This window comes from Salmo trutta, chromosome 3 (assembly GCF_901001165.1).
Source record: "Salmo trutta chromosome 3, fSalTru1.1, whole genome shotgun sequence".
NCBI lineage: Eukaryota > Metazoa > Chordata > Actinopteri > Salmoniformes > Salmonidae > Salmo > Salmo trutta.
In genome coordinates, this window is record NC_042959.1 from 46,655,504 (window position 1) to 46,796,059 (window position 140,556).

General features: G+C 43.1%; 11 protein-coding genes across 25 annotated transcripts in view; 5 read left to right on the top strand and 6 right to left on the bottom strand.

Annotated features, from left to right (window-relative positions):
* Positions 1-25,983, bottom strand: part of LOC115176250 (zinc finger protein 407) — a 167,573-nt gene extending 141,590 nt beyond the window's left edge. Inside the window, exons 1-3 of one of the 2 annotated variants that reach the window (XM_029736131.1) lie at positions 25,426-25,983; positions 19,076-22,748; positions 14,038-14,152 (exon numbers count right to left, since the gene is read on the bottom strand). In XM_029736131.1, coding sequence (XP_029591991.1) covers positions 14,038-14,152; positions 19,076-22,667 — 3,707 coding nt within the window. In that variant the 5' untranslated portion in view covers positions 22,668-22,748; positions 25,426-25,983. Of the gene's footprint in view, positions 1-14,037; positions 14,153-19,075; positions 22,749-25,421 lie in introns of both variants that reach the window. The other variant, XM_029736120.1, reaches the window with a different exon arrangement.
* Positions 25,984-36,195: 10,212 nt separating this feature from the next.
* On the top strand, positions 36,196-38,166 carry LOC115176253 (nuclear receptor subfamily 0 group B member 2). Its single transcript, XM_029736147.1, has 2 exons — positions 36,196-37,058; positions 37,373-38,166. The coding sequence occupies exons 1-2, from the start codon at positions 36,527-36,529 to the stop codon at positions 37,612-37,614; spliced, it is 774 nt and encodes a 257-aa protein (XP_029592007.1). The 5' UTR covers positions 36,196-36,526; the 3' UTR covers positions 37,615-38,166.
* A 6,835-nt stretch (positions 38,167-45,001) lies between these two features.
* On the bottom strand, positions 45,002-51,070 carry LOC115176254 (keratinocyte differentiation factor 1). The gene is made up of 4 exons (XM_029736164.1): positions 50,764-51,070; positions 49,093-50,213; positions 48,676-48,753; positions 45,002-45,865 (listed from the first exon to the last, which is right to left on the bottom strand). Exons 2-4 carry the CDS (start codon positions 50,192-50,194, stop codon positions 45,774-45,776), a joined length of 1,272 nt encoding a protein of 423 aa, XP_029592024.1. The 5' UTR covers positions 50,195-50,213; positions 50,764-51,070; the 3' UTR covers positions 45,002-45,773.
* Positions 51,071-67,664: 16,594 nt separating this feature from the next.
* Positions 67,665-70,990, bottom strand: LOC115164886 (trophoblast glycoprotein-like). The gene is made up of 2 exons (XM_029717786.1): positions 70,507-70,990; positions 67,665-69,768 (listed from the first exon to the last, which is right to left on the bottom strand). The coding sequence occupies exons 1-2, from the start codon at positions 70,764-70,766 to the stop codon at positions 68,754-68,756; spliced, it is 1,275 nt and encodes a 424-aa protein (XP_029573646.1). The 5' UTR covers positions 70,767-70,990; the 3' UTR covers positions 67,665-68,753.
* Positions 70,991-71,170: 180 nt separating this feature from the next.
* Positions 71,171-75,353, bottom strand: LOC115176257 (transmembrane protein 222). Its single transcript, XM_029736178.1, has 6 exons — positions 75,193-75,353; positions 74,835-74,919; positions 74,683-74,714; positions 74,466-74,562; positions 74,018-74,148; positions 71,171-72,647 (listed from the first exon to the last, which is right to left on the bottom strand). Exons 1-6 carry the CDS (start codon positions 75,312-75,314, stop codon positions 72,560-72,562), a joined length of 555 nt encoding a protein of 184 aa, XP_029592038.1. The 5' UTR covers positions 75,315-75,353; the 3' UTR covers positions 71,171-72,559.
* Positions 75,354-78,094: 2,741 nt separating this feature from the next.
* On the bottom strand, positions 78,095-94,149 carry LOC115176288 (WD and tetratricopeptide repeats protein 1). Of its 3 annotated transcripts, none has more exons than XM_029736223.1 (16): positions 94,030-94,149; positions 89,988-90,125; positions 89,653-89,736; positions 89,387-89,433; positions 89,174-89,285; positions 88,890-89,077; positions 87,904-88,086; positions 87,473-87,567; positions 87,071-87,186; positions 86,786-86,858; positions 86,277-86,370; positions 85,936-86,106; positions 85,423-85,658; positions 84,973-85,141; positions 80,747-80,939; positions 78,095-80,268 (listed from the first exon to the last, which is right to left on the bottom strand). In XM_029736223.1, exons 2-16 carry the CDS (start codon positions 90,051-90,053, stop codon positions 80,065-80,067), a joined length of 2,031 nt encoding a protein of 676 aa, XP_029592083.1. In that variant the 5' UTR covers positions 90,054-90,125; positions 94,030-94,149; the 3' UTR covers positions 78,095-80,064. The 3 variants fall into 3 exon arrangements, with proteins under 3 accessions (XP_029592083.1, XP_029592100.1, XP_029592092.1); XM_029736240.1 differs by lacking the exon at positions 94,030-94,149 and adding an exon at positions 90,904-90,975; XM_029736232.1 differs by lacking the exon at positions 94,030-94,149 and adding an exon at positions 90,620-90,918.
* Positions 92,605-94,673, top strand: LOC115176360 (uncharacterized). 4 transcript variants are annotated; one of them, XM_029736338.1, is made up of 5 exons: positions 92,605-93,055; positions 93,317-93,438; positions 93,520-93,574; positions 93,774-93,876; positions 93,964-94,673. In XM_029736338.1, the coding sequence occupies exons 2-5, from the start codon at positions 93,329-93,331 to the stop codon at positions 94,317-94,319; spliced, it is 624 nt and encodes a 207-aa protein (XP_029592198.1). In that variant the 5' UTR covers positions 92,605-93,055; positions 93,317-93,328; the 3' UTR covers positions 94,320-94,673. The 4 variants fall into 4 exon arrangements, with proteins under 4 accessions (XP_029592198.1, XP_029592188.1, XP_029592177.1 ...); XM_029736328.1 differs by having other exon boundaries at positions 92,605-92,925; XM_029736317.1 differs by having other exon boundaries at positions 92,605-93,438.
* A 75-nt stretch (positions 94,674-94,748) lies between these two features.
* Positions 94,749-105,865, top strand: LOC115176265 (centrosomal protein of 85 kDa). Of its 4 annotated transcripts, none has more exons than XM_029736196.1 (14): positions 94,749-94,952; positions 96,032-96,089; positions 96,693-96,824; positions 99,761-100,557; positions 100,806-100,933; positions 101,359-101,461; positions 101,591-101,770; positions 101,976-102,128; positions 102,344-102,498; positions 102,647-102,764; positions 102,920-102,970; positions 103,093-103,200; positions 103,533-103,776; positions 104,298-105,865. In XM_029736196.1, exons 2-14 carry the CDS (start codon positions 96,050-96,052, stop codon positions 104,459-104,461), a joined length of 2,373 nt encoding a protein of 790 aa, XP_029592056.1. In that variant the 5' UTR covers positions 94,749-94,952; positions 96,032-96,049; the 3' UTR covers positions 104,462-105,865. The 4 variants fall into 4 exon arrangements, with proteins under 4 accessions (XP_029592056.1, XP_029592048.1, XP_029592072.1 ...); XM_029736188.1 differs by having other exon boundaries at positions 94,750-94,952; positions 96,036-96,089; XM_029736212.1 differs by lacking the exons at positions 94,749-94,952; positions 96,032-96,089; positions 96,693-96,824 and adding an exon at positions 97,471-97,738.
* On the bottom strand, positions 105,566-120,602 carry ubxn11 (UBX domain protein 11). 2 transcript variants are annotated; one of them, XM_029736258.1, is made up of 16 exons: positions 120,123-120,602; positions 119,493-119,644; positions 119,165-119,238; positions 119,019-119,053; positions 118,412-118,534; positions 117,954-118,054; positions 115,352-115,406; positions 113,783-113,862; positions 113,327-113,450; positions 112,749-112,969; positions 112,355-112,432; positions 112,082-112,229; positions 111,663-111,766; positions 111,494-111,567; positions 111,198-111,347; positions 105,566-106,502 (listed from the first exon to the last, which is right to left on the bottom strand). In XM_029736258.1, the coding sequence occupies exons 3-16, from the start codon at positions 119,233-119,235 to the stop codon at positions 106,358-106,360; spliced, it is 1,509 nt and encodes a 502-aa protein (XP_029592118.1). In that variant the 5' UTR covers positions 119,236-119,238; positions 119,493-119,644; positions 120,123-120,602; the 3' UTR covers positions 105,566-106,357. The 2 variants fall into 2 exon arrangements, with proteins under 2 accessions (XP_029592118.1, XP_029592112.1); XM_029736252.1 differs by lacking the exon at positions 120,123-120,602 and having other exon boundaries at positions 119,165-119,281; positions 119,493-119,877.
* Positions 120,603-123,987: 3,385 nt separating this feature from the next.
* On the top strand, positions 123,988-138,183 carry si:ch211-154o6.3 (F-box/WD repeat-containing protein 7). Of its 3 annotated transcripts, none has more exons than XM_029736273.1 (13): positions 123,988-124,185; positions 125,648-125,766; positions 126,359-126,591; positions 128,772-128,895; positions 129,207-129,328; positions 129,982-130,068; positions 131,819-131,908; positions 132,406-132,494; positions 135,132-135,351; positions 135,480-135,602; positions 135,883-136,048; positions 136,859-136,965; positions 137,842-138,183. In XM_029736273.1, the coding sequence occupies exons 2-13, from the start codon at positions 125,753-125,755 to the stop codon at positions 137,925-137,927; spliced, it is 1,461 nt and encodes a 486-aa protein (XP_029592133.1). In that variant the 5' UTR covers positions 123,988-124,185; positions 125,648-125,752; the 3' UTR covers positions 137,928-138,183. The 3 variants fall into 3 exon arrangements, with proteins under 3 accessions (XP_029592133.1, XP_029592129.1, XP_029592132.1); XM_029736269.1 differs by having other exon boundaries at positions 123,989-124,387; XM_029736272.1 differs by having other exon boundaries at positions 123,991-124,387; positions 136,859-136,947.
* A 104-nt stretch (positions 138,184-138,287) lies between these two features.
* Positions 138,288-140,556, top strand: part of LOC115176350 (PILR alpha-associated neural protein) — a 7,012-nt gene continuing 4,743 nt past the window's right edge. For 2 of the 3 annotated variants that reach the window (XM_029736301.1, XM_029736291.1), the window contains exons 1-3: positions 138,288-139,198; positions 139,439-139,854; positions 140,462-140,540. In XM_029736301.1, coding sequence (XP_029592161.1) covers positions 139,188-139,198; positions 139,439-139,854; positions 140,462-140,540 — 506 coding nt within the window. In that variant the 5' untranslated portion in view covers positions 138,288-139,187. The remainder of the gene's footprint in view (positions 139,199-139,438; positions 139,855-140,461; positions 140,541-140,556) is intronic. The other variant, XM_029736282.1, reaches the window with a different exon arrangement.

The following is a 140,556-nucleotide window of genomic DNA, read 5'->3' on the forward strand; positions in this document are numbered from 1 at the left end:
ACTGCTGAGCCTTGCACTGAGTGCACGCAACATATGTCTCAACCCCCTCTGCCCCTGAGAATGCTGGCCTACCACTCTCTCCCGCTCTCCATGCTCACACTTACCAATGTTTCCAAAAATCATGCGTAGTTTCATCACGGAAAAATTAAATAACAAAACTAAATGGCAAAACAATTACGGATAAAATACCCTAGCTACTGTATTAAGGTGTAATTTCAGTTGTGATACTGACGAAGGCCAACATGCATGCCCACACGCAAACGCTCACACACACACATACATATACACACACATGCATGCACACACACACACACACACACACACACTCTCTTTCGCTCGCTCTCTCGCTCTCTCTCTCTCTCTCTCTCTCTCGCACACACACACACACACACACACAAACAAACACACACAACAAGAGAGAAATGAGTGGTCAGCCAACCCTGGTTAACATGGATGGTAAGGAATAATCCATTTACAAAGCAAATACAAAAATCACCAGCATGTCTCAGACGGTGACGCCATACAGGAAAACAAACAATATCAACCATCTAAAACATGACATCACACCCGTGGTCAACGTGGGAATTCTCAGCAAATGTTTTCAAAAAAACATCTGAATCTGTTAAAACTGTTCATGTACTGCACAATGCATCCACTGTGAATCCCACTGAATCAGATTGTAAACTATTCTCCTCTCCCGGAAAGGTTATCGCATTGTATCTTATTGCCTTTACCTGGTCCTTCACTCTGAACATGCACTGATTTGAATAAGCACTGCACCAGCAGCTCGCTTATCTGATCACAGACGTGTGTGTGCAAACACAGCAGTATCAAGTGCATCTCTCTCTACTGCATCTGGGATCTGTTGCCCTGATAACGGACTCGGAACATAATCAGAAACAGGCTGGAAATGCAAAGTGACCAATAAATGGAGAAGAGGATGCAATGCCTCTCTCTGAAAATGATTCACTTCACTTTCTTCCACTGATTCGTTCACGGCATTCAAAAAAGTTTATTTTTTTCTGCAATATGCAATATGTTACATTTATAATTTAGATCAGAAACATGCAGACAGGACTTGTTAGATGTTAAGTGAGAGATCAATATAAAATCCTCGTTAATTAAATGTGTTCACACATAAAATGCATGTATTTTAAGGTGCAACAATGAGCCACATGTATTGGCATATGTAATCCATGTTATCTGTTTTTTTTTTATTTTTTATCTTTGATTGAGATTTTTTTCTGGCTACGGTCATGGTCAAATGAGTCCCTAACGATGAGCAGGTTTTGAGTTGGCTTCCCTGTAATGTTTGGCTTCCCTGTATTATAGGGCACAGATCAGGTTAAGGAAGCAACAGTCAGTGAGGTAGGCCTGAGTGGTAGCAACCATCCCCAGGATGGTTACACACACACACACACGCACACACACACACAATTGACCAATGCTCAATTCCCCAGTCCTTGTAGTTGGCTAACCTGCTCTCTACATTAGGGTGCCGCTGTGGGGACTTATCACTGTGTAGTCTTTGTCCTTGCTGTAATTGCCCTCTCGGTACGTCGCCTCCCACCACCATGCACCCCCACCACCCACCCAACGTCAGCCCCCTCGTGACAGCCCGGCGCGGTGCTCTAGTGGGGGGGCTCTCCTGAGACCTGCTGATCGGCCCCTGAGGTCCGCCAGCGTAGAGGAGCTTGTCCTAGTTAAAGCAGTACCAGGAGGGACACCCAGACTGAGACAGATACCACTGCCTGCATGTGCCCAGCCTCTCTCCCGCTCTCTCTACCTACACTCACTTCTGTATCAGAGGATTAGAAAAAGTCCAGAGATTGAGTCCCTGAAAAATGTACCATATTGAAAGTAGGCCCCTTGTTGAGTATTAATGCGTGTCTTTTTAATGCATTTCTTTATGTTTTTGCATTTCATTATCTTGGTTGATTATGTTTTTTTGCTGAATTCAATTGTGTACGAAAGCATACTGACATTTTCATGTGGGCGTGATATAAAATGGTATCATAATTATGGTGAAAATATATACAGAAATAAAATTGCACATAAACCATTCAACTGTACACTTATACTAATTATACTTCTATATTGCACAGCTATTTTACTTCACTTGAATGCAAAAACGGAACAAATATAGATATTTTAGTATTCATAAAATTAAGCAAAATCAAGCCGATATGCACAGGCTACTTCTTTAACTTTTAGAGGATACATTACATGTATCGCAGATTATGCATTTGGCACAACTCAGACATAACATTAGAGGCTCTCTTGACGTTCTAAAAAGTAAAATGGCGCCATCTACTGTCCATTACAGACTACATACAACTCATCTCCAGTTTCTCTCTCCTACTGACTCCCAAGAAAAGGATACTTGAGAACATAAAACTCTCAAAGATTTTTTTTTGTTGCATTTGTACACGCTGTCTTTTATCATCACTGAAAATAAATATTGGGGGCTGGTGAAATGAGGGAGTTTGGCCATGTGGAACTTGATTTGGAATGCAACTGTATGAGACAAATAATTATTAGTGCTTCACTGTAACACCGACCTCTGTTAGTTGACTGGATAAACTGAATGAATAAATAAAATGGTTTTTCACAGAGAGCGTGATCCCCCCCTCGTCGCCAACCCCGTGCTGCTGTGTTCCTGCTCTGGTAATCGATGTGTCAGCGTTTTCACGGACGGCTGCAGGGTTCAGCCCGCAGCCCGCTTGGTAAGGGTTAACGTGGCAGGGAAAGAGGAAGACATTATGGCAGACTCTCGCTGTGGCGGGAACTCTGGTAGAACGCGCCACCTCCCTCTGAACCGTGTCCGCCTCTCCCCTACGAGAAGCCAACCAGGTCCGACACTTGTGGATGTCCGAGGGGGAACGTGCGTCTCGGCCACTGTCGCTGACCAGCACCCTCACAGTCTTGACACTTCCCCATGTCCCAAATTTAGCCCTCTCGCCCCTTGTGAGGAGCCGAGGGGCAATCTGATGGCAGTTGTGATGATGGGGAGATTTTAGAGGGAGCCGTAGAAGGAGCCTGTTGTAACCTCTCAGTGACCAGGGTCCTCCAACCCGCTAAACTCCCACATCGGCCCTCAGGCTAGAGGGGATACAGCCGGACAACAGGCAGGCAAGTGCATGTAGAGTACTAGATTATGCCTTTACCACAAAACATACAAAAACACACACAGACACATAGGAAAACAATGTGTGTGTGAGATATTAGCGATGCGCATATGAGTGTGCACAAAGTACACACATCGCACACGCAGGCATACAAGCACAGACACATAGACTATACAAATACACCCACTCACACACACACACACACACACACGGTACAAAAACAGACATTGCGCTGCTGCAACCACATCTACAAGCCTTGGATGAGTTTTTCTGGGGGTATTTTAGGTCTCCTGAGGGACCTGGAGCGAGTGAGCTGTAGCTATAGCTGACAGAGGATCCCAGTCAAGGACACGAGCAACATCACTCACCCGCCATTATTTCCTCGTATTTAAAAGATGGAGGCTGTGGGGCTACCTGGGGGGGCCGTATATACCCGTCCAGGGAGCCGAGGCTGGCAGGGAGGCCCGGTGATTTCAGGGTCCGAGGGTGTGTTGAGAGAGCTAAAGGAGAGCTGGGCGGTGGGAGTGACGGAGGGCTTTATATGTTAGGCAGTGTTGCCAGGTTTTATGGCGGAATATTTTTGCTGTCAGAGATGGATAAGGAATCGCCATAAGGAGAGGGGCAGGGATACGAGCCTCGAGGGCCACGCTGTCTACAGATCGTGTTTACGGTTGACTTTCAATCATTTACTGTAGGTACAGTAGAAATACAATAAATCTACCATTTTAATGAATCAATTATGTGGGCAATGGAAAGCACTGGGCTAAGATGGTTGTGTAGTCTACCAGCTCTCACAGTCTCAGGTCAGAATTAGACGTTAATCCATTTCTCAAACGTCAAATTTCTAAGTTGTTCCAAACGTTGAATTTCAAAGTGTTTAAGTTTAGGCATTAACTCAGAATTTTTAAGGCTATGGTTACGTTTAGGCATTAACTCAGAATTTTTAAGGTTAGGGTTAAGTTCAGACATTAACTCCAAATTCTTAAGGTTAGGCATTAACTCTGAATGGTTAAGGTTTGGGTTAAGGTTTGGGATAGGCTTAAAACCAAAATATTTGTTAAAAAAACGTTCTATTACTGGATTTGAACTTGCAATCTTCGGAATCAGAGGCAGATGCTTATTCCCCATCCACAACCGAAACCTACTTGAAGGTAACAGCGCTCACTGTTGCCCCTAGTGGCAGGCTTCCATGTCATCTCCCGACATCCTCAGACTTTGATGGACGTCCAATCCTGACTTGTATCACGGCTGACCTGGCTAATTGGTTGTTTGAGCTGGCGTGTAATCTCATTTCTAATATTAATCCCATTAATCATTATTGAATATTAACACCTTTTTCAAAGAAAATGGTGGATATCGCCAAACAAAACTGAGGATCGGCGGGATTTCTTGAAGGTGAAATATGTCCTAAAGCACATGTGTCAAACTCATTCCACGGAGGGCCAAGTGTCTGCGGGTTTTCGCTCCTCCCTTGTACTTGACTGATGAATTACGGTCACTGATCAGTAAGGAACTCCCCTCGCACACTCACCTAAGCAATACCAGCCGAATCCTAACTTGAGAATAGCATGCATAACTCTGACTTTGAAGTGAAATTCATGCAAGGTCCTCAAGTTAGGACACGTAACCCACTGGGTAAAGATGTCAGTTCAACATCTAGTTTTGATTTATATTTGATGAAGTTGTCAATAACATGAATTCCAACGTGAAATCAACATAAATGTGAACCAAGTCATTGGATTTAGGTTAAAAAATAGTAATCTAAAATTCCTTTACGTTGATGACTTTTTGCCAATCCAGTCAGTTTTCCACGTCGATCCAACGTCATCACATTACATTTTTTTCGTTGAAATGACGTGAAAACAACGATTCAACAAGTTTGTACCCAGTGGGGAACTATTGGATGGTTAGTCAACAACGCACCAGACCGGCTTACGATAAACGACAGACTTCACCGAACGTCGGTCTCTCCTCACAGACAACAAACTGGCATTATGAGTCCTGACAAGACATTCCCCTTCCCCCAGTCAAATAAAAACACTGCAAGTGTACTTTCTGTGAGGGAGGATGTGAGTCGATTTAGTAAAATGGGAGGTCCGTTCCGAGTGTAACAGACGCGGGCCAGAGTGTGTGTGTGACAGAGTGAGAGGGGATCAGACTCTGTCCTGTCCTAACCTGGACTACTCGCACACGCACACGCACACGCGCACGCGCACGCACACGCACACGCACACGCACACGCACACGCACACACACACACACACACACACACACACACACACACACACACACGCGTCCCATCCACTCCTCTCTCCTGTCAGGGTAGAGCCACCACAGAGCAGGTATATCAGCTCAATTATGATGATGGCAATGAGTGATTGCATTTTGCCTCTCACCCATTTTAATAAGTCTGGCCCGTCACAGAGGGAGGGAGAGAGGGAGAAAAAAGGAGAGAGAATGATGAGGAGAGAGAGAGGGAGAGAGAAAGTGAGAGATAAAGACAGGGAGAAAGTGAGAAGGAGAGAGAGATAGGGAGGGGAGGAAGAGACAGGCGACGGATGGGTGGCTCGTCTCTAGCCAGCTAACAGCATCCCAGATGCCAGTCTCCCGGATGGTATCAAACATCTCCACAGTGAACTCACCATGAAATAATCTATACCTACAGGAAGTCAATTAAAAAGAGCCAGGGGAGATTAAGAGCAGCATGACAAGCTTTTCACTGGGCCACGGGTTCGCCTGGTGGCACCACGTTGTGTGTGTGTATACATGTGTGTGTGCGCATGGTGGGGGGACCAACCGCTCTCCAGCATCGCTGAACCCCCTTTTAAAAGCACCCTCATGCATATTTAAAAGGCCCTCAGCAGCCGGCAGCTCCGACACAAGTTTGCAAACCATGTGCCTGTTTGTACTGAGAAGGGGGGCTCACTCCGGATATCAATTAACTCAAACGCTGTCACTCTGATTGCCCTCTCAATGGAGGGACATCCCATTCCCCTCTACACTTCAACTCAGCTTTGTGTCAACCCACACACAGTGCCATCCATCTCTCACACTTCCGCTCATCCTCCCCTTCTCTCTCTCTCTCCTTCTGCCCTCCCTCCTACTGACTCTCACTCCCTCTATCTTTATCAACCCATATCCTTCTTGCCCTCTTTCCCCTCACGCCCACCGCCCTCTCTCTCTCTCTCTCTCTCTCTCTCTCACACACTCTCACTTTCACTCTCACTCCCCGTCTCTCCGTCTCTCAAGCAGCGGTAACTGAATGCACAAATGACTCTCCCCTCCACCTTTAACTCCCACTAAATCTTTCCCCTTTTCCACTTTGCTGAGCCGGGATATTTTATTCCTCCATCAAATATGCATCCCATTAATTAAGTGAAATTACTCCTGACTGCCAAATATCCCTGCCCCAATGGGTGTCAACACAGAAATGCATGAACGTGAACCTGCAATGACACGGCCGCACACTTAAACATGAGTTACAGCCTTCTTCGGCTTCCATCCGCGGGCACATTACCAGACACTTCAGGAGTTCTGGAATGAAGCACTGTTCTCTCCTTCCCCTCCCGGATTTTAATAAGTGCACAGTGGATGACACACGCACTTTTGACAAAGAGAGGGACGGATATTTTAATTATACACTTTTTTTTTTCTCTCTCCGTTCTCTACTCTCTCTCTCTCTCCCTCCTCTTCATCTTTTAATTGCTGTGGTTAATCACTCATTAACTTCTCTCCCCCCCCCGTCGGTGCGCAACTCCTAAATCTACCTATGACAGGATTAGCTCGATGGAATCAAATCGCTTGGATTTTATCTCTCGAACAAGGGATTTCTTCTTTTTAAACAAGGAGATTTGTTTCTGAGCCACAGCAGAGATCGTTGTTCTTCCTTTGCATTAACTGCATGTAAATCTTTGATAGAGTCGCAATTCAACACGGGTTTCCGTTCAACTTACAGACATCCCCATAATGCCTAAGGGCATGTGTTATTGTGTGCCGTTTGCTATCCCCTGATACCAACACACAAAGAGAGCAATGCACGGGTGATATCTACCGTATGTACTTTCTCTCCCTCTCCTCATCTTCCTCTCTCTCTCCATCTCTCTCGACCCTCTTCCTCTTCCTTCCTCTCGCTCTCTTCCCTCACCATTCTCACCCCAGACGTCCCCATAGGAGCTGTTTTGTTGTGTATAAAACTACCTCGAGACATAAGGTCCACTCGTTTCTTCTGGTGAGACGGAGGTCCCTGTGTGTCGTGATTGGGAGTGATGTGTGCCAGACAGGCACCAAGCGGAGGGGGGGGGGGGGGGGGGGGGGGGAACAAACATACCCACAAGGACATTGAGCCTTTGGGAACTAGCCAAGCTCTCCCTTTCACTCAGAGCGAAGGCCAGAAGAGAATGCCAATCGTGGATTGTCTGGATATTTAAAGGATCTCTTGAACTGACTTTTCCAAAATGTCTAAGCGAACCAATAAAGCATGTCATTTCAGGGGGGAGCATTTTGTGCTTAACCATACAACAAGGCTGCGATCAGACAACCCCTTTCCATAAATCTCTATCATAATCATAACCCATTACAGCTTTCGACGCAAGTTTCCGTTGTACAACAGGGTACGGTGTGGCAAGGCCAATTGACTCCAACAGGCCCATCCAAACTCAGCCAATGAGACAATGCAGCCTCTTTTGCTGATGTGATAACAAGCCAGCCCTCCAGAGTGTGTGCGCTGTGCTGAGTTAGCTGCTTTAGCTAAAGTACTGATCCTGCCGTTTATGGCGTCTGGCTTTGTTTGATTGTTTTTGTTTGATTAAAAGGGGAATGTTTTGATTATAAAGCCCCTCAGCCCCCATTTGGAGGCCACTAAAGAGCAAGCAGGACCTAGCCTGACCGTTAACTGTCTGAGGATCTTATTAAGAGGTAAGGCCTAAAAGGATGTAGGAGTTCAGAAAGAGAGAGTACGTATGCTAGATACAAAAGAGATGCTCAGTTGGGCCCATTCAGCCAATACAAAAAACATACTCACAAATATGAGACCGACACAACACTTTCGCCCTAAAGTTGTCACAAAGTGTAATGTGAAGCATAAATCTGGTTTTGGAAAAGAGGTTTGGGGTCACATTACTAAGAGTAACATTGCTTAGTTTTGATTAACAGGTCGAGGACGGTCCCAGCTCATGAAATTATTATGGCTCTGATTGAATATTTCCTCAATAACTGCATGCCTTATACCAGCATATAGGTCAGTGGAATGTACTGAAGAATCTAACGCAATCTGACTGTGGAATATGTGCAAACTGTGTTACATATTGTATACGACTGTTATAGATACTGTCCAGTCATGGCTTTTGTGTGTGTGTGTGTGTGTGTGTGTGTGTGTGTGTGTGTGTGTGTGTGTGTGTGTGTGTGTGTGTGTGTGTGTGTGTGTGTGCGTGTGTTCCTTCTGCCAAAACATTAATTTTACAAACATCAGCCCAAGGCTACTAAACACATCCAATCTATTATGGGGTGCTTTATCGTGTTATGGCGGGCTAACGGGCTGTAAACCTGTCCCGGTCATAAAGAGCGATCGCGGCGCACACAAGAAGTCAGAAACAGAACCCTGAGCTCTCCAAGCAGACGCACCCCTCCTCGTTATCATCCAAACAGCTCTATCACATACTTAACCTTTCCAGACCAGCCTTTCTGCATTCTTTCCCAAATGACCTTTCGCGTTACTTATTTCATTTCCGATAATGCCGCACTAAATAAAGTTAAGCGAATCAAAGCAAAATGTGTTTGTTTTGGTCGATAAGGATCGTGCACGCTAACTGACGTGATAGGGAAGATGGGTACCAAAACAGTAAACATTGATACTTCGTATAATGTGGATAAACGCTATGTGTGTTTCTGATGGGGGGGAATTAGTTGTTTTTCATATACACAGGACAACATGACCTAAAAAGCACACAAAAAATCCTGAGTTGAGTATAGGCGAGGAAAAATGTCTATTCAATCAAGATACAAGCTAATTTAGAACTTTTTGTAACGATTGCAAATGAATTATGCAAACATAACGTGGCTTGTGGTGTCTGGCTTGTTGGGAGTAAATATTCAATGTTTACATCTGTTGTGTGATAATGAATTCAGTATTTTTGCATACCATTTCGCTCCGCATGCACATGGATGGGTGATCCTTTTCGTTCACATGAACCTATATAACTTACTAAGGCAATGAGCTTTCAAATGTCGTCTCCTCGCATAAGAACAGAGCTATAGCCTGGGTGTTGTACTTTCAGACACAATCCAAAGCCTTAACAGTGAGAGAGAGAGCTTCACACCAGAGTGGAAATCCGATGAAGTCGCTAATGCACATGATGATTAAGTGTAACTCAAATACCGACTGTGTTGTTCACCGATCTGACAGGCCGTAATTTCCTGTATTATATTCGCCGGTTTTAATTGCACGCCACCAACACCCCTCTGACACGTTATGAAGCGATGATGTACAATTATTTCGGGGGCGGCGGAGAGATCGGGGGAGTGACGTTGTAATCACCCTCATAGGAATCCCTTTCTTCATCTGCGACGACCATTAACGTTAAAATGGAGGAGGGGGAAAAAAACACAGAAAAATAGTCAGAGTTAAAAACCAGATTCTGTTTGAGGATTAAAGAGTATCACGTCAGGGAGGAAGAGGGGTGGGAGTGGTGGTGGGGGGACACACAATGGAGGGGCTGAGTTAAGTGACGGCTTTCTCTGGATAAGCAGAGCACTAAGATGCACACACACACACACACACACGAGCATGCGCACACACACACACACACGCATGCAAACACGCTCACACACTGGTACAGGCCTGGGCATTAAGGCATACTACAGAGGATGAGCTGGGGGAAGGGAGGGGAGGGTGGAACTGAACTGATGGGGCTATTCTGGGACCAGCAAAGACACACTCACAGACGGGGAGACACAAAAGCCTGACGCGAGCCAACCCTATCCTGTTCCATTCGAATCACATGACACCAACATGAAATTATGACTAAATATACTCCGGACTCGGCTACTAAGTCAACGGAGGGAGGGGGGGGGGGGGGGGCTCTCAGATGCCGAAAAGACGGACAACTTTTCTGGGAGATGAAGAGAGAAAGCGTTAAAGTTTAAACTAGAGCTAGTAGACGGGTAGTTCCAACTATGGTGGCCGTCTGGCCGATATGATATCATAGAACCAGGTCCAATGGGAGGACCATCCAGGATGTTGTTAATACTTCCAACGCCTTGGCCCCCAGATATTAAACCAATGCTTCACAGCGTTTAGACTACTGATGCATAATTTAACACCTACAAACAGCACTGGCCGTCCACGGCATCTTTGGGGAGGGTGAGGCGAGAGCGGTGGGGCTATGGGGGGGAAGTGGTGAGGGTAAGGGATGCTGAAATGCTGAATCCAGGGCCTTTTGGGAGGAGAGAACATGATGGAGGAGAGGAAGGGAGTGCTCATTAAATGGCCTAGGCCCACTGTGGACCGACACACACCACACACAGAGAAAAGACAAGAAACAGCCTTGTGTGTAAAAGTATTTTTTTCCAATTAAATACAGTATGAGGAATCTTGCCGTACTGTATGTGCTAGGGGGGGCAATTTGTGTTTTTCTGCTGTTTTTGCAGGTTATGTTTTTATGGCCAGCTTAGGACTACATCAATCAGTTAGGAGATGTCATTGCTGCAAGATTCAGTATTTTAATTCTTAAAAGTCTAAGCCATCGGGGGGGGGGGGGGCTTGTTCTGAGCTGACATATGGAATTGTTTTAAGATGGATACCATGGATCATTTAGCTATTTGATTTTGTATTTTAGGGCCCCTTTGGGTATCAAAAAAATAGATGTCATTTGTTTGGTTGAAAATATTTTATTTGGTCTTTACTATTGAATAATGCATTCTTAAATGGCTAAAAAGACAGTTAAAAAATACATTAAGGGCCTCCCGAGTGGCGCAGGGTTCTAAGGCACTGTATCGGAGTGCTTGAGACGTCACTACAGACCCGGGTTCGATCCCGGCTGTGTTGCAGCCGGCCGTGACCGGGAGACCCATGAGTCGGTGCACAATTGGCCCAGCATCGTCCGCGTTAGGTTGAGAGTTTGGCCGGCCGGGATGTCCTTGTCCCATCGCGCTCTAGCGACTGCTTATGGTGGGCCGGGCGCATGCACGCTGACTTTGGTCGCCAGTTGTACGGTGTTTCCTCCGACACGTTGGTGCGGCTGGCTCTCGGGTTAAGCGAGCGCTGTGTCAAGAAGCAGTGTGGCTTGGCAGGTTCATGTTTCGGAGGACGCACGGCTCTCGACCTTCGCCTCTCCCGAGTCCGTACGGGAGTTGCAGAGATGGGACAAGACTAACTACCAATTGGATATGAAATTAGGGAGAAAAAGGGTAAAAAAATAAATACAATTAAGAAAAATATACCCCATAAAATGTACTTGCTGTAAAAAGCAGAGGATATCAGCTAAGAGACGTGTCACTCTGAAGGACAAGAAAGACACAACGAAAGAAAAAGGAACCAAAACAAAAAGGAAGTAACTATTAACTGAAAAAAGGGAGCAAGAGAGAGTGTAAAGGCATGGTGTACACACAACACAGCCTACCTATACTGAACAGCCTTCTCACGTTTGATTGGCAGCTGGGTCAGAGGTGCCTATCTGTCCTGGCCTTGATTTGCATTTGTTAATTAAATGCCACAACAATATGATCTTTAACTATCAACAACTTCCCAGAGTCCTCAGCGGAGACGAGCAGCCCTCCGAGGCTCACGGCTCAGCTAAAGTGAGGTGGACAGCAGAGGGGCACCGCATCCATTTGGGGGCGTCTCAATCGTTAGCGCACAGTGTCAAACGCGGGTAATATTCGCAGCCACAGAGTTCACCGGTGGGAGCGCCAATCGATGGCGCAGGGAGAAAGACCACACACGTGTTTAGATTGAGTTAAACAACGCTGCTGCTCCTCCTCAACATTCTAACGAGAGCAGGATGAGCTCACTCTGTGATAGTAATGGGAAATGAATGAACAGACTACTGGTTAACGTTACATTGGCTTGTCTCACAAAGCAGGGAAGTCATGTAGAACCATAGAAATAGAATTACTGATGAATGTTCCAGTCAAATTGCCATGGTCTGAGGGGCTTGGTACGTTCCAGTAATTGTATCTCTGTGTGTAAAACCACCACATTTTGCTAAACGTATGAATTTCAATTTTGTAGTTCCAGAAACTTCGGTCGGGTGAACTTAAATTAACGCTTCAGCTATTGTAATCAAGATGATAAATCGTAATAATGAGAAACGATTTCATTAGATAAAAAGGGTTTTGTTTCGCAAAATATCACCTCACCCAGTGTGTGCAACAGAATGCCTAATGGCCAGCCTACATTGTAATCTCACTTTCTAGGTCAGCCCAAACCCGAAAAAAGGGAAATTGCATTAACTGAGACATGAACAACCATTAGCAACAGCTCTGCATTCAGATTAGCCACATATATGTGGGCCTATATTATCTAATCTGGATACTTTGGGAAGAGAGAGTATGTCTACTTTGGCCTTAATGAGGGTGTTTCTGGTCTGTTCTTTGTTTGCTGCTCTTTAGTCAAGAGGAAAGTTGCCCCGGTGATCAGTCAGTAGTGAGCACGCACACACACACACACACACACACACACACACACACACACACACACACACACACACGCACACACGCACACACGCACACACGCACACACGCACACACGCACACAAGCACAGACGCACACAAGCACACAGGGCCGATTTGTCACCAGTGTCTGGCTCAGGCAGGAGATAGCTCCTCCATCCGCATGATTTGTGAAACCAGAAGCTGTATTTAGTAGACTCATTTAAAGGTAGTCAGGCACATTGGAGAACTGTGTTCTCTGTGTGTGTGTGTGTGTGTGTGTGTGTGTGTGTCACACACAGCTAAAGCCTTTTTCCCAAGTGCTATAAATGTGTTGGGGCTTTGACCAAGTGAATATGCGCGCGCGCGCACACACACACACACACACACACACACACACACACACACACACACACACACACACACCAGAGTGTGTGTGCATGTGCATATTCTCTTGGTCAAAGCCCTAACACATTTATAGCACTTGGGGAAAATGTTTTAGCTGGAGGGCTTGTGAAACATGAGTCTTTTTCCTCATTAGAGGTAGCTGTGCTTAACAAAATCTGTTTTCCCTTCTGTAAAACGTTTGTGAACGGAGGCGACAAATAAACACGTTCATTCCACTCAACTGTGGCAGAACGAAAACATAGCAACCGAACTAAACGGAACACGTTTAAACACAACAGTTTACACAGAAGCATTGAGGGAGACTAAATAACTACACGTCTTCATCTATGTACCACATAGGCGCAGAGAACGTGGTACAAGCTGAAGATCCTGCGATTTAGTACATTTCCAAATGACACAGAAACAGTCCTACATGTCCATGTGAACACAGTAAGATTGTAGGAAGATCAAGCACGGGAATGAAACGTAACTGAACTGAACTTGGCCTAAATGCAGTACGAAAGAGACGCAGAAGCATTTTACTTTGAGTTTATAGGCCGAGCCCTGCGCTGCTGCGCTTTTATGTTGACTATGATGAGATATGACAGATTGTATTGAAACATATCACAATCAGAGAGGAAATAATGGTTTTCAGAGCAAGGGGATCTTTATCTTGTGATCCAACCTAAATGGCAAAAACGGCTTAAAAACCCAATAAGACCGTAGCAACGTAAAAGGAAAACAAGCGTTTCGCCTTAAGTTCAGATAGTACCTTGCCGTTTCTGACCTTTTTTTCTGCCGCTTGGAACTTAATGAACACAACCCGGGGCGTCCCCAGTTAAAAAGGTAGTGACTAGTCTCTGACTGTGGTACTCACCCACAGATGTGGCACTTGTACTCTCTCATGCCCAGATGTCTCTTCACGTGGTTCCTGGCGTCACCCAGCTGGGCGGTGGCAAAGTTGCAGATTTTGCACTTGAATGGCTTCGATCCTGCAGAACAATAAGCGAAGTCAATGTATCCTACTTTATCTATTGGGGGAAGAAAATACACAAATGACTATAAAACAGTATAATAAAAAGAAAGGAGTGGTTATAGATGTAGGGGTGAAGGTAGAGTAGAGCTATAAGGCCGGGGGAGGTACAATGGAGGTACATTCTTTAATAGCATTCAAACGGAAAGATCTTTGCACAATTGCAGAGATGGTGACACCGAACGACGGCGTGGTGAATTCTTGTTGTTAGTCAGGTTGTTGAAATGTGGAATATTCTTAACTGCTACTGTGCTACTTTACTGCCCAAGATTGACTGTAAAACAACCAGACACCCTGAGTCCAGGACATACATCAAAACTATTAAATAAGCTGGTTGAGAGAACGCCAAGAGTGTGCAAAGTTGTCATGAAGGCAAAGGGTGGCTACTTTGAAGAGTCTAAAATCTAAAATATTTTTGGGTTACTACATGATTCCATTTGTGTTATTTCATAGTTTTGATGTCTTCACTTTTATTCTACAATGTAGAAAATAGTAAAAATAAAGAAAAACCCTTGAATGAGCAGGTGTGTCCAAACTTCTGACTGGTACTGTATAAAAAAACAAAACACAAGCTCCTACAGTGAGTACATGGCTTTTCTCTCCTTCAATCTACTCCTCTCTATCTTTCCCCGTCACTCTCTCCATCTCTCTCTTACCTACTCTCCCTTCTTTTGCTTCTGGATGCGTAAATTGGATACCAAAGGTCAGGCAGAACGCGTAAATCAATTTTGTGTGCACTCACTACCACGTTCCATCGTTAAAAGCGCTAATCACTCTGCCTGGCTTTGCAGGGAGGTATCCTTCTAATTATTCTCATTAATAAAATGGGGAGGGTGGGGTGGCAGTGGCATTTCAGAGAGTGGCACAGTCTCTGCCCGCCATTTGTCATTTAAGAGCAGCAGAGCGAGAGAGGGGGCTGCTATGGATCGTCAGCGCCCATGATGGCTAGACGGGACACCACCCCCTAGGCTAATAGAACACACTGACTGGGGAAGGCCTATTCAATCAAACAGGCGCTGCAGCATGCCGCAGAATAGTACTGTAGCATTGTAAATATGCCCCAAAATAATAGTCCAATGCTGTTTCAGTTAGCCTAGTTATAATATTTATGCATAAGTCAACTCATGATTGCAACAACAGTGCTATTTTCTCCTAAATGAATTGAACCCCAGCCGTTGTTATTTCTTTGTGTAGATAGAATATACACAAGATGTGTATGCAATTACAAGTAAGGGCCATTCTTGTGGATGGTGTCGCACAGACTAGGGCCAGGTCCCATGCAGACAGACTAGGGTCAGGTCCCATGCAGACAGACTAGGGTCAGGTCCCATGCAGACAGACTAGGGCCAGGTCCCATGCAGACAGACTAGGGCCAGGTCCCATGCAGACAGACTAAAGCAGCAGTTCTCCAGTACGACACACTAATCTGACTGGAAACCTCCTATAATATACTCGCTATGCAATCCGCTCTCCCAGTGAATATCCCAAGACTCATTGCAATATTTATTTCAGGGGCAGCCGCTGATTTGATTAAGCACTTTGTGTAGATTACTAATTTGTTCATACACGGTTCACTTGCCGCGAGCTGGAAGTACGACACGTTGAATTTTAAGCCGGTAACGAAGATTGAAAGGCAAGCGCGTGCTAACAAGGCCCGCAAACAGGCGAGGGAGGGGCGTTAACACATGAGCGCCGGTGAATCGGGCCTCTTCATTTAGCATCGATACACACCCCTATGATGTGCTCCCCAAAACAAACACACGCACACGCCCAAGCCGAGGTGAAGCGAGTGACAGGCGCAGAGGATCTGGCCAGATGGCTGTGTGAGTGAGTATGAGGCATGGCAGGAGGAGAGAGACGTAGCATCCCTCCCTTCTCACGTCTCATCATGTTAATACTCCACCACTCCACTTAAACAGCCTCCATGAAACTGAAATTGACTATTGAAATTGTTAAATTAATATTGCCAACCACACAGGGGCAATGTGGCTCCCTCACATTCGAGATGAGATGGGTAATGACCCGCAATGCGCTTGCTTGCTCTCTCTCTCTCTCTCTCTCTCCCTGAAGGGATACTTCAGGATTTGGCAATGCTAGCAGATACCCATAGACTATCAGTCATTGCGTTAACGCTAGTTAGCATTAGCTCTCAAAACTACCTCTAACTTCCTTCATACTGGACACAGAGGCATAAACACGGAGTAGATAAACCCCTTTTAAAACATATTTAAAAGGGACAGATTTTTTTTCTTCCCAGTGTTGAATTTTCAATCAAATGTTGTGGGAACATAATATCCTATCCATGTTTGTCTACCACCCCAGGATCAACTTTTTCATCAAGAGAGGCCCGATCAGACATCGTACAGCCAGACCAGCACATACAAATCAAGTTCCTGTAACTCGTTTTGTTGTACACCTTCAGAAACTCATTGTGTGTGTGTGTGTGTGTGTGTGTGTGTGTGTGTGTGTGTGTGTGTGTGTGTGTGTGTGTGTGTGTGTGTGTGTGTGTGTGTGTGCGTATGTGTGTGTGTCGTGTGTGTGTGTTTGTTTGTTTGTTAGAGAGAAAGAGTGTGTGTGGTGATTATATGTGTGTGGCCATTACTTCAACCCACCCCAGGCCTCAGAAGGTCAGACAGCTCTCTCAAATGAAAAAGTGACCAATTTAGCTCAAAATGCAAATCCAGTTGCATCCTCATTGGCAAAATGTAAGTCTTTTTTTTCCCCCCAGGGGACAAATTGACAAATATGCGTGCAGCCTCCCACCATCTCCTGATTTCACTGATTAATCAAGTAAATAAAAAATCTTGGTTTAATTAAAACGATCTGGACGTGCTCCCAGTCCAAACACTGGTGGACCCCACAGTCCTGTTCCACAGCACTGGAAGAAGTGTACACGATAAATGACCACATACAAAGAGAGAATAACTCAATGTAATGAGGGAACTTAGCAATAATAATAACTAGCATACGGTGTCAAAATGCTAAGAAATAGGTGCATTCTACAAATAGGCAAAGAAAATGAACAAACTCATAAATAAGGAGATAATTCAATCGAAAAAGCCACCTAAAAAATAACGACAATACTCAAATCGAGACCTCCAAATGTGCCCTTGACTTTGATAAACACATCTTCTTAAAGTGTCACTGTTTTCATTTGCTTAAGTAACACTTTTCCTCAGCTGGGACCAGAGTAATGGCGTTGTTTACATGGCAATATGAAATACTGTAGCAGGCTCATAACAGAATATTACAAATTCAACAAAATATCACACAAAGAATACATCAAAATGTTGATCATTTGGCCTCGTAATCTTTCTCTTATTGATGTTGTCTGTCCTTTCAGACTACTCGCCTGTACAACAAACAGAATTTCAATTCAGTCTTACTGTACAGTATGTGTGAGTCTCCCCATGCCACGTAACCACAAAGTGTGGTTTTGTTGAGCCACAGAGACATGAGGGGAATGCCAAAGTAAAGACCGTTAGCTGCTCTGCTTGTATGCTTTTATTTTTCTGAATTAATCAATCGTAAGACGTACCCCAGCAAAACAGACCATATGCCAGCCTGAACCAGTTTGCAATGGTGAGACGATGGTGACTCTTCACCCCATATTAGAAGTTGAGAGGTCATCCCAAACAGAAGTAGGCCTAATCATGTCGTCTCAGTGATGGGTAAGGGCGCACACTTAGAGAAAGCAGCAGCAGCCTGAGTATCTGAGCATTCTGAACCCACATGACTACCATAGTGCATCGTGGCAGTACCTCTCATTGACTCTGCTGCTGGCAACCTCTCCGTCAACTCTCCGAGACGGTCCACACACCTTAACCCTCCTCGGCCATTAGTCAGTCACTCCACGCACACAGAGAGAGAGAGACACAGACACACACACGCACAACCTCAGGCACACGCGCACACACAGAGAGACACCATAATACACCCAGAACGACCATAGAGCTCTGCCTGTACTCCAATTAAAGTACCATTAAAGTTTGGGCTGAAAGGGGGACGGACCGGAGGAAGCAGAGAAGGGCATTTATTGATGGCGCCCTCACTTCTCATTCCTACATTAAGCTGATTTTAAAAGCAATTAATACACATGGTCAAGGAAGAGTAATGGAGCGCCCTCTATTCTTAACCCGCCAGACATTCCCCAGTCATAGACCTGACCAGCCGAACCCTGATTTGCATTATAAATGACAAGATAAATCTTAATGGATTGAGGATAATCAGCTCACCGTGTAGGCTGACACATACACACACACACACACACACACACACACACACACACACACACACACACACACACACACACACACAAGGGAAATGAAGGGCTTTGAATACGCCTGCATTGATTATTTTAAATTATTAGCCCACCTCCCTTTTGGGTCTCCAATGCTTTTAGCCAAAGCTTTAACACATTTACAGAGACTTATTGACTATAATTACAACCGAGTCTTGGTAATGGACACATCAATTATGAGTCGCACATGTCTTTGACCAGGCGGTGCACAGGGAATCCCAATCCGTGGTCCATTAGCATCTCCTGCAGCTCAGTCTTTTACCGTCTCCATTCCTCCAATGCATGGCTTAAGCTCACACCACTACATGAACCATGCCTCTCCTCTGATACCTGGCCTGGCCCTGATACCGCTATATAGGCTAGACTACAGTATCTCAAAACCTGATGTTCAACACATGTAATGATTGACAATGCTGGTACATTCTAAGTGGTGTATACACTGTATAATAGCACCTATGAATATTAGTGATGCAGCTATCAATGACTTTAAAATAACTCATTTTTAAAAAACGAGGTATGTTATCATTAACAAAAACAATAGCAGTGAAGGTTTTCTAATAAATGTTTTGGGAGACAACGTACCTGTGTGTGTGCGGATGTGCGCCAGGAAGGCCATGGAGTTGCTGCTCTTGCACACCTTGCCGCAGTGCTTGCACACGCTGCCCTGGTTCTCCTCGCGCTCGCGGTTGATCTGCTCCGTGTCCTCCAGGACGTACTTGTTGACCTCGCGCAACAGCTCCTCGTGCTTCTCCTTGATGTGCACGAACAGCTCCTGCTCCGTCTCGAACGGGTCCGTGCACTTCACGCACTTGAAGGTGGCGCCGCCTTCCGGAAGCTCCTCGATGCTGGCCTGCTCGTTGCGCAGGTGGGCGGCGCTGGTCAGGTGCTGGTGCAGGTTGCTCTCCGTGTAGAAGGACTTGCCGCACAGCATGCAGTGGAAGTGCTTCTCCTTGGACGGGTGCTTCATGGAGATGTGCACATTGAGGCCGCTCATGCCGTCCGCCACGAAGCCGCAGTCCTCGCAGCGGATGCGGGGGTTGGGAGTTAACCCCTTGGACAGACCTGAAGCCCCTACAGGTTTGGTTCTTTTGATCTTCTGAAAACTGCTCGCCCCGGCCAGGCCAGAGTGGCCCTCAACAGAGTGAGCCATGCGTTCTTCATGCAAAGCCAGCTCGGCTTCAGTCAAGGACTTGAGAGGTATGATGCAAGCGTCGAACGGCAGCGCCCTGGTGAGCTGTTTCTCTGGGGAAGAGATGTCAGGTTTCTCATCAGCCATCTCAGCGTCGTCGTCTGAACAGAATAGCTCTGGTTCCGCCTCGGGCTCGGCCCCTTCCTTCTGGCCTTCCTCAGGCGGTGTTATGGTGATTTCGGCTGGTGCTTCCTGAGGCTCAATCGTACCTGGAGCTTCGTTGCTGGTTTGTTCCGAGCCGCCACTGGACGCCTCACCAGCCACCTGGATCTCTGTGTTTTCCTCAACAACAGTGCCACTAACTTCCACTATTGGGGCTGCGTGCTCGTTGCTCAAAACGTCAGAAGTCTGTGTGGGGTTAGTGGTAATATGCTCTGTGTCTGTGGGCTGGTCTGTAGCTGTGTCTGTGGGTTGCTCTGTATGGGTGATAGGGGGCTGGTCTGTGTCTGTGATGTTGGGCTGCTCTGTGTCAGTGGGTTGGTCTGTATCTGTGTCTGTGGGTTGTTCTGTGTCGATGATAGGGGGCTGGTCTGTGTCTGTGGGTTGGTCTGTATCTGTGGGTTGTTCTGTATCGATGATAGGGGGCTGGTCTGTGTCTGTGGGTTGGTCTGTATCTGTGGGTTGTTCTGTGTCGATGATAGGGGGCTGGTCTGTGTCTGTGTCGTTGGGCTGGTCTGTGTCTGTGGGTTGTTCTGTATCGATGATAGGGGGCTGGTCTGTGTCTGTGTCGTTGGGCTGCTCTGTCTCTGTGGGTTGATCTGTATCTGTGTCTGTGGGTTGGTCTGTGTCTATAATGTTAGGCTGATCTGTAGTTGTGCCTGTGGGCTGCTCTATGTCTGTGTCAGGGGGCACTGAGGGGGAGAGATCCTCAGTGTGAGCATTGTTGTCAGCATCAGGGTCAGCTCTGTTCCCCAGCTCCATGGCCTCCTCCTCCGGCTGTGCCAGGTCTTCCACCACAAAGCTCTCCAGGTTCTCTAGGTAGACCTCACTCTTCTGCTTATGCTTGTCCGTGGCGGCGTGGCGAGACATCTCTCGACGCGTGACCGCGTAGTAGCTGCACGCCAGGCACACAAACTCAAAGTCCCGGGTGTGTCTCCTCTTCACGTGGAGGTCGAGGGAGGGAATCGAATGAGCTACGAAGCTGCAATGGCTGCAGGAGTTGACCAAGTCGTACTTGCTCTTTTTCGGGCTGCTCCCTTGTGCTTTGACGTCGTCTTGTGACAGCTCCCCTGTTTTGTCCGTGGCCCCCTCCTCTCCTTTGGACCCTGCTCTGACTGGACTATTCGGATGTATAGCCTCACCCTCGCTGGCCTGAGAGCCTGACTCTTTACTCACGACCTGCACTGATGTATCCAGGTCCACTTGGCCATCGCTGCTAGCATCCTCCACGCGTTTAAGGTGCTTCTTTGTGACACAGTGTCGGTCCATGTCGCCTTTCGTCACACAGTTGTAAGAACAAAGCTTGCAGGTGTAGCTGTACTGCCGGCTGTGCTTACGACGAATATGCACATTTAGATTGGTACTATTGGAGGCGAGAAGGCCGCAGTATTCACATGTAGTTGCAGCAGGCCCCTTTGGCCTGCCTCTCCTCCTCTTGGGGGGGCTTTTCTCGTCCGTGTTCTCTTCCATGTTCTCCAACACGGCTTTCGCAGCCTCAACAGCTTCCTCGTTAACATCGGGTCGCAGCTCTCCATCATGTCCGATGACCCCTACCGCCACGTCATCTGTCAGCATGTCGTCCCCGACCAAATCTGTGCTCACCTTCTCAACGCACTCCTCAAAGGAGGACCCTGTGTTTTTCTCCTCAGCCACACGCTGGTGGCTCTCCGAGGACACATGTGTGTCCATCCACTCGGACGTAGCGGTGTAGTAGTGGCAGACGTTACAGAGGAAGCGATGCTCGCCATGGTGCTTTAGCCGGGCGTGGCTCTCCAGCAAAGCAGAGTTGCTGACCCTGAATTCGCAACTCCCGCACTGCAGCTGGAACCTGGCACCGAGCGCACGCTTGGACGCCCGGGTCTGAGTCGTCGTGGGGGCAAAGATTTGAGCCTGTTCGGCTGTCTTCTTGTCCATGGGTGACGAGAGGCCAGAGGATTCCCTGCTTTCCGCGACTCGTTTGTTGTGCTTGTTACTAAGACAGTGCTTTTCGTAGTCGCACTTTGCCACACAGGAGTACAAGCAGAATTCACAGAAGTAATTCATCTCTTTGGTGTGGCGTCTCTTGATGTGTGTATCTAGGCTTGGCTTGTCCCTAAACTCGTGACCACAGTAGCTGCAAGCATGTATAGTCTTGGGCTTGGGGCCCCGTTTACCTACTATCTTCTTACCGGGGGTCTTTTCTTGCTCCTCCTCTGCAATCTCCTCTGTAGCTATTGTAGTCACCTTCATATCAAAAGTATCTCTCCCTGTCCCTTGTTTCTCAGCAATTTCCTCTTTGGCTATTATTGAAGTCACCTCCCCCTCAGAACCCTCTGCCTCTGTGCCCTGGCTCTGACTCTCTGTGGCATCCTGCTGTCTCTCACTGCTGCTCCCTTTCTCCTCAGTGTCTCCACCTGTCTTGTAATTTGAACTCTGTGCTGTTGCTCCGGTTGTGGAGCCATCTATTTTAACAAGTACCTCAGCTGAGCTCACACCCCTGGTCTTTCCTCTACCGGTGTGCTTCCTCTTGGAGTGAATCTTCAAGGCAGTTGGAGTTTTGGCCACAAAGCCACAGATGGGACAGCCACGGCCGTAACCTGTCTCCGGGGTAACGTTCACCTCAGCCCGAGGGGGCTGGTCTGACTCCTTCCCATCAGCCACCTTACTGCCGGTGTCCTCCTCAATCTCTCCTGTGCTGTCAGCTGTGACATCATCAGGCCTGGGCCTCTTTGCTAGGGAAGGAATTCCTCCACTCTCCATTTCCTCTGTGCAGACATTTCCTGTGTCCCCATGATGAGGCACCTTGTCCTCATTAATCTCCTTCCCTGACCTTAATTCTCTGTCCATGTTAGACAACTCCTGATGCCTTTACATGAGAAGAGGAAATTGGACTCTGTTCCAGCAATCAATGAAGTTATGATCCGGTTCCTGTAAAGTAACATTTAAGATGGGCAATCCTCATATAATTGACTGTGAAATTAGCTGAACAAAATAAATACAACATAACAATACTGTGTTTCATATAACAAAACTGTTTTTCAAATTATATAGATGGAGTAGGCTACTCAGAGATCATTCCGCATGTTTAAAAACGAAGTTGGCCAAATGTAGGTATTGGTCGCCATCTAGTGATTTCAGAATGAAACTCTTCAATGATAAGGTGGTTGACGTTGCATGCATGTGATGTTGCATTTGATTAAAAAAAATATTTAAAAAAAACAGGGAAAGGCAGTGAGTGGTCAGTAGCATAAATTGAAGAAAATTACAATTAATTAGGCCTAGATTCTATTTACCTCTCCCCTTTAAATCTATTTAACTTCAAAGATACCTAATTTATAAACATTATACAATAGATTTAGTACAGCTGATGGTTGACACAGACGAGTCTCCTAAGAACTTAGCCGGCTTAGATATTTCACTCTCCCTTCTTGTGACCTATCTACTGTAGTCTACATTTAGGCACCATCTCTCTGGATGGGGATTTTGGTCAAAATCTCACTTGCTATGCAATATCTTTTTCAACCTGATGCCAAAAATATAATTCCCAAGTACGTGGGACTTCACCCCACCTTGACATTACATGAACTCATTTTTGTTCCCCATCAAATTTTATGACTACTCTCCTCAAACATTTAGATAATAGGTCAAATGAATTATATGCGTGGTCAAGTTTGCTTTAAAAGCAGGCAATGATTTATTTAAAAAAAAATCGAAATGAACTAAACCTGACCTGCTCCTGTTCCCACCTTTTCCAGTAGCCAGTCTAGCCACCCTCTCACATGCCTTGCCAGGACATGTCTTCAAAGTATTGATTTATCTCAAGATAGTGTTGAAATTGGTGAGAGATTACATGGTAAAAACAAAAATATAAACGCAACATGCAACAATTTCAAAGATTTTGCTGAGTTACAGTTCATATAAGGAAATAAGTCAATATAAATAAATTAGGCCCTAATCTATGGATTTCACATCACTGGGCAGGGGAGCAGCCATGGTTGGGCATAGGCCACCCACTTGGGAGCCAGGCCCAGCCAATCAGAATTCGTTTTTCCCCACAAAAGACCTATATTACAGTCATAAATACTCCTCTGCACCCGCCCCTCCCACGGGTGAAGAAAACGGATGTGGAGGTCCTGGGCTGGCGAGGTTACACGTGGTCTGCGGTTGTGAAGCCGGTTGGACATGCTACCAAATTCTCTAAAACTAAGTTGGACATGGCTTATGGTAGAGAGATTAACATGTTATTGTCTGGCAACAGCTATGGTGGACATTCCTGCAGTCAGCATGCCAATTGTGCACTCCCTTAAAACTTGAGACATCTGTGGCATTGTGTTGTGACAAAACTGCTCATTTTAGTGGCATTTTATTGTCCAGCACAAGGTGCACCTGTGTAATGATCATGCTGTTAAATCAGCTTGTGATATGCCACATCGGTCAGATGGATGGATTATCTTGACTAAGGATGAAATGCTTAAATGTAAACAAATGTGTGCACATTTTTGAGAAACAAGTTTGTGTATGGAACATTTCTGGGATATTTTATGTCAGCTCATGAAACCAGCACTTAACATGTTGCGTTTGTTTTTGTTCAGTGTAATTTAAAGACTTGAAGAAAGTCAGGTGGTTACTGGAGTGAGAAAATACACTATGTGACTAAAGTAAAATAATAAGAGCATGTTAGGGAGTACAATTATCTGACGAACTGTGCTAATCACGTGACAGCCAACCGGGTACATTTCGCATATAATTGCAGGAATTCAAACTTTATTTTCCTGCTGAAGACTCGTTTTTCAGTACGTCTCCACCTTGCCCTGGACAGAGTGGAGTGTTAAGCAGAGCTAGGCTCTTGCAACTGGGAGTCCGGCTTTCCTACCTAGTAACTCCTTAGCTAACTAGCTTAGCATTAGCTAGCGTTAGCCAGTTACAGCCACGAGGGTCTAACTAGCTAGCTAGCATGGGTGGTCCGGTGGTTATGCATGTACGATATAGTTAAGGTCGACGTTCTGCATATAAATTGGCAGCAAATTGACTAACGTCAGCTAATTTGAAGACATTGCTGGTCGGCTATCACACTGCCACTGGCTAGTTGCTACCAATGCCAGAGTGCTGCCAAAAGTAGCTAAAGTAAAACTTCTCAATATATGGGTAATCCTTCCAAACGTATTTCTTCTAATTTAAGAACAAGGGTATCAAGTAATATTCGACTTTTGGGAAATTAGCGTCAAGGTCGGTTTGGATGTAGCTATTTCATTCCGACTGGTTCATATTTGTGTCAACCATCATTCCGATACCAATATGTTCAAAATATTCATTAAAATACACAAGAACCAGAAATTTGAGTTACGTGAAGCCAGTCCTATCAGATAAGAGTATTTTCACTGTCGTCCAATGAGTGCGGCATAGAGGTGGGACTTGTTTGCTCTTATGCCCTAAAAACGACGGCAGCACAGAGGCCCAAAAAGGAAGCTAATGTCGACCTTTGAAATACATGTGTTTATAAGCTAAACAGTTGCTGTACATAAATTGTAAATATCCACAATGCTTTAGGTATTACAGACCCGTATTTAAGTAATCAATATGATGGTAGTTTTAACAGCTTACCTACAATTTCCCCAGTATTCTCAATGTCCGCGCTTTTCCCCCTTGGTCACAAGTGGCGTACCGTAGCACGTACCATACGTCACTCTAGCAAGCTGATGTGGTGTTCAGGACAACTCGGAAAGTTCCGATTTAGATGGTTGATGGACACTTCAATTTGAAATTTCATCCGTCGTTATATCTTCTCCCGTTTTGGTGGCTTCAATTTCATGTTACTTTGTAACAATAACATTTATAATTTTCCTATAAAAATTATCTGCTGTTCATAGACAGGAATTCTTAGCGTGGTCGTTAATATATAAACAATTTCCTCCCGCATAGGTATTTCATTTGGAACAATATGGATATTTTGTATAGAAACAAGTCTTTATTTTTTAAGAACTGGTTTACTAATCATATCCTGCTGGTGAGTCAACTTTGTAATGCAGAAGGATTGTTACTCAATTATGAGGATTTTTTTCTCATCACAATATCCCTGTTACACCTAGAGAGTTTGCCATAGTATTTGATGCTATTCTATCTGGAACTCTCATGTTGTTTATGGTGTAACCAGACCTCACCTTCTTGACATACCCTCGCTTAATCCAGTTGACTCTCCAATAGGAAAAATGCGTTTCTCCTTGCTCCATCAGAACAACAGATTTATACGGGCTTTATTTCAAAGGGATATTGTATGCATTCCTTATGTCACAACTTACTGGAATACATTTGTCAATAATATCTTTTGGAAAAAAGTATGGTTCTTACCAGACAAATACCTGCTTATTAACAAGGTCAAAGAGGTCTCTTTCAGAATGATCCATAAGTAGATACTCTCAAAGATTGGCTATGAAAAAGCCAACTGACACTTTTGTGTTACTGACTTGTAGCACCCTCGACAACTACTATGATTATTATTATTTGACCATGCTGGTCATTTATGAACATTTGAACATCTTGGCCATGCGCTGTTATAATCTCCACCTGGCACAGCCAGAAGAGGACTGGCCACACCTCATAGCCTGGTTCCTCTCTAGGTTTCTTCCTAGGTTTTGGCCTTTCTAGGGAGTTTTTCCTAGCCACCGTGCTTCTACACCTGCATTGCTTGCTGTTTGGGGTTTTAGGCTGTTTTTTTCTTTCTGTACAACACTTTGAGATATCAGCTGATGTAAGAAGGGCTATATAAATAAATTTGATTTGATAAGTATTACTCTGCAAATCATTACCTGAAGAAACTCAAAAAAGACATTAACATTAACTGTACTTTTTGTGTTGAGCATCCAGAAACAGTCTTACATTTATTTTGGCATTGTCTACATGTAAAGAAATTATGGCAAGATATTCATAGTTTTATAATTGTTAATATTCTTGATGACTTTAGTTTTTTATGGGATAATGTGCTGCTCGGTTTCCTTAACTATAATAAGGATAAAGAAAAACAATTTTACCTCATGAATCTAATTGTGCTAATGGGAAAACTTCAGATTCATAAATGTAAATTCACAACAACAACAAAAACACTCTTCCTTGTTTTCTATAAGGAATTCGAGCAGTATATTAAGACCATTCTATGTTCTTCTAATAAGAAAGCTGTTAAAACAATCAATACGTGTGTATATTTTAATCTTTGTATAATCTGTAATTTGTTGTACCCCCTAGCCTAGCATATGTTATCATTGTCTGTTTGTATACGTCTTGTATGTATACTGTTTTTTCTGCGATTAAAAAACGAAAAAAAGAAGGATGATGGATTTGGGTTTAATGCCGGGTTCATTGCTAGCCGGAACTAGGAAACTCAGAAATGTCCGACTTGCTGATTCGTTGAACGCAGCACGTGTATAACTACAACCAGTTAGCAAGTCGGACATTTCAGAGTTTCCTAGCACATGAACGCGCCATTATGGTGGGGACATCCGAAGTATCATAAACAGCACTGACCAAGATTCAAAACAATTGGGAACTATGGAGGTTGATTACCAGGCTTTCACTTGTATCAATAGAGATGGAAGAAATGAGATGGCAGAAAGGAAACTAGCCTACTTTTTAGACAATTGAGTTACTCAACAACAGGCATCAAATGGGCACACCTGTGAGCAGAGGCTCAGTTCCAGCAAGGCGAGGGAGGCAGAATCACAATCTAATAGTGTGTAGATTTGGGATGCAAGGTGATTTGTAGATCAGCGTTCTGCACAGTCTGACTGCAATGTAGTTGATCTCAAATGCACTACCTAGACTTTTTTTTTTGCAATGTCCCTGTATTCCACTGCTCTATTTCATTGGCAATTGTATACAGCCCACAAGTGGGAGCATCACTCCAGACAGACACACAATGTGTCAGTTAATTAATCAACGTAACCATGTCACATCCCTGTTCGTTGGTGAAGTTTGAAAATGGATTAATGCATGCGCCTTAGTTGATACGGTAGTCTATCAGGTCAGGAGATGATAAATGATACCCGTGCATTGGGTACACTGTTTACATTCCCAGTAATTTTGCTTAATTCATCACAGTCAAAATCATATGACATGGATGGTTAGAAACGCAGCCCCCATCTCCAATTTTTCATGAGGTTCATTAGTCATTTGTACCCAGCTGTCTCTGCTGAGAGAGGAAGGGTTGACTATGTTGGACACTGACTGAAACTCTGCCCGTCTTCCTTGCAGGATGCCTCGTCATCGTCAATAAATAGATTTACGCAACAAACCAACATTTGCTCTTTGGTCCTTTGATTAGTTATCTCAAAGAAGCATGATATAATTGCAAATGGTAAGAATGCAAATGGTTATTGATTTTTAACTACGACGGCTTGATATACATTTTGATGTAACCCCATTGTAAGTTATTTTAAAAAAACACTGCATGAAAGGCTGACTATGCTTCTCCTTGAAGAACACTAGAGGGTGCTAAAATGTTGTTCCCATAGTTAGTAATACATGTAATAACACATTACATTTACATTTTACATTTACGTCATTTAGCAGACATAACCCATAATACCTGCATTTACAGTGCCTTGCAAAAGTATTCATCCCCCATGGCATTTTTCCTATTTTGTTGTATTACAACCTGCAATTTAAATTGATTTTTATTTGGATTTCATGTAATGGACATACACAAAATAGTCCAAATTGGTGAAGTGAAATTAAAAAAAGAACTTGTTTAAAAAAAAACATTTTTTTTTTTAAAATGGAAAAGTGGTGTGTGCATATGTATTCACCCTCTTTGCTATGAAGCCCCTAAATAAGATCTGGTGCAACCAATTACCTTCAGAAGTTAAATAAAGTCCACCTGTGTGCAATCTAAGTGTCACATGATCTGTCGCATGATCTCAGTATATATACACCTGTTCCGAAAGGCCCCAGAGTCTGCAACACCACTAAGCAAGCGGCACCACCAAGCAACCGGCAACATGAAGACCAAGGAGCTCTCCAAACAGGTCAGGGACAAAGTTGTGGAGAAGTACAGATCAGGGTTGGGTTATAAAAATATATCAAAAGCTTTGAACATCCCACAGAGCACCATTAAATCCATAATTAAAAAATGAAATGAAAATGGCACCACAACAAACCTGCCAAGAGAGGGCCACCCACCAAAACTCACGGACCAGGCAAGGAGGAGATTAATCAGAGAGGCAACAAAGAGACCAAAGATAACCCTGAAGGTGCTGCAAAGCTCCTCAGTGGAGATTGGAGTATCTGTCCATAGGACCACTTTAAGCTGTGCACTCCACAGAGCTTGGCTTTACGGAAGAGTGGATAGAAAAAAGCCATTGCTTAAACACGTTTGCTGTTCGCCAAAAGGCATGTGGGAGACTCCCCGAACATATGGAAGAATGTACTCTGGTCAGATGAGACTAAAATTGAGCTTTTTGGCCATCAAGGACATTGCTATGTCTGGCGCAAACCCAACACCTCCCCACAGTGAGGCATGGTGGTGGCAGTGTCATGCTGTGGGAATGTTTTTCATCGGCAGGGACTGGGAAACTGGTCAGAATTGAAGGAATGATGGACGACGCTAAATACAGGGAAATTCCTGAGGGAAACCTGTTTCAGTCTTCCAGAGATTTGAGACTGGGACGGAGGTTCACCTTCCAGCAGGACAATGACCCAAAGCATACTGCTAAAGCAACACTCGAGTGGTTTAAGGGGAAACATTTCAATGTCTTGGAATGGCCTAGTCAAAGCCCAGACATCGATCCAATTGAGAATCTGTGGTATGACTTAAAGATTGCTGTACACCAGCGGAACCCATCCAACTTGAAGGAGCTGGAGCAGTTTTGCCTTGAAGAATGGGCAAAAATCCCAGTGGCTAGATTTGCCAAGCTTATAGCGACATACCCCAGAGACTTGCAGCTGTAATTGCTGCCAAAGGTGGCTCTACAAAGTATTGACTTTGGGGGAGGTGAATAGTTATGCATGCTCAATTTTTCTGTTTTTTTTGTCTTATTTCTTGTTTGTTTCACAATAAAAAAATATTTTGCATCTTCAAAGTGGTAGGCATGTTGTGTAAATCAAATGTGTAACGAGGGTCGTATAAAGGGGACCAAGGCGCGGCGTGTAGAGTGCTCATATTTACTTCAATGATAACGCTTAAACAAAAACAACAAAAGGACAGCCAACAGTTCCGTCAGGTGATACTCACAAAACAGAAAACAACTACCCACCAAAACCCCATAGACAAACCCCAACTTAAATATGATCTTCAATTAGAGACAACACGAACCAGCTGCCTCTAATTGGAGATCATCCAAAACTCAACCTAGAAATAGAAAAACAAGAACAAAACATAGAAACAAAAAACATAGACTGCCCACCCATATCACACCCTGACCTAACTAACCATAGAAAAACAGCTCTTATAGGTCAGAGCGTGACAAAATGATACAAACCCCTCCAAGAATCCATTTTAATTCCAGGTTGTAATGCAACAACATAGGAAAAATGCCAAGGGGGGTGAATACTTTCGCAAGCCACTGTAGGTATTTGCCTGGATTAGATCCAGTATGGATGGTGTGCAGTACTGCTACCAGGGTTGTGTCGTCTCGTCATTTCTCATTCCTTTGTACTGAGGGGGCCACCAGCTGATTTGCGCTCAACTGTCTAGGTGTTTTAGATCAGTGCAGAAATTGAGATGAGAAGAGTACCCCATTTAGGCTTTTAGGCTGCACCCTAATCCCTACCCAGAATCCTGAGCAATCTTGAATGAGATGGTCATATTTTACAGGATTTGTCCCTCCAACGTAGACTTTGAAATAATAGGTTGCTTACTGTATAATAAAACAACTATTACAAATTAGCATATTTCAAATAATCCATAAGGTTATTTGAATCAATGAATTATAACCTTATTTTCCATAAGGACGCTCTGTAAAAAACATAACAACATATGTCACGCAATGCCATGAAAATCCATTTTAATTGTGACTAAGTCATAAACTATCAAATGCTTTCTGAGTTCCTTGTTACTACTGTCTTGCCCTAGACACAACTATTGTAGAATACCTGTAGGTTATCACAGTTCAGCAACCTAGAGACAACAAAGAGGAAGGCCTCTCCTTGGCCTTGAACTCTGCTTTTATGGCAGTATTTTTGAATTGGAGGCAATAAAACGAGAAATATAGGTGGCTTCTGGGTGCTGACACCAAGTGACACAAATCCACTTCAGTCTGAAAAGTATAGATAATTGGGCTGATGAAATGTGTTTTTCACAAGGGTCACTCAACTTTGAATTCAACTTCAGAAAGAGTTAGAATACAGATCAAATTCAAATTGAGTTGGAGTATATAAGATGGTGGCAACATATGTCTCCAAAACTGCAGCAAACTTGTGAGGAATTGAAACAAACGTGTATTTTCCCATAAAACTGAATTTATAGGGAAAATAAGAAAAAGCAAAAAAGAGTAGTCATCCAATCAGTAAAGCAATGAAAATCATATCCTTTAGGCAAGTGTCATGATATACGAATAGATATACTGACATTTTTTTTTTTTTACTTTAGTTTATTTAGTACATATTTTCTTAACTATATTTTCTTAAAACTGTATTGTTGGTTAAGGGCTTGTAGTAAGTAAGCATTTCACAGTAAGGTCTACACCTGTTGTATTTGGCCCAAATTAGAAATAAAATGTGATTTGATTTGATATTGGCCTACTGTAAGTGATACTGTACACGTTTGAGGGAGCTCCAAGTCCATGGACAAGATCCTTCAGATAATTAGAGAGCGTGCCGTTTTGGGAGTTCGACATGCTGTCACGAGGCGGCGATGTCACCGACCGGCTCTGGTGCCCATATGAACGTTGACTTATGTGAACCTTTGTGACATGCACAGTAGATCAAGGCCAATAAGAGTTGTGCCGGTCACACACAGAGTCAGAGAGGATGGTAATATCCCACTCTAGAGTTCAATGACCCTGGTAGCAGAGAGGAGAGATGCTGCGGGTTACGATCAATCCTTGTGCTTAATAAGTGATATTGTTCAGGGGAAATTGAATATGACAAAGAAATATACCACGATAATTACAGTTGTATGTGTTCATGACAATGATTTGATTCTTGTTTGAACTGTGCAATTAACATCCTCACTAGAAAATGTTCCAGTAAGGATTGCTGTTACTATCAACTGTTTCTGTTTTTCCAACACAGTATAAACAGTGTAACAAGCTGAAAGTAGAGGCATTAAACATTGGCTGGGGTGTATTAAAAGCAGTGTGAAAGCAATAAAGCATGTCAACAACTTGTTGCAAGGACATTCCTCAGGTGACAGCAATGGCCACTGCGTCACACGTCTCAGAGCAAATGTACCACTTTCGGGGTCTTGTTTTCCAAAGACCGAAGAACGCAGCCCTTACGACATTCTTCCAGAATGAAGGACAGTGTTTGATTTTTACTATCTCTGGGGTGATAAGTGTCCGTCCTCCGTGTCAGTCTCAGACTGCTCCTCACCTCAATAAAAAACAAGCCTTATCAAAGGCATTTACAACTGCCAGCATGCCTCAGGAGTTACAATGCCTGGATGCTTGTCCTGGAAAGTGGACACCTGCATGTCTGACTATTTCCCTGTAGAGAATGTATCTGGCAAAATATCCCCATGTTTTCGTTAAACTAGCTAGTTAGGCCCGTGAGCATACATTACAAAAGCCCTAGAAGACGCCACAATACAGATTTACATTAGACATTTTAGTCATTTAGCAGATGCTCTTATCCAGAGCGACTTACAGTAGTGAATGCATACATTTCATACATTTTTCCCCCGTACTGGTCCCCCGTGGGAATCTAACCCACAACCCTGGCGTTGCAAACACCATGCTCTACCAACTGAGCCACACGGGACCTCATACCTCCCTGTGCAGACTGTAACAGGTTATTGCCAGAGAAATGTTGTCTATCTTAAATTCAGTTTCCTTTTTAGCCAATTTGTCTCATCGTCCTTACTCAATAAGGACTATATCTAAAATTATGGATTTCAAGTCAGATGCACACCAATTATACACACCACTCCACCAATGTATTTTGGCAACCACATCTTGCATCAACAACATCTTGGGTGAGGGCTGGCCTCCGGCGAGCTACTCAATTTGTTATGGTGGAGAGGTTGAGGTGTTTGGCCTAGTGCGAGTGGTGGAATCAGGGTGGATCCTCTTTGGTAGGGTGAATCCTCTTTCCACACCCTCCTCTAAAATCCTCCCAGCCAAGTCCATGGGCCAAATCCCCTTCCCTTCTGAAATTCAGGTCTAGGTGTACCCCGACAAAATCGTAATTCGTCCAAATAATCATTGATGCAAAAACCAGCACACCGGTAGAAGAGTTCTTCATAACCCTCATACCCCACAAACGTAACATGTTGATGTTTTTTCGTCTGTTTGGATAGACTCCTCAAAATACACCAATGGGCACCGTCTCATGTCAGAATTATGTGACTAAAAGTGGAAGTCATGCAAGCATTCAGGTGACTGGCGATACCATTGGCGGCCTGCACCTGCAATCTCTTTATTGCAGTTGTTCAGCTCATGACCTTGACCTTGACTACTTTCAGCAGGAAATCTCTGATTTAGACATTTTGATAGCTACGAAACAGTATTTGAAAGTTGAAACAGTGTATCAGAGACTCTAGCTTGATAAAATATTATAAAAAGTATAAAAGATATTGAAGCAATAGTGTTGTGTTAACCAGGGTTCCCCTACTACGCCTCCTTACCCAAAACACATGCAGTGCCTTCGGAAAGTATTCAGACCCCTTGATTTTTTTTTACATTACAGCCTTATTCTAAAATGGATTAAATTGTTTACCTACACACAATACCCCGTAATGACAAAGCGAAAACAGGTTTTTAGAAATGTTTGCTTATTTATTCAAAATAAAAAACAAAAATACCTTATTTACATACGTATTCAGACCCTTTGTTATGAGACTCGAAATTGAGCTCAACTGCATCTTGTTTTTTTTTATCATACTTGAGATGTTTCTACAACTTGATTGGAGTCTACCTGTGGTAAATTCAATTGATTGGACATGATTTGGAAAGTCACACACCTGTCTATATAAGGTCCCACGGTTGACAGTGCATGTCTGAGCAAAAGCCAAGCCATGAGGTCGAAGGAATTTTCCGTAGAGCTCCGAGACTGGATTGTGTCAAGGCACAGATCTGGGGAAAGGTACCAAAAATGGCTGCAGCATTGAAGGTCCACAAGAACACAACGTCCTCCATCATTCTTAAATGGAAGAAGTTTGGAACCACCAAGACTCTTCCTAGAGCTGGCCGCCTAGCAAAACTGAGCAATCGGGGGAGAAGGGCCTTGGTCAGGTAGGTGACCAAGAACCCAGCCGTCTAAGGCGGTCTAAAGCAATGCATCATGTCGGGAGGAAACCTGGCACCATCCTTACGGTGAATCATGGTGGTGGCAGCATCATGCTGTGGGGATGTTTTTCAGCGGCAGGGACTGGGAGACTAGTCAGGATCGAGGGAAAGATGAACGGAGCAAAGTACAGAGAGATCCTTTATGAAAACCTGCTCCAAAGCGCTCAAGACCTGAGACTGGGGCGAAGGTTCACCTTCCAACAGGACAACAACCCTAAGCACACAGCCAAGACAACGCAGGAGTGGCTTCGGGACAAGTCTCTGAATGTCATTGAGTGGCCCAGCCAGTACGCGGACTTGAACCCAATCGAACATCTCTGGAGAGACCTGAAAATAGCTGTGCAGCGACGCTCTCCATCCAACCTGACAGAGCTTGAGAGGATCTGCAGAGAAGAATGGGAAAAACTCCCCAAATAGACATTGGCTGGCTTGTAGCGTCATACCCAAGACTCGATGCTGTAATCACTGCCAAAGATGCTTCAACAAAGTACTGAGTAAAGGGTCTGAATACTTATGTAAATGTGATATTTCAGTTTAACTTTTTTAGTACATGTGCAAACATTTCAAAAAATATGTTTTTGCTTTGTCATTATGGGGTATTGGGTGTAGATTGAGGAGGAAAAAACAATTTAATCACTTTTAGAATGAAGCTGTAACGTAACAAAATGTAGAAAAATTCAAGGGGTCTGAATACTTTCCAAGTATTCAATACTTTCCAAGTATTCAATACTTTCCACACATGCTCACATCCTGTTAATTTATCAGACTAATAAAGTACTCAGCTTATCTGGTTCAAACCTCTGTGCTAGGCACTGCAAAGATAACAAACCATATCCACCAATTTTTCACTATCTAATCAATGGCATGGGGTTGTTCAATGACAGACATGTTTAAAATCTATCAATTGATTGTTTAAGTTCAGAGAGACAAATAATCATGTTTTTTTGGCAAAACGCTTAAAATATATTTACATACTTTAAATGGTTGAGTTGGTTGAAACCAGAGATAGAATCTTGATCTTGTGGTTTTGGTCTTGAGATCACACAATGCCACATACGGTAAATGTGGTCTTGGTATTGGTCACTGGGTCTGGGTCCCAGCATCAATGTTCAGGTCTAGGTTGGATCTCAGATTCATGGTCCCAGACCATAGTTAGTCTCTCAACTCGTGTGGTCAAGATATCTCTTGTCAGAGTTATGTGACTAAAAGTAGTGACACAACACAAAAGTGTCAGGGCACCTTGCTTTTTGTGGAAACCGGATGGGACGCCTTCAGATTGGCCTTGCTCTGTGTCTCGTTCTGGATCTTGTTCTTTCCACATTTTAACTGGTCTTGGGCTTGTCAGGCTCTCGATACACTTGGTCTGGATTTCAGTCTCAAGAGTTTGGTTCTTGGTGTGGGTCTCAAAAGGTTGCGTATTGGTTTAGTCGGGGTCTGGTATTAGTTTGGGTATCGAGAAGTCTGCTGGACAGATTTGCCCAGAAAACACATTATTGGTGAGACAGGCTTCTGAGTCAGTGTGGAAAATTCGGTGGGGACACGTGACTGGGATCAGAGTTTAGGGCAGAAGGGCTGTAGCTTCCAAATCCACACTGAATTCCACCAAGTTTCACTATTATTCCGTCTGTCATTCCTGGCATTATATACAACGAATCTGTAAGCTTTTGTTCAATGTAAGATGTAATGTAACGTCATTTTTATCCAATAAATCCATTCGGGTATGCAGGCCTACTGTTTTTGGTATATTTAGCCCTTTGGAAGCCTGAACTAAACTAAAGGTTGGGTACATCTCTCAAGGACTTAGCTGACAGGTCAGTGCTCCCTTACCTGTTTACATTGGCCCGTGTCCAGCTTAGGTGTGAGCTGGCAATGAGCGGAGCTATATACAGTGTGCTTGAGTACTCCCACAGTCCTTGGTAGCTTGGTACAGCCTGGGGTAATGACAGAGTCACACAGATTAGGCTTACCCCGCCCGATATGGATATGCTCTATCCATTGGTTTTCAATAAGAATACCTTATCTGCTCTTTAGGGGACGCCGTCAGTCGAGTTGTCTGCTCTTTAGGGGATCTTTGTTTTTCGCCGAGGACGTATTGACAGGTCAAGGTGCACGAGTTTAGCTCAGTGGGTTGGCCTTATAAATAGAAGCACGGTGTAAGGCATCCGCACAACCACACGCCACCTCAACAAGAGCCTGTCTTGGTAGGACAAGAACATTTGAATGTATTTCAGCTTTTGATTTTGTTTTTGAGAGTTTGTTCTGTATCTCATCAAAATGGATAACGCATGTCAATGTACAGATTACAATGACAGGCAGTCAAATGCTATCCTTTACAACATCCTCAATCAAGAAAATTCCAAGTCAAGCCACAACAACCTGAACTACAACTTGATACCTCCTAGATGCAACTGCGAGATGCGAAGGACAGTGTGCTTGAAAAGTCCAGCAGACATTTGCCAAGAGGCATCGGGAGTGCTGGTGAAAACAATTCACTTTATGAAGAACGTACCTGCTTTCAACCAACTCCCAAAGAACGATCAACTATCGCTCCTCCAAAGTTGCTGGGTGCCACTCTTTATTTTGGGTCTGGCCCAGGAAGGCATGAACTTTGACGTCATCGACACCCCTGCCAATAGCATGCTGAAAAGAATCCTCTTGAATTCTCAAGATAGCTCAGAGACGGAAAGAGAGCAGCCCACATTGGCTGGTGTGAACAAACTCAAGTCATGCCTCAAAAAGTTCTGGAGTCTGGATTTAAGTCCAAAGGAGTACGCATACCTCAAGGGCACCATGATATTTAACCCAGGTGAGGTTTGCCTTAAAGCTTCAATATTTACACCAGCCAATGGAAGTGTCTGTTCGGTAGGGATTTTACGTCCTCACAGTTGCTTGATGATCTAATAAACCTCCCTACATACAGAATTCAAACATTAAATAAGACTTGTTAAGGGCTTGTCCACACACGCAATAAAACATAAAATACTTTCAGTGAATCCAGCTGACCAGTAGGTTTACAAAAATCAATTGCAATATCATATATAACTGAACAGTACTGTACTGTACCACTGTGTATAAAATGTAGCTTGTCCACTCATGATACATTTCTGTCCTCCTCAACAGATGTGAAAGACCTAAAGGCAGCTCTATTCGTGGAGGGCTTACAGCAGGAGGCTCAGCATGCTCTGAGGGAGGTGGTCCAACCACTCCACCCTGGGGACCGAAGCCGCTTTGCTCATATCCTGCTCGCGGCGTCCATGCTCAAGACCATCACACCCAACCTCATCACCGAGCTCTTCTTCCGTCATGTCATTGGCCAAGCAGATCTACTGGACTTCCTGGTCGATATGCTCTTCAGCAGGTAGCTACTGCAAGGCTGATATACAGAGACCTGATATAATTTCCCACTGGGACAATAAAGTTGAAACTTGAACTTGAGGGGTTTGGGCTCCCACTGTGAGGGATATTGAGTCCCCGGGACTGAGTTGGGGTGTCTGGTCATGTGGTGAAGAGATTGACAAATAAGAGCTCGTTATAAGGGGAAACAAAATAAATGTGTATTCTTTATTCCCAGTAATAAATGTCTGACCAAATAGGAAAATATTTTTTTTCTCTGGAAAATATGAGAACAGTTTGCTATTGTTTACATCCAACTATGAATTAGCAACATTTACTGTATATTAGCAACATTTTTGGTAGAAAATTGAGGTCACAATGGCTGGTAGTTATAACAGACATTTTACTGGTTATATCAGACAGGCTACACTACGGTCTACAATACACATTCCTTAAAATCATGTATATTTTGCAGAATACCGTTTAGATACATTGTTTGTCTTCTGTATGTTTGCATGAAAAATGTAAATCATTTCTGGAACTGCCTCCAGAATATTTTCTATAAATATATTTTGATACAATTATTGGGTTATGTCTTTACAATTTGGAATATGGTTTGCGAGACAAGAATACAAACAGCGTTAGCCAAGCCACAGTAGATTAAACGTCTCCTGTTCAAGAGGTCTATATTGCAGCTGGCATTGCCATTCAAGGAGCTCTTCAAGCTCAAGTTAAACATCTCTCTTCTAGTAGTAACTACTAATAAGCAGCGCACTGGAATAATATGGGCAGAATTCGAAGCCCACATCCTCCCCCCTAATCATTGGGTTAGAGTGTATCTGTGTTGGGAGTTGGGAGTGAGTGGAGTGGAGCATCAGTGATGTTTTCATACATAGACAAGGCATACATAGTACTCCTCAAGTTTACAACTTCCTGCTCCAGTTCCTGCTGATTCATATTGTGTTTGAACCCAAGTTACAGCAAGCTTTATCTGTATTACCTCACTGGTACAGAGGGCACTTTGGAAGGTGGTTTACCAGCTGGGTGCCCTGTACCGTCATCTTGCTGCCTCTCTCCTCTCACGAGTGGCTCAACGCAGCAACGAGAGACAGCCTCAACGGAACTGCATAGTGACCGTCTCAACAGCCAATAACAGTCACTAAGCTCTCCTTATCATACCAATAAGATATGAGGAGGAATAATATTTTCAGTCTAATGAAGCCAAGGTCGGGCTTGAACAAAAAATGTCAGTGTTCTATATATCTAAATAAAGAAAACAATCTCAACATATGTAGAGTGTCACACCGTCTAACATTAGGTTGTAATTTAGTTTCCCTAGACTGGACATTTGAACAACCAAAAAATATAGGTGAAAATATTACAAGTACAGTGTTACTGAAAAATAAGTCTCTTACTGCTCTTTGAATACACAGTACAGAGTGTTTATTTATGCTGCAATAAAGACAGATCTATCAGATCTCAAAGATATATTATACATTATTTTATTTCTTTGTATTCACAAATGAGTATGGACATTTTTACAGAGCAATTCACAAAAGCAAAACCCTATATCGAAACCAAGAAAAAGGCTTTGGAGCCTAGGAATATGTCTCCGGAAAACATTAAAATATATATATAATAAATGCATGTTCAAATCTTCCAAACATCATTTAATGTAGCTAACATTAAAAGTAATAAAATCAGTAAAGGACTTACACAATCAATACATTGACAGTAGAGAACATGGCATCTTTAAGAGAGAACTGAGAGTGAGGAGGAGCAGGACTTCAGCCCAAGACTTGGTGCTCTGTCGCCTCCATGCCTGAAAAAAAACGCAGCTTTTTGGAGGTCCCTCATTTTGGTGTAAACACCAACTATGACAACCATTAAGGGCAGTGCCACACAGAGCCCTATGCAACTGATTGACATCACAGAGAGAGGACTTTGGTCTGAGAATGTTGGGGTGAAGAAAAGGAAGGTCGGGAGAGGCTTTAGATCTGCGCTGGTGTCGATGAAGAGATCAAAAGGACAGAGAGATAAACCGGACCATCCCCATATTTTGGGCCATATTCCGTAGCATAACGTTGACCGGTGTAGCATCCAGCATCCTCAGCTTTGATATTATGAACAACCAGAGCACAGCCAGGCCCCACTCTCAGTCTCTCTACTCTTCCTGTATTTTCAACACTGATCTTCCAGTATGATCCACTTCAATAACGCTCTGAGAACCAGCTCTGTGGAACAGCCACTTAGTTGAAGAACAGTCACCTTCAGGATGCAAAGTGGCACATTGCAGGCTGACCTTACCTCCCACACTGGAGAGGAAGGGAGTGATATTGGGTGTTCCACTAGATCCAAAGCCCCTCAGTAGCTCCTTCAGAAGTACAGTACGTGAAGTTTATCTCCAGCCATGATCTTTCTGTGCTCTTTGAGTGTAGTTGTACCACAAGTCTCTCTCTACAGCCCCCTGACGTCTCCTAATTAAAAGGTTGGCACGTTAACTTACTCTTTTGCTTTGACCAATGTGAACTAAACTGACTAAACAAAAACCAGATAAATGCATTGTGCTCTATGGACTTATCACAGCTGTAATTTCAACAGCTCTTGGCTGGGGGGCAGTGACATATTTCAAACCTTACTTATTTGAGTCTGATGTTCATGCCATCCATTGTGTGGATCATGCTCAATGCGTTTTGAGGATTTAGGCTTGCAGATTTCTCCTAATGCAATAGAGGGATCTATTAAACAAATGATATGGACTCAAGGCAACTTTTGACTATTAATACCTGAGCACTACAAGGTTATGAGGTACTACAAGATTTTCCACAATATACACTGAACAAACATATAAATGCAACAATTTCAGAGTTACAGTTCATATAAGGAAATCAGTCAATTGAAATAAAACCATTAAGCCCTAATGTATGGATTTCACATGACTGGGAATACAGCTATACATCTGTTGGTCACAGATACCTTAAAAAAAAGTTCACAACATTGACATCAGCAAACCCTTTGCCCACATGATGCTATGCACACTGTCTGCCATCTGCCAGGTACAGTTCAAACCGGGATTCATTCATGAAGAGCACACCTCTCCAGCGTGCTATTGGATATTGAAGGTGAGCATTTGCCCACTGAAGTCGGTTACGACGTCAAACTGCAGTCAGGTCAAAACCCTGGTGAGGACGACGAGCACGCAGATGAGCTTCCCTGAATCGGTTTTTGACAGTTTGTGCAGAAATTCTTCAGCTGTGCAAATCCACAGTTTCATCAGGTGTCCGGGTGGCTGGTCTCAGACCATCCCGCAGGTGAAGAAGCGGGATGTGGAGGTCCTGGACTGGCGTGGTCACATGTGGTCTGCGGTTGTGAAGCAGGTTGGACTTACTGCCAAATTCTATAAAACGACGTATGGTAGATAAATTAGCATTAGTTTCTCTGGCAACAGCTCTGGTGGACATTCCTGCAGTCAGCATGCCAATTGCACACTCCCTCAAAACTTGAGACATCTGTGACATTGTGTTGTCTGACAAAACTGCACATTTTAGGGTGGCCTATTATTGTCCCCAGCACAAGGTGCACCTGTGTAATGATCATGCCGTTTAATCAGCTTCTTGATATGCCACACCTGTCAGGTGGATGGATTATCTTGGCAAAGGAGAAATGCTCCCTAATAGGGATATAAGCATATTTCTGCACACAATTTGAGATAAGCTTTTTGTCCGTATGGAAAATTTCTAGGATCTTTTATTTCAGCTCATGAAACATGGGCCCAACACTTCACATGTTGCGTTTATATTTTTGTTCAGTGTAATTTTACACACTGAGGCCCAAATCCTATGATACAAAAGCAAGTATTTCATTGACATCAAAGTATGATTTTACACAAAGTTAAGTTCATGTAGCTTCTTGAGCCCTAGACGTAAAATCACCCCAGGCTCAGAAAACACCTTAGCTTCACTGGAACTTCCATGCAATCACACTTGTGGATCTCAAATTCAGATTTCACCCTGAAAAACAGAGTTTGAAATAGCCCATTCCCCCATACAGAATCTTTCCAGATCCTTGATATCCTCGTCTGTGCTTATGGACTGCCCTCTTCAATTCAAACCACAGGTTTTCAATGGGTTTGAAGTCCGGGGACTGAGATGGCCATTGCCAAATTTGTGGTCAATTAATAATTTCTTTGTGGATTTTGATGTGTGCTTGGGGTTATTTTCTTGCTGGAAGATCCACTTGCTGCCAAGTTCCAGCCTCCTGGGAGAGGCAACCAGATTTTAGCAGAAATGTCCTGGTACTAAGTAAAGTTCACCATAAAAAAGGGCCCCAGGACCAGTGGAAGCAAAGTAGCCAAAAAAAACATTGATGATCCACCAACATATTTTACAGTAGTTATGGGGTTATTTTCTGCATATGCATCTTTCCTTCAATGCCAAATCCACCACTGGTGTGCGTGGCCACGGAGCTCTATTTTCATGTCATCTGAGCATAGCACAGGTTCCAATCCAAGTGCCAATATCGTTTAGCAAACTCCAGGCGTTTACATTTGTTGTTTTACCTGAAAAATAGAGCTCGTTGGCCACGCACACCAGCAGTGGGTTTGGCGTCGAAAGAAAGGACGTCATGCAGCCTGCTTAGCGAGTACCACTTCCTCCTGATTCGGGTCGTACCGAAGCTCGAACCCAGGACCTCTAACAAAGACCTCACCTCCAGCCTCACCTCTTTTATTTAGTTTTTTTTTAGATTAGAAGCATTTATTAGTCACATGTAATTGCAACAGTGCAGGTCAAAAAGAGAAGTGAATGAAACAATAATAATAATAATAATAATAATATAGACACCGAGTATACAGTACCAAACATTAGGAACACCTTCCTAATATTGAGTTGCACTGAGTTACGTCAGATATTACCTAACTGCCATTTGTACTTATTATGGATCTCCATTAGTTCCTGCCAAAGCAGCAGCTACTCTTTCTGGGGTCCATCAAAATTAAGGCAGTTAAATACAATTACAAACATGACATTACATTTCACAACACATTGGTAATAGAAGTGACTATGTGTGTATGTGTTCACAGAAACATGTATGGAGCCAGCACATGGAGACTTCCAAGATGATTGGACTGACGTACATGTACAGGTGTAACAGTTTAACTTCCGTCCCTCTCCTCGCCCCAACCTGGGCTTGAACCAGGGACCCTCTGCACACATCAACAACAGTCACCCACGAAGCATCGTTACCCATCACGCCACAAAAGCCGGGAACAACTACTTCAGGTCTCAGAGCGAGTGATGTCACCCGATTGAAACGCTATTAGCGCGCACCACCGCTAACTAGCCAGCCATTTTACATCGGTTACACAGGCGAGACCTGGGATAAACATTTTACTAGACAACTTTTAATTGTATTGTCTTTATTTATTAGGGAATTTAATGGTATCAGTCAATATTGGGGGGGGGGGGGGGGGGGGGGACTGTGTATTCTGCACCAGGATCAGGAAACTCCTGCTGCATATGGGATACCACACAGGAAGGTATAACCACTCTGACATGTCTGCCAAGATAGCCCCAATTACCACCAGGCAATATTGTCAATAGGCACAGTACCTGTATCGGCTGGGAATTACAACGAATGATGCACACTTATATTAGCAGAACACTGCTTCTATGGTATTATGTAGTTTATTCTACATGAACCTGTTAATACATATGGAAGTTATGAAAAACACTTAAGTTTAGAATATCTACATAAATTCAGCAATCACATTCTTCTCATATTACTCTGTAAGCTACTGACCAATTCAAAGCTTCCTCCGGCATCTCACCATACATCTGCCTGTATTTATTCAACTCAACCTACTGGAGGTTTTGTTGGTGATTGCGTGAGGAGAAACAGCTGCGGGCAAGGTTCTGACAGATAGGTGTGTCTTGGTGTAGCAAGGGCAGACCCAAGAACCACCCATATCCAACCACACACCCGAGAACCACCCATATCCAACCACACACCCATATCCAACCACACAACCGAGAAGCACCCATATCCAACCACACAACCGAGAAGCACCCATATCCAACCACACAACCGAGAAACACCCATATCCAACCACACATCCAAACCAGCTCGCGTTTGGCTTCAGTCACGGCCTCCACCATTTCTTGAGCACGCCAAAAAAACAAGTCCAAATCAGCAGGTGCATTTCCCCTTTAAGCTGGAGCAGGGCAACAATTTTCAGTTCTTGTGGTACGCTGCTCCCTCCTGTGGTGGTCATTTAAACTGACACCAGGACAAGGAGGATTCGAATGTAACCTTCATTAGGTTAACGTTTCTAACACAATTCAATTCTTCCAAACATAAAAATCAGGCATACATGAGTCAAGATGATAAACTCAATGACACAAATCTGTTATCCACGGCAAACTTGGGAGTTTTGTAAGCTAGTTGAAATTTGTCAATATGTCAACATCCAAGAAAAGATACATTCTCTGTGCCATTCGGTTTAGAGAAGGTATGTATACCGTCATGTGACCTGGCATGAGGTGTTAGTTGTGAAATAACTATCATTTCATGACACCTCACACAGGTAGAACTGGAACGTAGAGGGGGGCCGAGCCAGGGAAAACAGAAACAAAACCCCAACAGAGCTTCGGGACACAGACAGAAATTCTCAAAAGCAGGTTCATTTACTTGATAATGCGCCCCTCTGCGATAAACTACTCAGGACAGACGGCAGGATTTTATATCCTTTCTTTCGTCAAAACCAGTCAAACGAGTTCCTCCTTTTTCTCTGAGGGCGGAAATAGGCTGACAACACACTGACCGGGGGTGGGGGGGTAGAGAAGGCTGACAACAGTAATTTGAGAGACAGGGAGAAATACAGAGGTGCTGATAAAGTAGCCCAACAACGTTGCACAAGCATGTTGCTGTGACAGGGAGAGCAGGCAAAACAAGTGTGCAGGAGTAGTTAGTGCTGAAATAATATAAGTTAACATTACATGGGAAGGAAAGATTGGAAGCTTGATAATAAATAACCAGTAGAGGCCTCTTAAAAATGTAAAGCCTACACTAGCTCTTTTTGCCCCTTCTGCTGCATAGCTGACCATTAACATAAATGTGATTAAATGACAGAGACTAACCCAACAGCAAAAACACAAAATCACAAGTTTTCCTCAATAATACACATCTGTGCGTAAACATAAGCAGCACAGAGCAATTTTCAAGACTCAATGGCCTGAATCCATCCTTGAGATCTGTGTTTAACTCAAGTCAAGCATTGGTGTCAATGGAACTCGATCTCAAGTTAGGATGCAATCCAATGTGCATACCGAAACAATAAGCATACTCTATTAGATTTAAGTTAACTATATTAGATAAACAGTTGAATTGAACAGTAGCAAGTTGGCATAAACAGGCAAGGGGATTCATTCCTTTTTTTATTTTTATAAAAATGTACCTATAGATTGACTTTTTTTTTTAAGTGACCAAATGCTCATTTACATTTTCAAAAGAGATGTTTACACAAACCAAGAAGCAACATTAACTTGGGGAAAAAAAGTTTTGTACAAAGTAACTCCTTTGACACTGAAAGTAAAGTATGAAGCTAAACCTGCTACTGGGTCCAAATGGTAGGGTGTCAATTTGCCCTAACGCACCGTCACATGCACACTTAAACAGGGACGGTTATGCATTAGGGTCATTCACTTTACTGAGAGCGGAGTGATCATGGAGTGATTTTAGTGTCTCTGCTTGGAGTGGCAAGGCAACAACATAACTGGTATAAAAACAACTTACAACATAGCATGCAAATACAAAAAAAGTCCATTATTTTTCCATTAAAAAAAAAAAAAATCCCCTTTTTTTTCAGATGTTCAGATATGTACCAATTGTGCACCAGTAGAGTGGTGCCACCATCTCTCCCTTCCCCCTTTCAAGCAGGCCTCACTCACGGTTCCATGGTTTGGAAGGACATGCTGATTCCACACCAGAGTGAAAAGATAGCTTCAATAGTCCCACACTTAAGATACTCTCTGTCTCTATAGATGGCCTTCTACTACAGTGTTGCATGACAGTGCTGGAGGAACAATAGGCTGATCAACAAACATTTATATCACACAACAGCCGGCCCCAGTTCGGTTGAGGCCCTTGAGAATGTTGTGCCCTGGACGTTGCGTTGACCTTGTCATGACGTTCAGAGGACGTGCAGAAGTGGGGCCCCTGACGAGTCAGTCTCTGTGTCATGCTGGTAGTGAGAGTAGGCTGTAGCTGAGGTGGAGGAGTCAGCTAGGAGGGCCAGAATAGAGAGAGACATTTACCAGCCAGTATTGGAATGGACAGAGACTACAAGGTATAGCAATATTTGAAGTTACCACTTGAATGGTTACTGAACCACACGATACCTTATGGGACCGGTTTCCTGTACACTGATTAAGCCTAGTCCTGGATCTAAAAGCTACATATTCTCCATTGAGCATTTTTATTTCCAGGACTAGCTTTAAAATCTGTGTCCAGTAAACTGGCCCTTCATCAAATAAAAAAAAAATAGAAAATAACATTCTGACAGCTGATATCCTGGCACACTCCCACAGATGCATGTGGTGTGAAAACACCACAATGCCCCTCCATTTAAAGGCACTGTAACAAGACTCCCCCCTCACCTTCCATTCTCACCACTGTATAACAAAAATAAAGCTGTAATCAGGGTTACTCCCCAAATTCCATAACAAACCGTCGACCATTATGTGGCAGGCATTTAATGTCACCCGATACGCTGCCTGAGGGGACGACAGACACCACCTACCCTGAGCGAATGGGGGAAACTGAGATGGGTTGCAAGGGGTGTATAGGGTGGCAGAGAGGGGGAGGTGGTATAATAGCCAAGAGAAAACAGCACACGGAAAAAGGAGGAATGCGAAGGCTTTTATTCTCCAGGAGTCACATCAAAGCACGGTATGCCACTGGTAATCAGAGAGGTAAGAAAACACCTGCAGCTGCACTGGGCACTACAGCTGCGTTGACCATAGTGCCCCTCAGCTACCATGACTTACCGGAACAGTCAGCCCAGAGGTTAGGCCTACAACCTCTGCTGCCTGCCGCATAGAACCCAGGGTTGTGTTCATTAGGGCACGCAGCTAGAAACGTTTTAAAACCTTTTGCAATGGAAAATGAGCGTTTCTAACAAGTCTAGCTAGTCCTTCCCTGTTCCAGTCCGTTTTCTTCAGTTTGGTGCCTAAATGAACACTGCCCAGGACAGGTAAAGATAACCATTCCATGAGCCACAACAAGGAAACAATGTGTTATTGTTCTGAAAACATGTATTGGATCAGATTTGGGAGAGTATTTCCAGCTTAGAACAATTACACTGAAATGCTACAGAACCCACCATATTGTAAATAGATGCTGGCTCAGATTCAAGATATTCAGTGCATTCGGAAAGTACTCAGATCCCTTGAATTTTTCCACTTTGTCACATTATTCTAAAACTGATTAAAAAAACTATTTCCTCCCCTCAATCTACACACAATACTCCATAATGATGAAACAAACAGGTTTTTAGAAATATTTGCTAATTCATAAACAGAAATATCACATTTACAATAAGTATTCAGACCCTTTACTCAGTTCTGTGTTGAAGCAACTTTGGCAGAAATTACAGTCTCAAGTCTTCTAGGGTATGACGCTGCAAGGTTGGGAAAAAATATCAAAATACAGATGTGTCATTCTTCTCTGTAGATCCTCTCAAGCTCTGTCAGATTGGATGGTGAGCGTAGCTGCACAGCTACTTTCAGGTCTCCAGAGATGTTCGATCGAGTTCAAGTCTGGGCTCTGGCTGAGCCACTCAATGATATTCAGAGACTTGTTCCGAAGCCATTCCTGCGTTGTCTTGGCTGTGTGCTTAGGGTTGTTGTCCTGTTGGAAGGTGAACCGTTGCCCCAGTCTGAGGTCCTGAGTGCTCTGGAGCAGGTTTTCATCAAGGATCTCTCTGTACTTTGCTCCGTTCATCTTTCCCTCGATCCTGACTAGTCTCCCAGTCCCTGCCGCTGAAAAACATCCCCACAGCATGATGCTGCCACCACCATGCTTCACCGTAGGGATGATGCCAGGTTTCCTCCAGATGGGACTCTTGGCATTCAGGCCAAAGTGTTCATTCTTGGTTTCATCAGACCAGAGAATCTTGTTTCTCATGGTCAGAATCCTTTAGGTGCCTTTTGGCAAACGCCAAGCGGGCTGTCATGTGCCTTTTACTCAGGAGTGGCTTCCGACTGGCCACTCTACCATAAAGGCCTGATAGGTGGAGTATTGTAGAGATGGTTGTCCTTCTAGAGCTCTGTCAGAGTGACCATCGGGTTCTTGGTCACCTTCCTGACCAAGGCCCTTCTCCCGATTGCTCAATTTGGCCAGACGGCAAGCTCTAGGAAGAGTCCTTCCAACTCATGGCTTTGTTTTTGCTCTGACATGCACATTTCAACTGTGGGACCTTATATAGAGGTGTGTGCCTTTCCAAGTCATGTCCACAGGTGAACTCCAATCAAGTTGTTGAAACATCTCAGGAATGATCAATGGAAACATGATGCACCTGAGCTCAATTTAGAGTCAAATAGCAAACGGTTGGAACACTTGTGTAAATAAGGTATGTTTTTTTGTTTTAAAACATTTCTAAAAATGTGTTTCTGCTTTGTCATTATGGGGTATTGTGTGTAGATTGATGAGGAAAAACATTGTATTTAATCAACCTTAGAATAATGATGTAACGTAACAAAACGTGGAAAAGGGGAAGGGGTCTTAATACTTTCCGAATGCACTGTATCTTATACAGTAAACCATCTATGGTATAGGGAAGTACAGGGTCTTGATATAGTAGTAGTCTAAATACTGTAAAATAAGTGGCAAACAATGTAACTGTACGAGCAGGTTTGGCCTAGACTAGCTAGGCTAGGTCACGTTTTCTAAAAGCATCTCAGAGGAGTGCTGATCTAGGATCAGGTACCCCATGTCCTAGAAATCTCATTCATTATGATATAAAAACATGAAACTGATCCTGTATCAGCACTCCTACTGTGAGACGTTGTGAATTCATATCCAGAAGTACTTACTTATTCCACTGTAGTGCCTCATCTTCCTGGCTAGTTCGTCCGACCGTGTCAGCTCCGACACTTTCACCTCAGGCTCCACTGTGGTAAAAATACAATGTAGGGGATACTCAAACATAGATGTATATGAATGAATAGAAAAGGGAGACAACAAACACTAGCGCACCAAAAGCATTTCAGCAGAGTCATCTATGGAGACTATGACTATGATTATAGTTTTGGTATGCAACATAAACATGTGAAGTAAGAATAGGGGAAAGTGGGTGGTTAAATGGGAAAGTAATTCATTGTTGTAATTCAAAGAATTCATTGTTGGATTTTCTGACTTAAATTGAAAGACAAAACTTTGTCACCCTTATTCTCTCAAGACTCTCAATACCTGAAATGCGCTAGTTATTTTGAATGTAGTAACCCTCTTACTCTCACTGCTGTTAAAGGTGTACGTCATTGTTTCATTGCCACTGTCAGGAAGGAGGGTCCCTCGGTCGTTGGTCCAGTTTGCGCGCGGCTGCTGGTGCACTGGCTCCTGGGCCTGGGAGTTGGAGTTTTTGTTCTTCTTGCCTTTGCGCGTGCTGATGCGGATGACGCCGTGCACCAGCCTGCACTCTGCCTCCCGCTGCTCCAGGTTGTAGTCCTGAGCAATGCTGCAGATCAGCTCGCTGATCTCATTGGTCTTCCTTGAGAACGACGAGTCCGATGTGCACTTGGCCAGTTGGTCGATCTGGTGCAGCGCGTAGAGCTCTAGAAGTTTCTTAGTGATGAGCGAGTCAATGTCCGTGCCGCTGTCGCTCAGGTCGTCCAGATCCAGGTCCTCCCGGGAGTAGATGGTGCTGGTGTTGCTGACGGGACGCTGGCTGTCGCCCTTGCCGCCCGTACGCGTCCGCTTGGGGCCCGACGACGAGGTGGGATAGACCACCGTCTGGCCCCCGATGCGGACGTCCTTGTAGCGGAAGCTGTCACTGGGAGGCAGATTGGAGGGCTGCTTGGAAGGCTTGATGCTGGGCTCCAGAGGGATGCCGCAGGTGGGGTTGGACACGGACACGCCGTTGGGGGGGTTGGGCTGCTCAGGGTCAGCCTTGCCGGGGTGGTCCGTGGAGCTCTCGTTGTTGACAGGCAGACAGAGATCCCGGCTGCCACAGAAGCCACAGGTGAGGACACAGCAGAGGAGAGCCTTGCAGCCACTCCAGCCCATAGAGGCACAGGAGCCACATGCATTTGTGCTCTGGGGTGAGTCCACTGAGCCAGGGATGAACCCCAGTGTCTCTGACCCCCGCCCGCTGACGTGTCGTGTTGGGGGGGTTCCTCTGCGGCCTTGCTGGCCCTCAGAGTGACGGGTGTGGTCACCATTATACTGTTCCCGTGTGTTGTGGTCGGCATGGGGGTCCTTGTAGGACTCTTGGCTGGCGGTGCTGTCTCTAGAGATGGTGCGGCCCTGCTTGTAGCCGTCGGCCCTGGTGCTGTGTCCCCTGTGCTGTTTGTCGTGGCGGGACTTCTGAGGAGCCCCTGTGCTGTGGCCAGGCATGGCTCAAAGCACCCGGGACCTTTCAATATGATGGGAACAATGGAATATAAACACTTGATAGTTATATCTAAACACAGTAATTATTACGCTTACTACTAATCTCTTTTGCCAGTCACATGAATAATTTCCTGTTGCAACAAGTAGACTATTGACGCCAAACATTGAACTAATACTTTATTTTGAGATACAGCCCATAGTTAGTTGTTGTAGGCTACTTTGCAGATACATGTTTTAATCATGCAATTGGAGAGAATGCCATAGGAAAAAGTCAAATTCTGATATATTTCAAGTCAATCAAAATCGCGTATCAATTTGACCTGTGGAATTGTCACAACGACTTTTGTTTTGGATACATTTTCCGTGCGTGCACTCGGTCTGTTTTGATCGAGTAGGCTACCCAGGTATGCTATCTTTGTAGGGTAATAAAGAAATTGGGATGTTTGTTAAATATGACTTTTCAAAAAACAAACATGTCATCTATAAGGTCACTTTATGTCGGGCTAGAGTTAAGCTTGTTCGAAATTAGGATAAGCTTCTTCATATGGTGAACATTTGAGAAGGTAACTTACCGCATAAATCGCTTGGGTTACTTTTGGCAACTCTTGACGCCGATAAAATTACGGAAGTCCGTAAAGAAAACGTTCTTTCTTTGGGTCGAGTTTGTGTGTATCGGTTTCTCAACTCTCCACCTGTTTTCTTCACAACAAAGTCAGCCGATTTCAAGACAAAAAGCTAGCTACCAACCCTATCCACTGAAGCTTCTTTTGGTAAATTCCACAGTGTTCTGTTCCTTCGTCTGCCCGTGTAGGTTGTTACCTGCGGCTACAGGTAAATCCAAAATCTACAACACCCACCCAGAGGGAAGACGTGACGATCTGAAATGTTCAAAATAAAAGTCCCCCACGTAATAGTAGAAAATGTCAATAAACTAATAATTGCCTAAACATGAACAATATTCATATTTGTTCATATTTAAGTGACATTTGCAATACATGTGTGTTTTAAAACATGTTCCAAGGCCAAATAAATACCCCCAATGCAAATCACTGTATATGGAATATTATTGGCGTGTAAAACAAACTATTCTAGGTGCCACAGTAAAACATATTGTAGGGAATAGTCAGCAGGGTCTGCGGAATGTAGGCTATATATCGTGTCTTTTCATGGGGCTCTGAATAATACAGAGTGTTGCTGGCCTTTTACTCCACCCATTCCATTGCCCACAATAAGAATCACTCCGCCCTCAAACTCAACTCTGGACCTCGAAGCTAGCTCCACTGCCTGTTTTCATTGTCAGGGACCGATTTAGACCTGGCACAACAGGTGGGTGCAATTGGTTATCAAGTAGAACAGAAAACCAGAGCAAAATCTATTTCTAGGTGTCGCAATAAAAATATTGTAGGGAATATTCAGTAGGGTCTGTAGAATCCATATGTGGTGTCATTTCATGGGGCTCTGAATAATACTGGACTTTTACTACAGCCAATACATTGGCCAAAATGCAAATCACTGTATATGCATTACATAAGGGCTCATAGAGAAAAAAGTATAATTTGTGCTGATGTAAAAGGGGAGTGGGGAGTACTCAGTAGGGTCTGTACAATCTATATGTTGTATCATTTCATGGGGTACTGAATAATATGCAGTGTTGCTGGACTTTTACTGTGGTCAAACCTTTTAAAATGGGTTGCCTGAACACTATACGGTACAAATATAGCACTGTACTGGAAAAACGATTATTTGTGCCGGTGTTTCATTTTTACGTTTTTCTTTCAGTAATTGTAGTGACTTGATTTCACCAGAATCCCAAAAGTTATTTGTGCATTGTTCAGATGTTATGACATTCTCTCCAATTGCATTCTCTCCAATTGCATGATTAAAACATGTATCTGCAAAGTAGCCTACAACAACTAACTATGGGCTGTATCTCAAAATAAAGTATTAGTTCAATGTTTGGCGTCAATAGTCTACTTGTTGCGCTTCTGTTCTGAGCAGCCAAACAGCGGAGGTTGGCATTGGCTGTTAATTCCTTGTGCACCTTATATGCGGCAGTGTTATGAAATTCCAATGCAAGTTTCTCCCTCTATGGAGCTATAAAAAAATAATATATATATATATATATATATGTCTGAAAATGTATGATGTTGAAAATGTACTACACAGTAAGGATTCTACTCTTTCATCTTTCCTGCAAATAGGCCTACCCAGGAGAACGTTTTGAAATACCTACCGCTTCTCTCCGAAAGGACCCTCTCCCATTCTTCACGAGTCAGTGTAACACACCATTATTTGGAGTGGTATGCCTGAATTTGGAGTGGCATGCCTGAATTTGGAGTGGTATGCCTGAATCCGAAATTTGCCTTTCAGTGTATCCTCTTATTTCGACGTCAACCTCTCCAGTTACATGCTGCTCATCTAATTGCATTTTGTCATAGAGCTTTATATATCCTCTTCTGATAAACCTTTACCACAACTTTGTGGGTGGGTTGCACAAATATGTATTAACTCTTAAACTGGGTTAAATCAAGGTTGATCTATTAATCTTGTTGCACCAAATGTTAAAGCTAGTTTTAAATGAATCCTAGTTAAATTAAATCCTTCCTCTAATCTAAGTTTAGTTTTCACTTTAAACCTAGATCAATTTTAAGCCTGTTGCTCAATAAATTAAAAATAATATATCAACTTAGATTGGAGATTAATTCTAAACAGCCACTTGAGGTGGTTTAACCTGATAAAATGGCAGCATATCTACTGTGGAGAGTTCCTCAGAGAATAATTAGAGACAGGTTTAATCCTGTTGAGTTTTATGATAATTAACTCATTATTAGTAGGCTATTTACATGCCCATTTTGTACAACAATTGAATTGGAGTTCATGATATGCCCAGACTTGGTATGAATGATGATTTTATGCAATATGCTGTAACGGGCCTGATAACGGTAAGATTGTAGTGAAGTAGCATTAACATTAGTTTTAACATGCGTTATACACAGTAAATTTGAAAGTGTTAAATCAACACTTTGTGTTAAATTTAACACTGTCAGCAAGTACATATGGTCCCACTATACACAGAGTACAAAGTACACTGATCAAAGTGTTACATTTCTAGTGTTGATTTAACACTGAGGAGTGTAAAAAGTTAACACTCTACTACACTGGCCGGTGTTGATAAACATTTAACACTAAGAGGTAATCAACACTTTGAGTGTTATAGTGACACTCACTAGTGTTGATCTACAATGACTCCTATTAGAGTAAAAATGTGTTTATTCTATTCAGTGTTAATGTATTTACTCTTCCCCCAAGTAAATGGAAATTATATTTTGAAAAAGCACTTGGAATTTCACAATAAACTCAAGCAAAGCTGTTTCAACATTCAAATATGTTTATTATGACCAAACCATAAGTCTCAGCCCTGGCTTAAATTGTCATAAAGTGACAGTAGAATGTAGTCAAAAGAATCCCCTGCTCCATGTGACATGAGAAAATCAATAGGTTTGTTGGAAAATGCTGACATTTACATTAAAAACAAATATGTTTCTCACAACCAAACCATAAGTATCAGCCCTGGCTTAAACTGTTATCAAGTGACAGTAGGGGGCAATGTAGTCCAAAAAATCCCCTTGCTCCATATGACATGAGCAAATAATGTATCATGAAGTGGTGTTTCGATAACAGATTTCTATCAGGAAACAAATACTTGAAAAGCCTATGATGTTCAGCAATTAAGTGCTTCAGATAGATAGTCATGCCCTCTGTTAGTATAGGAGAAAACACAATATTTACAATTTGTAGTAGTAACAGAAGCAGCTGCCAGTATTTATCATCTTTCTGTACCAGATCACCAAATATCAAATGACATTTACATTTACGTCATTTAGCAGACGCTCTATCCAGAGCGACTTACAAATTGGTGCATTCACCTTAAGATATCCAGTGGAACAACCACTTTACAATAGTACATCTATATCTTTTTTGGGGGGGGGGGGGTTAGAAGGATAACTTTATCCTATCCCAGGTATTCCTTAAAGAGGTGGGGTTTCAGGTGTCTACGGAAGGTGGTGATTGACTCCGCTGTCCTGTCCTTACGGAGAAGACACCAAGACTGAATAGCATTTAGACCCAAATCATTGCTCCCATCATCCAATTTGAGTGCAGGTGGATGATTCCTCCTCTCTGTGTAGCCATATTTAAATGAATGAACTCTACCTTACACATCTTTAGCAGTCGCAAAGTTGACTTGTATATACTGTAACACAAGTTTTACCTCAAGTGGTGCACCTCCTTCTAAAATGTAATGCATTATATCAACATAAATATTGTCTGTAGTATTGAAGTACTGCAGAGAGTTCAATAAGCAAGCATGCTTCACACCGTACACATGAGGTAGTGTTACATTTGACTGAAGAGTTTGACAATTTTCTTAATTTTAAATCTGGATCAGTAAATCGATGATGAACGGTTTTAAACTATGATTAGTGACATGTTGCACCAATATAAGAGGTATTTCGTGAGTTGAAACGGAGTAGCTGACACATGAGGCCACACAGTTGCTGTTCCTTGATAAAACAATAACAATGTAAGGTTAGAACTACTGCAACTCCATCGTGAAATGTTCTCATGGGTTGGCTGATTTGAAATAAAATCCGTTATTTGCCAGGACTAGACAGAAACCTCATTCGTTAGCTAACGTTAGCCACTGTAGCTAGCTAGTTTATAAACCAAGCTAGATAGCATAAAATATTATTTATTATTGTCATTACTTAACGTTATTTATTCATTTATTTTTGTCCGTTAGCCACCTGATCATGGCCCTTCAAAAAAAGTTCACATTTCTCCGCTTATGAAAAATAAATATTGTCGAAGCTGAATTTATTAACGTAACTGTTCGTGGAGGATAAAACGACAGACAACACGACTGTCAAAAAGAAGAATGACGCCTGAGCCATTTTATGCGACAGATTTAATGGATCGACACGGATTAAAGAGAAGAGGGACACAAAGCGTGCTGGGAAAAAACTTAAAAGTGAAAGCCAAAAAGGATGCAGCAGACCGGAACCGGAGGGGGGCCTCCGTCCAAGTGAATTGATCCTATCACCCATAAGATATCCGAGACTCATCCCCAGCAGTTTGCCCCTCTTCATAACCCCTATGATGACGACGGACAACTCGACCCACCAATATTTATTTAGTAAGCATAAATAACTTGGAAAGATCTATGCCTATAATAATGCACGTTAAAACTAACGTTAATGCAACTTCGCTACAATGTTACTGTTATCAGGCCCGTTACAGCATGTTGCATAACATCATCACTCATATCAAGGCTGGGCATATCATAAACCCCCGTTCAGTTGTTGTACAAAATGGGCACGTAAATATCCTACTACTAATGAGTTAATTATCATAAAACTCAACAGGATTCAACCTGTCTCTAATTATTCTCTGAGGAACTCTATCGTTTTGGTCTCTCCTCAGTAGATATGCTGCCATTTGGTGCAACAAGATGAATAGATAAACCTTGATTTAACCCAGTTTAAGAGTTCATCCATGTTGGTGCAACCCACAATTAATCATAGATTTACTGATCCAGATTTAAAATGAATTGGTGCAAACACATCTCTGATTAATTTTAAACCTAGATTTACAAAACCTAGATTAGCTCTAATCCTAGATTAATTTAAACCATGTTGGTGCAACCCACCCTCTGTCTCTAAGTGGTACTATTCATTCCCAATATCTAGGGTGTCTGAGATTTGATTGAGCTGCACCACTGACACTTCCTCATACGAACTCTTGGCTACATCCGGATGAAAATCAGAGGCAAGTTCTTTATCCTCAAAAGTCTGTACACTTTGCATACAGTATTTAGTTGGCAGTCTGAGGGTCTCCTCTGAGCAGTTGACATTCCCTCATTTAAACTCTCCACAGGCAATATGTTTTGAACCTGAGCCTCATTTACATTCTCTGTTTGTACTATTTTGTTTAATCTCACCTTGTTGTCACGAGCAATAGAATGTACACACGTGTCACAGTCATACAGGTATGACAGCCCATCATTGTTGCCATCTTTAAAGCAGTTGGCTTCTTAACAAATCACCTGCCAATAATCAGTATTTGGCACTACCATTAGCGCAAGGCAAGAGTGCATGAAAGTCATGTATGGAATGGCGTTTTATTTCACGCTAGGGTAAGCAACAACAAAAAGTGTTAAGGGTTTTGTTTTTCCAACTGATATTCAGAACACAAAAAAAAGTCAATTAATTTATTGTTTTTGGAATTCATTTAACATGCAGGACTCAAAGTAGGCATTAGAAGAAAGACAGAGTAATAGCCAGCAGGCTGTTCGACACAGGCCCCTGAAAACGGAACATAGTTGGTTAGTAGAACCCCAACTGAGTATTTTCCACCCAAGTTTATCTGAGACAGGTAATAACGTTTTCTCTTTACCAGTGTGTGTTCTAGCAATGACTAAAATATGAAATCACAATAATATTCATTTGGGCCACATATTTGGCTGACATTGACAAATATTATGTGCTAAAATGGTAGCTGTCCATGGTGCTGATATGTGTCTCACTGTTCAAATGTCAACGTAAAGCTTCCTATGACCTGGCTTTTTGTTCAAACTCACCTGTTTTGTATTTTAGGGACTGTAGTGAGTAGACTGGACCCTGGTTTTATGGACACACAATCAATCATTGTACAGTGCTATATTTGTACCGTACAGTGTCCAGGTAACCCAGTTTAAGCTGTTTGACCACAATAAAAGTCCAGCGACAATCCATATTATTCAGAGCCCATGAAATGACACCCTATAGATTCTATTGACCCTACTGAGTATTCCTACAGTACTTTTACTGCGGCACCTAGAATAGTTTTTGCTCTATAAGCCAATATGTATTCCATATACAGTGATTTGCATTGTGGTCAATGGAATGGGTAGAGGAAAAGTCCAGCAACACTTTGTATTATTCAGTGCCCCATGAAATTACTCCATATATATTTTCTACAGAGCCTACTGATTATTTCTTACAGTACTTTTACTGTGGCACCTAGAATAGTTTTTGCTCCAAAAGCCAATATGTATTCCATATACAGTGATTCACATTGTGGTCACTGGAATGGGTGGAGTAAAAGTCCAGCAACACTCTGTATTTTTTAGAGCCTCATAAAATAACACCATATATAGATTCTACAGACCGTACTGAGTGCTCCTGACCCCACTTTTACATAAGGAACAAATAATAATTGTTCCTGTACAGTACTATATATGTACCATATAGTGTCCAGGCACCCCATTTTAAGCTGACCACAGTTCAAACTCATCTGATTTGTATTCTAGTGACTATTCTAGTATTCTAGACTGGACCAATCAATAGTTTGTTCTGTACAGTGCAATTTGTTGTTTTTTTTTCAATACAAAAAAATACAGTTACTTTTCTTAAACAAAATTGCATTCTTCAACAATAGTACCAGTAAATAAACTAGAATCCTACTATCAAAATAATTATATATTCTTAAAAATTGTAATTGTTGATTTTTTTACAAGTAGGTTATTATTATGTTCTTGATATTAATTTACTTAAGCTCCAACCATTTCTCAATGTGCTCCACCTTATAGTTTTCTTTACCTTATATAAAGTAGTAATTCTCTTTAGTTTTCCCCCATGTAATTATAATTCTAACATTATGCACTATCCAAAGCTGCAAAAAATATTGATTTCGTATCATACACATAGCGTTTTACCGTGGACTTTTATTCTGAAGGCAAAATCCGAAAACCGGAAGTCTAAATGCTAAATGCATGATGCAAATCACAGAGTTTCTAAACCCAGAGGTGCAACATCGCGAGACTTCCGGGAACGCCCCAGAAACAGACCAAACAGACCAGGCCAGGGTTTGGGGTTTAAGAAGTCAATGAATGAAGTGGAACATTCTTCCTTAGTTGTTAATTTTCTTGAAATGTAATGGCACAAACTAGATTCAAGCCAACGTCTGTAGTAGTTGGACATGTTATTACTCCAACCTCGTGAAAGTGGAAAACTAACACCTTGTCATTTTTGGCAAAAACTACTTTAAAATCGAAGGAGTGCATTTGATTTGACGGCCTGCACATGCGCAGTTTGGTGCCAGACGACCGTTAGACTTGATGATGTGTATCTACACTACCGGTCAAAAGTTTTTGAACACCTACTCATTCAAAGGTTTTTCTTTATTTTGACTATTTTCTACATTGTAAAATAATAGTGAAGACATCAAAAATATGAAATAACACATATGGAATCATGTAGTAACCAAAAAAGTGTTAAACAAATCAAAATATATTTTACATTTGAGATTCTTCAAATAGCCACCCTTTGCCTTTGATGACAGCATTGCACACTCTTGGCATTCTCTCAACCAGCTTCATGAGGTAGTCACCTGGAATGCATTTAAATTAACAGGTGTGCCTTCTTAAAAGTTATTTTGTGTAATTTCTTTCCTTCTTAATGCGTTTGAGCCAATCAGTTGTGTTGTGACAAGGTAGGGGGGGTATACAGAAGATAACCCTATTTGGTAAAAGACCAAGTCCATATTACGGCAAGAACAACTCAAATAAGCAAAGAGAAACAACAGTCCATCATTACTTTAAGACATGAAGGTCAGTCAATACAGAAAATGTCAAGAACTTTGAAAGTTTCTTCAAGTGCAGTCGCAAAAACTACCAAGCGCTATGATGAAACTGGCTCTCATGAGGACCGCCACAGGAATAGAAGACCCAGGGTTACCTCTGCTGCAGAGGATAAGTTCATTAGAGTTACCAGCCTCAGAAATTGCAGCCCAAATAAATGCTTCACAGAGTTCAAGTAACAGACACATCTCAACATCAACTGTTCAGAGGAGACTGTGTGAATCAGGCCGAATTGGTGCAAAGAAACCACTAGTAAAGGACACCAATAAGAAGAAGAGACTTGCGTGGGCCAAGAAACACGAGCAATGGATATTAGACCGGTGAAAATGTGTCTTTTGGTCTGGAGTCAAAATTTGAGATTTTTGGTTCCAACCGCCGTGTCTTTGTGAGACGTGGTTTTGGTGAACGTATGATCTCTGCATGTGTATTTCCCACCGTAAAGCATGGAGGAGGTGGTGTTATGGTGTGGGGGTGCTTTGTGGTGACCCTGTCTGTGATTTATTTAGAATTCAAGGCACACTTAACCAGAATGGCTACCACAGCATTCTGCAGTGATACGCCATCCCATCTGGTTTGTGTCTATCATTTGTTTTTCAGCAGGACAATGACCCAACAAACCTCCAGGCTGTGTAAGGGCTATTTTCCAATAAGGGGAGTTTTGGAGTGCTGCATCAGGTGACCTGGCCTCCACAATCCCCCGATCTCAATCAAATTGAGATGGTTTGGGATGAGTTGAACCGCAGAGTGAAGGAAAAGCAGCCACCCAATTTGTAAGTCGCTCTGGATAAGAGCGTCTGCTAAATGACTTAAATGTAATGTAAATGTAAACAAGTGCTCAGCATATGTGGGAACTCCTTCAAGACTGTTGGAAAAGCATTCCAGGTGAAGATGGTTGAGAGAATGCCAAGTGTGTGCAAAGCTGTCAAAGCAAAGGGTACTTTGAAGAATCTAAAATATATTTTGATGTTTAACACTTTTTGATTCCATATGTGTTATTTCATAGTTTAGATGTATTATTCTACAAAGTAACAACAATTTAGAAAAACCCTTGAGTAGGTGTGTTCAAACTTTTGACTGGCACTGTATTTATTTTTTTAAATATGGGGAAATGCCAAAATTGTGCAAAGCTGTCATCAAGGCAAAGGGTGGCTATTTGAAGAAACTCAAACTTTTGATTTGTTTAACACTTTGTTGGTTACTACATGATTCCATATGTGTTACTTCGTAGTTTTGATGTCTTCACTATTATTCTACAATGTAGAAAATAGTAAAAATAAAGAAAAACCCTTGAATGAGTAGGTGTTCAAAAACTTTTGACCGGTAGTGTATGCATGAGTTTAGCTAGCCAACATCGCCATGATGTCGCCTACAAGTGTGATCGGGGATTTCTATTGGAGAAGCAGTTTTAGCCTATCTTCATACTGTACTGTCTTTGTGCTAATGAGGTGAAGTCCACAGTATGAGTCATAATACCCATACAACCTAGCCCTCAAACAGGGAAATGGTTTCAATTGTTTTTCCACCATTCATTTTTCCCATAGGGGATTTTATAAACACTTAAATTAAGGGCTGTGTTTCCTGTAGGCTTACCATGGCGTGAAGTTTTGATAACCATGTAAATCTCTCTAGGATAAGGTTACTTTTATCAATATATTCGCCTGTATTTACCCCTCCAAAAGGAAATGCTAATTAGCTTCTAATGTGGCTACCATAATCTACAAATGCCATTATGATCTGGACGAGACTGCCAAATCAAGGCAACGGTAAGAATCTCTGGATTGACTATCTAAGTGTATTAATGAATAAATTGGCGAAATTTCTTTAAAAAATGGACAATTCTGGGAACTGTCTTGTGCAAGTTATAAATTAACACAATACCTGTTAGCAAAGGTGTCAGTTAGACTTGCAGGAGCTTGCAGGGATTTGTCGTTTTGCATGATGTGTACTTTGATGCTAATTAGCATTTTAGAGTCTGAGAGTAAAGAAAGCTGAAAATATTGCTAAAAGTCACCTTGGCTAAGAGAGATTTGCATGGTTATCAAAACATCACGCCAGGGTAAGCCTACACGAAACACACCCTCATTTTAAGCCTTTCTAAATGATTATGTTCTTGTGGTCAATTTGCAGTCTCAAATCAAATCTTATTTGTCACATGCGTCTAATTCAACAGTGAAATGCTTACTTACAGGCCCTTAACCAAAAATGCAGTTTTAAGAAAAATAAGTGTTAAGTAAAAAATAGATAAGTAAAGTGACTATGCATAGATAATAAACAGAGAGTAGCACCAGCGTAAAAGAGGGGGTGGGGGCAATACAAATAGGCTGGGTAGCCATTTGATTAGCTGTTCAGGAGTCATGGCTTGGGAGTAGAAGCTGTTAAGAAGCCTTTTTGATCTAGACTTGGAGCGCCGGTACTGCTTGCCGTGCGGTAGTTACAAACATATTTGTAATTATGTTCTGGCCCCCCCGACGTTCGCTCCAGAAAAAGTCGGCCCGCGGCTGAATCTAGTTGACGATCCCTGACCTACAATATTATGTTTTTCTAAGTAGTGAGAACAGTAGGGAGCAGGCAATGTAGCAAAGTAATCTTTACATGTTCTACTTTTCTTAAATGTATACTGAACAAAAATATGAATGCAACATACAACAATTTCAAAGATTTGACTGAGTTACATAAAAGGAAATCAGTCAATTTAAATAAATTCATTAGGACCTAATCTATGGATTTCACATGGCTGGGCAGGGGCACAGCCATGGGTGAGCCTGGGAGGGCATAGGTCCACCCACTTGGGAACCAGGCCAGGGCAGGGGCGCAGCCATGGGTGAGCCTGGGAGGGCATAGGTCCACCCACTTGGGAACCAGGCCGGGCAGGGGAGCAGCCATGGGTGAGCCTGGGAGGGCATAGGTCCACCCACTTGGGAACCAGGCCGGGCAGGGGCGCAGCCATGGGTGAGCCTGGGAGGGCATAGGTCCACCCACTTGGGAACCAGGCCGGGCAGGGGAGCAGCCATGGGTGAGCCTGGGAGGGCATAGGTCCATACACTGGGGAGCCAGTCCCAGCCAATCATAATTAGTTTTTCCCCACGAAAGAGCTTTATTACAGAAAAAAATACTCATCAGCACCCCCTCTCCCCACTAACAGGAATGTAAACAAAATTTTGCACAAAGTTTTAGATAAATAAGCCTTTTGTGTGTATGGAACATTTCTGGGATCTTTTATTTCAGCTCATGAAACATGGGACCAACACTTTACATGTTGCGTTTATATTTTTGATCAGTATAGTTTTGTAATTGACTAAAACAAGCAGACAACAAGAAAACTGTGTTTGAAAGAGGTCATGTTTTTGCTGCGAACCAACGGGGTAACCTAGGTAACCTTTCCCCCACAGGCGGGAAGGGCCACGATGTTCTATCTAATACCGACTGAGTCTATCCCAGCTGCACTTGGATAGGGAGAAACTCATCAAAAAAACGACAACAACAGACAAACTCATCTCCTTGCTGCCATTCACCTCGCAATTAATTGTACGTGCATCGACCACTCCATGAATCTTATTCCATAGAGCAAAGTTAAATTCTTCCGCTACCCCAGAAATGGCAGGTGTCCTGTTTCGAAGATCAAAGCACGACACATCATATTCATCAGTTCCAGTGAGATCCAACTGACGTTTCTTCTGATCAACAGATATACAAGAAATTAAAACAAGCCCACTTCTCGTGATTTTACTTTACCCATTGCTTTCTTCACCAGTTTTGATATTTTTTATATTCGAGCCATTTAGCAGACACTCTTATCCAAAGCAACTTACAGTAGTGGGTGGGTACATTTTGGTCGTTTTTCCCCACACACGTCTCCCATGGGAATCAAACCCACAATCCTGGCGTTGCAAGCGCCATGCTCTACCAACTGAGCCGCACGGGATCACTAAGTTGGGGTCCACACGGATCCACTAAGTTGGGGATATCTTGTTAACCCCCAAAACACATTCCTACTAGATACGATGGGGTATCTGAAGCACTAGACACATTTACCACAACAACTTTCCTCCCCTTTCCATTCATTTGGACAAAAGTCCACTCATCCTTTTTTCCACCGCCCTCATATTCAAGCTCCACATCCGTTTCCGCCATTTTGCAGTGTGTCGGCCACCAGGTGGATATCTATTCATATGACATGTTTATCATCCAGTAGTCAGCGCATTTTGCAAAGTATCTGGCCAGAGATCTACTGATATGTGTAGCATCAGAGATATGGAACGCCCAGTGTCACTTGAAATAAATACATTTCAGTCAAGAAATAATTAAACGTGGAAATTAAATAGAGAAATAGAAAATGCAACACAAAAATAAATAAATAGCCTAGACCGATCAATTGGAAAATAAATTCTGAAATGGAAAATAAAATACACAAATAAATAAATACATAAATTGAGGATTATACATGGAAATAGATGGTCCAATCATTTTATTAATTTCCATTTTTATTATATTGAAGGTTTTCTTTATACTATTCCAATCATAATGCCTCAAACTTTAATTTTTTAAAAGTAATTTATAACCTAAACAATTTAACACACATTTTAGAGCAAACAAAAAGTACATTTTATTAGCAAAAGTTGAATGTCTTATATTGGTAATCTGGATAAAATACTGTTTAGTATAAAAGGTCTTGAAATTCTGACCCCCAATAGCTCAGGGTTTTCAATTACAATTGAAGTCGGAAGTTTACATACACTTAGGTTGGAATCATTAAAACTCGTTTTTCAACCACTCCACAAATTTCTTGACAAGTCGGTTAGGACATCTACTTTGTGCATGACACAAGTCATTTTTCCAACAATTGTTTACAGACAGATTATTTCACTTATAATGAATTCACTGTATCGCAATTCCAGTGGGTCAGAAGTTTGCATACACTAAGTTGACTGTGCCTTTAAACAGCTTGAAAAATTCCAGAAAATGATGTCATTGCTTTAGAAGCTTCTGATAAGCTAATTGACATCATTTGAGTCAATTGGAGGTGTATTTGTGGATGTATTTCCAACATAGTGCCTCTTTGCTTGACGTCATGAGAAAAACTAAAGAAATCAGCCAAGACCTCAGAAAAAATTTTGTAGACCTCCACAAGTCTGGTTCATCCTTGGGAGCAATTTCCAAACATCTGAAGGTACCACGTTCATCTGTACAAACAATAGTACGCAAGTATAAACACCATGGGAACATGCAGCCGTCACACCGCTCAGGAAGGAGACGCGTTCTGTCTCCTAGAGATGAATGTACTTTGGTGCGAAAAGTGCAAATCAATCTCAGAACAACAGCAAAGGACCTTGTGAAGATGCTGGAGGAAACAGGTACAAAAGTACCTATATCCACAGTAAAACGAGTCCTATATCGACATAACCTGATAGGCAGCTCAGCAAGGAAGAAGCCACTGCTCCAAACCACCATAAAAAATGCCAGACTACGGTTTGCAACTGCACATGGGGACAAAGATCATACTTTTTGGAGAAATGTCCTCTGGTCTGATGATACAAAAATAGAACTGTTTGACCATAATGACCATCATTATGTTTGGAGGGAAAAGGGGCAAGCCGAAGAACAACATCCCAACCATAAAGCACGGGGGTGGCAGCATCGTGTTGTGGGGGTGCTTTGCTGCAGGTGGGACCCGGTGCACTTCACAAAATAGATGGCATCATGAGGCAGGAAAATTATGTGGATATATTGAAGCAACATCTCAAGACATCAGTAAGGAAGTTAAAGCTTGGTTGCAAATGGGTCTTCCAAATGGACAATGACCCCAAGCATACTTCCAAAGTTGTGACAAAATGGCTTAAGGACAACAAAGTCAAGGTATTGGAGTGGCCATCACAAAGCCCTGACCTCAATCCTATAGAAAATCTGTGGGCAGAACTGAAAAAGCGTGCGTGAGCAAGGAAGCCTACAAACCTGACTCAGTTACACCAGCTCTGTCAGGAGGAATGGGCCAAAATTCACCCAATTTATTGTGGGAAGCTTGTGGAAGGCTACCTGAAACGTTTGACCCAAGTTATACAATTTAAAGGCAATGCTACCAAATACTAATTGAGTGTATGTAAACTTCTGACCCACTGGGAATGTGATGAAATAAATAAAAGCTGAAATAAATAATTCTCTCTACTATTATTCTATCATTTCACATTCTTAAAATAAAGTGGTGATCCTAACTGACATAAAACCGGGAATTTATACTGGGATTAAATGTCAGGAATTGTGAAAAACTGAGTTGAAATGTATTTGGCTAAGGTGTATGTAAACTTCCAACTTCAACTGTATTAGTAGGTTGGTGAGTGCCTCCCCTTCTTTGTGGGGCCCCTCTTCTTTGTGGAACAATCGAGGTTGATGCTGGTTTGACTTCCCACTCAAATCTATTCTGCTTCGCCTGTCCACCAAACTCTGACACGTCCAATATCTTAGGAAGTGAAGAAAAACGCATTGCTTAAGTCTTGGTAGAAAACAAAGCTATATATATAAAGTGCAGTTTTTCATTCATCTTGTTGCCTTTCCACTGGACTCAGGCGTCAATTCAATGTTAGTGCAACATAATTTCATTGGAATGACATAGAAACAATTTTGATTGAACCAATGTGTCCCCAGTGGGTTGCTACCAAAATATTGTGCCATCTTATGGCCTTTCAAAGACTTCCTCATACCCCCAGTGCCCTTCACATCACTCTACCTGTAGAAGCCATCTGAAGCTGGTCAGGCCTATGCCACCCAACACACAGAAGATCTCTCCAAGCGTATGAACAGAGGCCCAAAATACACATCTTACGGCCTCCTATTGATTTCTCCAACCTTCCTCCTCCAGACAGGTCCGCTCGATCCTGCTCTCTCCCCACTCTCAAGCTCAGTTAGTCGGGTAAGAGGTTCTCCAAACATGGCTCCAAACCTGGGTGTATTAGCATCTCTGATGGTATGGTGAGATCTTTGTCCGGTGGTGGACTGTGTCATTGTCCAGTGTTCGTAGATATTTCTCAGAACTGGCTGCGTGTCTATGTTGATGGGAGGGGTGCTGGCCCATTGCTTCGGGATCAAGGGGGGCATCAGGGATTTAAACTGCCTAAACATCTGTAAAGCAAAAGCACCCACCCAGATGACAATACTGACAAACTTCATTTCGGAGTCAAACTTCAAAGTAATTTGTCTATAACGAAGTACAAATTGAAAAAGCAACCTTCCCTCAGGCGATTTGTGATGTTCATTTTGTTTGATTGGACTCTTGGAATTGTGTTGTTGTGGCGCTGCAATACAGTGTCACAGAAGGCAACATGCCATCCCTTTCTTAGATATGACCATAGAATTAGTGACCTAATTATATGGTCATTTCTAACAGAAACATAGTATAGACTCATGCCAGTAGAGGGCACCCTCATACATTTGACTGATTTGACCCAAAACGGGTTGGATTCCTGAAGAGTACATTTTTTTAAACCCTGGCCTAAACCCACTATTGGAGCTAGTCGCACAATAATAGCCTTGCCTCAGCCTAAAAGTGGCAGAACCTCTGTATATTTTTCACTTTACTGCATTAAATAACTGATGTGAGTGGAGCTTGCTGGTGTAAAACAGCTGCCTGGCAAATCTCGCTGGTGTGGTGAGATGAACAGTTTAAACACATTCAATGTCTATATCATAGATTTCTGTTTCCAATTCAAATAAGGGTGCAATGCACCTCCAGTAGCTGAAAAAGCATAGAGCAAAACATGGGCTCATCAGTCACGTAAAACCATCGAAACGCTTCCAGGTCATGTTTGCTTTGAGCTTACGAACCTTTTATCTCCGCTCCTTTTTTTTGTGCTGACTTTCTGTAGGTTATGACCCTCTCTTCCAACAAATAATGAGTGAGCCGGGAGGAATGCGCTGCCGCTTCTGCTCCGAGTGCATGTAATTAGAGGACTGGCTTTGACCTTACTCAGTGCATGGTTCATCTCAGCCCATTTACTGTCTTCAGGAGAGTGCACGTAGACCTTGCTGGGATTACTGACGATAGCCAGCGTTTCCAGGTGTTTTAGAAATCCTGCCAGTGCGCACCACGTCCTCCTTGCACCGCCATCCTTTTGACAGCAACCGAGGCCTGTCCCTCGTGTATCAGTGCAATACGTCACTTGCCTTGGGATGACTGAGCATATGTTCTTTTAGCTGAAGATACCGCTTCATAAATGACACATTTAAAAAGATGGACATGACATCCTTGAAAACATGATCATACTTTACAGGTGTGCGGCAAGCAATCAATCTGTTAAAAACGATTTGCACTTTACATTACTGCAACCACGCATCAGACATCGTTTAGTGCTATGTCATATAATAAGATCACTAAAATATGCTTACGGAATAGATCAACTCACACACACACCAGAGCCAGAGCCAGTAGCATTGAGGTGGAGATTAATATCTACTGTCAGTGTTGCTTTGGTCAATAGCGATCATTAGTTATAAAAGTCCTGCAACTGAACTCACACACAGGATAGAGAGATGCACCGAAACCTGCAGAGCCAGCAGGTGCAACTCTGACTAGCATCCTTCATCTTGTCCCACTTTTCCCCCCTAAAGACACACTTAATCATCTCCCTTTCCCCATCTGCGCTAAGCAGGAGAATCACACTAGCCCTGCACATAGTAACAGAACGGGGCAATGGAGCAGTGGTCATTCCAACAGCTCCCTGTAGAGTTGTAAAGTTACTTTAAGACTAAATGGAAACTTACTGCAAATGCTTTTTGGATAACATTTTGAAAACAACATGTTTTTATTGAGCACCACAGAGTTTTTTTTTTTTTTTTACAATTGTTTCATTTCAATTATCTTACATAACACTGGTAAGTTATGCACATGAGTTTATACACCACACTAGATCCTGCTTCATCACTTCAATACCATATCACTTCTACACTCTGGAAATATGTGCCCTTTCTTTCTTGCCCTGTCACGTCTGGTTACAAAGTCAGTTAAGGATGCAAATATGACTTAGTGCAGTGTAGAATCATTCAATCGTCCCAAAAGAGTAGACATTCAAGGTTAGTTTTGCAGTCAAGACCCTTCAGATAGGCTATATTGCTTTGGTTCCATCTAGATATGTCAATAAGACCAACAAAGTATAATATAATAATACATACAACACCAAAGACGGATAGCAACTTGGTTAAATCTATGCAAGTTAGTAAAAATGTGGCCACAGCAAGAGAGGCATCAAGGCTATGCAGGTACAACGAGCCCAGCTGTTCACACTTAAAATAGGCTCTCCATTAAATAGCGTAATTACATCACTTATGTAAGCATAAACTGTAGAACTGTTCTACAATTTTATGGTTACATATGTAATTATATTCAACATATTGTACAGAAATGTATGATACAGGTAAGTCCCTCACAAATGTGTGCAGGGTTGGGCAGAAACTGATTATATGTAATCTGAATACAAAAGAAAATGTACTTTTAATCAGTTATGTTACCAGTCAAAAATATCAGATTACAGATGCTTTTGAAAAACTAGATGATTACTTTCAAATTCATGAATGATGTTTGCTGTTTTCTCAATGACATTTAATTCAGCATTGATAAAAGAACAGGTTTAAATTAGTTCCACCAGAGCAAGTCTGACCACAAGTCAGAGACCACTATGATGACACACCAAATGTGTGTGTATGGATCATTTTTTGTCTACTTCTAATAAGGGGAAAGTAAACCGATTTACATTATTGAGCTTGGGTAATCCAAAAGTTACGTTTCTGATTACAATTTTGGACAGGTAACTAGTAACTGTAACAGATTACATTTAGAAAGTAACCTACCCAACCCTGAATGCAAGTTCACTCCAGTCCAGTTCTATTCCAGGGAATGAGGAATCACAAATCCACCGAGATGGAGCCTGGTTTGAGCTGTGTGTCTGAGGGGATCTGAACTAAACAGGTGTCAGTGGGTAGCTGTGATAAGCGGTTATCTGAGTGAGCCTGTCCAAAACTACTGTTTGTCGGTGGCTTCTCTTCGACTCTGACGTCCTTTGAGAGGTATTCCCGGCGTGGGTCAGTGTCGATCTCATAGCGGTGGTGATACCCCTCCAACACTCCATGGCAGGCATCTCGCGTCTCCACCACCCACTTTTTAATACCTTGCCGGTTGAGGTAGAGCACAAAGAGGAAGACCATGCCCACAAAGCCCAGCACCAGACCCAGGAGGACGTAGGAGGTCTGCAGGGAGAGGTTGCCCACCTCGTCTCTGATTCCGACTAGAGGTGGTGAAGTGGCATGGCATCCGATAACTTGGACCCCGAGCTCCCGCAGGGGCCTGTCCTGAAACTCCCAGGGTGAGGCGCAGGTCAGGGCTTCTGCATCCCCCACCTGAGCCTGGGAATTCTTAAGCCACACAGCAAAGTCTTGGATCTCACATGTGCAGACATAGGGGTTGTGGCTCAGCAGGATGCGGGGGGCTTGCCCCAGCCTTTCCAGCTCCCCCAGAGCATCACCTTGGAACGCCCTGAAAGAGTTGCGGGTCAAGTCAAGCAGCTCCAGGCGGCGCAGGCCAAAGAAGGTGCCGTTGTAGACCGATGCTAGGGAGTTGTTACCAAGGAAGAGGTGCTGCAGGCTAGGGAGGTGGGAGAACATCCCTGGGGGTAGGAAGACCAGGCGGTTCCCTGAGAGGTCTAGGCTGAGCAACCCTCCTAGGCCTCCCCAGCGCAGTGCGGTGGTGAGATCAGTCAGTGAGGTGTAGTTATAGAGGGAGCGGCTAAGGTTGAGCTCCTTTAGAGGACTCCCTGGGATGTTGAGGGCTTCAGGGTGGATGAGGGTCAGATGGTTGCAGCTCATGTCCAGGGAGCGCAGGTAGGAAAGGGTAGAGAAGCTGTGGGATGCAACCTCTGTGATCCTGGGAAGACAGATGTACCATGTTAACAGTCCCCAAACCGCATATTAGACTCGGTATTAATGTTTGCTGAATTATTGTCATGCTTAAATAGGGTATCTAAATATTTCATAAGTTGGTGTGATGGCATTCAGGAGAACATGGAATAATAATTTTATTGTAGTTTAGAATCATAACTCAAATCTTCAGAAATGTTTAGGCTAGTAAATTATGCATATGTCTCAATGGTTGAAAATGTTGAATCTGCAACGGCAAGAACACCATTTTCTTTATTTTATTCATTTATATTTTTTTCCTGCTATGTCTCCCCAATTTTGTGATATCCAATTGTTAGTTATAGTCTTGTCCCATTGCTGAAACTCCCGTACGGATTCGGGAGAGGCGAAGGTCGAGAGCCACGCATTCTCCAAAACACGACCCTGCCAAGCCGCACTGCTTCTTGACACACTGCTTGCTTAACCCGGAAGCCAGCCACACCAGTGTGTCGGAGGAAACACTGTCCAACTGGCAACCAAGGTCAGCTTGCAGACGCCCGGACCCCCACAAGGAGGCACTAGAGTGCGATGGGACAAGGACATCCCGGCCGGCCAAACCCTCCCCTAACCCGGACGACGCTGGGCCAATTGTGTGCCGCCTCATGGGTCTCCCGGTCATGGATGGCTGTGACACAGCCTGGGATTGAACCCTGGTCTGTAGTGAAACATCAGAACACAATTCTCTTTGATGAGAATATTTACTCACCTATTGTTGCTCAAAATGATGGCGGTGACATTTTTCAGTTCTTGAAATGTCTCTGATCCAATTCTGAATATATTGTGTCCTGTGATGATCACATTCCTTGTGTATCCTGGAATATCTTGTGGTATGGCGCGAAGGTCCTTGGAAACGCATTTCACTGTGCGCGTGCCAGCAAAGCATTGGCAGCCTGATGGGCACTCCAAGCACTGGTGGGGCGCACACAGTAGCGCACCAAAAAGTACATGGATTACCAAATTATGCATAACTCAGCAGAAACGTTATAAACTGAGAAATACCAGAATATGCAGGAGGAGCAGGTGACGGTGAGTCATATTACGCCGTATCATGCACATCAAGGAGTAAAAAAAAAACTCAACACTCCGGTATAACGGTAAAATGAGGTGTTAGCCTTTCTTTAGATGGTGCCAAATGATAGCCCAGTGGTTTGTGTCAGCATTGAGTGAAAAGGATGTTTCGTCTGCTGAGCAACAAGACCGGCGAATTGTTAGCTTGACTTGAAATACCGGCGCAGAATCAAGGAGGAACAGTGAACGTTTTTTAAAGGCACAGACACGAAAAATATTATACTACACAGAAGAGTAGACCTCTGTGGTGTCTTTGTGTGATATGATTTAACAGTTTATAAACAATGAACAAGTAGGCTATGCATATTATGTATATTTATTTATATTTGTTCCAATAAATAACAACACAAAACAGAGGGTAGTGCCCACGGCCCAGTACATATAATAATTTGGGCGCTGCTTATATTTGTCCTGTTACACACAAGTGTGTAATGGAAATGTTTTTTGGGTGGCATATGCCAACTCCCCTGAGACACCCGCAGGGAGTGGGGGGTCACGGCCAGGGTCGCCATTGTCCAGCGCCCCTGGAGCAATTAGGGTTAAGTGCTTTGCTCAAAGGCACAGCGACAGATTTGTTTTTCTCCTTGTGGTTCCGGTATTCGAACCCAACGTTCTAAGCTCGAGGCTACGTGCCGCCCTCACTCGGGCCGAGCTCCCTGTCATCCAGGACCTCAATAACAGGCAGTTAATGACTCCAGCCATCCAAGTCATAGACTGTTCTCTCTGCTACGATACGGCAAGCAGTAGCGATGTACCAAGTCTGGAACCAACAGGACCCTGAACAGCTTCTACCCCCAAGCCATAAGACTGTTATATAGTTCAGTTAAATAAGTAACTACCCAGACTATCTGCATTGGCCCAATTTTTGCACTAACTTTTTTGACTGATCACATACGCTGTTGCAACTGTTTATTATATATCCTGTTGCCTAACCACTTTATTCCTAGTTATATGTACATATCTACCTCAATTACCTCGTACCCCTGCACATCGACTCTGTACTGCTACCCCATAGCAAGGTTAGCGTTACGCTGTATTTATTATTACTTTTCTATATTTTCTGTCTCTCTGCATTGATGGGAAGCATTTCACTGTTAGTATACACCTGTTGTTTACGAAGCATGACAAATACAAATGGATTTGACTTTACTAGCCTATGGTATAGCTTATTGCCCATCATTTCTGTAATTCTAAGTGAGTGGTCATGATTATGGACTACTATACAGTATATTAACATTCCCAAGCATGTTGCTTCAGAGAACTTATTGCATGAAAAACGAACACTGTCTGATAAAATACAGTAAACATTTACAAAGTAAAATGATGTTGAGTGGGTATTAGCTGGGGGGCATTTAAGAGTGACGGGTGTTTATGACCTTAGACAATATATTTACATTTAAATGATCGTCATTTAGCAGATGCTATATCAGTTCTATATCTATGGTTATGACTATCCCCAGCCAAACAGTCATTTATATGACATTCCTTTCTGAATCTAGTAAAAGGCACTTCAAAACATGCCAGAACAGCTGGACATAACTGCCCTCGTGAGTGTGAATATTAGTTCTGCACAAAGAAGTATCCCATCGAAACGTTTATTCTTCTCCTTTCACTTTTATGATTACAACGGAGCGGTAAAATCCCTTGTGTTATCTCTCCACTCCATCTCCCTCTCCGTGTCCGTTGCGCGGTCAGTGCAGGTTGAGCGTTAGGATGAAGGTGACGAGGGCTCCAGTCAACATAAGGAAGGGCAGCCAGGTCTTGAGGAACGACACACAGCTGGGGAAGGACAGAGGGAGAGAGAGAGAGAGAGAGAGAGAGAGAGCACAGTGAGAGTAGTAATGACAGTCATTCAATCCTCACATTTCAGCTGTTGGTCAAAAAAACACAAGACATTTGTCATCTATACTGCCCTACAAAGGCAAAACGCAGTAACTACACTTTTTTGGGGGGTCAAAATTGAGTTAAGACTGAAATCGGGCGCTGTAGTATCTGTTTTATCTTGTGACATAGTCAACTGTTTCAATTATGTTCCGTTTCAGAGAAAGTTTGAGTTCGAAATTTGCAGTAACTACAAAATCCAAGTAAAAACCAAGGAAAACCGCAGTAACTGAAGTTACTGCACTTTGACTTTGTTCCACCATGTTTTGACTGCTACCTACTCTGCCATACAAAGAGCAGTAACTACTCAACAGTGAAACTGAGAAAAATGGCTTTAAAGTGTATTTGCTGTCCAGACAAATATGTTGTAGGGAGATGTAACGTGATATGTAAAGTGATAATGCACTGATCTATTATCTTATTCTGAAGTAATTGTTTATGCATATCAACCATGACCACTGATTTCCCTAAGTCAAATATATATTTTTTTAGATCTAAACATTCTATGTGATGAAACAGTCCTTACCTTATGGCCAAAAAAATGCTTGAGGGTTGCCTTTGGCTTTTGTAGGGCAGTATATAGAGACAGGTAAGGAAGTGCAGTCGGTTACATTTCCCAGAAGCCAGGGTCATTCACACAGGGCACTGAGGGCAGACCAGCTCCCTTATCTCCCAGAGGTTTACCCCACTCCCTTCACCTCACTCCTTCCCCGTCCTCCACCCTTGTATCCCCCCCGATCCAGCAGTGGGAGCCCCGGCAGAGAGTTGATGTGGTGATGAGGGGGCCACATCTAGCAATGATGAATTACACGGCGCCCCACTGCTTAAGGACGTGGTGCCCTCGGACGATAATGTGGAGGCTGCACAAAGCAGTGACACTAGCTCCCTATGTGGGTCGGGGGAGAATAATGAGGGGGTTTCTCAACAGCATATGTTTCCCCGTGTCTGGAGCTCCTCTGTCCCTCCTGCAGAGCGTTGCCTGCTGGCAGGTGCATGCTTGCTTGTTCAGACTCGGTGATGCTGTTTTGCATAGTTTGCTTCTGCCCATTTCATCAGCATGTCTGATTCTACTCCTTCCACACCAGTTAGTCAAATGATCCAGAGGAAACGCACATACACACAGAGTGATCGGTCAGTCAGAATGATGCTTTGTGAGTGGCAAGTATTGTTGTACAGAAGGTTCTGTGTTCACGGTTAGGACAGGAATGAGCATACTCTGTTGCATACAGTAGAGTACCTCTTCATTGCATGATTGCATGGTATCTCACCTGACATGCTTGCCATGGATAAGGGACTGCAGGCATAGGTTAACCATGTTCCAGGACGTTCTGTTGTCGTAACGCATGAGGTTAAGGGCCAGGGCCACGTGGGAGTGGCAGTTATCACAGCAGAGGTTGTGCTACAAGAGACAGAGGAAGAAGGCTAGTCAGGTCTAACTCTAGGCGTTTTTGTCAATATCGCTACAATGGGCCTTTACAATCATTGTACAAAACATGTACCTTTACCCTTTGCAATAGGCCTTTACTGAAGATGTTCAATAGGCCTTTACTGAAGATGTTCAATAGGCCTTTTTTTGGAGATGTTCAATAGAACCTTGGAAGGAAATATAATTCCACTACTAGACCTTTCTGTCTGTCTGTCTGTCTGTCTGTCTGTCTGTCTGTCTGTCTGTCTGTCTGTCTGTCTGTCTTATTATGACACTGTCAATGTTCATACCGGCCTGCATTTGTACTCCTCCGATGCATCGTGCACTGCCTTGTCCCAGGCAGCTGCGCCAGTGCCACACACCTTATCAACATCAAGCTTCCAGTACCTGATAAGAGACAAGCAATGCCGCAGATACCTTACTACGTAACTGCAATGCCTGCATGTCAATTTTGAGCACAATATGCCAGGCCTAGCTCGAGGCATTGAACGAACAAAGCCAACTTACTTTGTTGGTCTTCCAAAGGCCATATTATCTTCCTGAAAGGAAAGATGGGACATTTTGAGGAACTATGAAACAGATGGTCCAATAATCACATTAGGCTTATGCACATAAAGTTGTAGGCCTACTGTCATAATGCATGATCTGCATATACTCACAGACACTAAGTACGATCCAGCGAAGTCTCTTATCACGCCTGCAGAAGTACAGATCCCCATGTGACCAATGAAGGGGAGCAACCACCTGAACAAAACAGAGGTACGGCACTGTATTGGGGGGTCCTGGGAATAAAGAGTGCGTGTATATTATAGGGCATCTAACGGTATGGGCATTTTAATTCCAGCCCATACAGTATTTGGAAACTCACTAGCTATAATGCAAGCTAGTGATTTAAATGTCCAACTAGATGTGATAGCCTACATGACCATCGATGTTTATCAACATGATCTGTCACGTAAATAGTGTCTCCATTTCGGATGGTGAGAGCAAAAGAAAACCGGAAAAGTGGCTACTCACGACAGTATTGGAATAGGTGTCCAAACGATACAATAAGGATAACGGCTGTTTTTCCGGTCTATTTTTTCGAAACCCCCTTGATAATTAATCATTATATCTATTTCGTCCGCCTCCTGCGCCATCAATAATTTTGACACTGTGCGGTAGCCTGTCGCTGCTAAACTGACAGCGCGAAAATGCGTAGGCGCGTAAGGCGGCCGCGTTCCAGACCGTCTGCAAAGCAGTCACGCACCAAATCTCACAAAGCCAGCCTGGATATTCATTAAATGCCCAGTGCAGACGTTTTTAGATCAATATCAAATCATTTCTTGGTAACAGTTAAGTACCTTAGATTTCCATTAAAATGGGAAAATGGCTTTTTTTTTTTGCAAAAAACGACTTCTCAAAGGTCCAATGTGAAGAAGCCGAATGTGATGGACCTGAGCTGGCACGGTTACACGTGGTCTGCGGTTGTGAGGCCGGTTCGACATCCTGACAAATTTTCTAAAACGACGTTGGAGGCAGTTTATTGTAGCGAAATGAAGATTCAATTCCATGGCAACAGCTCTGGTGGATATTTCTGAAGTCTGCTTGTCAATTGCATGGTCCCTTGAAATTTTAGACATCTGTAGCATTGTGTTGTGACAAAACTGCACATTTTAGAGTGGCCTTTTATTGTCCACAGCACAAGGTGCACCATGTCATACTTGAGTAAAAGGAAATATACCTTAATAGAAAATGACAAAAGTCACTGAGTACAATACTACTTGAGTAAAAGTCTAAAAGTATTTGGTTTCAAATAGGTATTAAAAGTCAATGGAATTTCTAAAATGTACTTAAGAATCAAACGTAAAAGTATAAACCCTTTCAAATTCCTCATATTAAGCAAACCAGATGGAACAATGTTCATTTTTTATTAACGCATAGCCAGGGGCACACTCCAACACTCAAGACATAATTTACATATGAAGCATTTGTGTTTAGTGAGGCCGCCAGATCGGAGGCAGTAGGGATGACCAGTAGGGATGACCATGTTCACTTGATAAGTGAATTGGACCATTTTCCTGTAAAAATTAAAATAGTACTTTTGGGAGTCAGGGAAAATGTTTGGAGTAAAAAGTACATTATTTTCTTTAGGAATGTAGTGTACAACCGTGGCCAAAAGTCTTGAGAATGACACAAATATTAATTTCCAAAGTTTGCTGCTTCAGTGTCTTTAGATATTTGTCAGATGTTACTATGGAATACTGAAGTATGATTACAAGCATTTCATAAGTGTCAAAGGCTTTTATTGACAATTACATGAAGTTGATGCAAAGAGTTAATATTTGCAGGGTTGACCCTTCTTTTTCAAGACCTCTGCAATCCACCCTGGCATGCTGTCAATTAACATCTGGGCCACATCCTGACTGATGGTAGCCCATTCTTGCATAATCAATGCTTGGAGTTTGTCAGAATTTGTGGGTTTTTGTTTGTCCACACGCCTCTTGAGGATTGACCACAAGTTCTCAATGGGATTAAGGTCTGAGGAGTTCTGGCCATGGACCCAAAATATCAATGTTTTGTTCCCCGAGCCACTTATCACTTTTGCCTTATGGCAAGGTGCTCCATCATGCTGGAAAAGGCATTGTTCGTCACCAAACTGTTCCTGGATGGTTGGGAGAAGTGGCTCTCGGAGGATGTGTTGGTACCATTCTTTATTCATGGCTGTGTTCTTAGGCAAAATTGTGAGTGAGCCCACTCCCTTGGCTGAGAAGTAACCCCACACACAAATGGTCTCAGGATGCTTTACTGTTGGCATGACACAGGACTGATGGTAGCGCTCACCTTGTCTTCTCCGGACAAGCTTTTTTCCAGATGCCCCAAACAATCGGAAAGGGGATTCATCAGAGAAAATACCCCAGTCCTCAGCAGTCCAATCCCTGTACCTTTTTCAGAATATCAGTCTGTCCCTGATGGTTTTCCTGGAGAGAAGTGGCTTCTTTGCTGCCCTTCTTGACACCAGGCCATCCTCCAAAAGTCTTCGCCTCACTGTGTGTGCAGATGCACTCACACCTGCCTGCTGCCATTCCTGAGCAAGCTCTGTACTGGTTGTGCCCCGATCCCGCAGCGGAATCAACTTTAGGAGACGGTCCTGGCGCTTGCTGGACTTTCTTGGGCGCCTTGAAGCCTTCTTCACAACAATTGAACCACTCTCCTTGAAGTTCTTGATGATCCGATAAATGGTTGATTTAGGTGCAATCTTACTGGCAGCAATATCCTTGCCTGTGAAACCCTTTTTGTGCAAAGCAATGATGACGGCACGTGTCTCCTTGCAAATAACCATGGTTGACAGAGGAAGAACAATGAATCCAAGCACCACCCTCCTTTTGAAGCTTCCAGTCTGTTATTCAAACTTAATCAGCATGACAGAGTGATCTCCAGCCTTGTCCTCGTCAACACTTACACCTGTGTTAACGTTAGAATCAGTCAGCTGGTCCTTTTGTGGCAGGGCTGAAATGCAGTGGAAATGTTTTTTGGGGGATTCAGTTCATTTGCATGGCAAAGAGGGACTTTGCAATTAATTGCAATTCATCTGATCACTCTTCATAACATTCTGGAGTATATGCAAATTGCCATCATTCAAACTGAGGCAGCAGACTGAAAATTAATATTTGTGTCATTCTCAAAACTTTTGGCCACGACTGTAGTAAAAATTGGCTAAATAGTAAAGTACAGATACCCCAAACTACTTAAGTAAAAATACTTTAAAGTAATTAAGTACTTTACACCGCTGCTGAATGGATAGTTGTGGACCTGTGTATAGCCTATATTTCTGCAGCTGGAACAGTGTGCAGGTGGAAAACATTAGTAATACAATCCAAATCGTCATTACCCTGGTTAAATACAGATCGGAGGTGAAACACAAACTCAAGACAAGTGGTTCAACAATATTAGACCTCTTTTATTTTTCTCTTGCAGTAAACTTTGTCATTGGATTTTTCCCAAAGAAAAATAAACAAATAAAAAAATGTCTTAAATTATTTTTTAACAAAGAAATTATACATGGAAGCCTAGTGTTAGAGGACTCCATCCTTAGGTTTTCTTTGAATCCACGTCATCAGTGAGCTAGAGGTTTGCTGGTCGGCCAGAGGACCTAGAGGCTCATTGTTCAGATTTGCCCTTTACAATGTTACCTTTAGACAAAATCTCATATAACCTCATAAGCAAAACACCAACTGCAGCAGAGGACTCATGCTGGGTCCAAAGCTACAGGAAGGGAAAAATCCCTATCCCATTCTTCCCCCAAAACTTTCTGGGGAAAGCTGAAAGTGCTCGTGTAGGGATCCTGAACCCCAAAAGACACCAAATTAATAGCGTCTATGAAATTGCCTCTATGCCATGCATGAGTGATATTAGGACTGGTGGTATTGCCCTAGGATAGTGAAATACCCTTCTCTCTTCATCACTTTCCCCCTCTCTGTTCAGAGCATCAGTCCAACATAGGTTAACTTTCCCATAATTCCCAGCTCTTCTAGAAATACTGGTTAAAAGATCCCCGATTTCGTGCTTATTCCATCCGAATCCCGGTTATCTACCGACCGGGATATCTAAAAAAAAACTGGGAAATTTGTGGAAATTACCACAATTTTGCAACCTTTAGTACAACAAAGTTTGACAGATTTTCTGACCAATCAACACCTGACTATCAATTAAATCAAACCCCTAAACGTAATCCCACAACCCTCCTTTAGAATTATCCGTCTCTACATCGCTATCAAGAAATGACAGAGGAGCAAATGTCTAAGTGTTGGAGAAAATGTGAGGAGCTACAGCTTCAGTTTGACAGCTTTGTCTTAACCTACATAATAAAAGTAAAAGGGAAACATTTTGCATACCTGTCAATAAAATAGGCATATAGAGCCACAAGAAGAACTTCTCAACAACAGACAAAGCAAAATGCAACATGGATCCTTGGCCATTTTTTACTCTCAAAACTTAGAACAAATGCAGAGAAAAACATTCTTCTTTTTTCTTTTCCAGACCGAGTTTAAAAGAAACAAGGTGCACAATCCTATCAACACATTTAATTTGAGTTGGAGAAACACTTCAAGACTGGGTAACACTTAAAGTCAAGACTTCTTGTGCTCTCTTCCTGTTGACCAATATTCCAAAAACTTAAAAAAAGGATTGTAAATCAAAAACTTTAAGTGGAGACTTTCAGAGCCGGAGAGGGGCTGAGTGTGACCTCTTATACTCCAATTGAAAAGCCCACTAGAGATGAAACAAAGCAACTTCCTGTGGACTCAAATCTCATCCTCCAATGAGGACACTGACTATCGGGGCCTCGTTTTGACCTCTAACCTCTGAGCCGTCTGCAGGCTACACTACCAGAGGCCGGAGGCTTCTGCTTGTAGTGTTTCCCTCCAACACGCTCCTTCTTGAAGAGGGTTTAGAAGTGGTTGACTCCTAGCTCATAGTGAGAGATTGGGGAGTGATGGAGTGCTCTCCTCTTCTTTATCGTATAGGCCCAATACCCCCAGCCTTGGAGCAACGGAGGTCGAGGTGATGTCGTTGGCGTTCTTAAAAAAAAGGTGAAAGGTCGTCGTCGTCACCTCCGTGGAATCCCCTCGCCAAACTGGTTTCCTCCAATCCTGCCTCGGCATGTGAAAGAGGAGGGCAGTGCATAGTGCAGAGCTGTGACATGACATTCACTCAATGTTGCTTTCGTTTTAGAGGGGTGAATGAAACATTGACAAACGGAATATCGATGGTGCTTTTTCCCCCCTCCTCACAGACACACACACACAGACGTACACACACACAGACAGCCTCAGGGTTTGGGAGGGGGTAGGGGAGGAGTGCCTTGCGTCCTGCTGCCTCCATACTGTATGTGGTGTTGGGCCCGCTAGTCTAGCTGGGCCGGCACTGCACCTGGCCGTCTGAGCTGTCCTCATCGTCCGAGCCCTCTGGCCCGCGGCCGCTGAGGCCCGTGATGCGGTAACCCATGTTGAGCAGCATGACCTCCAGGGGGTCGGCATTCATACGCCGCTGGTTGGCTGCAGCCGCGCCCTCCATGTCCTCCACCACGCGCCCGTTCCCACTCTCACTCTCCGTCTGGATGACAGAGGGGAGAAGGATGGAGAGAAAGAAAGGTAAGAAAAGGGTTCACTTCTGGTGTATTGTAAAGTCAGCCTTTTTATTTTATTTTTTTACATCAGACTACTACAAAAGGAGGCCATAGGAAAGGATAAATCATACTGCAGCCTCAATTGTGACAATCCAATAACCAGATGTACTACTGTGTTTATTTTTAGTGTAATCCTTGATAGTTTTTAATGCATGTATTGGCAGTAAAAAAAAATGTTTTGCAACAAATACATTCAATCAAAGAATCAATCATGTTAGTGATTGAATGGTTTGCTTTTTTAATGCATCTACTCTATGTATAGTGTCCTTGGTGCTGAGCTGTTATCTTTTTTTTAACATCCTGTTTCTTGCTGTATGTAGCCTACCATTCCACACAAAAGAAGTTTGCTCATTGGGGAAATTAAGTTATTTGAATTTAATAGAATTTAATAATGTTGTTAATGACCTCCGGCCTGGGGTTCCAGAGCCGCACCACAGGGTCGATGCCGCTGGTAGCCAGGAAGCAGTAACTGGGGTGAGGCTGCAGGCAGTTGACTATGGACTCGTCCCCCTGGAGGATCCGCACCAGGTTAGCGGTCTCCTTCTCCCAGATGAAAAAGGAGCCGTCGTCGGAGCCGCTCACAATGTACTGGCCTTTACTGTGAGTGGGGGGGGATTATATATACACACACACTAAACAAAAATACAAACGCAACAATCTCAAAGATTTTACGGAGTTACAGTTCATATAAGGAAAATCAGCCAATTTAAATCAATTCATTTGGCCCTAATCTATAGATTTCACATGACTGGGAATACAGATATGCATCTGTTGGTCACAGATACCTAAAAAAAAAAAGTAGGGGCGTGGATCAGAAAACCAATCAGTATCTGGCGTGACTACCATTTGCCTCATGCAACGCCACACATCTCCTTCGTATGAAGTTGATCAGGCTGTTGATTGTGACCTGTGGAATATTGTCCCACTCCTCTTCAATGATTGTGCGAAGTTGCTGGAAATAGGCGGGAACTGGAACAATCTGTCGTACACGTCGATCCAGAGCATCCCAAACGTGCTCAACGGGTGACATGTCTGGTGAGTATGCAGGCCATGAAGAACTGGGACATTTTCAGCTTCCAGGAATTGTGTACAGATCCTTGAAACATGTGGCCGTGCGTTATCATGCTGAAACATGTGGTGATGGCAGCGGATGAATGGCACAATGGGCCTCAAGACCTGTGCATTCAAACTGCCATAGATAAAATGCAATTGTATTCATCATCCATAGCTTAAGCCTGCCCATACCATAACCCCACCTCCACTATGGGGCACTCTGTTCACAACGTTGACGTCAGCAAACCGCTTGCCCACATGACGCCATACACATGGTCTGTGGCTGGGAGGCCAGTTGGACGTACTGCCAAATTCTCAAAAACGAGAGAGCCGTCTTATGGTAGAGAAATGAACATTTCATTATCTGGCAACAGCTCTGGTGGACATTCCTGCAGTCAGCATGCCAATTGCATGCTCCATGCACATTTTAGAGTGGCCTTTTAATGGCCCCAGCACAAGGTGCACTTGTGTAATGATCATGCGGTTTAATCAGCTTCTTGATATGCCACACCTGTCAGATGAATGGATTTTCTTGGCAAAGGAGAAATGCTCACTCAGGGATGTAAATCATTTTTGGTTGTGGAGAAATACGCTTTTTGTGCGTATGAAACATTTCTGGGATCTTTTATTTCAGCTCATGAAACATAGGACCAACACTTTACATGTTGCGTTTATATTTGTGAAAGGGAGAGAGAGTCAACTATTAAACCTTGTCATCGTTTGATACTGCACACAGGTGGCAGACATTTCCGTAACATTTCATTTGAAGGGTACTTAAATAAGGACTTCATAACGCATTCATAATCAAAACGTTCATAAGCAGTACATGAGCATTCTTTTATTCTTATGTCAACTACCACAATTTGATACCTTATGAACTGCTCATGAATGCGTTATGAAGTTCTTCAGGAGGCACCAAAGTTTCTATAGAACAGCATCATGTGTTTTCTTTAAAAGGTCTAAAAAATGTTGTACACTTATATACAATGCATATGAAAACTATTCAGACACCTTCCCTTTTTCCATATTTTGTTACATTACAGCCTTATTCTAAAATGGATTTAAAAAATACTCAATCTACACACAATACCCCATAAAGACAAAGCGAAATACCTTATTTACATAAGTATTCAGACCCTTTGCTATGAGACCTTTGCTATGAGGGGTGTATGCTGGGCGAAGAACATTCAAAAATCTCTTCCAATACCTGTGAGCATCAGAGGTGAACCAGTTGCATACACAGCTCAAGCAAGACATTCATAAGCATTTCTCTGACTACGTTCCTCCACTGAGTCAAAAAAACATCTGATTCCTGTTGCAATCGATAACGTGTCTGATTCATAATTTTCACCTCGAATAGAAGTAGAGGGACTTTTGTCAGAGGTTACTTAATTTAAGCACTTGGCCAGATGATTCTGCATCTTTGTTGCATTTTTCACATATGATTTGGCACAGTATTTGCAAATGTACACAGCTTTTCCTTCTACATTAGCTGCAGTGTAATTTCTCCACACATCACATAGTGCCCGTGGCATTTTCCTGTAAAGATTAGAAAAAAAATTGTAAAAAACAAACAAATACAATTCCATGTATAGATAAATAGTTAAGCAGTTAGATTAAACAACTACTTTGTAAGATAAATATTTTAAAATGAAACATATATGGAAACAGGTGAATTAACACTCCTCAGTTAGCAGGATCAAGCAAGCTAAAAACCCACATGGTAGCAAAAATGAACTAGCAGAAATTGTTAACAAGTTAGAAATTATATAAAAAACACTTTGTTGTAGGCTACTATTTACTAGTCAACAAAAAATCATATAGGTCATAAAATATATTCACCCACCCAGTATTGTAATCAAAACTTACCAGAAAGCATGTAGTCCTTGGCTCAGACAGTGTAGTCGTGTCGGCTCAATAGCATCTCATTAGTGTGCAAGATCTTGAGAATCAGCTGTACACGTGATGGAAGAATGCACTGTGCATGCAGAGGGTTGCAATTCCATTGAATTGGGGATAGTTTAACCAAAATATGCCACAAGACCTAGAATTGCCTTATGTGTATCACACAAAAAAGGTTCACTGTTTTAAGCTAACTTTTTTGATTAATTTAAGCAAAATTCCCCAAATTCACGGGCTTAACTTCCCATGGAAAAATTCCGTAAATTTACCGGAAAGTTTCCTACCCTTCACAACCGTACACACACCTGTCTATAAGGTCCCACAGTTGACAGTGCATGTCAGAGCAAAAACCAAAGCCATGAGGTTGAAGGAATTGTCCGTAGAGCTCCGATACAGGATTGTGCCGAGGCACAGATCTGGGGAAGGTTACCAAAAAATGTCTGCAGCATTGAATGTCTCCAAGAACACAGTGGCCTCCATCATTCTTAAATGGAAGAAGTTTGGAACCACCAAGACTCTTCCTAGAGCTGTCCGCCTGGCCAAATTGAGCAATCGGGGGAGAAGGGCCTTGGTCAGGGAGGTGACCAAGAACCCGATGGTCACTCTGACAGAGCTCCAGAGTTCCTCTGTGGAGATGGGAGAACCTTCCAGAAGGACAACCATCTCCGCAGGACTCCACCAAATCAGGCCTTTATGGTAGAGTGGCCAGACGGAAGCCACTCTTCAGTAAAAGGCACATGACAGCCTGCTTGCCAAAAGGCATCTAAACAAGATTCTCTGGTCTGATGAAACCAAGATTGAACTCTTTGGCCTGAATGTCAAGTCTGGAGGAAACCTGGCACCATCCCTACAGTGAAGCATGGTGGTGGAAGCATCAGGGACTGGGAGACTAGTCATGATCGAGGGAAAGATGAACGGAGCAAAGTACAGCGAGATCCTTGATGAAAACCTGCTCCTGAGCACTCAGGACCTCAGACTGGGGTGAAGGTTCACTTTCCAACAGGACAACGACCCTAAGCACACAGCCAAGACAACGCAGGAGTGGCTTCGGGACAAGTCTCAATGTCCTTGAGTGGCCCAGCTAGAGCTCGGACTTGAACCCGATCGAACATCTCTGGAGACCTGAAAATAGCTGTGCAGCTACACTTACCATCCAACTTGACAGATCTTGAGGATCTGCAGAGAATGGGAGAAACTCCCCAAATATAGGGTTGCCAAGATTGTAGCATCATACCCAAGAAGACTTGAGGCTGTAATCGTTGCCAAAGTTGCTTCAACAAAGTACTGAGTGAAGGGTCTGAATACTTGTGATGTGATTATTTATTTTTTACATTTGCAAAAATGTCTAAACCTGTTTTTGATTGGTCATTATGGGGTATTGTGTGTAGATTGATGACGCATTTATTTTTTATTTTTTATCAATTTTAGAGTAAAGCTGTAACGTAACAAAATGTGATAAAGTAAAGGGGTCTGAATACTTTCCCGAATGCACTGTATCCTCCCAAAAATGTAATGGGGAAACATAACCAACGTTTTAGAAGGCAGTGTCTTCTTCAGGGTTGACTATGCATTAGCCGTCAGCTCATGCTTTTTTTTTTTTAGGTCAACAACTAATATTAACGTATAGTGTTTTTATAGAAGGTATAATATATCAGTGTCTAAAATGCTCCACTGACCTGCCAAAGAAGTTGGCCTCCTTGATGTCTGTGGTGGTGTTACAATGACCACAGTAGCGGTGTTTGTAGTCGTAGCTGCGCTCTCTCAAGACGACCTCGTCTTCTGGGATGGACTCCTTCCTGCTGAACGTGTGGAAGCGGATTGAGCTGTTGCCCTTTTTGTCCTCAGCTACAAACAGACACAACATGGAAATAAACAACAACAAAAACTACTAAACAATGCATTATATCAAATCAGTACACTAATTAACACTGTATTAATTTGCGCAATTGCCCTTGTGGAATACATAAGGTATTTTGAATTGAATCAACATCATATAAAAAAATATTGTAAGTCAAATGTGGAAAGGTGATGGGAAAAGTCAGAAGTCAGCCAAAATCACACTTTATTTGTGTGGGGGGGGAAACAGACGATTACCCAACCCAGCATCACCATTAACTCCTTCTCACCAGAGTCCATCTTGGAGAAGAGGGCGGCCTTGATATCCTTATCTAGGGCGTCGCAGGCGCTGCTGTGGGCTTGCTCGGGGAACTTGCCCTTGAAGTCATCCAAGCACTCCAGAGCCTCGGCCACGTACTTCAGCTCAAAGAGGCAGCGTGCCAGCCGGAAGTGGGCCTTCAGGTGCCCAGGGTTGAGGGACAGGGCTTTCAGACAATCCCTCAGCCCATCATAGTGGTCACCGTCCCTGGGGGAGAGAGAGAACACATCACACACACACACACACAACAGTAAATACCACAGTCACACACACACACACACACACACGTACCAGCATAGTGGTAAACCGCTTTAAACGGGATGAAACAAGGACGTTATACCTTTTTTTTTTCTTCCGTTGCAAAACATTTTGCTACAGTATGCCTTACTGAACATGACCATGTTCTGTAATAGGAGACACACAGAAGGAGAGTAAACAAGGCTAATGGGTTAGCTCGGGCTCTAGGTCGAAAAAGCTGCCGTACCACTTGCGCTTCATGTAGGCGGCGGCGCGGTTCCCGTACAGCATGGCGTTGTGGCTGGCCTCGTGGATGCCCAGACTGTAGAACTGGATGGCCTGCGTCCACTGCTGCCGCGCAAACGCGTCGTTGGCCTGCTGCTTTATCCGCTCCAAGTGAGGCGGCAGCTCGCCAGAACTAGGGAAGAAAGATGAGGACGAGATGAGAAAGCGATGAGAGAAACTAGGGATGTCACCCCCCCACCCCATAGCGTAGTGCTTCTATAAATACACTGGGGCTAGGCTGTTGCTAAATGTAACATGTGGGTGAAAATGAACGATTAAAATCAAACATGAGAAAAAGATTACCCAGAGAAAACTTTGCTTTCTGCGAATCGAAGACGGCTGGCTGGCAAGTGAATTCCATTTGACACACCGTTGGTTGTCTTTCCATTCTGAACATCTGTTGGGAGATCAAGATTTTAGAAATCCCCATACAGTTCTGGGCATTACAAAGTTGTACTGCAGCACAGTAAAGAACGTTTGCCGCAAAGTGGATGTAACTGCACTGACAGGAACATTTTTCAAAAATGCATTTCATTTCATGGTTTATTGCCAAGTGATTGATAATGACCTTGGTGGTTGATGTCACCCTGCGAGAGAGTAATTTGTCACATAGACAATGTACCTTGATGTAGATTGCTGCTGCAAGGCATTTTGAAGAATTCACTTTTTAATGCCCAGATCTGTATCTAAACTATGGGCAGAGTTTCAGCAAGCAACTGCATCCCTCCATTGGTCATAAATAATACATTCTGTATATGTCATTTTAATGGCCAAATACTGTAGTAAGTTTTGGGCTATTTCCATAGTTATACCTGTTAATTGGCACTTTTTGGGAAGCAGATAGGTGTAGGGCTTCTGTTTGAACGTCAAGTCAAATAGATACACCTGCAGACAAGAGAAAACACATTCCCGGCAAAGTTACCGTTTTGAACCAACCAAAGGTAATCATCAACTTTAATGATTTGGTTTGAGAGTTAAAGTAGTATGCTTGTTGGAATTCAAACCCGACAATCTGAGAAAGAGATGGTTTTTTGCCTAGTGAGCTGACCTGGAGGCATAACTTCTAGGACGTTTCCCCTTCTAGGAAGCAGCCTTACCTGTTCTCCTCCCATGTTAACTAGCAGCTCGGTGCCGTCGGGGCTGAAGGTGACGTAGGTGGCCACTAGGACCCTCAGGCGGTTATTGTAGTCAGGGAGCTTCACTGGCAGGTGCCCTGAGGTAATGGAACAAGAAGAAATTGGGTGAGAGGCATACAGAATCACCTTACCTGTCCCACTAGTTTAGTTCCATGTACTGCAAATGACTGTGTTAAAACACACACATTGTCCATGTGTGTTTTTACTGTTTATAATACATTGTAGATACTGTATGGGCTTCATAGAAAGTGTTCACAGCAGTTTTTTTTATTAATACATTTGGGGCAATAAGCCAAACCATACGATCTCACACACACACACACACACACACACACACACACACACACACACACACACACACACCTGCGACATAATACTGCCCCGCTCCGTCTGGGATGGGCTTCTGCCTGTCGCAGAATGTGTGCACTCCTGCCGATGTGCTCTGACTCGCAGACTTCCTGTGAATGGAAGTGGAGGAGAGAAACATAAATGATTAACAAATCATGCTCCATCTGTGTATATAAGAAGTCTCAAAGCTGAGATAATAACATCGGTATGACTGATGATAGTCCAGAGTAGTAGGGAGACATATTAGACGATCTATCCAATAGTCGTGCATATTCCTTACGTGATATGAAATGAAAAACTATTCAATTAAACTCAGAATTTGACAGTCAGGCAGTGAGAGCTAAATCCTAACTTCAGACTTGAGATGACTTGAACTTTCAGGTCAATGGAAACATGAGTCACATGCATCGATCTCAAGTTAGGATTCGAGCATGACTACTACACACCTGTGGTTGTGGATCATGCGCATGTCATAGAGGCGTACAAAGGGCCCGTTGGCCCCCACTGCTAGATAGTTATTATTTTGCGGGTTGACAGCCAAACACTTGGCCTCCACCAGCTGACCACAGTATTCCGTCAGGTCGATGAGCACTTCTGAACGCTTACTGCTCTCCCTCAGGTCATATTGCCTACAACAGTAGTAGAAGAAAGCACATCATGAGGACATCAATCATCTCCAGAGAGTCAGAACTAAGCTCTTTAAAATATTGTTTGTTTTGAATTCTAATCAAATACTAGACTTTTGCAGGTTTAATTAAAACTGCAATTTGTGTCCAAAGCCAGCTTGCTCAAAAAGAAACTACTAACTACTATACTCTGTACGTGGGAGCCATATTTTGAGGTTGTAGACTGCTGGTTCGGTTAGTCAAAAACAAAAACACAAGCCACGATTGCAACATTGGCCCTTTGAGTCATAAGCAGCAGGGGGCAGTCAGGCAGTGATGTACTGTAGAGAGAATAAAATACTAAAGCCCCCCCCCCATCAGTAACTTCCTGTGTCTGAGCTGACCCCCTTATGGGAACCATAGCCTGAAGCCAACCACGCATCTGCAGTAGTCCCCAATGCCCACTGCGCACCTGAGCTTTGAAGGGTAGTTAAAGGGTATTCTCTGGAGATACATTAACCTCCAAGACAGCGTGTGATGGAAGTGCTGCTGGAAGCATGTAGCCACAGAGACCCAGAGAAGAAGTCCCTGGGAGAGCCAAGGAACTGGTAGGGAACAGCTTGAGGTAAGAAAGGGGCCCATGGCATAACATTTCCATTCCAACCATACTGTTTCATGTCATCTTTTCACCTTCGATATTCTACTACAAGCCAGTAGAAATAACATGATGCATCTGACAATGTATCTGACAGTGTCACCTTAACCAATAAACATCTTTGGATGCGACAAGGATGCTCCAGTGGTTAGCTAGCTACCGGGGCTCTGACCTGATGATGCCGTCCTCCGCAGCACTCCAGAAGGTGTTAGGCCACATGGGGGCCGTAGCAATGCGCTTGACGCGGTTGGTGTGGTCAGAGAACATGTGGATGGTCTCCTTGACCGACACGTCGTGCACGTGAACCTTGGTGTCCGCTGCACCCGTCACGAGGATACGGTCACCTGAGTGAGGGAGAAACTGCAAGGGGGGGACGGGAAAAAAGGAGAGGATAAAATAAGAAAGAAGCTTCATTTCTACACACAGACTTTCCCATCAAGCAGTTTATGTTTTTACCTTCACAGAGAAGATGTTTGCTGCATGCCCTGTGTGCATAGTGGTGAGCTTCTTGTGTTTGAAGGGGTCCCAGATGATGCAATGTTGGTCATCTGAGCCCGATGCCAGCAGACTGCATAGAACAAGAGTAAACATTACAGATAGGCCAACATAAATGTAGAAGTGTTAAATATGGTCATTTAAATAGAACCCTGGTTTCAGCTCAGGACTTACTCTCCCTGTTCGTTCCATTCCAGGCAGTTCACACACCCAGTGTGGCCCTGTTGACACAACAGATACAGGCTGTCAGATTGGCAAAGGCATTAATGTTGTATGTGTGCAGTAACACACACACACACACACACACACACACACACACACACACACACACACACACACACACACACACACACACACACACACACACACACACACACACACACACACACACACACACACACACACACACACACACACACACACACACACACACAAATCACCTGCAACTCTGCCTCCAGTCCAAGTCTACTGATGAAGGGGTCTGTGACATGATACTGCCTTTGGAAGCCCAATGCTCTCTTGTCCTGCAGACATTAAGGCAAAACATCACCGGTCTCTCACCAAAATCTCCTGTCTCACTCTGTGCAACATAATTAAATCATTTCGGTGAATACTAGTGTTCATTATTGAATAGATTGCAATGCAGATTGCATTTCAGAGTTGTTGATTTTGCTCATGTATCCTGAAAAGAAAATATGAAAATGTTAAATTTTGTAGGAATTAGTTAGGGCAGTTCGTTTATTTCATAAAAAAAATAAAAAAACATTGGACTGACCCTGATCTGCCTGTGCAGGATGTCTCTGGTGATGTTCACAGCAGACATGGCCTCACAGCAAGTCATAGAGCACGGACTAGAGGTGCAGGGTCCGAGGGTCAAAGGTCAGATGGCATCTGCACAGTCTCTAGGAATTGGCTGCAATTTGAGAAATAGAATAGAACGGACATCACACAAAGAACATGCTTACTTAAATAGGATTAATGTGCAAACATAGATGTTTGTTTCTCTACTAGGTACATCAGTCAATGGACACTGGAGTCATTTACACCTAAATTGATGAGGGGTTCCAAAGTGTTTGAGGTTTAAATACTGAAACATAACTGTTAGCTAACTAGAACAACAACTGGTTATATCTCAGCTAGCCAAGCGGTGGTCTTCAGACAGCTATGTACACAACATTCCTTCCTAATACTAGCCATTGGACTGGTGATGTTTACATTAGCCAATTAACGTTAACGGTAGCTAGCTGGATTAGCTGCTGGGAAGCTAGCTACCAATAGCCAATAACAACAAGCCGTATACGCACAGTGACAGCAGTCTAGGTTGGCCTCCCAAAAATACAGACATACAAATACAGCTCCGTCATCTTAACTAGATATTTCTAGCATTCCCCCCAAAAAGCGTTGTACCTGTGTCGTCTGGGCTTCAACTCGAAATCGTTACAAATCTTTGCCCAAATTTCCAGATTACGATAGAGCCAGCTATCCTGCCAGTTACTGTTTGAGCTACAGTAGCTAGCTAGCTGAGCTAACGTGAGATTATTTAGTCAAGGAACAGGGAATTCTCTATGCTCTAGTTCTCTATCTAGCACTTTAGCTACTCCTTACCAATGAAAGTCAAACTGTAACAAGAGCGCTTCATATGACATATTTTGGTAAGAATTTACAAGTGTTGACTGTCAATGCTTACTTACATGGGTTTATCAACTGACTGAACCCTCCCACTACCCTTACGTGAAATAGCTGACGTGAACTAGCCTTTGGATATGAATTTTAGGAAGATAATTATGAGTACACCGCTCTGTGAATTGCACCGCTGTTTTTCTACGTCGCACGACTGTACTGTTGAGTGACAGGTCAACTCTACAAATGAAAAAGTTGCAAAAATCCTTTGCATGTTTTTTATTTTTTTTTCTCAAGTGTGTAAAGTATTTAAGTAAAATACTACTTAAGTATTTTTTGGGGGGGATATCTCTGCTTTACTATTTATATTTTTGACACCTTTTACTTTACTACATTCATAAACAAAATTCTGTACTTTTTACTCCATACATTTTCCCTGTCAAGCAAAAGTACTAGTTACATTTTGAATGCTTAGCAGGACAGAAAAACATCCATGGTTATCCCTACTGCCTCTGATCTGGTGGACTGGCTAAACATAAATGCTTCATTTGTAAATTATGTCTAAGTGTTTGAGTGCACCTGTCTATCCGTACATTTGAAAAATCATGAACATTGTACATCTGGTTTGCTTAATATAAGGAATTTGACATTCTTTATACTTTTACCTTTGATATTTAAGTATATTTTAGCAATTACATTTACTTTTGATACTTTAGTATATTTAAAGCCAACTACTTTGACTTTTACTCAAGTAATATTTTACTGTGTGACTTTTACTTTTCTATTAAGGTATCTTTACTTTTACTCAAGTATGAAAATTGGATACTTTATCCATGTCTGTATTTTTCTACTTATTAACCTAATGCAATATGAGATCAGCAATGACATTCAGCACTGTTTTCCTGGTGAGATGTATGAAGGAGTGTGGCCTGTGGGACAAAATAATGAATTAATAATAAATTAATCCTGAAATAATTCATAAAATAATAGATATCCTGATACATATGTAAATGTAAATCAGGATATATAAATGTATCAAGACAGTCGTGAAGAGGTCTCGACAAAGCCTGTCCCCCCTCAGGAAACTAAAAAGATTTGGCATGGGTCGTCAGATGTTCAAAAGGTTCTACAGCTGCAACATTGAGAGCATCCTGACTGGTTGCATCACTGCCTGGTACGGCAACTGCTCGTCCTCCGACCGCAAGGCACTACAGAGGGTATTGCGTTCGGCCCAGTACATCACTGGGGCTAAGCTGCCTGCCATCCAGGACCTCAACAACAGGCGGTGTCAGAGGAAGGCCCTAAAAATTGTCAACGACCCCAGCCACCCCAGTCATAGAATGTTCTCTCTACTACCGCATGGCAAGCGGTACCGGAGCGCCAAGTCTAGGACCAAAAGGCTTCTCAACAGTTTTTACACCCAAGCCATAAGACTCCTGAACAAGTAATCAAACGGCTACCCAGACTATTTGCATTGTCGTCGTCGTCCCCCCCACAACCCCTCTTTTACGCTGCTGCTACTCTCTGTTAATCATATATGCAGTCACTTTAACCATACCTACATCGCTACAGTTATTTTTTTACTGTTGTTTTTATTTCTTTACTTATCTATTGTTCACTTAATACCTATTTTTTTTACTTTAAAATCCCACTGTTGATTAGGGCCTGTAAGTAAGCATTTCACTGCACGTGTCAAATAAACTTTGATTTGAAATGGTATTTCATTACTCTCAATCATGATATTACTGTATGTCAGTAAGACTGGTCCAGTGGCATGGACAATCGTCCCATAAAGTGGAAAGCCCCTGTAGACATTCACTAGTGCTCACCGTTGTATCAACATTATGATATCAGATCAGTGCAGATGAGGAGAGGAAGCGGTTTTAGAGTGTTGACATTTTGAAATGGAGAAGCAAAGAACTCAGCTTCGCAGAAGTCACAGGTGAACCTTGCTGCTGTGCAATTAACATAACAACCAAAAAGGTAGTGCTGAATTTCCCCAAACTTCTTTGCAGTTTCTATTTATTACAGCTGGTGGTCTGTCTTGGTGAGGCAAAGTGTTCAGTTCACAAGCTGGAGACAGGCATCCAAGGGTAAGCACCCATTCTATGGATGTTCAACTTCGTTCTTAGAGAAATTCTGAATGTGTGATTTATCCCTTGGCAAAGCTTGGCACAGAGGCTTCTTCTATACACTCTGAGGAAGGCATAGCAGCCAAAACACGTACGTATGTGGTTTTAATTATCCTTGTGGACATGACAAGATCATAAAGGCATTAACTTACACCAAAAATGAGGAGTGACACGGTATTTCTTCAAATATGAACATTTTATCATGAGTCATCCAAAGACTACCTTCAAAATGTTTTGTACACCTATTTTCACCCAGGCAGCACTCTCCACCTCTAATTCTATGATTGATTTGTTGTGACATAAACTGAAACTTGGAACTAAGTGTGCTTTTTTCTTCTTCTGTGTATGTCAGAAAGTCAATGCCATGGTTCTGGAGATTGTGTGGAGACTATTGTCACCAGTGCAGTGGAGTCTGTGTCTTCTATCCCTTCTGCTTCCCATAGTATCAATGATATGTGCGATCCGTTCAAAAAGGTAATACTTCTTCCTGTATTATGGCCCTTTATGAGCATTTGTTTAGGTATTGCTGACATCCTGTCTGCATTCTTCCATTAGTAGAAAGACGTCCAGGTTGTCATTGGCTGAAATGGGACCGATCTCTGGTGAAAGGGTCAGTGTACAAAATACCTGGGAATGTACCATTCACTTTACCAATTCATTTACATTACCATTGACTGTTGTTTGTGGATGTCCTACTCCAGAAAATAGTACAACTTAACGTAAAGCTGGAATTCAAATGTATGGAATAATCAAACTGAACTGAAAGCAATGGCTCCCTCTGCTAATACCTATATGATTGCTCATTGCAGCCCCCAGATTCAATTGAGGTCACGACCTCAGAACTAAGGAAGAACATCATTGGACCAGCATCCTCAAAAAGAAAGTCAACCCAGTCCCAAAGAGAACACAGAGGTCAGAGTCAGTTGTTCATCACACTTGGAGTTGGACATGTTTCCCCACATCACACTCAGCTCACTGTTTATGTTTCACTCTATGCAGGGTCTTTCCCAGGGCAGGACACCCCAAGGTCGGTGAAGAAGGCTTTGAGGCAGTTGCCTCCCTTACCTGAGCTAGAGAAGAGCAGTGTCCGACGACACAGCAGCTACACTGGGTCCGTAGTGTATGACGTTGTCGCCACAGAGGTTTGTAATCCATGGCTCACTACAGACAACAAGGCTTCTCAACAACAGACAGCAGACGGCAGCAACCACCTGGAGGAGGTAGATGAAAAGGGGGAAGTTCCGTTCCCTGTCTATGCCACAGTCAACAAAACCAAAGTTTGCTCGAACTCATCAAGACGTTCACCACTGTACGCCAAAGTGAACAAGACTAGCCCCCGGACTGTGAAATCTTAACTACTGTTCTGCAGTGACTGATAATAAGTCAACACTGTGACTGACATGTATTCCAAATGCTAAATAGTCTACTATGTTTTATGCCAACAGTTTATTTGAGATAATTGCTTCAAATGCCAATCTGATTCTTGTAAACGGATGGCAAGTGTATTCCAATAGATAACAAGAGTAAAAAGTATCATTCACTCAGAGTCAAATGCATACATTCGTTTAGTTCTTTCTGAAATGTTAATATGCGTATGTTTCTTATGTTGTTTCTCAGGCCCACAACGCTACAAAGACACAGAAATGACTTATGTTGTAATTTACTTGAGTCTCAAGACAATAAATTAAGTTTGTTTGCTCTATGTTCAATAATTCTACTGCACAATCTACCAATTCTATCATAATCAGATCAAAGGACTACGCCAGACAAATGGAACGTTCCCATGTTCCCCATCTATTTTAAAATGGGCAGGACTCTGAAGTTGCTAGGAGCTTGTAGTGAGTGTTGTTAAGAGTCAAATCAGAGAGGGTTAGCTAGCTGAACTCTAGAACAGCAGCTGGCAGAGGAGAACGAATTCTTGACCCGAAATTACACATGTGCTAATCTCGGCACACTCAAGGAGTTCATTTTCAAGTTTTGCAGAAAAGGTAGGTTTAGGTGGCGAAGTTCTGTTCCGCTGTCGCTATGTGTTGCTAACGTTACTGATAGTTAATGTTATGTCTTTAACGCAATTTAGCTAACGTTCGACTTTGTATTGAGCTGGCTAGCTAATATTTGCTAGGCTGTACAGCCTACTAGCTTATCTAGCTAGCTTGTTTAATAAAAAGCTAAAACACAATAGACATTTTAAGTTAGCTAGCCATCGACTTTATATTATAGTTGCATTAGGTAGGTAACAGTAGGTAGTTAGCTATCTAGCTAGTTAAAGTTAGGGTCCATGTTATTCTTTACCCCCATTGAAGTTAACATTTTACAATGGTTAAAATAAGGGTTAGAGTAGTGTTTACTGTATGCACGTCCCAAGGATCCCGGATAGCACTGACCGTGTTCGCTATGTAACGTTATTTAGCTAACCAATAGACCAATATCTAACTGGCGTAAACTATATAGAAAGCGAGATCTGTGTGGCGAATTTAATAATCTGTGTGGCGAACTAACGTCAACTGGAATATGGGATCTTCAGCTGATGTTGACACTGAGTGTTTCTGATATAACTGTAGCATCCCCCTCGCCCTCTTGGCTCTTAAATTCAGTTTAGACTCTCTCACACCCCTCCATTAAACCACTCAAGCCCCCTTTCTGTAATTTCGAGGTGCGTGTTCTTGCCAGCACAGTTGATCTGTGTCTGCCCAGAAATACTCACTGAAATTCCTGATGTTCCTCTGTTGCTGTGGCTCTACTTTGTAGTCTCTTGAGCAATTGCTGTGTTATTATATAACAAGGGGGGGAGGGAAGGGCTTGTGTTTTTGTTCCTTCCTATACTTTTCTCTCACTGTTTTGCACATCACATTGCTCTAGGGCTAGAACATTTGTCCACTCAAGGAGCAGCTTCAGCAGGACACAACGTTTTGAAACGTCCAGATATAAATATGTTATGTAGAACAAACATGCATCTCCAACATGTAGAACAAGGAGTCATGTTGGCTCTATTTATGGCATTTCTATCTGCAACTGAATGTGGCCCAGAACTTCACACAGATGTTCATATTATCACTCTCTTTTCTTGACAGGGGACGTGAGTGGAATGACCACCTCACAGAGATACCTGGAGTCTAAGATGACAGGTAAAGCTTCCCAGTCTAAACAGTTTGTGCCTATATTATGACATTTTGGTGTTTGGAAGGTTTTTTTCCAGCTGTTCGTGCACACCACATTTTTTTCTTGAGGCAAGTTCAAGTTTGGTAGCAAGAGTCTACTCCCCTTCGTTGGTGATTGGTCAACAGTACTACTCCAAGTAGGAGTGTTTGTCATTCAACCAGAGTCTACTAGTTTTCATGCAAAATGAGAAATTCTGCACCCCACAAAAAAAATGCATAACTAAGATGTCCTCGGCAAAAACGTCAAAATGAATGACAGTTTTCTTGATTTATCTTAGATTAATAAAGACTATTTTGAGGAAGGGTTTCTGGCAATGTTGCTACGGTGGCTCAAGATGGGACAAACAACAATATTGCCTTCTCGTTTTTATTTTTAAGCAGAGGTCTTTAGGGAGTATGAGAACACACTGTCGCTTCGCCTAACCAAGTTCTGCTTGGAGCAAACAGAACCTATGTAGCTGTGCGGGCGCCTTTAGCCTCATCAAAATGAAGAGGGGGGGTGGAGGAAACTGATGTTAGTGTCACCTTGTGGATGTTGGTTGTGCTTTTCACACCATGTATGCGTTCCAGCTGGGTTTCCTGACATGGAGTGGCAGACGCCAGCTGTGTCTGAGAAGTTCCAGAGCCGCTTTGGCCACCGGCCTGGGACAGCGGACAGTGGGGACACGGGGCTAGGCGCCACCCCATCTGACAGCACAGAAGGTGAGAACGTTCCCCCCCCCGCTCAGACTTCCTGTCGTGTACTACCACAACACCCATGCTTATTATGCAACATGTCGTACAAACTGTTCTCTATGTTCACGGCGGTGAGTAATGTTAGTTACACTGCTGATGGCTGACTAGCTCACGTGTTAAACGTTATAAAAGTTTGCTTTTGGTTCAGATCGGCCTCGGTGAATATCAATTTGAAATGCCTTAGTTCCAGAGATGCCAGACATTCAGAGAGTTGGAAAACAATTATCAGGTGTATGAGGTGATTATCATGTTTATTGGCCTAATCGCAATGCTGTCGTCAGATAAGCCCAAAATCTCAAGGTATGTGTGACTCTCCGGACTTTCATTTAAGTCATTCAGCAGACGCTCTTACCCAGAGCGACTTACAGGAACAATTTGGCTGGGGGATTCGAACCAGTGGCCTTTAGGTTACTGGTCCAACAGTCTTAACCGCTAGGGTACCTGCCGCCCTACCTACCATATCAACTTCAGAGCAGTCGATGTGAATGAAAAGGAGAAATCCACAGCAGCTTGCTGTTTTCTCTCTGCGACTGTTAAGTTTGGAACAAGGGGTCGGAGGTCAGCATCCTCTATGTTGTTGCGTATAGCCTATTTATAGGCAGGGTGATGTGCTCATGATCCTTGGATGCTCAGGAGATTTACAGGGGTAGATTACATTCCTTTACCAGGTGGCTCTGCCAACCTAATTGGGGGTTAGGGGGGTGGAATGCTAGGACTGGACGGCTAAATGGAAACTCTGAACCCTTACCCCCCCTTCTTCTTTGCTGAGTGATGCATGTAATGCTTACAGATTAGCTGCACCCGATGGGGTTTAAATTAGAACATCATTTGGGAAGTACTAGGACTGGAGGTGTATGTACTGTCCGTATGCCCAAGTGAAGGTAAGACTAGAGTGCTTTATTGGTATGTCTGTGTGTGTTTCCCTGTGGTAAGCCTATTTGTGAGTCTATAGTTTTTTTTTCTTCTAATAATTGGGCGTGAGTCCATTAAACTATTGTAATAACGCCATGCCATCTGCATTCACAATTGAACACTAAAAGGAGAATTGCATTTAACGAGACGCTTCTATTTGGGCCCAACTGTCAAGCAAGCTAGTGCCGCTGATACACCCATGCTGTAACTGATAATAGTGCTTAGCAACATGAGTCTTGACCCCCTTCAACTCCCTTACTCCATTCTAAACCGTCAAAGGAAATGGTCAGTGTGGACATAGTTCAAAGGTCAGTCTGACAGGTCATCCTTCATAGGCACTGATGTGGTGTTTTTGGGGCCCTGGATGAAGTTGTTTGGTCTTTGAATGCACCTGATTGTATCCTACTTTCCAACTGTGTATTTCTATTTGTGATACATTTATGTTTTGGTCACAGTTATTCCGGTACTGCTGGAGTAGCATATATTTGCCGAATTAGGTTTTGAGTGAGCTTATAAACCATTACCTGCTGGAGAATTAACTCTCAACTTCAATTCCACGTAGACCTAGTTTGTTCTCCCTCAAAGCGTCAGAGCTGTTTTGGACTTGTCCTAGCCAGACAGACTCATAAATCAGTCGAGCCTCGAGGGCACCTGAACATTTTAATTTGAAGAATGTTTTCACCGGAAGAGCCTCTGTCTTTGCCAGTTCCTTCCCGTTGTGTACTAACTAATTTATTTTCCAATGCCTTTTCTAAGCACGGCTCTGTCCAAAATGAGACGTGTCATTTTGGGGGGAGGTTTTTAGCCTCCCTGTCATTTGTTTTTAGTCTCGCTTTTTGGGGTGTACGCATGTGACGTGCACGGGACGGTGGGAGAGGGTTTGGTGCTTAAATAAGCAGCCAGCACAGATCACTCCGTAACCTGAGAGTGGGGCTATAAATACCCCTAACCTTTCCTGCCTGTGTCTGTGTGTGGTTGCTCCGAGCTCTGTACAGGGCAACCTGGCTTGGCTATTCTCTAGGACAATACTCCCTGCTGTACAAGGCCTTCCTGCCCGCGACACCGCACTGCTGTCAGCCTAGAACCTTCGAGCCTCCAGAAAAAAAAATGCATTGGAAGGAATTTGGCAACAGTATTAAACATCTTGCTGCTGCAGCTCACCCCTTCCGCTGGGCTGTTAAAAAATGTCACGTCTAATAACACGTTTCTCCCAGTGTCGGACTGAGTGCCAGGTGAGCAGTACTCTGTCGGTTTCTCTTTTAAATAGCTGTAATGAAGTAGGGCTTGTGTATGGGGTCTGCTGTCACACAGGCCTAGTTGTTGTTGTTTTTTTACTAGTTTCCAGTGCTTTAAACGCAGAGTTTTCTTAATTTGAAAACGGCTGTGTCTAACGGTTTCCATTTCAAAATATAGCTTTCTAGGTGCTTCTTTGGTGTGTAGTCTAATGATCTGAGGTTAGGCTATTTGCCTGTCTGTTCTTGCATGTGGTAAGGAGGTTGGTGAATGAATGGTCTTTTCTGTCGGCAATGAATAAAAGCAAACATGACTGTCTTGTTAAGATTTATTTGAATTACACTGCCCTTTTTTAAAAAATGCATTGGAATGGACCAGGGACATTCCCTAAGACGCATGTTCTAGTCGCTAAGGTCTACTTACCAGGTCAGTCAGTACTAGTGGTGTCACCTGGGCCACCCACTGACCCCAGTCAAGGTGATATGAAGCATACTACACACCATCTGAAAATAGTGTGGCTGGTGTTGGGTACGTACACATACCAACTCTCTGTAAAGGAATCTTAAGCCAGAGATTGTTTGGCGAAAGGAATAGTTGTACTCTGTTTTCAAGGCCATTCACTGAATTCCATGCCGCCTGAGTGTCAGTTTTTGTTCACCACTTCTCAGTCAAAGCAAAGTACCTTTTATTGTTACTAAATGAATGCTGCTTCAAATTCGTACCCAACTCTAACAGTTCCTTTCTCTTACCCCTCCCAGATTTCTGCAGTTCCAGCAGCAGCCCCTCGTTCCAGCCCATCCGCAGTCAGATTCCCATCCCCACTGCCCATGTCATGCCTTCCACGGCCGGACCACCGGCCTCCAATCCTCGGCCCTGTTCCCAAGAAGATTCCCAGGCTTCTGCCGAGGCACACCGGCCCTCCTCGGGCTCCCGAACCTCCGGTGGAACCTCCAACTCGAAGTCGTCCTCCCTCTCCAAATCAGCCTCTTCACCCAACCTGGACATGGCACAAGGCGGCGCGGGGCGAGCCGACCCCACCGGGCCAAAGCCGGACTGCCTGAACCGCTACCGCAGCCTGGTGAACGGACTAGACCACTCTCTGTTCCCCTCGGGGGACCACTCTTGCATGGATGAGGGCCAGAGGTTCGACATGCCCGCCATGGAGCCCACAATGAACCAATCTGCTCTGCTGGCGGGCTACTGCCCCGACGTCCGACTCAGGCTCCAGATGACCAGCCTGGGGGAGACTCCCAAGGGCAACAGGGAGGCCTACAGGGGTGCCATGGAGCACTCGTACAAGGCTCTCCCCGAGATAAGGCCAGGGGTCCCCGGAGCTCCAGACCCCTACAGCCAGAGGAGCAGCCAGCCAGGTGGAACTGGGGCTGGGTCAGCAGGTGTGTACCCCAGCTCTCTGTATCTACAGACCCAGGCTCTGCTGAGGGAGGCCAAGGCCTATGAACCCATGCTGCAGGAGAGATGCAGCGAGCTGCCCAGCTGGCAACAGCAGCACAAGCAGCAGCTGGAGAGTCTCCGCATGCAAGTGGAGCAGATGCAGGTGAGCTGAGCATTTGGACCAAAGAACAGCTAGCGTTGACTGACCCCATTTCACTCTGGAGTACACATGTAGTTCTCAACATTAGACCTGCTCAAAATGCCAATGTTAGGACAACGGAAAACATTTTAATTGAGGAAAGTGGTTGAATGATGCCAAATTTAGAGAAGATGGCGTCCTTGGTGAAGGAGGCTGTTCGGTATTCTTTATAGTTGAGTCGGTAATGTCCAATACGTTGTGTGTTTGTGCAGATGATGACTGCTGGAGTGGGCCAGTACCCGGCTCTCTACTCCACCCCCTCCATGCCACCAGAGGCCAGGAAGTGGGACGAGGTGATTAAAGCCAACGAGAGCATTCTGAAGGAGCTCGCCATAGAGAGGTACACACCTATTACCTCAGATTGAAAAGGTAACCGAACTCACTCCGGCGCTGCTTGAACAAAAGAACCAGGTGCACGACTGCGCGGTAATCCCAAGAAAGTATTCCTTACCCCAGGACACTTCAACTGGTGACTATCCAGGAATATAAGGGAAAAAGTGCCTGCATAGATCTGTTTTTTTTTTTTGGGGGGGGGGGTCAAACTGGCTTACGTTCTGGCATAGCACGCCTTCAGAGCCTTGGGAAGGCTGAAAATAAGCCCTGATCCACGAAGACGATCCTTTAAAGTGTCCTGGGATAAGGGATATCTAATGCCCTACCCAGAAAAGCAAACTATTTTCTATATTATTACAGTGGGCTGTATCAGGGGAAGTGTGTGGTATCTGACCATGTCACTGGGGTTCACTCTGGGCTGTGTTGTTGTAGACAGAAGCAGCAGATGTCTCAGCTGGAGAGCGAGCTGCAGGTCCACGGAGGCCTGCTCGGCCGCGGCGCTCTGTACGGCGACGTGTGTCTGCTCCGTCTGCAGGTGAGCTGAACACACTCGCACATCCTTTCGCATTTTTCATCTCTCTTATCCAGAGTCACACACAGACTTCAGGAGCTGATACTGCACGACCACGGATGACCTCAAAAGTCTTTCCTGTGTGTCTTCCAGGAGGCTCAGAGGGAGAATGCCTTCCTACGGGCCCAGTTTGCGGAGCGCGGTGACTGCGCCGCCCAGGAGGAGGCAGAGCGCCGCCTCGGTGCCGTGGAGGCGGAGACGCGGCGTCTGAACGATGCGCTGAGGGAGACCAGCGAGAGGCACGCCGAGGAGATGAAGAAGCAGGAGGAGAGGGTGAGGAGCTGAGCGTCGGGCCACAACATCCTACCGCTACATTGATGGTCCCGTTGCTAATTATATAAACTGATTCCCTTTTCGAATTACACAACGTGACAGTTATTTAATGTGACTTAATAACTGGGTGGGTGTGTGTGGTGTTGCAGTCGGGAATGTTTCTATTTATTAAAAAGTGACCGTTATTCCGTACTTGTGTGTGTAGATTCGCAGCCGGGACAAGCACATCAACAGCCTGAAGAAGAAGTGCCAGAAGGAGGCAGAGCAGAACCGAGAGAAGCAGCAGCGCATCGAGACTCTGGAGCGCTACCTCGCTGACCTGCCCACTATGGAGGACTACCAGGGCCAGCGCAAACAGGTCAAAACCAGCACAGACCGCATTACACACACATACCTTAATCTCACTCAATACAACTACGTCCTACCTCGTCGAAATGACTGGGTGCTTCTCCGGTCACGTCCCAGGTCGTCTTTTTATTGCCGACTGGGGATGGCGTTCACTGTCTCAGGAATCACATTAATACGATGTATAAATCTTCTGATATTCGCAGCGTGTGTTGTGTGCGTTTTTAGCTGTCGGAGGTGGAGCAGCGGGCGTTCCAGCTGCAGGGCCAGGTCAGAGAGCTGGAGGTGTGTCTGGAGGAGGCTCGCTCACACATCCGGGAGAAGGACACCCAGCTAGAGGAGCAGAGACGCAGGGAGAGGGAGCTGCTCACCACTGTCACCAGGTACACACACACACACAGCTGTACACGCATTCTGACATGATCGCATTCCAGGTGTACACACGTACTCATTTTAACATGCATGCATACTCGTATAACCTACTTTGTTTGTATAATGACCTGTTTTGGTAATTCGTTTTGTGTGTGTCAGTTTACAAGAGCGGGTGCAGGAGGGCCTGGAGGACGGGGCAAGGTTACCCTCCCTGGATGTGGAGAAACTCCGAGGGGAGAACAGCAGCCTGAGAGAGGAACAGCAGACACTTAAAAAGGCCAGTCTTTTCATCTTGTTCCTTCTTTCTTGGCCTACTTCGGCTTTTACATTTGACATTTCACCGGTACCTTACATTCTGAAATGTTGCGCTGCTTTTTGTGGCTGTCATCTAGTGCTGGTTCTAAAACGTTCCGTTCTTCTCTCTTTCTCCAGGTCATAGAGAAGCAGCTGAGGATGATGACGAAACTGGGCACCCAGATCGTAGTACGTGAAACGAATGGAATCTGTTTACACCTTGGATGATATCTCTATTAGTAACCTAATATGGTCTTACTAGCCATGCCTAACCCATATCCAACCTCTGACGTGTGTGTGTGTGTGTGTAGACCCTGGAGGAGCAGGTGTCTCAGGAGGAGAGCAGCTCCCATGCTCTGAGAGAAGAGGTTTGTTCTAAAGAGCAGGGTTTGCTCCAGCTCCACACAGCCATGAAGGAGGTGAGACGCTAGGACAGGATTACACCGCTACTGGAAATAATGCTCTGTTCTGAGTGGAATTGTCTTGAGAACCTCCAGAGCTCATGTTCTGTCCTAATGCATAAAATGATGAACTGGACAACAGGTACATTATTTATTTATTCATTATCCATGCACATAAGTATTGAAATTGAACCTTTTGGAGTGCTGTAACTGTCCATTTTTTTTATTTTACATGCTGTATCTATGACGATTCTCCAGCACCCAACTATTTTAGGTGTAGGAAGAACTTTGAGTTGAATATGTCGCCTATTTCTGAAATTCCTAGCGGTGTGTTTTCTGCGTATTCCCAGCTGTCGGCCCAGAACCAGGAACTAACGGAGCAGAACCTGACCCTCCATGAGCGTCTGGAGGACTCGGAGAAGGTGAACCTGGGCCGGACGTCGTCCTCGCTGCGGCCGGCCGGGGCCCGCCTCACCCAGCGTCTTCACGGGGAGATGGCCTCATGCCTCTGCGACCTGCGCTCCCTCTGCAACGTCCTGACCCAGCGGTCACAGGGCCGAGACCCCAACCTCTCGCTGCTGCTTGGCGTTTCCTGTGAGTGATGACCACCGCGCCGCTATAGGGTTTAGTATCATTTAAAGAAAAAAAAGGCTGCTGCTATTTTTCACTTAATCCTGAAACGCTTCTAATCAGTTGTAGCTTGAGCGATGGTAAAAGTCAAAGATGAATGTTTGATCAGTTTAAGTGTTGCAGCCACAGAATACTTCCAGCTATATACATGTGTAACATGGTTCGTTTTTCAAGTGTTGTAATACGTTGTCGTCATACTTCCAGGTCCTGTCACCTAATCCTGAAAATGTTTGGTTATTTAAGGGGGGGGGGTGTAATATATGTGTGTGTGTGTGTGTGTGTGTGTGTATATATATATACACACACTATTATATTAGTGTTTTTTAGGATGAATTTACCTCTGCCAGATGCCTTATGTTTTTGTGCTGAAAACCATTTGTGCTACATTTTTGCCAATTGAAGACCGTTCTAAAATGAACAGGCTACATTCTGAGAACAGAAAGTCACTTTCATAGTGTGGAGTAACTGTTTCTTCTTCTCCCCAGCTCCCCCGCCCATGGCAGAGCAGGTGGAGGACTGGCTGAGTCCTGAGGTCCTCCAGAGGAAGTTGACTGAAGCCCAGCAGCTGCGTCGTGATGTGGAGGAGCTCCGCACCACCATCTCAGACCGCTATGCCCAGGACATGGGAGAGAACTGCATTACCCAGTAGCCCCAGCTGCTAGCCTCTCTAAAACAGACTGAACCATTAGGCTAATGGGGTAAGGCTTCCATATTGGCCTTGCTTCTTCTACTCTCTTCATTGAGTATCAACTGGAATCTCATGTTGGCCCTTTGGGGAAGGAATCCTTGATCAGGTCATGCATTTCAGTCAAAGGGCTTACGGTGGAAGAACTGTTCTCAAACCAGTGTGTTTTTTGATTGTATAAATGTTACTGATGCGTTTTGTCTTTGTTGTCAAAGATGCCCTCCGCTCTTTTTATGACACACACAGATGGGGTTGTTCTTTTTCAATATTTTATTATTTACATCTTCCCCCTGGGGAAATAATGTTGGATGTGGTTGACAATCAACTGAAAATATTTTATTCTGTTTTTTTGAGTGATTCAACAAGGAATGTTACTAACCCACCACTATTTAAAATGCTACATTTGCAGCATTGAAGTCTGGCGTGTGGGTGGCGTTTAACAGTGGTAGGGCTAATACTGAAAAGACATTCTGTCAGCATTACAACTGAGATATTGTTCAGAGACATCTGTCCCGTCTGTACAATTGCACAGTTACATTTTTTTCATGTTTGCAGATATCTCTCAGGTAGTGGGCTTGCTTTGATGATCAAAAATGTAAATGTTCTGCGCTTTTGCTGTCGTCACCAGTTAAATTTGCTAGTGGCTTTCTTTCTCAAAACGTTACTTATTTTAGTGTTTCAGCCAACAGAGCAACTCAATACATTCCTTAAACATTGCTTCGTGGGTTGTCCTCTAAGAAGATATCTCCATCACAGCTAGTTATGGGGATAACTGTCTGCGACAATTTTACACACTTAACAGTATTTGTGGTACTGGATTGTTGGTAACGGTCTGTTCAGTCTTATAGAGCAACATACTGTAATCTAACAGGTTAGTCCCTGTGCCTGCCTACTTTGTCCTTATACACTTTGTTCACTTTGGTGCCCATATCTGTACTAGCAAAATGTCTCTATGCCATCCGTGTGGATAGTGTTATTTTATTTCCATCTAATAGCAAGAAATGTTTTGGTTTCAAATGAATAACTTAACTAATAGATGTCAGTATTTTGCCATGAAAAAAAAAAATGTACGACATGACTAAACACTCATCGAGTTTGTTTCAGTGTTCGAAGAGCAAAAAAAGTGGTTTAATTTATTGATGGAACGTCACGTCATGCTTTCCTTCAGTTGACGATCACCATGACACTAAGTTGGGACAGACATTTGGATGTCTAACATTGTCTAGATGAGACTGAGTTCTCATTTGAGCTTTAACAAAGTTAGACAAACTTGCCTTATGTCAAATATTTAGCAAAAATGTAAATGTTTATATTGAATATTTTTATCCTTAATTGTATTTACACATTTTAGAAATAAAGTTTTTTCAATAAATTGGCTTGGTGATCTCTACATGATGAATTTTGATTAAAATCCTTATATTTTAAAGGTAGAGTCAGCAAAATGACAGATGCATAGTGGGCCAATTTTCCGCAACAACTAAGATCATTGGCGCGCCAGGCTAAATGTCTCTGCTGTTTTGGTCCCTAAGAGTGTGAAGCGAACCCATGCCCATGTACAAATACTGTGTGTGTGTGAGAGCGAAGTCTTGCATCTTGCTCATGCAATGTTATTTCGTTAACTCTACTTTTTTTTAAGCAGTCATGGTTCAAGGTGAATTATCTACATCAATAATTATGCAAGTGTTCCTATGGAAATTAGGATTTTCCCATGTCATGATGATCCTGGAAAGGATAGTTCTTTAAGTGTTTTTGGCACCCCCTAGTGTCACATCCCTATCAGATCTGAATATACGTGTTTATGAAAGTAAATGCAGTATTTTTATAACCATGAGGAGAGTGACAAGGCGATTTGTTGTTCCGTCATTGAGGGGGGCCTGGCCTAGTCCTAAGCAGCAGAGCAGCATTGGGAGTGAGCCCACAAGAGAGGAGTGTCTGAGAGTCCTCACTGTACCGGCGGCGCTGTGGGAACGCACTGATGATGTCATATGCTGTGGCATCTGTCCATCTGAAATTGTGAGGGCGAGAGAGAGAGTTGATAGTGATGGCATAGCACAGGACTGGGCTTTCATAACATGTCAAACAGACTGGGATGTGACTTTGTTCTGCTATGCAGATTTTTCGTCACTGATCATTTGGACAAATCGTGATTCCCATTTAGAGGAGTGGATACTTTGCTAGCCTTGTTAGTACATTTTCAAGCACGTCTTCCCCGAGAATCTAATCAAGCATCTGACGCAATTATGCCAGATATATATATATTTTAAATGTAAGGGGTGGATCAGCTTTAATATTGCAAATAGATTGATAAAAGTCAAAGTAATTGTCTGCATTTCCCCATATTTAAAAAAATAAATACAGTGCCAGTCAAAAGTTTGAACACACCTACTCAAGGGTTTTTCTAAAAATGTTTACTTTGTAGAATAATACATCTAAACTATGAAATAACACATATGGAATCAAAAAGTGTTGAACATCAAAATATATTTTAGATTCTTCAAAGTACCCTTTGCTTTGACAGCTTTGCACACACTTGGCATTCTCTCAACTAGCTTCACCTGGAATACTTTTCCAATAGTCTTGAAGGAGTTCCCACATATGCTGAGCACTTGTTGGCTGCTTATCCTTCACTCTGTGGTCCAACTCATCCCAAACCATGTCAATTTGGTTGAGGTTGGGTGATTGTGGTGCCCAGGTCATCTGTGTCACTCTCCTTCTTGGTCAAATATCCCTTACACAGCCTGGAGGTGTGTTGGGTCATTGTCCTGTTGAAAAACAAGTCCTAAAAGCGCGAACCAGATGGGATGGCGTATCGCTGCAGAATGCTGTGGTAGCCATGCTGGTTAAGTGTGCCTTGAATTCTAAATAAATCACAGACAATGTCACCAGCAAAGCACCCCCACACCATCACATATGCTTCATGGTGGGAACCACACAGGCAGAGATACGTTCACCTACTCTGTGTCTCACAAAGACAACAGTTGAACCAAAAATCTCAAATTTGGACTCAGCAGACCAAAGGACAGATTTCCACCAGTCTAATGTCCATTGCTCATGTTTCTTGACCCAAGCAAATCTCCTCTTATTGGTGTCCTTCTAGTAGTGGTTTCTTTGCCGCAATTTGACCATGAAGGCCTGATCCTCTGAACAGTTGATGCTGAGATGTGTCTCTTTACTTGAACTCTAAAGCATTTATTTGGGCTGCAATTTCTGAGGCTGGTAACACTAATTAACTTGTCCTCTGCAGCAGCTGGGTCTTCCTTTCCTGTGGCGGTCCTCATGAGAGCCAGTTTCATCATAGTGCTTGATGTTTTTTGCGACTGCACTTGAAGAAACGTTAAAAGTTCGTAATTTTCCGTATTGACTGACCTTCATGTCTTCTAGTAAAGATGGACTGCCATTTCTCTTTGCTTATTTGAGCTGTTCTTGCCATAATATGGACTTTTACCAAATAGGGCTATCTTATGTATACACCCCACCTTGTCACAATACAACTGATTTGGCTCAAATGTATTAAGAAGGAAAGAAATTCCACAAGTTAACTGAAATGCATTCCAGGTGACTACCTCATGGTTTAGAGAATGAACACTTTTTTTGGTTACTACATGATTCCATATGTTTATTTCATAGTTTTGATGTCTTCATGATTATTCTACAATGTAGAAAATAGTAAAAATAAAGAAAAACCCTTGAATGAGTAGGTGTCAACTTTTGACTGGTACTGTATATGTTTTATTTATATTTATATATATATATATATATACACACACACATATATACACATATATTATATATATATATACACACACACACACACACACACCCGTTTTAAAATTTGGGGTCACTTAGAAATGTCCTTGTTTTTTTAAGAAAATCACATTTTTTTTTGTCCATTACAATAACATCAAATTGATCAGAAATAAAATGTAGACATTGTTAATGTTGTAAATTACTTTTGTAGCTGGAAACTGCTTTTTTTTTATGGAATATCTACATAGGCGTACAGAGGCCCGTTATCAGCATCCATCACTCCTGTGTTCCAATGGCACGTTGTGTTAGCTAATCCAAGTTTATTTTAAAAGGAAAATTGATCATTAGAAAATCCTTTCGCAATTATGTTAGCACAGCTGAAAACTGTTGTTCTGATTTAAAGAAGCAATAACACTGGTCTTCTTTTAGACTAGTTGAGTATCTGGAGCATCGGCATTTGTGGGTTCGATTACAGATTCAAAATGGCCATTCTTGTTCTGAATACTTATTTACGTAAGTATTCAGACCCTTTGCTATGAGACTCGAAATTGAGCTCAGGTGCATCCTGTTTCCATTGATCACCCTTGATGTTTCTACAACTTGATTGGAGTCCACCTGTGGTAAATTCATTTAGTTGGACATGGTTTGGAAAGGCACACACCTGTCTATATAAGGTCCTACAGTTGACAAGTGCATGTCAGGGCAAAAACCAAGCCATGAGGTCTAAGGAATTGTCCGTAGAGCTCCGAGACAGGATTGTGTCGAGGCACAGATCTGGGGAAGGGTACCAAAACATTTCTGCAGCATTGAAAGTCCACAAGAACAGAGGCCTCCATCATTCTTAAATGGAACACGTTTGGAACCACGAAGACTCTTCCTAGAGCTGGCCGCCCAGCCAAACTGAGCAATCGGGGAGAAGGGCCTTGGTCAGGGAGGTGACTAAGAACCCGATGGAACTCTGGAGCTCTGTCAGACTGACCAGAGTAGAATTCCTCTGTGGAAATTGGAGAACCTTCCAGAAGGACAACCATCTCTGCAGCACTCCACCAATCAGGCATTTTATGGTAGAGTGGCCAGACTGAAGCCACTCAGTAAAAGGCACATCACAGCCCACTTGGAGTTTGCAAAAGGCACCTAAAGACTCTCAGACCATGAGAAACAAGATTCTCTGGTCTGATGAAACCAAGATTCAAATCTTCAGCCTGAATGCCAAGCGTCACTTCGAGGATACTTGGCACCATCCCTACGATGAAGCATGGTGGTGGCAGCATCATGCTGTGGGGATGTTTTTCAGCGGCAGGGACTGGGAGACTAGTCAGGATCAAGGCTAAGATGAATGGGGCAAAGTACAGCGATATCCTTGATGAAAACCTGCTCCAGATGGCTCTCAGACTGGGGCGAAGGTTCACCTTCCAACAGGACAACAATCCTAAGCCCACAGCCAAAACAACGTAGGAGTGGCTTCGGGACAAGTCTCTGAATGTCCTTGAGTGGTCCAGCCAGAGCCCGGACTTGAACACGATCGAACATCTCTTGAGACCTAAAAATAGCTGTGCCGCAACGGTCCCCAATTCAACCTGACAGAGCTTGAGAGGATCTGCAGAGAAGAATGGGAAAAACTCCCCAAATACAGATGTGCCAAGCTTTTAGCATCATACCCAAGAAGACTCGAGGCTGTAATCGCTGCCAAAGATACTTCAACAAAGTACTAAGGGTCTGAATACTTATGTAAATGTGATAATCTAGTTTTATTTATTTTTTAAATTAGATTTTTTTTTTTAAATGTATCCTGTTTTTGCTTTTTCATTATGGGGTATTGTGTACAGATTGAGTGAAAACAAAAAACAATTATTCAATTTTAGAATAAGGCTTTCTGAATGCACTGTACATACTATATACATTTCATAGACACAATATATTTTACCTAAGTTATTGTTTGTTTTTAGTACCATCCTTCAGCTCCCCTCAGCCCCTCATTGAGAGAATGCCAAGAGTGTGCAAAGCTGTCATCAAGGCAAAGCGTGGCTATTTGGAAGAATCTACTATATAAAAAATATTTTGATTTGTTTAACACTGTTTTTGGTTACTACATGATTCCATGTGTGTTATTTCATAGTTTTGATGTCTTCATTGTACTATTTTCTACATTGTAGAATAATAAAAATAAAGAAAAACCCTTGAATGAGGTGTTCTAAAACCTTGGACCGGTAGTGTAGACAGGTGTGCCTTTCCCAATCATGTCCAATCAAGTTGTAGACACATCTCAAAGGGTGATCAATGGAAACAGGATGCACCTCAGCTCAATTTCGAGTCTTATAGCAAAAGGTCTGAATACTTGCGTAAATAAGGTTTGTTTATTATTTTTAATACATTTGCAAAAACCTATTTTCGCTTTGTCATTATGGTGTGTAGATTGCAGAGGATTTTTTTATTTATTATTCCATGTGGAAAAAGTCAAGGGGTCTGAATACTTTCCGAGGGCACTGTATATAACATTCTACCGTTGCAAGAATTTTGTAGAATTTAAATTGAAGGACTTGTAAGTTTTGAATCTGGTGTTATTTTGTGTATCAGTTCATAAACCATGTGCAATGGAATCGGTTCATCGAAAATCTCTTCCCAACTATTTTGCAATCTGTATTTCACAGCTGTCAATCTTTGGGTCCTTAAATGAAACTGGTATACTTTTTTTTTTTTTATCACAATTTTCTTTAACCTATTTTGTTTTTTAACCTATTGTGGACTTTAATGCAGGGTCAACAGACAAGTTCCTTACTTTCTCCCCCTTCCATTTGCCTCTTCCATTTTTGCGGAATGCAAGATTTTAGTTCTGGGTGTCCGAGATTAACATGACCCAAAAGTCACTGTGACTGAGATGAAGTACTGTGAATGTGACGGACTTCCTGGGCAAAATACTCTGCACAGCATTTTGTGGTAATGGCTCCCAACCCACCTGTGCTTGTCCAGATACTGGCGCAGGTGACCTATGGTCTCTGAGAAACGCATTTTTATGATGTAGGTGTGCTCGCCATCCTCTGACTTCACCCTCAGTGTGGTGACATCACGGGCCGAGTTGGGGGGATCAGTCTCGTGCAACTCCAACCTGAGTTGGAGTAGAGAGAACAGGTTCATAACCCACATTTAGCAAATGTGTGTCCCTCTTCCAGGGTCTCCTCTGTCACAAGGTCCCACAAGGCCCCCTAGTGGTGGAAGTGAAAGTATTGTGAATAGTTCTAGACACCTGCATACCTCTCTTTCATGGCCTGTAGCTCTGGTGTGTCTATGAGGGTCACAGCATGGCTGTTTGACGCATCAGAAGAGCCCTAAACACAAGACACAGGCATTTACTAGCATATAGTATACGCGTGTTCATCATCTACAGGTATATGTAGAAACATGTAACAGATCTCAGTCTCACCTGCAGACTGGCTTTCACGGAGTCCCTGATGTCAATCACTCTACCAGCCTTCACCACCACCTTGGGCAGCCTGTTCAGGAATTGGTCCATTGTCAGTTTTCTGCCTGTGGGTAAGTCAATGTTCAAGTCAGAGCAAAAGAGGCTTGGGGTGAATCTCAAGTGATATACATATAGTTGAACCAACTTCAAGTATGAAATTCTATTATTTCATTGATTCCTTGCGTCCTCTCCTCGCCTCCTCCAAAGAAGATCCAAGGTTTCTCCCCATCTCATGCATGTTCAGGAGGAGGCGAGGAGAGAGGACTCGAGGAATCCCAAAAAATACAATTGAGATTCGACCCCTGCAGTTGGTTCAACTGGAGTGTAAAGTGTAGCATGTGTTTTTGGGAACAAATTGAAGCGATACAGAGGGGACCGACCGGGTATCTGGGAGACGGTACAGTAGGCGTGTTCTAAGCTGTCTGTTGATTTCTCCCCCTCTGTGCATCCAACCACAGCCTGCCCCTTCCCAGGGAACTCCGCCCACGGTCGCCTCTCTTGGAACTCCTCCTCTCGCCTGTCGTGAACCTGTGTACACCAAAAGAGGACGTCCCACTACTCACCACAAAACAAACAGGAAATACATTGTCCATGTAGTCAGTTTTCCTACCGTAAGCACATTTTGAAATTTACGCATGCACACACACACACACCTGAAAGGGCACCCCGTCTGCAAACCTGTCCTGTAGCTCAGAAGGGAAGTATCCGTCCATCAGGTCTTGCATGCACTGCTGCAAAGTCATGAGCGGCAGGATGTCAGACACATTGGACTGAGATACGAACTGAGCTTTCTGTACTTATTCTGTCTGCTACAATCTGAGAGAGAGTCAACATATGGAAACATTGAAATCAAAGAATCTTCAGTGAAAATGTATCTAAAGTCATGCCTGGTTCAAATACCTAGTCTGTTTCAGTACCTGGTCTAGGTGTGTTGTACTCTCTCGTAATAACCTTAACAGTAGCTGATTTGGTTCTGGGTGCTGAGATTATGTACTGACTAGCCAGTCGGAGTGTAGCGAGTATTCCCTATATAGTCTCTGTCTGTACCTGTGTGCTGGCTTCCTGGTAAGAGCGGAAGGGCCCATTGAACATGAAGATGCCATTGCTGTAGAGCCGTAGTGGAATGAGGTGCTGCTGGGCCAGCTGTGCCCCTCTGGACGTGACCCTGACGTAGGACTCTCCCTCCCCAGCCAGGATGTTCAACTGCTGGATGTTCTGGAGCACCAGGTCAAAGTTTATCTGGAAGTTCCTCCTGGCCACAGAGGTCTCTGCAAAACGCAGGCCACCATAACAAGTGGATGCATAATTAAAGATTTTCTGTTTGAAAATCATCCAGGCATCAAATGAGCACAGCTCGTGAAACTTGAAACTTTAACTGGTGCATTGAAACAATGGCAGCTCCTTTGTACTGTTGGAAATTACCGTTTGAAGATGTGATTTGATTAGGTTTTACTTGGCTGCCTGTTAAGGAGGGTGTACTGTTACAGCATGTTCAGATAGAAATGTATCATGTAGAAAGAATATGATTGCCTGTCAGATAGAATAGGGAATCTTAGCGGCTCTATTAATTATATTTCTATCTGCAACATAAGGCTCAGCACTTAATAACTCCCTGGTTCCTTTACCTGGTTGCCACACCCCTCTCTCGGAGCTCTGGGTCTGCTCAGCTTCCTCTACTTCCTGTTGACTGGCTGTGTCGCGCTCCTCTCCGCTCCCCACCCAGATCATGCCGTAGTCGTTCAGAAACCGCTGAGTGGGGAAAAAACCCACTGTGAGTTTAAAGAAAACGTTGCAGTGACATCAGTTAAAGAGGTGAACTAAACTATATAGAACAGACTTGGAGATGACTCCACCACCACAACTCAACTTCTCTGTTATACTGTATGTAGAAAAGTTCAAGTCTAAATTGGACATGCACTGACTTCATAAGATATATTGTAAATCACACAGACACAGGTTAGTGCTTCTGTGGCTTTCAATACAGTGTGGTCCATCTATGTCTGTGCAATGTACCAAACTGATAGCTGAGGACCAAAAAAAAACATTGCTCCGTTGTATCACCATGGCGATGATGGTCTTACCTCCATCTCCAATACCTGGCCCTGAAGCTTGTGGCATGTTTTTATGAGCTCATCCTCTCTGCACCTATCACTGTTTTTCTCTAAAAACCACAGAAACAGAATGGTTTTGGTTAACCAAACGTGACTTGTTCCGTACTCTTAATAATTCTATAAATACATGAATACTAGGCCTACATGGGGCTGTATTTCTATAAATACATGAATACTAGGCCTACATGGGGCTGTATTTCTATAAATACATGAATACTAGGCCTACATGGGGATGTATTTCTATAAATACATGAATACTAGGCCTACATAGGGATATATTTCTATACATACATGAATACTAGGCCTACATGGGGCTGTATTTCTATAAATGCATGAATACTAGGCCTACATGGGGCTGTATTTCTATAAATTCATGAATACTTGGCCTACATGGGGCTGTATTTCTATAAATACATGCATACTAGGCCTACATGGGGCTGTATTTCTATAAATTCATGAATACTAGGCCTACATGGGGCTGTATTTCTATAAATTCATGAATACTAGGCCTACATGGGGCTGTATTTCTATAAATTCATGAATACTAGGCCTACATGGGGCTGTATTTCTATAAATTCATGAATACTAGGCCTACATGGGGCTGTATTTCTATAAATACATGCATACTAGGCCTACATGGGGCTGCATTTCTATAAATACTAGGCCTACATGGGGCTGTATTTCTATAAATTCATGAATACTAGGCCTACATGGGGCTGTATTTCTATAAATACATGAATACTAGGCCTACATGGGGCTATATTTCTATAAATGCATGCATACTAGGCCTACATGGGGCTGTATTTCTATAAATACATGAATACTAGGCCTACATGGGGCTATATTTCTATAAATGCATGCATACTAGGCCTACATGGGGCTGTATTTCTATAAATACATGAATACTAGGCCTACATGGGGCTATATTTCTATAAATACATGCATACTAGGCCTACATGGGGCTATATTTCTATAAATACATGCATACTAGGCCTACATGGGGCTGTATTTCTATAAATACATGCATACTAGGCCTACATGGGGCTATATTTCTATAAATACATGAATACTAGGCCTACATGGGGCTATATTTATATAAATACATGCATACTAGGCCTACATGGGGCTGTATTTCTATGAATACATGCATACTTGGCCTACATGGGGCTGTATTTCTATGAATACTAGGCCTACAGGTTTTTGTTTCTATAAATACATGCATACTAGGCCTACAGGTTTTTTTCTATAAATACATGAATACTAGGCCTCAATGGGGCTGTATTTCTATAAATACATGAATACTAGGCCTACATGGGGCTATATTTCTATAAATACATGCATTCTAGGCCTACATGGGGCTGTATTTCTATGAATACATGAATACTAGGCCTACAGGTTTTTTTTCTATAAATACATGAATACTAGGCCTCAATTGGGCTGTATTTCTATAAATACATGCATACTAGGCCTACGTGTGTTGTGACTGGAGCTCTGTGGTTCCAGAACTGTATGATATATACGGTAGGCTGAAATAACTACCTGTTGACTTCTGAAGAAGCTTCATTTTCTCCTCCAGAGCTGTAATTATTTTCTCCTTCAAATAGAAAATCACAAAATTAACATAGATATGTTGTCAAGTCAAGAGCTTGGTCTGTACATATATCAATGTTTGGGCATGTACTTCATGCATAGAATACTAGCCGGATGTGTATAGACCACTACTGTCTTTAGTATCTGTTTTCAGTGTTGGGGAAGCTACTCTGTAAATATGGTTTACCAAGCTACCAATTACTTCACACTGGAAGAAGTTGAGCTACAGTAAAGCTGCCCTTAAAAGAAATATAGTTTGTTTAACTGAAGCTACTTTGAAAAAGTAGTTCACTACATCAAAACTACCTTGTAAAAAAGTATTATATCTAAGTCTGAAAAGTCATATAAATGTACTGGGTTGAAAAATATATACAGTGCATTTGGAAAGTATTTAGACCACATTACTTTTTACACATTTTGTTACGTTACAGCCTTATTCTAAAATGTATTAAATTGCTTTTTTTCCCTCAATCTACATACAATACCCCATAAAGACAAAGCAAAATTGTAGCACTTTTTTTTTAAAACATGTAACTGAAATATCACATGTACATAAGTATTCAGACCCTTTACTCAGTACTTTGTTGAAGCACCTTTGGCAGCGATTACAGCCTTAAGTCTTCTTGCGTATGACGCTACAAGCTTGGCACACCTGTATTTGGGGAGTTTCTCCCATTCTTCTCTGTAGATTCTCTCAAGCTCTGTCAGGTTGAATGGGGAGGGTTGCTGCACAGCTATTTTCAGGTCTATCCAGAGATGTTCGATTGGGTTCAAGTCCGGGTTCTGGCTGGGCCACTCAAGGACATTCAGAGACTTGTCCCGAAGCCACTCCTGCAATGTCTTGGCTGTGTGCTTAGGGTCGTTGTCCTGTTGGAAGGTGAACCGTTGACCCAGTCTGATGTCCTGAGCGCACACAGCATGATGCTGCCACCATCATGCTTTACCGTAGGGATGGTGCCAGGTTTCCTCCATACGTGACTCTTGAACTATTTGGCCTGAATTCCAATCTTGGATTCAGCAGACCAGAGAATCTTGTTTCTCATAGTCTTTAGGTGCCTTTTGGCAAACTCCAAGCGGCTGTCATGTGCCTTTGACTAAGGAGTGGCTTCAGTCTGGCCACTCTACCATAAAGGCCTGATTGGTGGAGTGCTGCAGAGATGGTTGTCCTTCTGGAAGGTTCTCCCATCTCCACAGAGGAACTCTGGAGCTTTGTCAGAGTGTTCATCGGGTTCTTGGTGACCTCCCTGACCAACACCCTTCTCCCCTTATTGCTCAGTTTGGCCGGGTGGCCAGCTCTAGGAAGAGTCTTGGTGGTTCCAAACTTCTTCCATTTAAGAATGACGGAGGCCACTGTGTTCTTGGGGACCTTCAATGCTGCAGACATTTTTTGGCAACCTTCCCCAGATCTGTGCCACAACACAATCCTGTATCGGCGCTCTATGGACAATTCCTTCAACCTCATGGCTTTGTTTTTGCTCTGACATACACTGTCAACTGGGGGACCTTATATAGACAGGTGTGTGCCTTTCCAAATCATGTCCAATCAATTGAATTTACCACAGGTGGACTCCACTCATGCCCTGTACGCTGTATATTCTTTTGGCAAAACATTGAATGGGTTAATTGCAGTAGTTAGCTACACTGTTACAGTGGCGGCAGGTAGCCTAGTGGTTAGAGCGTTGGACTAGTAACCGAAAGGTTGCTAGATCAAATCCCCGAGCTGACAAGGTAAAAATATGTCGTTCTGCCCCTGAACAAGGCACTGTTCCTAGGCCGTCATTGGAAATAAGAATTTGTTCTTAACTGACTTGCCAGGTTAAATAAATTTAAAAAATGACATGGCAAAAAAGTAATTAACTACTGAAAAGACTATGAATATTTGAATTTCGGTAAACAATCACCAAAATGTAGGTAAATTACTATTTCAATGACAAAGTGGAACTACTCCCAAACACTGTCTATTTTCAACTCGACAGCACAACTTTGGAAAATATGTTGCTGCTTGAGGTCTCTTATTACCTCATCATACAAACTATAATAAGTATCTTGCCATTCAAAATATGAGAAGTATCTTATACAAACTATAGTATAAGGAGTCTCTTGTCATGCAAACTATAACGAACAAAGGTCCAACACAGAATACTGATGCAACATTCACACATTTGGCAGATTTGTTGTTTTTGTTTTTGTTTAGAAAACCTTTATTGGCACCATTTACCTGCTGTTCATACATACTGTAGCAGAAATATGTGCAGACTTGTGTGACAGGCATCCTGTATGTGCAACTTCATCAGCATTCGGTGGTTGAGCTTTCCTTTAAAATGCATGCTTTTGATTGGTTGTTTGCGGAGGATCACAGAGGTTGATGTGGTTGAGGTCGATTTCAGATCTAACCAAAACGCTGTCTCGCTGGAGGTGTTCACAGAAGCGTTGTTACCAGTTTTTTCCATTGATTGCACTGGAAGTCGCTCTGGATAAGTGTGTGCTAAATAACTAAAATGTAATGTACAATGTAATTTCTTTGTCTGAATGTGTGTGGTACTTGGCTCACCTTGTGGTCAATGTCCAGGGCTTGGGTCTTGACCTTGGTCTCCAGCAGGGTCAGCCTCTGCATCATAGAGGACATCAGCTCAAAATCACTAGGGGGTGCACCTGTAGGGTTCAGTCAGAGTTCACTAGATCAGGAAGTGTAATACCTGTATAATAAAGGCTACTGTATGACACTCGGCAGACGTTTTTTTTCCCCAAAGCGTCTTACAATGATGCATACATTTTTACTGATTCTGAGAACACTCTGTTTCAATGTTACTGTACATTATCAGAAACCCAAACTGGCTTTTTGGAAACCCACATTTGTGACCACGGTGCTGTATTAGGAAAACGCACACCACATACTAATCTAACAACCATGCATGAGGTCTCCAGTGTTGTCGAAATGTGATGTGACGTTGGTTGCGGTGGTGAATGTTTCAGAACAGGGCGAGTTGTAAGGACATCAAACAAACATACAACAACTGTTGCTTTTCCTTTGTTTGGCTTTTGATTTGGAAGGACAGGCAATATCAGTGGCTTGAGCCTGAGGCGTAGGGCGATTCAAAGCAGATACATCACTCAGCAGAGTAGCTTCATATTCTAAAGGAAAAAAAAGACAAGAACACAACTAGAATGACCCCAGGTTTTAAAAGAGATATATTCAGAGGTAGTACATGTTTCAAATAATTGGATATCTCATAGTTAGACTATAGCAGGGTTCCCCGACTGATGACCCGCATGGGTGATTTTATTTGACCATTCAAGTTTGATGAGCAAAAAAGAATACTAAAATGTTATTTATTTTTAAACGTTTTATTGTTAGTCGTAAAAGACTGTAAAAACACCAGCAAATCAGCTCCAAGTTATTTTAATTTTGGAAATCTGTTCCAAAGTGTTCCCATGCACAATAGAGAGATATGTGATCGTATACCAACCTAAGCAAGGTTTGAAATTATTATGATTTAGTAAAATATTATATCTTCTTGTGGTCAATTTGCAGTCTACAAATTATTTGTAATTACGTTCTGCCTCCTGGCCATCTGCTCAAGAAAAATATCGTCTTTGAAATACCTTAATCCCATACCTGCAAATGGATTCTCCTTGAAAGGCACTCTTCTCCTATTTGAGAAAAATGAGCCATCATCAGTAATGCAAATGAACATGGAAATTAATCTAATTGCAGTACTTTCTGTCTAGGAAAAGATCCACTTTGTTTTCTCTTTAACATACCCTTGCTGGTTCATGGGCCCAGGAAGAGGAACACGTCGGTTTTTCCTCAACATTGAAAGTGGTGAGCTCATCTCCTTACGTTCATAAAACACTTGGGATGCACAAATGGCTAGCAGACTAGTGTAGAGGTCATTTTGTGATTCAACAATGAAAGTAAAAAAACTATATTTATGAGCACCTGGCTGACATTGACAGGGTTGACATTGAAGCACATAGCAGCTAAAAACGCTAAATAAATGTCCTGAAAGTCTACACTTGGTTCAGTTAATAGGCTTAATAAACGAAATTAACTTTTATTCGTCATGCTAGGAATTTATGAATAACTTACAAGTGAATGACTCTAGATTCTTTCTGTAGGTTGGAATATTGTGCTTGCTCTTCTTTTACATCTAGAGGATTGTTTGGAGGTCGTTGCCATTGGTAACGTGGATCGTGACATTTCATTGGCTCGTTGCTGGTTCCAGAATTAAATACACCCTCCTTCACATCGTGAAGAACCAGCCAAAGGGATACGTGAAAATTTAAAGTGATACATTGTTATTCAAAATATGACATTGTAATCCTCCATCGACAAACATTGATATAAATGGAATGATGTACCCAAACACTAGTCTACTTTTGTTTCAAAAGTTGTCACACACCTAGCCCTAGATCAGAACACATACCATGCATGCTATACAAAACATAACAATACAATGCAATACAACACATTAAATAGGCTATTGGCATATATGGAGAAAAAAAATTTAAGAATACAAAAATACCCATTTGTTTCACTAGTGCCAAATATCAAAACAATTATTTGTAGGCCCTATTAAAGTTAATTTACACTGCTCATGACTGTAAAACAGATCTCTGTACTTGTGCCCATGCAGTCATGGTGCACACATCCCTTTCAGACCCATCATCTTCTAGCTGAAATAAACATAGATACACTTTTGCTGTTCAGAGACTCAACCCTCTTCAACATTGACGAAGCTCTGGTCTGTGCTGTCTTCATCCTGCTGGTGCTGTCTGTGTTCACAGAGGCCAAGGTGAGGCATCCTTCAACCACACAGGTCAAGGTAAGAACCAAAAGATGAGTATTAGTAAAGTATTAAGTAGAGATTAGCCATATTAATTGTCGAGTTCAGCAATGTAGAGGTCAGAAATTGTATACATATCATCAATAGCACTTACTTGTGATGATTCGTTTCCAGGTATGGTGTTAACGTTTAAGCAACAGCCTAAATTGTTGTGAAATGTCTAAAATGGTCCTATTTACTTTGTCTTTCAGATGAATGGAACCAAAATTCCAGATGTGCTAATGTGCTAAATGCTAATGTGTCTATAGGCCTACCTACAATAAGGGTTGTTCTTGAATTGCAGTGGCATTTGGGTGTGGCATTTTGGAAAAAATTAATTTCATTTTTCAAAAAATTAAGATGTATTGGGTACATCTTCCCATTCTAAATGAACTAATATGGTAGCTTAATGCCTTTTAATAATGTTTTACTATTATGATAACTTTGTGCCACCAGCAGGAGTAGTTACACCAGTGATGGTAACGCCAATGACAACATTTTGGTAATTGAAGATTTTCTTAAATGGAGGACACAGATGCTCGAATCTAAGGTCATTAACCCTTTAAAAATAATTTACTAAACTGTTTTTTGTTTCATCATTTTGCTCACAGTGTAATTTCCCTACATTTACAATGTGTAACACAAATTACACTATTTAGACACACCAAATGATCAATTGAATCCTCAAATGTATGAGATACTAAAAGGGTGTAATTAACTAATAATTGTATTTAATATAGACCTCTCCAGTGCAACGGTTTGCAACTGGAGGGAATGCAAGGTCCTTGTATATCTTTGTAATGAGTGATTTTCAAGATGGTTACACCAATGGGATAAAACTTAGGGACACATTTTATATTTGTAAAAATAATAGTTATTTTAATAGCCTGTTTTGTTTTTATTGATCTATACAAGATGTGTAATACTTTTGTTTACTTTCTAGAATTCAAAAAGAATACATAGATTGATAGCTTTAAATCCCCCAAAACATGTCACTACAATTGTACTGGGTCACTACTGAGACAAGCCAATTTGCTTGGCCTAAGTACTTTAAACAATGCATAGACATAACGTTTTGCAGTATAAAGCACTTGCAGTATGTTTTATGACTGATAAACAGTTCAATATAAACAGAAAACATGTATGATGTGTAACTATTTGTAATTTTGAAGTGTTTTTCGTAGATGTAAATGCCACCGCAATTCAAGAACGACCCATAAAGGGTTCTTCGGCTGTCCCAGAGAACCCTGTTTGGTTCTAGGTAGAATATTAAGCACCCAGACTCTTCCGTTTTTGCTGCAGTTGGGGCTGATGGTTGCACCTGCCTTATTTCAAACTCTGCTGTAGCACTTGGTATGCTCTCCTTGCACAAGACTCTGCAGAACTTTTGCAACAACAGTGGCAACAACATAAGAATAGCTTCAATGACTAGGCCTACTATATTTACCGGTACTGTAGACCTAGCTGACTCGTTTCCATGATTGAACACCATGAAAGACTTAACCCAAATGATCTTGCATTAATCATACAGATACAGAAATAAAGTTGTGTGTCTACACTCTTCTTGATATTTTCTTTCTCTGTCTGATAGATGGAGCCATATGCAGACTATGCCTATGACATACTGTGGGCTAGGGATAGGCTAGGCATTAGCCTTGGAAAAATTACACAACATTGATAGTGCTGGAAAATGCACAGTAGGACATAGAAGAGACAAGATGTCGAATGGAAAGCAATACCTCCACCTGTTTTCAAAAATGCTTTCACACATACAATGCCTATAGAAAGTCTATACCCCCTTGAACTTTTTGGGGGCATTACAAAGTGGGATTGAATTATATTTCATTGTAATTTTTTGCCATTGATCTACACAAAATACTCCATAATGTCAAAGGGAAAAGAAAATTCTACACATTTGTACAAATTAATAGAAAATGTATAACTAAACTATAGTTGTCGCATAAGTGTTTACCCCCTTCGTTTAGGCAATCCTAAATTAGTTTCGAAGTAACATTTGGGGCTACTCCCGAGTGGCGCATCTGTAAAATTACAACAGACCCGGGTTCGATCCCGGCCTGTGTCACAACCGGCAGTGACCGGGAGTCCCATAGGGCAGTGCACAATTGGCCCAGCGTTGTCCGGGTTAGGGGAGGGTTTGGCTGGTGGGGGGCTTTACTTGGCTCATCGCGCTCTAGCAACTCCTTGTACTGGTCCGGGCGGATGATGTATTAAATGATGCTGTGGATGATGTATTAAACTACTTAGACACATCAAAGATGCAGTCTTCCTTCTGAACTGAGCTGCAGGACAGGAAATAAACTGCTTAGGGATGTCACTGTGAGGTCGTTGGTGATTTTAAAACAGCTACAGAGTTCAATGGCTGTGATGGTAAAAAAAACAGGATGGATCAACAGCATTGTAGTAACCTAATTTACAGAGTGAAAAGAATAATACAAATATACAGAAAAAATATTCCAAAACATGCATATGTATGCAACAAGGCACTAAAGTAATACTGCAAAAAAAATACACTGCAAAATAATTAACATTTTGGCCTTATGTTTGAGGCAAATCCAACACAACACATCACTCAGTAACTGCCTCCTTATTTTCAAGCATGGTGGTGGCTGCATCATGGTATGTGTACGCTTGACATCGACAAAGACTGCAGAGTTTTTCAGGATGAAAATAAATGTGATGGAGCTAAACACAGGCAAACTCTTAGAGAAAAACCTGCTTCAGTCTGCTTTACACCAGACTGGGAAATGAATTCACCTTTCAACAGGACAATAACCAACAACACAAAGCCAAATCTACACTGGAGTTGCTTCCCAAGAAGACAGTGAATGTTCCTGAGTGGCCAAGTTACAGTTTTGACTTAAATCTGCTTGGCAAGACTGGAAAATTGCTGTCTAGCTATAATCCCCAACACCTTGACAAAGCTTGAAGAATTTTGAAAAGAATAGTGGGCAAATGTGGCACAATACAGGTATACAAAGCTCTTATGAGACTTACCCAAGAAGACTCACAGCTGTAATCATTGTCAAAGGCGTTTCTAACATGTATTGACTGAGAGGGTGTATACTTATCTAATCAAGATATAGTAGTGTTTTATTTTTCTTCCACTTCGACATTATAGACTATTTCATGTAGATAGTTGCCAAAAAGAAGAATTAGTCTAAATCTATTTGAATCCTACTTTGTAACACAATAAAATGTGAAGAAATCCAAGGGGGGTGTAGACTTTTATAGGCACTGTACACAGACTAGACATATAAATCATGTTTACTATGGAAGTTATTACAACTAATTACAACAAATGGTGCATATTGGCATTATGGTTGAGCACTTATTTGTTATTGAATTAAATGGCTATTTAAATGTTTTATCTCACAAACGGAATTATTGAAGACCAAGTCCTATTCTCATACACTGAATATAAATAATTATTCAGTTATAACACCAAACATTGTTAGGCTATAACAAAAGGCACATATTGGCACAGAAATTCAATCTTATCAAATCAGTCACTGGAGGGGAGGGAGTGAACGAGGGTAGAAATGAAGGAGCACATTTAATAAAATGAAACGCTGCCTTGGTATTTAGATTTTATAAATTAAGTTCCTCTCCATTCCACCTGGTGTCACTGTAAACCAGAGCAATGGCTGTAACCGTCCGGAAGACCAGAGAAGAAGTTAATAAAGCGCCTGTGCTTGTTTGAGATCTACTACGTTGCAGTCAGACTGCGCAGAATCACTGATCTACATAGATCGTCTCTTGGGAAAAACAACTGCTCGTTATGTGGTGAAGATTAGCGAATTTGCGCAGATCCTTGCTCAAATGTATCCCCTCAAACACGCTCACACAGGCTATCCACCATTGTTGTCATCAGCGATGAGACACGTCAATGGGAACAATTGACTGGACGGAGAAAGGACAACAAACTAGTGAAACACGGTAGAAACACTTAAACATGAATGTTGCATGACCCACAAGCCTAGTGAAACATTGTAGACCTAATAATCTCGAACAGTTGTTGGTGCTTGTAGAGTAAGGGTTTCAGATGGGGGAGGTGAGAAAACTCCAGAAGAAACTGAGACAGATTGAGAATCTGGAGATGAAAATATCTCAATCTCTCACTCCAGAAGAAAGAGTTAAGGTACAGAACACGACTTCACTTCTAATCTTCAGCCATAGTTTTAATATCAGTCGTGTCATGAGCGCACCGGTTCTTAATTCCACAATCCTGAATAGATTTCCCTTGGTACTAATACTCCCGGATATGACTGTACTCGTTCCCAAGAGAGATCTTGATGTAGCACCTTAATCCTCCAATACAATCTTGCAGGTTACATTTTACATTATTACACTCTCGGTCGTGAGTGAGTTCAATTGAGGCCAACCTAGCTGGAGCACACCAAGACTGAACAGCTGATCATTAAATAACTTCACTCATGTGAGATAGAGAATAGGCTCGCTCGCTCGATCGTCATCTTTAGAAATATAGTGGTAAATAACTTGCGTTCTCATTGGGGTTTGGCCGTGTTTTAGATCAACCTCATCTACACTGGCACTATATATCAAATGTAAGCATGACATGATACCCTTCTCTTGTGGCGAGATGTATCATGCCTTTATATATGTTGATTTAGTGTCATTGGGGTTTTGGCAATCTGAATCACCATGTAAAGGGTAGGGAGGGGATTGCGTTTATAAACCTTGGATTGCTGATGCTATGAGAGGATTTGAAGCCACCGGTCGGCCATATTGGCACTCCCTAGCAGGAGACCTCCATAGGCATGATTGGAATTCTACAGTATTTCAATTAAATGTTTCTAGGACAAAATGACATGTATTTAAGTATTTTTGTTGTAGTGGGGACAGTGACATTAGTACCCGCAAAAAAAGACTTTGTAGATCTTTATTTTAAAACAATTATGTTTAGCTCACATTATATCATTTGAAAGTATACATTAAGGTGCCTGTAATAGAATAATTGTGTCAAAAACGAATGTAAACATTAATAAATACATTTATGTAGCTTCCAAAATATTTTTTACAATTGAGGAGTGCCAAGATTGCTGCGCGGTGGCTTCAATACAGCACCCCCTGTCAGTCATTCGGGGTTTATACGAATCGTTGGGGGGGCACATATCAATAGTCTACAGTGGTCATTTTGTCTCCTTTCCTTCATCTGCTCTGATCTGGAAACATAGTTCTGTAATGGATGGATGTCTACTCACTGTCTTTTATCAGTCCATCTCTTCTCAGATCAGTCTAGATGAAGGAGGAGCGACGTTGGACTATTGAGACGTACCCAGGGAGACTTCTACGGTCATGCATGTTGTTATTAACCTAAATTATGGGCTCAAACAAATCTAAGCCCAACCCCCCCCCCCCCCCCCCCCTCTATCTTCAGATCTCCAGGAAGGCGGAGCTCCGCACCAGATTGGCTGAACTTCTGCTGCAGCTTTCTGGCCCCCAGCAAACTCCGGGGATTGTGGGAGGAGGAAAACATGAGAAGATGAAAAGACAAGTGTAAGGAAAGAGAGAGAGAGAGAGGGGAGATTAACATCCCTGTTCACAAGCTGTAACATTCGCTTTGATGCTTTGATCTGGCTTGAGTCTATCCGACATAGGTCAAAGTCAGTCAGTCATTCTTTCAAGGCATCCTAATGTATTGGAGTAGTAGAGGGGATAGTACGCCATGTAGCCATCACTTAGGGATTCCTTCCACCGAGTTACGACTGGGCACACTCTCCCAGGGCTTTGGAATATCAAGGGAATACCAGGGGAAATGTCCTTATCACGAAGTAGTATAAAGACATGATAATGAAAATGATAGTGATCATCCGTTAATCAAAGATACAACGACAACGTCAATCTGTTTTCCATGCCGTGGCGACAACTGTATATTTATGCACTTTGAGATTATACTTGTAATGAAGTGCTATAGAAATGTAATAAAGGATTGTCATTATTTGTAAACTTGCTTGTGTGTCTATGGCTTAGCCTATGCGCTGTTCTGTATGTCTGTGCACATGATGTTTCCCTGAATGTGACCGCACTGTCAATTCACTCTTGGTATTTGGTGTGTTTTTTTTGTGTGTTTTTTTTTGCTCGGGCACAGTGAAGCCACCTCTGAGGCTCTTCCATCACACAGCCCCTCTGCTACCAAGATCCCCAAGGGAGAAGCAGAGCCGACAGGCCGACAGAAGAAGACAGGCAGTCAGAAGGAGACGGTAACAAGGGGAGAGACAGGAAGAAAGGAGACGGGAGGACGGAGAGAGACAGGAGCAGGGGGAGAGCAGTCAGAGCCCTGTCTAGCTGTGACCGACACAAGCCCCAAGGAGAACCAGGAAGGTGGGGTTACCTTTAAACTAGGGTTTGTTAGATTATGTAGACACATACTCATTGGTATCTCACAAATGTATTGTGATTGAAGTAAAGAAAATATGGAATCAGCTTGGTAGGCTCCCAGAAATTATATTACAAATAGTTAACGTTTCGATCCATCCTTCCCTCCTGGGTTGAGTTCATTAGGGTCCACTGTGGGCACACTGTAGCAAAACGCTTCAGAACGACAAACCAAAACAACCATTTCATGAGTTCAGATCGTACCTACCTGTTTCAGACTGTTCTCTTCTGCTTCGTGCCTAATGAACACAAGCCTGATCTGTCTGTACTGTTTGTTTCCTAGAAACAGAATTAGTTGCATGCTCAAGAGCTGACAAATACGTGTACAGTAGTTATTGATCAACTAAGGTTAGAGAAGTGTTGAGTCAACCATGGCTATTATAGTCTCTCCCAACGTCCCTGACCAGGCCGGAGGCCAGGGCCTGCATTCACCAAGTGTCTCAGAATAGGTGCGCTGATCTAGTATTAGTTTAGCCTTTAAGGTCATACTGAATAAGATTGTATAGACAGATTCTAGATCAGCACCTACTCTGAGACGCTTTGTGGATACTTTCCCAGGTCCCTCCCTGTCTTATTCTTGATGATCTTAAAGGCAAAAACGGATCCTAGATCAGTGTCTATTTTGACTTCATTCCCTCATTAACGCCACCCCCTTTATGCGCGATGTAACGATGAATAAGGTCGAGCAACCTGTCGGTTCCAAGCGGAATAACATCTTTGTTATTTTTCCCAATAGAAATATCACCGTTCTCCATGCACTGTAATTTACAAATTGATAAGAGTTATTGATAAGATCCAGGTGAAGTAAGCCGCTTAGATAAGGGGATTGTAAATATGAATAGACAATTGTTTCAGATCTATTTTAACTTATGATCACTGGAGACAAATGTGAAACCAGTCATGTGGCAGCAAACTAAAGCATATGGACATATCAACTTTCCCACAGTGACGTTTCTAAAATGAAGGCCTCGTAACTTTGCTGGAATAACATTTGGAGACCCAAGCTGTAGGCTTCTGTAGCCATGCGCAAATGAGAGCATAGCGCCAAACCTAGAGAGTTGATTTATGGTTTCTAGAGTGTTTTAATTAGATCTACTTTTTTCCCCTGTATGTTTTACAATTTGCATCGTGTTAAATATTAGCCACTATCGGTAGCCACCGTCAGTTATACCCACACATATTTATAACGGTCACTTTAGTGTTTGTTTCCTTACATTTTGCATCATTCCATTACACAGTTAGTTGACCTTTCTTTCCTCTGTCACGTTCGTGTGGTTGTTCCTGAGGGATCGCAAGCAATAGTGGATCATACTGGGCTAACTAACGTATTACAAGTTGTGCAGTCATCTGCGACATGTAGCCTATTGGAATCATTATGGACGGCAGACCATAAATACAGTACACGTAGCAGTTTAAGCTTGGAGACTGGCGCATGGTTCACAACGACTGGACTGTTCTCGTCACAGTTCCATGATTAGTGAGGATTATTAGGGTCGAGTTATAGGACTACTTTTCAAACCCTATCGTACACTTTTCTCACCTTTCAATAGTTCATGGATTGATTCATTGAATATGGCAACTTTCAGGATGAATCAAACCACTGTATTTTTGATTCACCAATATATTTTTTTGCGTAAATGCTCTCCAAACCTGTTTTTTTTATTATTCATAAATGCTTTCCTAACCCTAAAAAGATCAAGAGTATTTTTAAGTCGAAGGAGACAAATATTTGTGTTCTTACATAGCTTTCTTTCATTGATCCCTAATTTTCTGAACAGTTCTCTCAATATATTCTAGTGAGTCTGTGAAACTAAATTCTAATTAAAGGTACACCAAATTTAAAGGGATGGCTTTATATAAATGTACTGAAACCCCTTTTGAATGAAAACTCTAGGGGAAATCTGTCGGCCATCAAGTGGAAGGGTTTTCCGCGGTTGATTTAAATGTATTCAGCGCACGCAAGGGAACCACGCCTGCAAAGCCCGTTACGCACACACATCTGAATACCAGCTACTGAGAAGTGCATAAGAAAGGCGTACAAGTCTGAATCTGTCCCTTTGTAAAAAAGTTCACGCAAGACTTGGGTTCTGGGTTCATGATGATTCTGATGGGTCCCCTTTTTTCAGATGCCGAGTTTACATCTCTCAAAGCATCATGGGAGAAAGCCAAGTTTCGCTTGAGGTCGCTGGAGGGTCACAGTGACATCGTCACCTGTGTGGTTGCTGTTGACAACCTGGTGATCTCCGGCAGGTAAGTGAGTCATTCTCCGATTTAATAATAGATCGCATAACTGTGAATAATTCAATTAATTTCTTTCTTTCTCCCTCCTCCTCTCTCTGTAACTCTTGACATGCTAATTCCCCGCCCCCCCCCCATACACTCTGAGCCATTCTCGCCTGAACAGAGTGTTATTGAACTACTTGAACCTTGTCTGCTCTCACTCTCTGTCTCCCTCTGTCTCTCTCTGTCTCTCTGTCTCTCGCTGTCTCTCTCTGTCTCACACTCATTTTATCTCTCTCCGTTGTTCTCTCCATCTCTCTCTCTCTATTTCTCTCTCCCAGTCGAGACACAACAGTAAAGGTGTGGCACGTTCCTACGGCAACCGAGCAGCGGAATCTGGGAGGTCACACTGGTGGAGTCACCTGTCTGTCTGCCCCTCTGCCTGAATACTGTAGGAGACTCGGTAGGGAATGGACATATATACATACACACACATACACCCCTATGTCTTACTATACTAACCCTAACTCCTAACCCTAACTCTAATTCTAACCCTAAACCTAACCCCTAAGCCAAAAATAGCCTGTATACAAGTGAGGACCTGTTTACTATTCGTGTGAGGACTTCTGGTTCTCACAAGTATAGTAAAACGTGTATACACACACACACTTATATTTCAGGCAGTGTAATTATAGTTTTAGTTCATCAGGTCAAATCCACAGAGAGAACTAGCAGCAGTAGACACTCTGAGTTACTCTCATTCTGACTGAAGGAGGGATCGTGCCACTACTTGAACTTCTCTGGCCTTTCTGTCGCTCCACCCACGCTCCCCCTCTCCCTATCTCCATCTGACTCTCTCCAGGTTTTTTCTCTGATTCCATGAGCTAGAACTCTGGAACGTATCATATTAAATCAATAACAACATGGATGTTAATTATATGCATACTGACTATGAACTGTACAATGACAACAACAAAAAAATGATTATTATTCCCTCCCCCACATATTCTCTCCATCTCTTTCTTCCGTTCAACGCCCCCTTGTCTCTTCCCCTCCTTTCCCCCCTCTCCTCCCTACTGTCAATCTCTCTCTCTCTCTCTCTCTCTCTCTCTCTAGCCTGGGAACTGTCTCTGGGAGACAAGGAGAGGTTTATCCTGAGTGGTTCAGCAGACTGTTGTGTGAGGATCTGGGCTTTAAGCACGGGTGAGTTCACTACATACATACATACATACATACAGTGAGGGAAAAAAGTATTTGATCCCCTGCTGATTTTGTACGTTTGCCCACGGACAAAGAAATGATCAGTCTATAATTTTAATGGTAGGTTTATTTGAACAGTGAGACAGAATAACAACAAAAAAATCCAGAAAAACGCATGTCAAAAATGTTAGAAATTGATTTGCATTTTAATGAGGGAAATAAGTATTTGACCCCCTCTCAATCAGAAAGATTTCTGGCTCCCAGGTGTCTTTTATACAGGTAACGAGCTGAGATTAGGAGCACACTCTTGAAGGGAGTGCTCGTAATCTCAGTTTGTTACCTGTATAAAAGACACCTGTCCACAGAAGCAATCAATCAATCAGATTCCAAACTCTCCACCATGGCCAAGACCAAAGAGCTCTCCAAGGATGTCCGGGACAAGATTGTAGACCTACACAAGGCTGGAATGGGCTACAAGACCATCGCCAAGCAGCTTGGTGAGAAGGTGAAAACAGTTGGTGCGATTATTCGCAAATGGAAGAAACACAAAAGAACTGTCAATCTCCCTCGGCCTGGGGCTTCATGCAAGATCTCACCTCGTGGAGTTGCAATGATCATGAGAACGGTGAGGAATCAGCCCAGAACTACACGGGAGGATCTTGTCAATGATCTCAAGGCAGCTGGGACCATAGTCACCAAGAAAACAATTGGTAACACACTACGCCTTGAAGGACTGAAATCCTGCAGCGCCCGCAAGGTCCCCCTGCTCAAGAAAGCACATATACATGCCCGTCTGAAGTTTGCCAATGAACATCTGAATGATTCAGAAGACAACTGGGTGAAAGTGTTCTGGTCAGATGAGACCAAAATGGAGCTCTTTGGCATCAACTCAACTCGCCGTGTTTGGAGGAGGAGGAATGCTGCCTATGACCCCAAGAACACCATCCCCACCGTCAAACATGGAGGTGGAAACATTATGCTTTGGGGGTGTTTTTCTGCTAAGGGGACAGGACAACTTCGCCGCATCAAAGGGACGATGGACGGGGCCATGTACAGTAAAATCTTGGGTGAGAACCTCCTTCCCTCAGCCAGGGCATTGAAAACGGGTCGTGGATTGGTATTCCAGCATGACAATGACCCAAAACACACGGCCAAGGCAACAAAGGAGTGGCTCAAGAAGAAGCACATTAAGGTCCTGGAGTGGCCTAGCCAGTCTCCAGACCTTAATCCCATAGAAAATCTGTGGAGGGAGCTGAAGGTTCGAGTTGCCAAACGACTTGGAGAAGATCTGGAAAGAGGAGTGGGAAAAATCCCTCCTGAGATGTGTGCAAACCTGGTGGCCAACTACAAGAAACGTCTGACCTCTGTGATTGCCAACAAGGGTTTTGCCACCAAGTACTAAGTCATGTTTTGCAGAGGGGTCAAATACTTATTTCCCTCATTAAAATGCAAATCAATTTATAACATTTTTGACATGCGTTTTTCTGGATTTTTTTGTTGTTATTCTGTCTCTCACTGTTCAAATAAACCTACCATTAAAATTATAGACTGATAATTTCTTTGTCAGTGGGCAAACATACAAAATCAGCAGGGGATCAAATACTTTTTTCCCTCACTGTACATACACAGTCTGAGCCCTACAGCTTTGTCTGGGTGAGTGCCCTGTGTGCGTCTGTGTGTGTGTGTGTGTGCCTACGTAATTCCATCTGGGTGTTGTGGACAATTAAATCAGTCTTCCCCTCTCTCCATCCAGGCCAGTGTGTAAAGTCCATCTACACCTTTAACTCGGTGACTGCTCTCTGCTTTGTGCCTGAAGGCGATGGCTACATCATCACTGGATCAGGTTTGCGTGGATGCAGTTTCTGTGGTGGTGGTGGTGGGGGGGTACTTATATGTTTGTGTGTCTGTGACTGTTTATGAGAGACTCAGTGGGCCAGGGGTAGGCAACCCTGTTCCTGGGGTGCCGCAGGTACTGAAGGATTTTGTTCCAACACACCTGGTCTTTCATGTCGGTTAAATAAAAAACACGGATGTGCCTGCGGCACTCCAGGACCAGGGTTGTCTAACCCTACAGCTGACAGTAAGTGGAGTTAGACTGACAGAGGCAGACAAGTGAGGAGACTCAGGCTCACAGGTATTTATGCAAGACATCAGTAATGTCTGCCAGCAACTGTCAGGCCTACTTAACCTCTCTTCCTCTCCCTGTCTCTCTCTCCCGCTTGCTCTTTACCATCCCTCTCCTCTCTCTTTTCCCATACTCTCACCCTCCCTCCATCTCTCTCACTCCATCTCGCTCTCTCCCTGTCTCACTCTTTACCCCCTCCCTCTCTCTGTCTGCAGATGGGGGTAAAGTCCAGGCCTGGAGCTGGCAAACCATGGACAACTGTCAATCAATCAACGCCCATAAGGAGGCTGTGACCTCCCTACAGGTGGCTGCCATAATCAAGAGCCAATAGTGTCACATTCTAGGCTTTTAAGATATAGTGCTTCTGTAACTATGGTTGTGTTCAAACGGAAGAAAATGGACTGAAACTGGTCCAATAACAAATGCTAATTTTAGTTTTCTGCCCTAATGAACATAAACTTGTGTTTTCATCAAGGCCTTGCTGAAATTAAAGCGAATATTTCCGCACCGTTGCCAGATCTGTGTGTGCTTTAGCCAACTAGTTGTTGTCACGCCAAACAAATTGGCTGAGGCAGAAACAAAAATGGCAGCCTGAAGGACCAAATATCTTGTTCTCCTTATATGCTACACACTTGCAGGCAGTGTGGAAATAAATTATTTAAAATAAATTAAGATATATTGATTCCAAAGAGGTTCAAAAGAGTATTCAGTGCTCTTTTCCTCATTACTTTCAAATATAAATACAGTATATTTGCGAGGATAGAGGATCAGAAATGGACTACAGTGGCTTGCGAAAGTATTCACCCCCCTTTGGCATTTTTCCTATTTTGTTGCCTTACAACCTGGAATTGAAATTGATATTTTGGGGGTTTGTATCATTTGATTTACACAACATGAAACAAACAAGAAATAAGACAAAAAAGAACAGAGAACTTGAGCGTACATAACTATTCACCCCCCCCCCCAAAGTCCTTACTTTGTAGAGCCACCTTTTGCAATTACAGCTGGAAGTCTCTTGGGGTATGTCTCTATAAGCTTGGCTCATCTAGCCTTTGGAATTTTTGCCCATTCTTCAAGGCAAAACTGCTCCAGCTCCTTCAAGTTGGATGGGTTCTGCTGGTGTACGGCAATCTTTAAGTCATACCACAGATTCTCAATTGGATTGAGGTCTGGGCTTTGACTCGGCTATTCCAAGACATTTAAATGTTTCCCCTTAAACCACTCGAGTGTTGCTTTAGCAGTATGCTTAGGGTCATTGTCCTGCTGGAAGGTGAACCTCCATCCCAGTCTCAAATCTCTGGAAGAATGAAACAGATTTCCCAGTATTTAGCACCATCCATTATTCCTTCAATTCTGACCGGTTTTCCAGTCCCTGCCGATGAAAAACAGCCCCACAGCAGGATGCTGCCACCACCATGCTTCACTGTGGGGATGGTGGATCTCGGGGGGTGATGAGGTGTTGGGTTTGCGCCAGACATGGCGTTTTCCTTGATGGCCAAAAAGCTCAATTTTGGTCTCATCTGACCAGAGTACCTTCTTCCATATGTTTTGGGAGTCTCCCACATGCCTTTTGGCGAACACCAAACGCGTTTGCTTATTTTTGTCTTTAAGCAATGGCTTTTTTCTGGCCACTCTTCCGTAAAGCCCAGCTCTGTGGAGTGTATGGCTTAAAGTGGTCCTATGGACAGATACTCCAATCTCCACTGTGGAGCTTTGCAGCTCCTTCAGGGTTATCTTTGGTCTCTTTGTTGCCTATCTGATTAATGCCCTCCTTGCCTGGTCCGTGAGTTTTGGTGGGTGGCCCTCTCTTGGCAGGTTTGTTGTGGTGCCATGTTCTTTCCATTGTTTAATAATGGATTTAATGGTGCTCCGTGGGATGTTCAAAGTTTGGGATATTTTTTTTATAACCCAACCCTGATCTGTACTTCTCCACAACTTTACCCTGACCTGTTTGGAGAGCTTTTTGGTCTTCATGGTGCCGGTTGTTTGGTGGTGTTGCAGACTCTGGGGCCTTTCAGAACAGGTGTATATATACTGAGATCATGTGACAGATCATGTGACACTTAGATTGCACACAGGTGGACTTTATTTAACTAATTATGTGACTTCTGAAGGTAATTGGTTGCACCAGATCTTATTCAGGGACTTCATAGCAAAGGGGGTGAATACATATGCATGCACCACTTTTTTTTTTTTTTTAACAAGTTATTTTTTTCATTTCACTTCACCAATTTGGACTATTTTGTGTATGTCCATTACATGAAATCCAAATTAATTTAAATTACAGGTTGTAACACAACAAAATAGGAAAACTGCCAAGGGGAATGAATACTTTTGCAAGGCACTGTATATATGTTTGGCTAAAATACTTTGTAAGGTTCCTTGGGGGCGTAAGCTATTTTAATACATAGTTTAAATGTCCAATGTAGCTGGTTTATCTCAATATCAAATAATTTCTTGGTAACAATTAAGTACCTTACTGTGATTGTTTTCAATTAGCAAAGAGCCAATTCTGTCTGGGAGTGGTCTGAGTGGGGAGGGGAAAACTGAAAACTAGCTGTTATTGGTAGAGAGGTTTGGAACTGTCTCTTTCTTATTGGTCTATTAACTAATTTGATACCAGGCATGCCAAAACGCCATCCCACCAAAACAGGCTGACATTTTCGGCAGCCTTTTCAAAAAGCTCTTACACTTAAAGGGCATTATCATAATTTGGGTAATTTCACAGTATTGTTCCAACATCATAGTGTGGAAATATAAATAAAACACAAGAAAATCACGTTTTTATGTGAAATCATGTGAAACCACGCACGCTAGCAGGCATACACGCACAGACACACACATGCACACGCACACTCACACACACACACCATATCCATGCATTGTATTCAGCCGCTGCATTCAGTCTCCATGACAACTGCCCCCTATCTATCCTCCACAGTCCCAGGGTCCCCTGGTGTTCAGCAGCTCAGCAGAGGGTGGGGTGTCTGTGTGGGAGGGGCTCTGCACCAACCGTGACCCCCTGCAGCTGTTACATCATTGGGACGCAACGGTAACGGGCTGCGGGAGTCAGGAAGGTCGTCTGACCCTCAGTCCCCGTGGTGACAGGCTCTTCGTTGCCTACGGCAGAGCCAACCTCCGGATTCTCAACTGGAGGACAGGTGAGAAGCGGTGTGTGTGCATGCGTGCGTGCACTATATAGAAGAGCCAGATTAATATGGCTTAGTGCTAGACCTTACAGATCTGTGTACTATCTGATGTTTACCGTTCCTCTGTCCAATCACCACAGGCACCGTGTCCAGGCTAACCAATCACAGCAGCATCGCTGGAGTAACAGATTGTGTACATCAGACAGGGGGACTCCTCATTGGCTCATGCTACGATTTGGCGAATGGGGAAAGCACCTTGAACGGTGAGTAAAGCTAACACAACTATTTGTTCCCTGAATATTATGGTACAGTTGCCAACCTATAGAGCCACACTGTTCATAGAATGCATTGTTCCCTAAATCTATTTTGGTTTTCATCAACTTTTTCTATCTACTTTTCTCCTTCTTTCCCTCTCTCTCTCTCTCTCTCTCTCTCTCTCTCTCTCTCTCTCTCTCTCTCTCTCTCTCTCTCTCTCTCTCTCTCTCTCTCTCTCTCTCTCTCTCTCTCTCTCTCTATCTCCTTTTCTCCTTCCATCTCTCCCAGTGTTCTCTCTACCTCAGTGCAAGTACCTGGCCTCGCTGACCTGGGCGGATGCTCCGAGAATCCTTTGCTTTGCGGCGTGGCTCACGGGCAGTGGGGGTCACCGCTGGGTCACCGGGGGTCGTGCCCTTACGGTGTGGGAGCAGCTCCCCAGCTCCGGGAAGCAGAGGTGGGCTCAACACCTTTCTGTCAGTACTCCTCTAGGTCAATGAATACTGATCTGATGTTTTAATGATTTGCAGTTTAATAGAACTCAGAAGTTCTTTATGGGTGCACCTGACAAAAAGTTCACTGTTACTCATGTGCCCCTCACCTCACTTCTTCATGTACTTTACACTAAACCAATGTCAGTTGAATAATATTTATTTGTCGTTTTTATAAAAGAGAGGGGTCTCCCTTATTTTTTTGTGTGTTTTTGTTTAACGTATAGGACAGTGTAGAATAACGGGGAAGAGAGAAGAGAGATTCTTCCGAAGTAGTGATGGAACTGGGATTTGATCCCATGCTTGTAGGCTACTGACATATGAGTACCACAGTGGAAATAAGCCTTCTGGCTAGAGCAGCATGACACCTTTTAATTATCAAATAAATTACATTTCATATTTGTGCTGAGGGGGTGGGGCTAATCACTAGACAACCCCAGGCCACAGTATGACAAGAATAATATGGACTGTCGGTGTCTAATTGAGCAATAAGGAACGAGGGGGTGTGGTATATGGCCAATATACCACGGCTAAGGGCTGTGCTTAAGCACGACACAATGCGGAGTGCCTGGATACAGCCCTTAGTCGTGGTATATTGGCCATATACCACAAACCCCAGACGTGCCTTATTGCTATTATAAACTGGTTACCAACGTAATTAGAACAGTAAAAATAAATGTTTTTTAATACCTGTGGTACACTGATATACCACGGCTGTCAGCCAATCAGCATTCAGGGCTCGAACCACCCAGTTTCTAATGGTGATGTTGTCACAGGGGTGATGTCACAACGAAGCGAGACAACCGATTGGACGCCTCCCTGATGGAATCAGAGGGAGATTCCGAGGACGAGGAGGACAGTGATGGTGAGGAGTGGGGTGATGGTGAGGAGTGGGGTGATGGTGAGGAGGGGTGTGATGGTGAGGAGGGGTGTGATGGTGAGGAGGGGTGTGATGGTGAGGAGGGGTGTGATGGTGAGGCGGGGGGGGTGATGGTGAGGAGGGGGGTGATGGTGAGGAGGGGGTGATGGCGAGGAGGGGGGTAATGGGGAGGGGGTGATGGTGAGGAGGGGGTTGATGGTGAGGAGGACGGTGATGGTGAGGAGGACGGTGATGGTGAGGAGGAGGGTGATGGTGAGGAGGAGGGTGATGGTGAGGAGGGGGGTGATGGTGAGGAGGGGGGTGATGGTGAGGAGGGGGGTGATGGTGAGGAGGGGGGTGATGGTGAGGAGGAGGGTGATGGTGAGGAGGGGGTTGATGGTGAGGAGGGGGGTGATGGTGAGGAGGAGGGTGATGGTGAGGAGGGGGGTGACAGCGGGCTGAAACACACACACAAGTAATATACATAGATCAGAAAAACTCAAAGCAACACATCTCAAAGGGTTTCTACTGCAAGAAGCCATTGGTTCAAAGTGTCTCCTTTAGCTTCAGCTCTAGACAAAATCTATATAAATCACATCCAAAAAAAGTAGCTGTAAGATTATAGCTAAGTAACTTCAAGACTGATCGCTTTGATAAAGATATGGGCTCGATTCAATCCGTAGCGCTGAAGACCTGCGCTACAGAGGGCTAGAAATGTAAAAGCGATGCATTCACGGCAAACGCTGCATATGTCGGCTCAATCGGAAGTGACCTACAGCGAAGCTCTTCAGCGCTACGGATTGAATCGAGCCCTGAAGATTGAACATGTCAACTTTTTAAAAGAGCATGAACTGGAAAAGGATGTTACGCGTTTAACTATGACTCCCCACGTTACTGTAGATTACGATGATGACAAAGAGGACTACACATCCCAAGATGCACCAGAGTCAGGCTCAACGTCGTGGCTTCGCTGTGTTCTCCAGTGAGAGCCAGTTTCACGCCACCACCAAGCCCAAGACGCTGCGCCACACAGCATGAAGAGCAACGAAGACGAGAGGAAGGGAGTGAGGGGGACAGAGGAGAAGGATAGAGAGAGGGGGGGTGAAGTGTGACAGATTGAGAGAGTGGCGGAGGTGGAAAGAGAGCATACGGAGAGGGAGTGAGTGCGAGCGAGCGAGAGACAGATCCTTTTCTATGTAAATGTTGTTGTTTCACGTATGCAATAAAGCTGTCATACTGTGACCTTCCTGCCTCCAAATATTTCTCCTTCATATGGGGTATCCCTGTGGTGGCACCTCGTTTATTATAATCACTAGTTATTTTGTTCATCACCCCACTCAACCTGTCCTAGTGTAAATGAATGCATATTGATTTTCCTCCACCTCTCTGTCTCGTCTCAGTTTTTTCTAAACAGAACAGAATACTTTTTTCCTCTGCCACAAAATGAGAATATTAATGTCATTTTCTGTATCTTCATTATTTCCTTCCTCAAATACATTTCTTTTTTTTTTGCTGTCCTTTTAATTGAACGGGTTAAAAGCATAATTAGCATTTCAATCTTTCCTACAGTCTCCCTCCGTCCTCCTCCTCGCTCTCTCTCTCTCTCTCTCTCTCTGACTCTACATGTCTCTGTCGCTAAGGCAACCAATGCCTTTTCCTACTCGCTCTCTATATCTCCCCCTTTCTCACTGTCTCCCTCATTCCCTCTCTCTTCAGCCAGAGGTAGGCATGTTAACTGATATCTGTCTAAGTGAATGTGGTGTGCGTGCTTGTGTGACAGTGAGTTGTGGGTGTGTGTGAGAGCGAGATAGAGCGTGTGTTCCTGTCTGTTTGACTGAGTGACAGCGGTAGTAGATATGAAGTCAATCTTTCTGGATCTGAAAGTAGCACCATATGGGATATTGGCCCCATGAATGCGTATGATAAATGTTTTGTGCACAGGTGTGTGCTTGCAAGTCTGATGTGCGAACTGTATAAGCATGTGGCAAAATTAAGAGCTCATTTTGGACAGCCAGGGGTGTGTGTGTGAGTGTGTGTGAGAGAGAGAGAGAGAGAGAGAGAGAGAGGTGTGTGTTTTCCTATACTGCCGTCTATGAGTGTCTGTTTACATTTTCAATATCAGTCCGTCAGAAGAGAAGTGAACCCTCCCTCTCTCTCTTTCGCTCTTCCTCTCTTTTCTTTTTCTTCTTTCCTCCCAGAGAGAGAGATGATCGGAGGAGTTGGGGCTCAGTGAACAGAACGAAGCGATGGAGAGATGGTAAGATGGAGAGAGTGAGTGGCTGTTTAGACAGACACAGAGTCAGACCCTCTGGTTGTATGCATGTTGCATGAGGAGTCCAGTTCGACAGTGGACAATGCATTTGTAGTGTTAATCGTGCTCTATTTCTCTCTCTGTCTCCCTCCTTTTCTCTCCCACCTCTTTCTGCTTCTCTTTATCTCTATCTCCGTCTCTCTCTTCTTTTCTCCTTCCTTCCTTTCTTCTCTCTCTGTCTCTCAGCTCCATCTCTCCTGTCAAACGACTGACCGCCCACCGCTGCCTTTTCTTCCTCCTGGTTGCCGCAGTGACGCGACCCTCAACCTGTAACCGTGACGACGAGGGCGAGGGGCAGGTGGAGGCCTTCTCAGCCCAGCTGTCCGTCACAGGACAGGTCACACCCACCCCTATTTGGTCCGTGGACTGGGGCCCCACACTAGCCCTGGAGGACGAGACGCATCACTTCCTGTCCAGCCAGGAAGCGGACCTGTACCACCATGGCCATGAAGTCCCCACGACAACCGCTGAGGCCTGGCTGCATCATCAGAGTGCACCAGGCAGCGTTTTGCCCCAGGAGCCCCTGGATCTGCTGGAGGCCCCGGACGCAGAGGGAGTAGAGGATGGAGGAAGTGAGGCAGAGGAGAGAGAGCCTGAGGAAGGTGGGCACCATAGAAATCAGTAAAGATTAAAGAGAGAAAGGATTTGTGTTGGTGGGCATGAGAACAGAGTGTTTTGGAACAAAGACATCAGAAGAACTCTGAGGGCATCAAGGGAGTAACTTCAATTCCCACTGGGCTGGCTTTGTGTGGATGGATGGCTGCGTCTTGGTGGTGGAGAATGCTTAATAGAGTTTTCTGAACTCACAAAAACACACACCAAGCGATGGAATGGACGACTTCATTGGCTCATTCTCCTTTGAGTTTCTTTACTGACAGTATGGGAGTTCTCGAAAAGCAGAGCTGTGTTTTTTTTCTTACATCATTGCAGTTGACCTGGGTTATATTCATAAGGCACCAAACGGAAGAGAAATGACTGAAACAGGGATGGTCTACCTGGACTCGTCCAATAAGAAACGCACATTTTTGTTTTCGTTTGCAAAACATTTCAAAGCGTTTTCCGTTGCATGCTCTAATGCACATGACCCTGGTTTTCTTCTAGTGTGCTGATTTGATTGTTCCTTCTATTGTGCTGATTTGATTGTTCCTTGCTGATTCCCAACCATGTGAAAGGTAACTCCTCTCGTGTGTGTGTGTGTGTGTTCTCCAGTGGACCCTCAGTTTTACGTCACAGTGACCATCTCCTCTCTGCTCATCCTGACTGCTGTCATCATAACAGCCAAACTCTGGTAAGAACCCCCCCCC

Coding starts and splice junctions, on each gene's coding strand:
- LOC115176253 (XM_029736147.1), top strand. CDS start 36,527: ATGGATAACGCATGTCAATGTACAGATTACAATGACAGGCAGTCAAAT. Junction 37,059..37,372: donor CACCATGATATTTAACCCAG/GTGAGGTTTGCC, acceptor CCTCCTCAACAG/ATGTGAAAGACCTAAAGGCA.
- LOC115176254 (XM_029736164.1), bottom strand. CDS start 50,194: ATGCCTGGCCACAGCACAGGGGCTCCTCAGAAGTCCCGCCACGACAAA. Junction 48,754..49,092: donor CACCTTTAACAGCAGTGAGA/GTAAGAGGGTTA, acceptor TTTTTACCACAG/TGGAGCCTGAGGTGAAAGTG. Junction 45,866..48,675: donor GAGGCACTACAGTGGAATAA/GTAAGTACTTCT, acceptor TGGCCCTCCTAG/CTGACTCCTCCACCTCAGCT.
- LOC115164886 (XM_029717786.1), bottom strand. CDS start 70,766: ATGCATAATTTGGTAATCCATGTACTTTTTGGTGCGCTACTGTGTGCG. Junction 69,769..70,506: donor ATCATTTTGAGCAACAATAG/GTGAGTAAATAT, acceptor CTGTCTTCCCAG/GATCACAGAGGTTGCATCCC.
- LOC115176257 (XM_029736178.1), bottom strand. CDS start 75,314: ATGGCGCAGGAGGCGGACGAAATAGATATAATGATTAATTATCAAGGG. Junction 74,563..74,682: donor GCCTTTGGAAGACCAACAAA/GTAAGTTGGCTT, acceptor GTCTCTTATCAG/GTACTGGAAGCTTGATGTTG. Junction 72,648..74,017: donor ATCCATGGCAAGCATGTCAG/GTGAGATACCAT, acceptor GTCCTTCCCCAG/CTGTGTGTCGTTCCTCAAGA.
- LOC115176288 (XM_029736223.1), bottom strand. CDS start 90,053: ATGACTTGCTGTGAGGCCATGTCTGCTGTGAACATCACCAGAGACATC. Junction 86,371..86,785: donor CAAAAAGTGCCAATTAACAG/GTATAACTATGG, acceptor ATCTCCCAACAG/ATGTTCAGAATGGAAAGACA. Junction 85,142..85,422: donor CTTCTCCAAGATGGACTCTG/GTGAGAAGGAGT, acceptor GTCTGTTTGTAG/CTGAGGACAAAAAGGGCAAC.
- LOC115176360 (XM_029736317.1), top strand. CDS start 93,329: ATGGTTCTGGAGATTGTGTGGAGACTATTGTCACCAGTGCAGTGGAGT. Junction 93,439..93,519: donor TGTGCGATCCGTTCAAAAAG/GTAATACTTCTT, acceptor TTCTTCCATTAG/TAGAAAGACGTCCAGGTTGT. Junction 93,575..93,773: donor GACCGATCTCTGGTGAAAGG/GTCAGTGTACAA, acceptor TGCTCATTGCAG/CCCCCAGATTCAATTGAGGT.
- LOC115176265 (XM_029736196.1), top strand. CDS start 96,050: ATGACCACCTCACAGAGATACCTGGAGTCTAAGATGACAG. Junction 100,558..100,805: donor TGCAAGTGGAGCAGATGCAG/GTGAGCTGAGCA, acceptor GTGTTTGTGCAG/ATGATGACTGCTGGAGTGGG. Junction 101,771..101,975: donor TGAAGAAGCAGGAGGAGAGG/GTGAGGAGCTGA, acceptor TTGTGTGTGTAG/ATTCGCAGCCGGGACAAGCA.
- ubxn11 (XM_029736252.1), bottom strand. CDS start 119,608: ATGAAATGTCACGATCCACGTTACCAATGGCAACGACCTCCAAACAAT. Junction 112,970..113,326: donor GAGAGGGGTGTGGCAACCAG/GTAAAGGAACCA, acceptor TGCGTTTTGCAG/AGACCTCTGTGGCCAGGAGG. Junction 106,503..111,197: donor CAGTATCTGGACAAGCACAG/GTGGGTTGGGAG, acceptor TCACAATTTCAG/ATGGACAGATGCCACAGCAT.
- si:ch211-154o6.3 (XM_029736269.1), top strand. CDS start 124,292: ATGGGGGAGGTGAGAAAACTCCAGAAGAAACTGAGACAGATTGAGAAT. Junction 125,767..126,358: donor GAGAAGATGAAAAGACAAGT/GTAAGGAAAGAG, acceptor GCTCGGGCACAG/TGAAGCCACCTCTGAGGCTC. Junction 132,495..135,131: donor AGGCTGTGACCTCCCTACAG/GTGGCTGCCATA, acceptor TATCCTCCACAG/TCCCAGGGTCCCCTGGTGTT.